At 39.9% G+C, this 117,621-nt stretch overlaps 1 protein-coding gene across 2 annotated transcripts; it reads right to left on the bottom strand.

Annotated features, from left to right (window-relative positions):
- Positions 1 to 30,096: 30,096 nt before the first annotated feature.
- Positions 30,097 to 116,762, bottom strand: galnt10 (UDP-N-acetyl-alpha-D-galactosamine:polypeptide N-acetylgalactosaminyltransferase 10 (GalNAc-T10)). 2 transcript variants are annotated; one of them, XM_065287682.1, is made up of 12 exons: positions 116,504 to 116,762; positions 109,656 to 109,746; positions 106,896 to 107,034; positions 86,362 to 86,528; positions 69,971 to 70,156; positions 69,703 to 69,886; positions 55,948 to 56,065; positions 50,584 to 50,691; positions 40,760 to 40,981; positions 40,274 to 40,390; positions 38,900 to 39,049; positions 30,097 to 34,428 (listed from the first exon to the last, which is right to left on the bottom strand). In XM_065287682.1, the coding sequence occupies exons 1-12, from the start codon at positions 116,651 to 116,653 to the stop codon at positions 34,261 to 34,263; spliced, it is 1,800 nt and encodes a 599-aa protein (XP_065143754.1). In that variant the 5' UTR covers positions 116,654 to 116,762; the 3' UTR covers positions 30,097 to 34,260. The 2 variants fall into 2 exon arrangements, with proteins under 2 accessions (XP_065143754.1, XP_065143755.1); XM_065287683.1 differs by lacking the exon at positions 30,097 to 34,428 and adding an exon at positions 38,335 to 38,509.
- Between the last annotated feature and the right edge of the window lie 859 nt (positions 116,763 to 117,621).

Genomic DNA, 117,621 nt, shown 5'->3' with positions numbered 1-117,621 from the left:
CTAGTCGGGTGTTTAAACAGAAACTGTCATGTGAGACAGAGGTAGTTATAAACGCGATGTGCAAACATCTATTTGTGGTGGCCAATTTTTATTTTGTGGCAGACTGAGAAATAAAGGAATGTATGGGAATGTACAACAACGCTCTCACGTGTATGATGTCACAGCAGTAGGCAGCGTAAATATAACGACACGCCTATAATCCCTCCCACTCCGAAGTGATACTAAACTCGATGGAAAAGCTAACCACGCCAAAGTGAGGTGAGCTGACCCGACCCAAACTAAACTAAACCGTGGGGTACTATGCAATGGAAAAGCGCCATAAGTGGGGCCAAAACCATACTTTTCTGTGGTTAAAAATAACCATAATAGTTCACCAACCCCAGGAAAGCTCTGAGCTCTTTGATGTTTGTGGGTACTGGAGCATCATGCACGGCTCTGACCGTGTCTTTAGAAGGGTAGACTCCTTTTCCATCCAACATGTGACCTAGGTACTTGATTTGTGTTTCCCCGAAGTCACACTTTGCCTTTTTTTTACTTTCAGGCCATTTTCTTGCAGCCGCTGTAGAACTCTGTCCAGGTTCATCAGATGCTCAGTTTCGTCCCTGCCCACTACCAGCAGGTCATCCAAATAGACCACTACATTGAGGCAGAAATGGGGACTTGTGACTTGGTGACTTGGACTCGAGTCGACTCGAGTCGCTATTTTTGTGACTTGTGACTTGACTTGACAAAAAATAAAATACTTGAGACTTGACTCGGACTTGGAAGTTAAAGACTCGGGACTTGACTTGAATTGAGACACGATGACTTGAATGACTTGATTGTTAATCACATCATGTTTTCAGTTTAAATATAAAATATATAAATTATTTAAAAAAAAGTTGACCCAGCTGGAGCGCAGGCTGAGAATGGTGTTGTCATGACTGAATCAGGACACTATCATTCGTCATGCCCTCTCGTATGCACACGCACACCACGCCCACTTAGATCAGATATCAACATGTCAGCCGGAGGGGTACCGAGGATCATCGCTTTCGGCTTCAACAAGATGGCAAAAGACGAACAGTGCGTTGCAAGATATGCAACATTAAAATCATAGGCAGCCAGACGGCAACCTCCAATTTCGTTCATCATTTGAAGAGCCATTATGCCCAGTAAGTGCTTGTCAATTTGTTAATATCTGGTTAGTTGGTAGTTAGCTAATGTAATAATAGCTAATGTAGCCCTCATCATACCGTGTTGGGGACAAATGTGGGCAAAATAATTGTGATTTATTTTTTTAAATACTTATTTTTATTTTTGAATACTTCTTTTTCAAGTTTGCCACCTGAACACACAGAGAGAAAAATTACTTAATTCTACAATGTTAGGGGCGGTTCACATGTCGCGTCTTTTGCGCGGTCAAGTTCGTTATTTCAAATGTAGGCACGCTAACGGAAGAGATGCGACGCGCTCGTTTTTTCTTGGCGCATGTTGGAGAGAGAGAGAGAGAGAGAGAGAGAGAGAGAGGCAGAGTGTGTGTGTGAGAGAGAGAGAGGGGAGAGAAATGTAACAAAGTTTAATGTTGTAGTAAACTGTGTTTGAGAGAGAGGGAGGTGTTCAGAGAGGGGTCTGTTGGATGTTAAGCTGTTATTTGTTTTATGGACTCAATGTGGAAAATTTCAAACACAGTTGGCAGAAGTGAAAAATAAATAATTTACGAAGTAACAATTTTGTTTGATTCCATGATGTATTTTACTGAACATGAGTATTTACAATGCAAATCCAAATTATTGTAATTTACTGATAGTTACTTACTGTATATCTTGTCACTTTATTAAGATCAGATTCTGCAGGTAAAATTACAATAATAAGGTGACTTGACTTGGACTTGACTTGACCTACTTCAGGACTTGACTTGACTTGACATAGCCTGTGACTCGACTTGACTTGACTTGACTTGCCCAAGAAAAAAAATACTTGGGACTTACTTGAGACTTGAAGGTTCAGACTTGAGACTTACTTGAGACTTGCACATGTGTGACTTGGTCCCATCTCTGCATTGAGGTCCTACAGCAAAATTAATGCCAAAACAAAGCCAATTTTACACAAACAGTTCTTTATGTGTGTTTACAGTTGTATACTTTTTTTGACTTGTCATCTTGTTGGTAAGCGGCTGCCAGGACAATTGTGGAAAATATTTTTTCCCCACACAATGCTGCCAGAACCTTTTCAATGCATGGTAGTGGGTATGTTTCAGTGTTTGTAGCCATGTTCACAGTTACCTTATAGTCTCCGCAGAAGCAGAGTCCACCCACCCACTTGGTTGCAGGGGCAGGACACAGGCTTTATGGAACTTTGGAACTGTGTCAGGCTTCACAGAAATTGCTGCTTTAATACCCTTTAATGTCCCAACTGGATTAATAATGAAAACATCAGTATATCATCAGTATATCTATCCAACACTTCTTGGATTAACTTGGGCTTTGTTGTTGGGTGTGTAAAATTTTCTATGACTTTTATGACTTTTCACTACTATGAGTGGTAGATCAGAAAACTGATTTCCATAAGTCACTTTTTCAATAAACTGTCCTTTCACTGGAATGGTCTCTCCTGAATAGCCCTTCAGTGCGATGCTGCTGCCCTCCAGTGGCACATGTGAGAATGACTTCTCATACACATTTTCTGAGATAATGCTGACTCCTAGCCTAGAAATCTAGACGCACCCTAGCGGCCGCAAAATATATTTGCTGCCAGGGTTTAGTCTAGGCACTCACAATACACTTAACAGCTCCAAAAACCAAAATTTGGTCAGGCCAATCACATCGTGTGTAGCGTCTGTGGGGCGGGCTTAACATGATGACGACAGAGCTGCAACGGTTCCTACTTGAAAACAATGTTGGCTGCTGCTGGCGAACAGCTTTCTTTTGAAGCGGCTTTGGCCGCGACTTTAGACTTATGTTTTTCTTTGAGAGAAGAGCAAATAACCCTACTGAAGTCCTTTTTAAGCAAGAAAGATGTGTTTGGAGTTTTGCCGACTGGTTACGGTAACTACGTCACCTTCTTCGTTGCTCTGTTTGTTCATAGCGCTATCCTATTGCGTGCAGAGGCATTTTGAGGGACAACCTTATATCCCGCCCCTTGCATTGAGCCGTTTGTGTGAAGAGTTGCCAGACCTTACATCTTGATGTAGGTCTGGCTAACCAGGCTAGCTGACTCCTGCTCCTGTGTCAATTTCCATCAGCACTTTTTACCATTTACATAAAAAATTTCCCTGTATGGTCGTTGGCCAACACCACTTGCACTGAACACAGAAAACATAACAATTTCATCTTCTATTTCGTCAGCTAGTACGTAGTCTCAGCCTCAGATGTCACGCACACAGAATGTTGGCTAAACGTCTGATGTTTTTCGTACACTTTTCTGGAAACCCTGTGGGAATGTTTACTAACCAAACCTTGACTATGCATACTGTGTTGGACTTGATGAGATTTTTTCGAGTGCACTTATGTATTGCTGTTCTTGTGTTGCTATTATGCTTCTATTGTTTACCTCATTTGTAAGTCGCTTTGGACAAAAGCGTCTGCACAATGACTAAATGTAAAAGTTTAAAAGTCATTAAACATTATATATACACTGACTACAGACAACCTTGGTTTAGAAAAACTTGTTGTCACAACTTCATACTCTCAATAAGAAAAACAAAGATTCATATTATTTTATATAATACTACAAATAAAATTAATCAGGCATGTAAATATTTTCACAATGAAAAAAGTTATTTATATCTTTTGCTGTAGTGTATCAGTAGGAAATTTTAGTTTACATTTCCAAACATTGATTTTAACATTAATTGTAATAATCTAGTAACATTTTGGTATTTACAAGGAGTCTGACAACCCCCAGTATGATCCAAATGGAGATCTTTTCTATTGAATACAAGTACTTATATGGTGAACAGAATACACATTGGATTGCAAACAGAAAATGAGTTAAGCAAAAATGTTATTAAATGTCTTTGATGCTGATGTTAACAGATAATATGAAATAATCTACAGTGCTGACCAATATAGTGCTAGTACTTAATCCCTTCAATTTCATATCTGAACAACTATGTAGCTGTAACAACTAAGAATAAAATACCTATGCATGTACACACATATGTAATTATTAGTTCTTAATGAATGTATGTGCACAAATAACCTGCTTCACTGGAATGCCTAAAGACATTGCCTTTTGAAAAAAGAAGACCCCGCTCAGTGGTCGAGCACTAAAAGAACAAATGATAAGAGGTAGGTATATTGATAGATATGGTACAGAGTAATGTTTAATGTAGGTATATTCTAATCTACATACATTTGGGAGTGAAGTTGTCTAGGAGAACAGCGTCCTGATCATATTATGAATAATAATAATAACACACGCGCACCCACGCACACACACACACACACACACACACACACACACACACACACACACACACACACACACACACACACACACACATTCTGGTTTCCATGTTTTGTGGGGACATTCCATAGACGTAATGCATTTTATACTGTACAAACTGTATATTCTGTTCCCCTTACCTGCCCCATTCCCTAACCCCAACCATCACAAAAACCTTTCTTGTACCTTAGATTTTCAATAAACATCATCTTGTTTAATTTATAAGCTTGTTTCCTCATGGGGACATCAAAATGTCCCCACAAGGTCACAAAAACACTGGTATTCCTATCTTTGTGGGGACAATTGGTCCCCACAACGTGATAATTACCAGGTACACACACACACACACACACACACACACAATTCATATTTTCCCTACCATTAGTATGTAAATTCCACAGTTGTTCTCACCCATTTGCTCCAGGATTCCCTGTGAGGTTTGGATTAAAACAAGCAGTCTTCTTTTCTGATGTGGATTAAGACTTCTGCTGAACATATGTTATGAAATTTAAGAGAGTCCCAAAACATTTAGTGCTTGTATGTGTCAACTTGTGTGGGTGTGACACTGACTGTACCAGCCAGCCAACAGATTGCTCTTATACAGCAATACACAGGACATTTTTTGGCTGCCCGCTTTCAACACATTCTCTGTAGTCTAGGTTTTAGAGCACTAACTCTCCCAATGGGGAAACCCAGGTTAGCATAGACATTTTATACGTAGACACCTCATGACGTGCTGGAACGCATCAAGCGCCATATTGGATGGGTCTCCTCACTGTACGCTAGCATCAGAGTCAGTTAACGGGAATTAACGGAAAGAAAGCCATACTATGGCGGTATTTTGTGCAGCTTACGGTTGCAATAACCGGCGCAGTATTGATTCCAGATCACATGGGATTACATTTCACAAGTAAGATTGAACAATCATTTTGGTTATTTTACGTTATTATTTATAATATTATGTCAATGTTCAGCAGGAACTGGTACTCTCTCTCATGATCTCTCGCTGTTTTTTCTTCACATTTGAAGGTTTCCCAGTGATACAGGCATGAGGAGGCAATGGGAAGTTGCTATAAAACGGGAGGGTTTTGTTGTGACAGAGTCGTCAAAGCTCATAGAAGAACAAGAGGGGAAACTCTGATTCGTTTTTGGAAACAGCCACTAGATGGCGCTTCAGTAGCGCGCCCGCCATAGGAATGAAAATTCTCACAGCCAATTCATTCTCAATTCATTCATATTAAAATTAATTTAATACCTAATTACATAAAATACCCAAATATGTAAAAATTACATAAACATTTTGTACTAAAGTATATTTTACTTAAGTAAAAGTAAAAAAAAAGTAGATGTTTAATGTACTTAAATATTAAATATAAACCAAAAAATTGAAATTATGAAATGTAGTGGAGTAAAAATTATGATAATATGCCTTGGAATATAAGTTTTCCAAAATGAACACTGATAAAATACAAATACTTGAAAATTTACTTTTATGTAGAAAGTAAAACACTTAAGTAGTGTCTGCCTCTGTCAATATGCCATACTTGTCATGATTTCGGTCTTATTGGCCGCTTTGTCTTTGTTTCACCATGTGTTGTGTTGTGTTTATGTTTTGACAGCTCCACACGTGCGCGCCTTTCACCTTGTGACCTCATTATCTCCGACTCTTCTCACCGGCGTCCCACACCTGATCCTTATTATTTGCCCATCCGGTTTGATTTAAATTCCCCTCGTTTCCTCTGTTCCTTGCAAGTTCGTCTTTGTATGTTCATGCCCGCTAGCCTGGCTAGTTCTAGTCCTGTCGTGTCGAGTGCCTGTGTTTAGTTTTGTCTGGATTATTTACCGTGCTCTCTGCTGCCTTATCTCTTCAGATTCCCCGCCCTGCTGTCAGTCTCTCCCGAGTGGTGTGTTCCCCGCCTAGCCTCTGTTAACACTCTGTCTGCGGATTCTCTGAGCGCCCGACTACATCTAGCGCTGTCCAGCTGCAGTGCGCTCTGCGCGTAATCCTGCATAAGACTCGGACGCCTGCTGTGCGCTGTCCAGCACTTTCTCTGCTGAAGACTAAGACCGCCTCTCTCTCTCTCTCTCTCCTGCTGTGCCCCGCCTGGAACTCTCTCTCTGCCCTGTGACGGGTTGTTCCGAGTGTGGACGGAAGGTGGATGTCCTACAGCCCTGCTGGGTTTCCCACTTCGAGTGCTTGCCTGTACCTGACGACACAGAGTGTTTTGCCATACACATTCACATTTACATGAAGACATTGAGTGTTATCTCCTATACATACCTGCTTATTGTGTTACTCATTAAAGAACCTCTGCATTGGGATTTCCTGACTTTTGTGGTTCCTGACAGGACGAACTTGCCAAGATGGATCCCGCGGAGGTTGATGCTCTCCGGTCAGCGCTCGCCCAGCAGGGTTCATGGTTAGGACAACACTCGGCTCGCCTCACCACCACTTCTCAAGAGGTTGAGGGTTTATCAACCCGTTTGAATGAACTTTCCTCTCGGCTTGACCAGGTCAGTCATGATGCCACCCAGCCCAGTCAGCCGTCGCAGACGGAACCTCACGTCACAGCTCCACCTCCTTATAATGGCGATCCCGCCTCCTGCCGGGCTTTCCTTTCACAATGCTCTCTGGTTTTTGCCCTCCAGCCCCGCCGCTATGCCTCTGAACGCACCCGGGTTGCGTATGTCATCACCCTTCTGGTTGGCAAGGCGCACGAGTGGGCTACGGCCGTGTGGGATGCCAGCGATCCTTGCTGTCGGTCTTTTGACGAGTTTAGGGAGGAGATGGAGAAACTCTTCGACCGGTCGGTGCGCGGGGACGCTGCCGCAGCTCGCTTGGCTCATCTTGTTCAGGGCAGACTCACAGTTACTGAATATGCTATAGAGTTTAAGACCTTAGCGGCTGCCTGCCACTGGAATGAAGCGGCTCTCCGAGCTCAGTTTGTAGAGGGGTTGTCCGATGATCTTCAGGACGAGATCGCTCTTCATGACCTTCCTCCGTCGCTAGATGCCATCATTGATCTCGCTCTCCGGATCGAGGCCCGGAGACTGCTTCGCAATCAGCGACGCTCCATTCGTCAGCGAGTGTTCACGGAGGAGACCACCACTTCCCCTTCTTCACCTTTGCCATCAGCCGAGCCTGAACCCATGCAGCTGGGGCGTTTGCGCCTGTCACAGAGAGAGAGAGAGAGGCGTATACAGAAGGCCCTGTGCTTGTATTGCGGGAAGCCCGGGCATTTTGCAAGGGTCTGCCCGTTAAAAGCCGCTGCCCATCAGTGAGTACGGGAGTCCTGGTGGGCACTTCTTCAAAACTCTCCCCTGTTTCCAGTACCCAACTCCCCGTCATTTTGTCCTTCGCTGGGCGTGATAATCCGTCCACTGCCCTTCTCGATTCTGGTGCGGAGGGCAACTTCATTGATGAAGCGCTGGTACGCGCCTGGGGTGTCCCGGTTGTCCCTCTCCAATCCCCTTTGGATGTCTGGTCCCTCAAGGGGCAGCAGATGGCGCGGATTACACATTGCACTTCTCCTGTGAGTCTCTCTGTGTCTGGTAATCATCGTGAGGAGATTGTGTTGCACGTCCTTCATGCGTCTCTATCTCCTATTATCTTAGGGCATGGATGGTTAGCGCAACACAATCCTCACGTTGATTGGCAGAATAGTATTATCTTGTTTTGGTCCCAGTCTTGTCATGTGTCATGTCTTGGTTCTGCTGTTTCTGGTTCTGTTCTTTCTCTTCCTCAGGTTCCGGTGGTCGATTTGACCGGGGTCCCGGCGGAGTATGCGGATATCGCTCAGGTGTTTAGTAAAGCCCGGGCCACCTCCCTGCCTCCTCACCGGCCATATGATTGCGCTATTGATCTCCTCCCCGGCACTTCTCCGCCTAAGGGTAGACTTTATTCGTTATCGGGTCCTGAGAGAGAGGCTATGGACCAGTATATTAATGATGCCCTGCGTGCCGGTCTCATTCGTCCCTCCACCTCGCCCTCAGGGGCGGGGTTTTTCTTTGTTGGCAAGAACGACGGCTCCCTGCGCCCTTGTATTGATTATAGGGGCTTAAATGACATTACTGTTAAGAATAGGTACCCCCTTCCCTTAATGTCTACTGCGTTTGAGCTCCTGCAGGGGGCGCAGTTCTTTACTAAGCTAGATTTACGCAACGCCTATCATCTGGTGCGAATAAGAGAGGGAGATGAATGGAAGACAGCCTTTAACACCCCTACCGGACACTTTGAGTACTGCGTTCTGCCGTTCGGCCTTTGTAACGCCCCCTCTGTCTTCCAAACTCTGGTTAATGATGTGCTGAGAGACATGGTTAACAAGTTTGTCTTTGTGTACATAGATGATATTCTCATCTTTTCTCCCTCTATGCAGGAACACACTCAGCATGTCCGCCGAGTCTTACGCCGGCTATTAGAAAATAAGCTGTATGTCAAGGCGGAGAAGTGCGAATTCCATCGTAAGTCAGTTTCGTTCCTGGGTTTCGTTGTTGCCCCCGGTGAGATCCGTCCCGACCCTGCCAAGATCAAAGCGGTGGCCGAATGGCCAGTCCCCGACTCCCGTAAGGATTTATTAAGATTTCTGGGTTTCGCCAATTTTTACCGGCGATTTATCAGAAATTATGGTCAGATTGCTCAACCTCTTACTGCTCTCACTTCCACTAAGGAGAGGTTTGTCTGGAATTCCAGTGCTCAGGAGGCCTTTGATATTTTAAAGTCCCGGTTTATCTCTGCTCCTGTTCTCTCTATTCCAGATCCGGCTGCTCAATTTATTGTGGAGGTGGATGCTTCGGATGTCGGGGTAGGCGCCGTTTTGTCTCAGCGGTCTGCTAAGGATGGCAAGGTGCATCCCTGTGCCTTCTTCTCCCATCGGTTAAACCCAGCAGAGCGAAATTATGACATAGGCAATCGGGAGCTGCTGGCGGTCAGACTGGCTTTGGGTGAGTGGCGTCACTGGTTAGAGGGGACCTCGGAGCCCTTCCTGGTCTGGACGGATCATAAGAATCTCGAATACATCCGTTCAGCCAGGAGGTTATCTTCTCGTCAGGCTCGTTGGGCGCTCTTCTTTGACAGATTTAACTTCACCCTCTCGTACCGGCCCGGTTCCAAGAATACTAAGCCCGATGCTCTCTCTCGTTTGTTCGAAAGCCCCGGTTCAGCTGGGGACGAAACCATCCTCCCGGAGGGGCGGGTGGTGGGTGCCCTGCGCTGGGGAATAGAACAACGGGTGAGACGGGCCGGCCGGGAGGGGGAAGTGCCAGAGGGGTGCCCAGCGGGTCGATTGTGGGTTCCGAATGCGCTTCGCTCCGAGGTCATCCGGTGGGGTCACGAGTCCAAGTTTGTTTGCCATCCGGGGGTTCGGAGAACGTTGGCTACCGTACGTCAGCGTTTTTGGTGGCCCTCTATGGGTCCCGATGTCAGACAGTTTGTGTTAGCCTGTCAGGTTTGTGCCCGTAATAAGGCCTCTCATCAAGCCCCTATTGGTCTGCTTAAACCATTACCCATTCCCTCTCGTCCTTGGTCACATATCGCCATCGATTTTGTAACCAATTTGCCTAGTTCTAAGGGAAACACTGTAGTTTTGACCATTGTCGACCGCTTCTCCAAGGCGGCTCACTTTGTCCCTTTGCCCAAGTTGCCCACTGCCAAGGAAACTGCCCAGGTTATGATCGAACACGTCTTTCGCTTACATGGTCTGCCCACAGACGTTGTTTCAGATAGGGGTCCACAGTTTATTTCTCGTTTCTGGCAGGAATTTTGTAGACAAATAGGCTCCACAGCTAGCTTGTCTTCAGGGTATCATCCTCAGACCAACGGGCAATGTGAACGGGCTAACCAAGATTTAGGTAGAGCTCTCCGCTGTCTGACATCGCAATATCCGAGCTCCTGGTGCCAACAGTTACCCTGGGTTGAATACGCCCATAATTCTCTCCCTGTTTCTTCCCTTAACATGTCCCCTTTTGAGGCGTCCATAGGGTTTCAGCCCCCTTTATTCCCATCACAGGAACCCGATGCGGTGGTTCCGTCTGCGCTGGCTTTTGTCCGTCGTTGCAAACGCACCTGGAGAAAGGCTAGATTTACATTACGTCAGATTTCCAGACGAACCAAAGCCGCGGCCGACCGTCACCGTAGAACTGCGCCCCGTTTTGTCTGTGGGCAGAAAGTATGGCTTTCGTCCAAGGATTTACCTCTCCGTGAGCCTTCTCGCAAGTTGGCTCCACGATTCCTTGGGCCATACAGCATTGTTAAGGTCATTAATCCCGTGACGGTCAGGCTCAGATTGCCCCCAGCACTCGGTCGGGTTCATCCAGTTTTTCATGTGTCTAAACTGAAGCCTGTGTATTTTTCCCACCTTAACCCTGTTCCCTCTGCCCCCACCCCTCCCACCCCTCAGCTTATAGATGGTGCCCCTGTGTATTCGGTTAAGTCTTTACTGGATATGCGTCGCCGGGGTAGGGGATTTCAGTATCTCGTGGACTGGGAAGGCTATGGTCCGGAGGAGAGGTGCTGGGTACCGGCCCGGGACATCCTGGACCCTGGGCTGATAGAGGATCTCCGCCCGGTGGCGGTCGTGGGGGGGGAGTCCTGTCATGATTTCGGTCTTATTGGCCGCTTTGTCTTTGTTTCACCATGTGTTGTGTTGTGTTTATGTTTTGACAGCTCCACACGTGCGCGCCTTTCACCTGGTGACCTCATTATCTCCGACTCTTCTCACCGGCGTCCCACACCTGATCCTTATTATTTGCCCATCCGGTTTGATTTAAATTCCCCTCGTTTCCTCTGTTCCTTGCAAGTTCGTCTTTGTATGTTCATGCCCGCTAGCCTGGCTAGTTCTAGTCCTGTCGTGTCGAGTGCCTGTGTGTAGTTTTGTCTGGATTATTTACCGTGCTCTCTGCTGCCTTATCTCTTCAGATTCCCCGCCCTGCTGTCAGTCTCTCCCGAGTGGTGTGTTCCCCGCCTAGCCTCTGTTAACACTCTGTCTGCGGATTCTCTGAGCGCCCGACTACATCTAGGGCTGTCCAGCTGCAGTGCGCTCTGCGCGTAATCCTGCATAAGACTCGGACGCCTGCTGTGCGCTGTCCAGCACTTTCTCTGCTGAAGACTAAGACCGCCTCTCTCTCTCTCTCCTGCTGTGCCCCGCCTGGAACTCTCTCTCTGCCCTGTGACGGGTTGTTCCGAGTGTGGACGGAAGGTGGATGTCCTACAGCCCTGCTGGGTTTCCCACTTCGAGTGCTTGCCTGTACCTGACGACACAGAGTGTTTTGCCATACACATTCACATTTACATGAAGACATTGAGTGTTATCTCCTATACATACCTGCTTATTGTGTTACTCATTAAAGAACCTCTGCATTGGGATTTCCTGACTTTTGTGGTTCCTGACAATACTTAAAGAGCATAATAGAAAGTATTTTAGGATGAAAACAGTATTTTTCAATGTGTGGCAGCGTCCTGTATCATAACTAAATCTCTGCCGCTTATAAAAACTCAAACCGTGTGAAAATCCGGTAAAAATTTGACAAGTAGGCACTTACTTTGCCCTGAGAGAGCTTCTGGGCAGCTTCTAGCCTGCAAACTCTCTTTTGCCTTCACAAAATGAGTAGGTTGATCATTTTATTACTGTTCCTATGGCTCCTGAAGCAGTCTTCGTAGCTGATGTGGGCTTAAGGTTTCTGCTGGACATTTGTTATTAAATTTAAGAAAGAGTCTTGTACATACTGTTAGCATACCATACAGCAGATGCCAACATTCTCTTTAGGTTTTGAAAGAAGCAATCAAATCTTCTTTAGATCTTATAGTCTGTGGGTTTCTTGCTTGGAATTTTTGTTTACCCTTCCCAAAGCGAGTAGATTGATCCTTTTATCACTGTTCCTATGCATACTGAAGCAGTCTTCTTTTCTTAAGTGGGCTTAAGTCTTCTGCTGAAGGGGCGGCAGTGGCTCAGTGGTTCATGTAGGTTGTCTACAAACCGGAAGGTTGGTGGTTCAATCCCCGGCTCCACCTGACCAAGTGTCGAAGTGTCCTTGAGCAAGACACCTAACCCCAGCTGCTCCCGACGAGCTGGCTGGCGCCTTGCATGGCTGACACCGCCGTCGGTGTATGAATGTGCGCGTGAATGGGTGAATGTGAGGCTAATTGCTTTGGATGGCCATAGGTCTGTTAAAGCGCTATATAAATGCAGTCCATTTACATATGTTATGAAATTTAAGAAAGAGTCCCAAAACACTTAGTGCTCGTATGTGTCAACTTGTGTGGGTGTGACTTTGACTGTACAAGCCACCCAACAGTTTGATCGTATACAGCACTACACAGGACCAGTTTTTGGCTGCCCAGTTTCAGCACAATCTCCGTAGTTAGGGGTTAGAGCACTAGCTCTCCAATTGGGGAGACCTAGGATCGAATCCCTCGAGGTACAATGACCTTCTCCCTTGACAAGTATGCACTTACTTTGCACTGGTAGAGTTTCTGGGCAGCTTCTAGCCTGCAAAATATATTTTCCCTTCACAAAATGAGTAGGTTGATAATTTTATTACTGTTCCCATGGATCCTGAAGCAGTCTTCATAGCTGATATGGGCTTAAAGAGCAACTATTATGAGATACACATTTTTAAACATCCTTTTGTGTGTAAATGTGTATTAGTACATGCTAACGATATTCAAAAAGTACATACCTCAAAGAAAACGATGACGCGAGTTATCGTCTCTAACGTTCGAGGACTACAAAAAACACTCGGATTGTAGGCAACAGTTTACTTCCTGGGATTAGGGACGTAAATAAGATCAACATTATCATAGTTCAGCCCTCTCTGCTTTGCTTGGGTACGCCCTCAAAGACGGGGGTGGGGAGCGCCGAATCAGAAGAGAGCTAAAATGGCGGAGGTTGGGAGTCCCTGCTTTGACTCTGTTTGCAAACTCTTGTTTCATCGTTTAAGCGATTAAATCTCTCGAGTAGACGCTGTCTCTTTAGATGCGAGGGCAAAATAGCACTTTATGGACTTACACAGAGGACATCATGTTTAATACGGTTCCGGAAAAATCCAGTCAGAAGTTGTTCACGGAGTTTTCACAATAACTGCTTCTCATGAACCGAAGCTGGATTTGCGCGACGTCTCCTCCTGAAAGTTGGATTACCGTGCACTTCTGGATCACAGGCTGTAAGTATTCACGTTTATTATTTGCCTTTTACTGTACGTTACGTAACCGGTAACCGGAGATTAACATAATGTGCGTGTAGAGCTAAGCTTGCAAGCTAATTGTTTTGTATTGTAATAATGTATTTCATAAACAACGTACCATATTTACACACGTGTATGTTGAATTATGCAGACTATCGTTTTTTTATCGATGTTGGTTTAGATGTTGGTTTACAAACTTGCTAAGTTACCAGCTAAACTGTTACCGTACAAATGTAACCGGTAACCGGAGATTAACATAATGTGCGTGTAGAGCTAAGCTTGCAAGCTAATTGTTTTGTGTTGTAATAATGTATTTCATAAAATACATTTTCTAAAAAAAAGTAAAATTTGTTCTCATGATCAAACTCAAGAAACTCTAAGTACAGATGATTTGTTTAAAGTTATATGTATTTTACTGTTGTATTTACTTGAAGCTTTCTTAGATTTTGAAACGAAGTAAACACGTAATGTGTGTTGCTAATGTTGGGCCACGTAATATGTAATACATTAACGTTTTAATGAATAGTCTAACGACTTATAGTCGTTGTACTCTATTGTTATAATATGTCTTTTTGACTGAATACATGTTTGTTTTATTTGTCTATATCCTAGATTCGCAGCTGGACACATCCTTCTACACTGTATGCAAACATGCAACATCATTACACACAGTACAAGGAGTCAGACTGGCATATGAGGAGCAAAGGTGTGTAACACATATGATGTATTTAGCTAGTGAAACCACTACCAGTATTAAATGTATAACTGATGATGACAAAGTTTTTTTTCTCTGCATAATCATAGGAACCCAGACAGTAGCATCGTTTCACAATGTTTCCATCACCATCATCAGTGGATGCCTTTGCCGTCCGTAGCCTGAGATTTCAGATTTGCAGCAAAAAAATTTAATTTTCTCATTTATTGGAATGCTGTGCAGGTATTTAAGTATTTTAGTAACTGTGTTAAATAAAGAAGTATTAACTTTTACAATAAATGTATTGCTTGTTTATATTTTTACAGGTTGTACCTTGCAGCCATCCATTACAATGTCACCAAGCCGTAAAAAAAGCAGGAGAGGGAAAGTACAAGGCTATTTTCCCAAAACACACAAGTGACATACTGTAAGCAGTAATGTTTTATTTCAAATACATTCATAATTAAAAACTTAATGTATGAAGCAGGGAAATAAATTATCAAAACAAAAGATTTATTGACTGCAATATTTCTACAGTTATGTGGATGATGTGATCAGTCTTGTGTTTGATGAGGTATTTGAAGATAAGCTGAAGGAAACCCCGATTCCAATGGACCTGGCATCACAGTTTGAGAGACCTTCAAAGAAGGACGTGATTGCATGCCATCTTCAGTGCAGGAGTCGTCGAAAGCCAAAATTGTGACCGATCTGATCAGGAAGCTCCAAGCATATTTGGAGAACAACACACGACAGGATGATAGCCTTATAGTGTCGTCTTAAATAGCACCAGCTGACAAAGCTTTGATATGCCATTTATCTGAATAGATAGCTGTAAGAAATGAATTGAACATTTTTTGAAAGAAGAGCACAATATGGTTACTAAAGTATGTTTATTTGTAGATTGTTTAACATTTAAATATATATTTGTAATAAATAAATAAAAAACTTTTGACTGACTATTATATTTTCTTTAAAGTTACATCTTTTGTTCTTTTGGGTACTTTGTTACTATAATGATACTTAAGTGTTATTGGTTTAAAAATGTAATAAAACTTACTCTAGTCCTGCGCCTCAAAGGCTTATAGTCGGTACAATAAATGTTCTGTGTGTAGGGATTTAGACAATTTGTGCAAAACCTGGATGATGAATCACGCAGGTAAGAGGCCCTGGAACATGTTGCATTCTCCTTAAAACCTAATAAGTAAAAACATAGCACGTATAAGTAAGCAGTCTTTCATAATAAAGTTTACCATAGTGAAATAATGTAGAACATTCATTTCAATTAATACTTTCTTTGTGCTACATTTGGTGTTTCCATGTAGTTTGCACAGTAAAATAGTATGTAAGCAGTTTTTTATAATAAAGTTTACTATAGTAAAATAATGTAGAAATTACCAAGTGAAATCGTTTTATAATCATTTCAACGAATACTTTCTATGTGCTACATTTGGTGTTTCCATATAGTTTGCACAGTGATATAGTATGTAAGCAGTATTTTATAATAAAGTTTACTATAGTAAAATAATGTTAATAAGTGAAATAGTTTTATAATCATTTAAAAAAAATACTTTCTATGTGCTACATTTGGTGTTTCCATATAGTTTGCAAAGTAATGTAGTACATTATAATTACCTTTTGGATGTCTTTGCAACACATTTTCGTCTTCGTTTAGCATTCTGGCAGAGCTAAGGACACCTAAAAAAGTTTAATCCACTCGCGTTCATTGACGGAGATTGTTTATATCGTAACGGACTTCTGAACTCTCTGGATCGAGCTCGAAGTGGTAAAGCAGTACAGACACCATCGTTTATAGAGAAATATAACGCTTGTTTACGTTGCCTGTGACTCTCAGTCGGAACCGGAAAACCCACGCGTAGTCAGGGGCGTAACCTTTCAAACACACGCCGAACCCAGTTGACCAATAACAGTTGAGTAGTCATCTGACCAATCCGAATACACTAGACATTTTGGGAGGCGGAGACAGGAACTAAATCCGAGCGTTTTCCAGACAGGCAGAAATCGGTGAGGTATGTAAGCAATTTATAAGACTCAAAGTGCATTAGTTCAAGTTTTAATAACATGTATGTACTATGGGATATTACAATAACGTGCTAACGTGCTAATTTATTAGCATAATTGGTGCTCTTTAAGGTTTCTGCTGGACATTTGTTATTAAATTTAAGAAAGAGTCCTGGACATACTATAAGCATACAATACAGCAGATGCTAATAGTCTCTATGGGTTTTGAAAGACGCAATCAAATCTATTTTAGATCTGATAGTTTGTGGGTTTCCTGCTTGAAATTGTTCTTTTCCCTTCCCAAAGCGAGTAGATTGATTTCAAAGATTACTATCACATCAATTATTGTAAATGCTATAATTCATGCAATGAAATAGACATTTGATTGCATTTGAATAAAATGTTTCACTTCAAATGTATTCGCAGTTATCTCTGTCCACTCTCTGCTGTCAATGAGTTTTGCAATGTTCCTATAGAGAAAAATGATACCCAACATTTCAGGGATGTAGTTATCAATGTCAATTTACCTATCTACATCTCATTTTAAAAGTGTCAGATGTGGTTTGTTCATGCACACTAACTAACTAACTAACTAATTAGTCAAAGCCTAAGAAATGTGTTGTTTATATTCAGTAATGGTACAATCATTCATAAGATACAACATTCCAGAACTCACTGACAACTCAGGGAAACAATGATGTGGTGAAAGCCAGGTTACTACCACATAGGAATTAGCAACATACACATTGAAATCCTGTAACAAAGAAACAATTATAAGATACATACAAATGTTTACCATTTTCATTGAAATATTTTAGACACTTACTGTACCATGTGGAAAGTGATGTGCTTTCTGATTCCTAAGCAACAGTTCAAAATCTTTAAAACATAAAATGAGTTCCTTTTTTATTTTTCCATCTCAATTTTCTAATAACAATGGATTTTACCATTGCTCCAACTTCTTCTGACCACTTTTACTCACCTCACGCAATCAAAGGGGTTATTATTAATCTGCTGCTGCATCTGCCATCATTTTAACGTTAACTGCCCCCTACTGGGTCAGAGCCGAATGTCAAAGGCGGGGGAACAAATATAAGCGGGGCGACACGTGTCACCTGGAAGTGTCGCCCCACCCCATCGTCCACGCTGCAGTTTGGTGTTACTCCATTGAACCCCAAGTCTTTTGAAGATGCCAGGAACTCCAGGGCAAAGCCTTGAACATCTGCATCCTTTTGGGGGAGGCCAAAGAATACATGGGCCCAACAGGCACGCAGGGATGTGGGATCAGGGATGTGTCCATATCATCTGCTGAATTCTATCTTGCTACCTTCGTTCTGTCAGGGAATTTGATGAACGAACCCAAGCGCAGACATATATAAAAAACACAAGAACCCACAAGGGAGCAAAACAACATTAAAGGGATACTTCAGGGTTTACCATTAAGCTTTGTATCAGTAGAAAACCAGTAGTATTTTCGAATTACTGTGCCTCTCCCCTTCATATCGCCCCAAGATTAGAGATTAGAGATTAGAGATTATTTTTAGTCTGGACAAAATCCTCAAATGACGCAAAAATCGTCATTTTGCATCATCTAAGGATTTTTTGGCCAGAGGCTTAAAACTACAGCCAGTATTAGCAGCTACTTCCGCATGTTTTCACCACACCCATATGGGGTGGGATCTCACTCACAGAAGGTAAAGATAGTGTCAGCCATCTTAAGAAGCTAAGCTCCACTAACCGTGGAGAAAGTTTGAATAACAATGGCGGAAGGTAGTTTTGAGGTTGAAATGGCAGAAGGGGACGTCACGCTGAACAGATCGTGCATCGTAGCTCCGTCGAGTTCATCATCTAAAAGCTTTTTTTTATACCATCTTATTCCTATTTATATAAAATATCTTATTAGTTTTATATAGGAATACTTTACCGTGACGATTATTGAGCAGTACTACCACGTGAAACTATTTATCACTAATAAACACCCAGTGTTGTTAGCATATAGCCCGCTAGCATCCACACGGTGGAGGCTGAAGCTAGCATTTTCCGATCTAATGGCGGATTCATCTGATATATGCTTTTCTGACCTATCCTCACCTGAGCGGGAAGCTGTGGAGGAGTTGTTTCCCGGTTTTAGCAGATCCAAGGCGAGGTACAGCGCCCACTTCAGCCTGCCTTCCGACGTCCACAAGCGAGCAACAAACATGCATTCCACGCGATGCAGCTTCACGGACCGTGAACGACATGAAAGCGATCGGGAAGCTGTGGAGGAACCGCTGCCCGGCCTTCGTAGATTCGGCAAGCCAAACATCACCCTGGCCCCAGACGTTCGCAGGGGACCGAGGCATGTCATAACCGAACACCCCACGCGATGCAGCTCCGGGGACCGCGTTCGGGTAAACGAAGACGCCATCGCCCAGCATGAAAGCGGTAAGACTCCGCTTGTTATTGTAACATGTACTACTTGCCACATGTATAGTTTAGCTTCTGCTGTTAGCATAGAGGGGTTTACATGCACTAAGTGTATTGAAGTATTAAGGTTAACTGAGAAGGTTGCTGAACTAGAATCGCGCATCCAAACGCTAGTTGAGGATAGCAAAACCGCTAATATTACTGTCGCAAATAATCTATCGAGCGAAAAGACTAATGGCTCGGTTCCGACATCAGATGCTAATATAAATATTACAAATACTGTATCGAGCGCGCATAGTGTTTATCCAAATACACATGGCTCGGTTCCGTCATCAGAGTCAAGTCGGCGGTCAAACTGGGTGACTGTTAGGCGGCATAGTCATATAAGGCGTCCTTCTAAGACCCATAACGTAACGACAATTTCTAACAGATTCGATCCCCTAAGGAGTATACCAGCTGAAACACCTTTTAAAAGTGCCCTGGTCATTGGAGATTCTATACTCAGGAACACTAACATTGAGGCACCAAACACCATAGTCGACTGTATACCGGGAGCCAGAACGTCTGACATTAGATCCAAACTTAAAGTGCTGGCTAATGCTAAGCGGAAGTTTTCTAAGATTGTTATTCACGCCGGCACGAATGACACTAGGCTCCGCCAGTCGGAAATCACCAAAGATAATATTAAGGAGATGTGTGAAATTGCAAAAACAATGTCAGCCAATGTAATATGCTCTGGTCCACTCCCCGCCTACCGGGGAGATGAAACACATAGTAGATTAGTGTCTCTCAATGGATGGATGTCAAAGTGGTGCCCTCAGCATAACGTAGGGTTTATAGACAATTGGAAGCATTTCTGGGGAAGACCATTTCTCCTAACCCGAGATGGCCTTCATCTGTCATCGGAAGGAAGTGCTATACTCACTAAAAATCTGATCAATAGTCTTAATTCTGATATAGTATGACTATCCAGGGCCCAGGTCAGGAAACAAACGGATCGGCTTAACCGTCCATCTGTTAGCTGCCGTGATATGTCAAGACCACTTATATCCCAGCACTTCGAGTCAATCTTACCGAAATATCAGCACATTTCAACTGTATCTGTTCCCCGAACAAATAAATACAGGGCACCGCTTGTTACATCTGGTACAAATCTGATTCAAATAAAATTAGAAAACAATACATTAACAGATGAATCTCGAATCTTAAAATTCGGCCTTCTTAACATTAGATCGCTTACCAATAAAGAACCTATTGTCAATGAAATAATTACAGACCAAAACTTAGATGTACTCTGTTTAACAGAAACCTGGCTTAAAGCAGACGACTACATTAGTTTAAATGAATCCACCCCACAAGACTATTATTATAAACACGAACCTCGATTAAAGGGGAGAGTGGGTGGTGTAGCTACAATATACAACACAATGTTTAAAGTAAACCAAAAATCTGAGCTAAAATTTAAATCATTTGAAGTAATGTTGTTAAATATGGAAATAACTGATCGTAACCACAAACAGCTTTCTTTTGCTTTAGCGACAATCTATAGACCACCGGGCCACCATGCAGATTTCCTTAATGAAATAGCAGATTTCCTATCTGAGCTTGTAGTCACTGTAGATAAAGCTCTTATTGTTGGTGATTTTAATGTCCATGTGGACAACCCAAAAGACGCATTAGGACGTGCGTTTATAGATGTTCTAAATTCTCTCAATATTAGACAAAACGTGACAGGGCCAACGCATACTCGTAATCACACATTAGACTTAATTCTGTCACTCGGACTCAATATTAATGACGTCAAAATATCACCTCAGAGTGATGCAGTTTCTGACCATTACCTTGTGTCATACACTGTACTTCTAGATAGGATCACTCAATCTACAACATGCTACCGACTAGCCAGAACAATAATTTCCACCACTAAAGATAGCTTTATTAGCACTCTTCCAGACCTGTCCCAAATGAAACATGTAGCAGATAACTGTGACGATCTAGATATTGAAATAGAAAACCTAAACAATGTCTGTTCTAACACATTGGATGCCGTTGCTCCCATTCGAAAAAAGAGATTCAAAGAAAAACCGCCAGCTCCATGGTATGACCATCACACAGCAGCTCTTAAAAAGGCAGCTAGAAAAATGGAAAGAAATTATAGAAGCACAAAGTTAGAAGTATGGCGCGCAGCATGGAAACAGAGTGTTAAACACTACAGACAGGCTATTAAAACCGCCAGATCTACATATCTTAGCAAGCTTATAAATGAGAATCATAATAACCCTCGTTTCCTCTTTAGCACAGTTGCGAAACTGACTAGAAACAAAGAACAAACAGAAACCAATAGTAAACTTCAACACAATAGTAACGACTTCATGAACTTCTTTTCTAACAAAATTTCGGCTATTAGGGAAAACATCGTAGCTACCCAGGCAGCCACCACTCTACCCATTAGTTCACTTAACACTAGACTACCATACGAACATCTTGATTCATTTAAACCTACTACAATAGATGAGCTCTCTAAACTAGTCACATCATCCAAATCATCGTCCTGTATATTAGACCCCGTTCCCACAAAACTACTTAAAGAAGTATTCCCTGTAGTGTCAACCCCGGTTCTAAATATCTTTAACTCATCGCTAGAAATAGGATACGTTCCAACAGCTTTCAAACTAGCAGTTATTAAACCGCTGATTAAAAAACCACAGCTTGACCAAGGAGAACTTAATAACTTTAGACCAATCTCAAATCTCCCTTTTCTTTCGAAAATATTAGAAAAGGTAGTGGCAAGCCAGTTTCGCACATTCTTGACAAATAATAGTACATATGAAAAGTTCCAATCAGGATTCAGGCCCCACCATAGCACAGAGACAGCGTTGCTTAGAGTTACAAATGACCTCCTATTAACATCCGATCGTGGTGAAATCTCAATTCTTATATTACTAGACCTTAGTGCAGCATTTGACACAATAGACCACAGAATCCTACTCAATAGACTAGAAAACTATGTTGGTATCAGTGGTCAGGCGCTAGCCTGGTTTAGGTCATATCTAACCAATCGCTATCACTTTGTTTATGTAAATGAGGAAGAGTCATATCACTCCCTGGTTAAATACGGTGTACCGCAGGGATCAGTTTTAGGTCCTATCCTGTTCTCGTTATACATGTTACCCCTAGGAGACATTATCAGGAAACATAACATAAGTTTTCACTGCTATGCGGATGATACCCAGCTTTACATCTCCTCGCATCCCAGCGAAACACACACGTTTTCTAAACTAAAAGACTGCATTAGCGATGTTAGTGACTGGATGGCACATAACTTTCTTAAGCTCAACTCCAATAAGACAGAGGTACTTATTATTGAACCAAATCGCTACAAACATAATATGTCAGATTACAAATTGCACATAGATGGCTGTACTGTGGTGCCATCTTCCACGGTTAGGAACTTAGGTGTGATGTTCGACAGCAACTTATCCTTTGATAGTCATATCGCCAACGTCTGCCGCACAGCATTCTTCCATCTTAGAAATATCTCAAAAATACGCCATATACTGTCTACATCTGACGCAGAGAAGCTTATTCATGCTTTTATGACCTCTAGAATAGACTATTGTAACTCGCTACTCGGGGGATGCCATTCAAATCAGATCAACAAGCTTCAGCTAGTTCAAAACGCTTCTGCAAGGGTACTTACTCGATCTAAGAAGTATGACCACATAAGCCCAATTCTGGCATCTTTACACTGGCTACCAGTTAAATATCGCATCCAATTTAAAATATCACTAATCACCTACAAAGCTTTAAATGGCTTAGCACCCTCATATCTTAGAGAATTACTATCAGAATACAATCCATCACGCACACTACGGTCGCAAAATTCTGGCCTATTGATTATCCCTAGACTATCAAAAGTGTCTAAAAGTGGAAGATCCTTTTCCTACTTAGCCCCTAAGCTCTGGAATGATTTACCAACCGATGTCCGAGAATCAGACACAGTCGATCATTTTAAATCTAGACTTAAAACTTTTCTCTTCAACAAAGCATTCGCATAATTTGTCTAGTAAAGGTTCTTAACTCGCAATAGTTATTTTCACGGAACAAAGCACTCACGGTCATAACACAGACCAACCAAATAAATAAATAAAAACCTTTTCTGCATGAACACTTAAAATGAATTGCATTAAATAGTTTGCCACCGTTTGCCACTGAACCTGCATTAACGACGACAGTGGGGCTTCCGGCCTTAGTCAAACGGTTTGGCACGTATGGTCGGGTTGCGATTTTGGTGCTTTCGTGTGTCTTGTGAATAGTATGCCATACAGACCCGTTTGCCACTGAACCTGCATTAACGACGACAGTGGGGCCTCCAGCCTTAGTCAAACGGGTTGGTATGTATGGTCGGGTTGCGTTTTTCGCGCTTTCGTGTGTCTTATGAATAGTATGCCATACATACCCGTTTGCCACTGAACCTGCATTAACGACGACAGTGGGGCCTCCAGCCTTAGTCAAACGGGTTGGCACGTATGGTCGGGTTGCGATTTTGGCGCTATCGTAAGTCTTATGAATAGTATGCCATACAGACCCGTTTGCCACTGAACCTGCATTAACGACGACAGTGGGGCCTCCAGCCTTAGTCAAACGGGTTGGTATGTATGGTCGGGTTGCGTTTTTCGCGCATTCGTGTGTCTTGTGAATAGTATGCCATACATACCCGTTTGCCACTGAACCTGCATTAACGACGACAGTGGGGCCTCCAGCCTTAGTCAAACGGGTTGGCACGTATGGTCGGGTTGCGATTTTGGCGCTATCGTAAGTCTTATGAATAGTATGCCATACAGACCCGTTTGCCACTGAACCTGCATTAACGACGACAGTGGGGCCTCTAGCCTTAGTCAAACGGGTTGGTATGTATGGTCGGGTTGCGTTTTTCGCGCTTTCGTGTGTCTTGTGAATAGTATGCCATACAGACCCGTTTGCCACTGAACCTGCATTAACGACGACAGTGGGGCCTCCAGCCTTAGTCAAACGGGTTGGTATGTATGGTCGGGTTGCGTTTTTCGCGCTTTCGTGTGTCTTGTGAATAGTATGCCATACAGACCCGTTTGCCACTGAACCTGCATTAACGACGACAGTGGGGCCTCAAGCCTTAGTCAAACGGGTTGGTATGTATGGTCGGGTTGCGATTTTGGCGCTATCGTAAGTCTTATGAATAGTATGCCATACAGACCCGTTTGCCACTGAACCTGCATTAACGACGACAGTGGGGCTTCCGGCCTTAGTCAAACGGGTTAGCACGTATGGTCGGGTTGTGATGTTTTTTTTTGGCGTTTTCTCCTGGTCCTGTAAATGGTATACAATATAGACCCGTTTGCCACTGAACCTGCATTAACGACGACAGTGGGGCTTTAGGCCTTAGTCAAACGGGTCGTCAGGTTTCATTTTCTCTTAAAGATCGGAAGGTGACCCTTATTTACCATATATACCCTCGCATTGGGCCCCCAATTTGCTAAATCCTCAACTGTGGATAACATAATTATGCCGCAATATTTAGTCTGTCTGGAACTAAGCTGAGTTAAACCACATCACTGTGTGACACTTCAATACATATGAACGGCCGCTACGCTAATACGATTTTGTTTTTCTCTCCCTGTCTCGTCCTCGACCCGAGGACGAGACAAACAGACCCAGTCCCGGTAGATGTGAAAGTCGGCACACCTCTGATCTACTGGCTGTCCTTCAACGTTATGCCCAGCTGATACCTGACCAACGATCACCGGCAGAACCGCTTAATCTCTGCTAAATCTCCATTTCCGTTCTCCCAAGGGTTTTTCCCTCCTAGGACTTATTTTTCCTCGGATAAAAGCCCGGGGGTTTTTTTTCTCCTAGGGGGTTTTTCACCCCGGGGAGGCAGCCTTTTTGGGCTTTACCTAGCTTCCTCTTCTATACGTTGCTTTAGTAATACGTGCAATTATAATATTGAGTCATAGCCGCAGCAAATTTAACTGCTCATGCTATCATGTATTCTGTTGTGCTATCTGTCGTTTTCTGTGCTTCTCACTGCTTCTATTTATGTAAAGCTGCTTTGAAACAATTGACTTTTGGGAAAAGCGCTATATAAATAAAATTGAATTGAATTGAATTTTGAATAGCTATTGAGAGAATTGGATGTTCGGGGATACCTTTATGAGCCACAATACAGTGAAGAGCTGAGGCCCGGGGAGGAGGCCGCAGCCTCGGCCTCTGCTACATAGAAGAGCCCGGGGAGGACGCAGCAGCCTCGGTCTCTGCTGTGTAGAGGAGCTCGGACTGGCGCGAGCTTGGATGGACTAGTAGTGCCTGTACTCTCGCTGTGTGCCTTCTGTACGAAATGTTTACATCAAATCAGGATATGGACTTTTGTGTGGTGAGTGTTTTGGGGAAGAGAGGTACTACTACTTGCATTTTGGCGTATTTGTTTCACAGACGCGTTTCGGCTCATGAGCTCAGGCTCTATACCGAGTCTGTGGAGTAAACGTATTGTGCGGGTTATGCGTTTGTGAGAAACGGGAAATACATGGTCTAATATAACCAATACTGAGGCCACGCATTTCCCACACAAAACATTGTACTGTCAGAACCCTGCCAACATGACAGGATTCTGACAGTATGTTTGCCTTTATTGTGTATTTTCTATGTTCTTTGCATGCTGCATTGTACACTAGGTTTCCAAAGGATAGTTTGTAATCTATTCAGTGCTTCCCAATCCTGGGCCTCGAGGACCCCCTCCCAGAAGGTTTTAAATGTCTCCTTAATTTACACACCTGATTTAACTCATCAGCTTATAGGGAGACAGGTTAACCATTTTAGAAGGAGGCTGATCAGTTGAATCAGTTGTTTTAAATAAGGATAATAATAATAATAATTCCTTACATTTATATAGCGCTTTTCTCAGTACTCAAAGCGCTTTACATATGAACGGGGGATTCTCCTCAACCACCACCAATATATATATACATATAGGATACATCTACAACTTTCTGGGAGGGGGTCCTCGAGGACCAGGATTGGAAAGCACTGATCTACAGTAATAAACATTTAAAATTAAAATGAATCATTCTTGAGTCTCCATCCAAGGGTCACCATACACTAAGACTTTAACCTTATTATATGCTCTCAACAGTAAACCTATAACCTAAACCTGTAGCCAACATTAAGAATAGGGTAAGTATTATTTAATTACAAGAATAGATATTTGTCAATGATGTTAAGGATTTGTATTATTTTTGATTTTTAAAGTTAGACCTTATCCTTTTTTTGGAATGAAAATTATTAATAAAATCATAGGTTATTAACAAAATGTTGCGTAGTGTGTGAGACCTGAAATGTAGTATATATTTTGTTTTGGGATCTCTGTTCTCTTACTTTCTCTGTTTCTTTAGGTAGCACTCATTAGAGCACACAGATGCATTTTATGTATAGTAAACATACTTTTTTTAACCCAATGAAAAGGATGGACGACATAGGCTACATTTTATAAAACAAAAAAGTAAAAGATCTTTGGATTTTCCTCTTACATTAAAACAAATTGACCATGAACTTGCCCCATATTTTTAAATTTTCTAAAAACAAAACTGGGAATAAATTAGGATACATAAGTGTACAAATGTTTCCAGGTTGTGACGGACTCTTGCTGCTCCGTATCCTCCGTATAAACAATATCCTTGAGCCTGGGTGGAAATTCTTGTAGTTTAAATGTTTATAATCCGCCTTTTCCACCAAATGTTATATGAAATATGATATTACATCATGTGAAGAAATTCACTAACTGACCACATATTTGAAGTTTATTCATCAATGTTCTTGACTAAACAGCCTTTAAACCTACATTTTATGACACAGAAAGAAATAAGCTTCATTTCCGTTGACGTGAAATGCATTCTGGGAAACTTGGCTGTCAGAAGTCCGCACAAGTCACTTCCTGATGCATCCTCAATAAAATGGGTCGATCAAGAACACATCTGGGGATGTTATATGTCCTTCCTGGAAACCTGAAATGAACTTTAGTTCCTAGTTTGTAAAACAGACTTTTTGACAGAGAACATTCTTTTTGCCTGAACTTGTGTTTTCGTGACCCCAAAAGCCCACATTAAGAACACACGTTATTAGGACAAAGCATACACTCATGACACGCATTATCTATGGAAAATCGCACGTTTAACACATGCTTTTGTTATTATTGTCAGGATCCTGACAGAATCTTGCTTAGTATCTAGTTTAGTATGCCAGGGTTCTGACAGTACAATGTTTTGTGTGGGAAGATGTGGTCTCATTATTGTTTGTATTGGACCACGTGTTTTCCGTGTCTCGTCATTTTTACCCGCTCATTTGCTTGTTATTATTTTCACATGTTTTCCTCATTAGTTCTCCCTATTTAAAGTCCTTGTGCTCTCAGTTCTGCCTACGTTTATTTTGCTTTGTTCCTAAACTGTTCCTGTTAAAGGAGTAGTCCACTTTAAAGATGGGGTCCATTGACTTTTTATAGTAGGAAAAAAAATACTATGGTAAGTCAATGGGCCCCATCTATAAAGTGGACTACTCCTTTAATCCAAGTCAAGGCAAGTGTATTGTTTAATGTTAGTCTAGTTAAGTCTAGTTTTATAAAGTAATTCAATTGTCTAGTTAAGTGTTTAGCATTCTCATGTTCTAGTGCTTTGTTTAAAGCAGGGGTGGGGAACCCTGGTCCTGGAGGGCCATTGTCCTGCAGAGTTTAGTTCCAACCCTAATTAAACACACCTGAAAAATCTAATTCAAGTCTTCAGGATTACTTAAAAATGAAGTTCAGGTGTGTTTGGTTAGGGTTGGAACTAAACTTTGCAGGACAGTGGCCCTCCAGGACCCAGGGTTCCCCACTCCTGGTTTAAAAGGACAGTAAGTAGGATTAACCCCAATCTAGTGGTGAAATTGTATTTTGCATTTAAACGAATAGTGCTCTCTAGCGCCTCACTTTTCCAAATGCGTGTTGCAACTATGGAAGGCGTTATGAACTCACTGATTTCCTTGTCTGTTTCAGCTGGTTCACATGTTCTGAATGAAAACACGTTGTGGAAAGGCATTGATAGGCTAGTGCATTTGGTCCCTCTCTGCTATTATAGTTTATCAATACTGCGGAACGACATGGAAGCCTCCTTGGACTTACCCATTCAATGTAAGTAAAGAGAGAATTCTAAGCTTAAAAGAAAAGTCAGATCACTGGCAGAGATCATTTGACACCAACAAAGACATACTTATGAATGAAGACATTGATTTTGATTAATAAAACCACTGTTCAGTGTAATATTTAAACTACAGCAATATGTATGACATACAGTAGCCTGCTTTGTAAAATTAATGTTATGAATGCAATGTTAATTGTTAATCTTTAATTATTAATATTATTTGCAAGTTAATTGTTATTATTCCACAAACCTATGTTCATGTGCATTTTCTGTGTTTATAGAAATACCACATACACACACGTGTATGTATACTGATTCAAAGCTTGAGTTGTTGTGGTGACGATTAAACAGGTTACTCCCAAATAAGACATCAATCGACTAAGTCTCCTACCAGACACTCTGTGGTAGGTTTTAACTAAACCAGATATTATTCTAAAAGGGAACATCTATCCAAACATTATTTCAAAAACACTTAAAATCCTACTTACAGTCCATTTAATGTTGTTCGTAGGTTCCTGTTTTCTCGTTTTGTTTTAGAAAGTGCTCAGTGTTTTTCTATATCTGTCTGGGTTCATTCCTCAGCCAATCCTGACAATTATGATGAATATGACAAATTGGTTTTGCTGCTAAATCGCAACGCTTTTTGAGATCAGTATGCAATCAGACACCCAACCAGGCATATGTGACCACTTTAGCTTGCCATACCGTTACATCCGACAAGACCACAAAAGGGACTCTGTAATCCCGTCACTGCTGAAGTGGTCTCATATGCATCAACCCAAAAGGTGTAACCGCAGACGCTGATGCCATATGCCCCAGAAGCCTCTGAAAGGGCTTCAGCAGAGCCATCAGTCTACCCCTGAGAACATTGAGCGAATTGAGAACAGTCTGAGCATGCTGCTCCATAAGAAGAGCTGTCATTGCAAACAAGTCCAGTTCCATGCCAAGGAAAGAGATGCTGTGCACAGGGACCCAGTGACCCAGTTGACCCAAAGCCCCAATCGATGAATGTGCTCGAGCAAAAGGTCCCTGTGGGCACACAACTGTTTCCTAGAGCGAGCTAAAATTAGCCAGTCATTGAGATAGTTAAGTTTGCAAACACCTCTTTCCCTCAGCGGGGAGAGAGCAGCCTCTGCAACCTTCGTGAACAAACAAGGAGACAGGGAAAGACCGAAGTGGAGGACACTGCAGGAAGGCTCTGTATTGAGGGAGAATCGAGACATGAAAGTACGCATCCTTCAGGTCTATGGCTGCAAACCAATCCTGGTGCAGAACCAGGGGCGGAGTGGGACCAAAATATCTACCGGAAAATTTCGTAGACCACCAGCCCTCCGTGGTCAAAAAAAGATAAAAGAAAATGGTTCCCTGTAAATAAGCAAATGCTGAAATCTAAAATTACAATAAAATGACTACACAAAAAATGAAATACCAAGTGTTATAATTATTATTTAAAAGATCTTGAAGTCAACAACAGTTCCCTAGTTTCAGGTAATCTAAAGCTTAATTTGGTTGCAAAGCAGTTGCTTATAAAATTACTTAGCCTATTTGGACAGAGATGTTTAATGTGACAAAATGTCAGTCACCGTGTGATAACGAAATATAAAGAGGCCTAAACTACATGTTCTGAGCAGGTGTTGTCAGTGAACAGGCTGTAAAACTGTTTGGGCAAACTTGTGGCCGGATGTAAAGACCCTTCCCTGCCCTGGGTGAGGGGGGTACAGCATGGCAGTCTTGTCTCCTCTGGGTCCGTCACCCTAGAAATGCTTTAAAGCCCGTGGGGGGTTCTTAGCAGCCTGGCGTGATGGACCTCCTTGGCTGGGGAGGGGGCACCAACCTAGATGGGGCTGGCGCAGCGGGTGCAGGAGAAGCTGGTTGGCGGGGGGCAGGAGGAGGAGCTTACTGGAGCAGTGGTGCTTACTCAAAAATAAAATTAGGGTAACATTAGGGGAACAGGGTATAACATCTTACCAACCTAAAAATAATGTTTCATTTTCGTAAAGAAAACTTTCCTGAATAACCAAAAACAAAAAATAACGTTAGTGTAACGTTCTGGGAACCAAAAATTGTTAGCTGGGTGGCTGTAAATAATTCTTTACATTTGTGAAGTGACATTTTTTTTATGATCATCAAGAAACTGATAAATGAATTAATAAAAAGACAAATAACACAGACTCTGTTAAAAATTATTTTTATATTGTGTAGGTACTGTAGATAAACCCTTCAAAAACCAACCCAAAATGTTTCTAAACGTCACAAGAAAAAGATTTACAAATTTTTCGGTAAATGAAAAGAATCCAAAAATTATTTTACATTTATCCACACCTTGAAATTAAAAAGATATAATGGATAAAATATGAGATACAACATTTTTAATGCAACTGGAAAGAAACATTTACAGAACAAACACTTTCCCTATTTGATTAATGAATTATGATGTTATATGAATTTAATGCTGCCAGAAGCATATACAAGTATCAATACCGACAAGCCTTTTTAATTAAATTGCACACATTCAATAATAAAGTTGTGCATATAAAAATAACTTTATAGAAATACTACAATTCTTATAAAAGCACCATCCAAGTCAAGAAGAATTACCTATCTGTGTCTGTATTAAGGTCAATGAAATGCATATTTTTGTGTCCGGGGCATTATTTTACTACAAAAATAACTTGATACATTTATGCTTATGTACATGTGTCACTTTATTCTATCTCACCCATTAAGTTTACATAACTTTCCAGGATTTAAAATATCTTGTTTTGGTATCTCACACTTGCAAATTAGCAGACTATCCGTAAAAATTATACATTTAGGACTGTTTAAAATGGTTTTTAAATTATTAAAATTTCAAAATAACATACTTTGGCATTATTTTATGTTCAAAACTTTTCCTATAAACAAATTTCATAGTTGTTGGGATGTTAGGATAATTGAAAAACTTGGAGAACATCAAACAAATTGGTTGTTCTCAAATGTGTAGTACATCTGGTACAAGAAGTTAACAACAGTAAATGTAATATCACATCATCCAATGAACCCTAGGTAGTCTTTATGGCTGAATGAAAAGTTTGTAGATTTCTCTATACCGAAAAATAGCTATTTTATTATACACATTACTAGTTTTTAAAAATATATTTATATTTATAATTTCACTGGTCAGGTTGTGCAACCATAAAAGTCAAATGGGAAATAAAAAAACTATCAGCCTAATAATTTTAAAAATTCAGCTAATTTTTTGCTTTAATAAATACGTGCTAAGGTTGTCTATAATTGTTATTTAAATTATTCTTGTTAATATTGTGGAAAAAATGTTGTTTAATAAAAAACTTTTTAAACACATTGTTCCAGAAAAAATAAACATTACATCTATTTTAATGGATCCATTTTTAACAAAAAATCTATGTTTTACGCAGCTTGTTTTGTCATTGACTTATTATCATATTTCTTATATATATTCCCAATCTTTTACACAATGAAAAACCCAAAATGTTATCTTTTAAAAAAGTAGATTTTTAAACCACAGACTCATCAAGCTTTTTGCTTCATTATTCAGATACAGATGTGCAGTTTTGACACTGTGGTCCAGAAACAATAACAGCATTAATTTTATCAAACCCTGATCTCTCTTTAAAAAAACTACAGAAATAAGATAATTGCTACAACTTAAATAATCCTCTGAAATTGATTAACACGTGAAAAAATACACATTGGTAAAACAGGATCAAAACAGACACACTTCTCAAATATTGTCTCATTCACAAAATGGATTCACAAAACTAGAGACACATACATTGTGCTGGGCCTTAGGTTATGACCTTTCAGCAAGGCACATTAAGTAGTTTCAAGTTTAATTGTGTGCTTGTAATATGCATTAGAAACATATGCACTCCTCATTGCAGCATCCCAAACTTGTCAAAGGTGTTAAAAATAAAAATCCAATCACAGTGGAGTGACCCCCCCCCCCAAAAAAAACAATAGCAAGTGCAAATAATAATAATAACCATATAACTATAAAACTGTGCATAGTTAGCAAACTTAAAACTTTTGAAAAGGTATTGTCATCTTGATTTAGTATACAGCAAGTTTGTATACTGCTGTGATTAATCTTTAAGACATCTTTGTAGTTAGCTTTTTATGATGAACTATTCAACTTGATTGTAAAACCCGGATCCTGTAACAAAACTCAGCTCCACTAATACAAACCATTGACCTGTTTAAGGTTGGAGTCTCAAAGACTGGATTTGTATTTCAGTGTTTGCAAGGCGGCAAAAAAGTGTAATTTTAGCTAAATCTGGGATTTTACTTGTGTTAAAGGGGGGGTTCAATGGTATTTCAAGCATTCTGACTTATTAATACAGTTATAGGGTTGTTTCTTCATGCTAAACGTAGGCAAAGTGTCAAAAAAGCAGTTGGACGTGTTACAGAGTATTTCTGTGCCGAATGCACTTCGCCAGGGTTCGTACAAGTTTCGGAAAGTTTTTTCGATTACAGGTCCAACTGACGTTTCAGGAGTTTCTATACGTTTCACTTCTTTATATGGGCACTTCCCCCAGAAAACCCCGCCCACCTGGCAATCAGCGGGAGACGCTAGAGCTTGCAAACATCTTATCACGCCACTCAGCTTTGTTAAATTTCAAAACCCAACAATGGCACGAAAGATGAAGTGTGTTTTTGGATGTAAGGAGAAGAAATCCAGCCTTATGAAAACAATGGATATAGTTTATTATCCGGGGTAGCAGCGGAGTTTTGCGTGTGTGTTTGATGCGGTGGATTTTCCCAACCGGGTCATGACGAGTTGCACGCGGTAAGTAAGACTTCTGTCTTATGTTGGAAATAGTCGCGTGCATATTATATAAATGACACGAACATGTAGTGAATCATAAGTTAAAACAGTGTTGTACAGTGTTGCATGACGCTCCTCCCGCGGTATAACTCCTCCTTCTTCATTTTTTCGTACGTTATCGGAAAGATTCTGTAAAGCTAATCTTTCTTTTATACATTTTATTAAACTTAAGACTCTTCGGAGATAGAAAGGATGTCATACTACTCTATAGGTACTCCAGATTAACATCAGCAAAAATATTGGCACCCTTGGTTAATATGAGTGAAGAAAGCTGTGAATATAAATCTACAAGGATTCTACTTGAGTCGTGGTTAAATATTTTATCAAGACATTGGTTCAAAACAAACATCAAAATAAAAAAAAAATGGGTCACTGAGCACAAAATCAAGGTTCTGCCACAGCCATCCCAGTTACCTGACCTAAACCATATAGAAAATGACTGAAGACGAGAGAGAACCAACATATGAAGGGTCTGGAGAAATTTTAAGATTGAGCAATAATCTATAGGATCACTTGACATGAAGTCTTAAACCTCATCAGATATTATAATACAAGACTCAGAGCCGTTATCTTTTCAAATGGAGGTGGCAAAGAGTATTAAATGAAGGGGTACCAATAATAGTGTCCAGTGGTTATTAGAGAAAATAATTTAATACATAATGGAATTTTCCTCTGACTTTCAATTGGTTTATTTCAATGAAACATTGTATTTTTTTTTATTAAAGCTTAAAAGAAGAAACCTTGTAGATTTATTTTCACAGCTTTCTTTTGCCCATATTTACCAATGGTGCCAATATTTTTGGCCACCACTGAAGGTTATTAAATATGAAGGAAGACTGAATAAAATTGAATATGCAAATAGTGGTATGAAAAAATTACTTTGTCTTTTACAGTCACTGTCAGATACAGTTTGAATGTTGAACTGTGACCTAACAATCGCTCTGAGAGTCTGGCCAGGCTTTGAGGCTCTAAATGCGGAGGACGAATCTGCTTCTTCTCGCCGTGCACACAAAACTTCTTGCATATCATGGGAGAACACAAAATTTATGTTGGCATATAAAAAGAGTAGTAGCAGCAGTGTACAACTACATCCATTTGGACTCAATCAATTGGAGAGGTTTTATATTTAGAGTTAGAGTTTTAGGACAAATTCTCTTTAGAATGGTTGAGAAACACTTATTTACAATCTGCGCCTTGAAAACACTGTAATGCACAGTGTAAAAATTTATCATTTACAGTTTAGCTGACTGAAGTTTTAGCAGGAGTGATGGTTTAGGATTTTAGCAGGGTAAAAATGAATTGTATGAGTATGGAGTAATGTATAAGGACAGGAGTTGCCCTGATGAGGCCGTGTGGAAAGCGGATGGAGGTTTCGGGCTATAGAGCCACTTGGAGTGCAGACGATCATGAGTCTTCACACATCACTGCAGACAAGGCACAAAACGTCTCTTTGCTTTCTCAGTAAGCAGTCCACATTGATATCTAAAATGTTATGCATTGTGGTGATGAATGAAAGAGTCCAAAACAGTGGAGTTGGTGTTTTCAAACAACCACTGCTGACTGGGTGATGTGGGGTCACATGAGTTCATGAAAACCCTCTTTTCTGCAGCACTGGAGTCTATACAGCTGTTACTGACTGGGTGATAAATGCTCTTATCCTGTGAACAGAGTGAGATATTTGTCAACAAATATAAAACAATTTAAAGGCCTTTTAGCTATTGCAAATATTTACCAGAAACAAGATTTTGAACAGAGAAAACAAAGGTTATGAAGGGTCAAGCCATAGGTGGCATAGACAAACGTGAGAAGTATACTTCTAAGAACAGATTCTAGAACATGAGGCCAACTGGTAGATTTAAAGTCTAATCAATATGAGTTAGGGTTTGTGCACACCAAAACTTTTAAACACGTCTAAAAACGCCTGGAAGACACCGATTACCAGCAGTTTTTTCAGCTGAGGGCTAGCTTTCTTCAGCCGACCTCTTTGGTAGCTATGATACTTGAGCTGTGGGCCGGTTAGTTGTTGTAATACTTGTCCCTGCCGCGGGCATCAAAGCTTTGGTGTGCACGCCCCCTTAATGAAGTCATTTGATGATAAAGTTTGATGAAGTCTGATTTGTAAAGTATGATAGCTCTACAAGATATGTTCCAACAGAAGAGCAAATTGTGTGAGGTGAAGTGACTCAGAAATGTGTGCAAATTTAAAAAAGATTGACAAAGAAATGATTGACAGCAGGTCATCTGCTGACTTCTGAGGAGGGGGCGATGGGTATGTTTCAATATTTGATGTGAGTTGCATGTTTATGTATGCCATGGTTGCAATGTTGTCCATCCAGACCAATGCATGCTTGTCCTCTGAACCCCCTGCAGGGCGAGCAAGACTGCCGGCAACGGGGGCAAATTATGTTCCATTGCAGACCAGACCCCATTTAAAGTCCAGACACTGAGCACCCAGTGCACACAGTCCCCAGAGCCTGAATTTGAGGCATCACTTGTGACTACAACATGCCTTTAGATCTGTTGTAAGGAACCCGGCACATGGAAATTTAAGGTCTGAACAAGGACAGAAGGCGCTTATTAACACCCGCTGTGTGCTGTTGTGTCATCATGGCCACCTCAGGACTCAAGTCTTCAGCCAGAGTCTCATTTGTATAATCTCGAGGGGAACTACTGTCCCAAAAGCTCAGTTAGGTCACACTGATAATGTTTGCTTGTAAGGTGTGTTGTCATGAAGTCCGATTCCATCCAGTGAAAAGAGATGCTCTGTACTGGACAGTGCTTGCTCAATTCTTAAAAAAAGTAGAGAGAGACACGATTATAGTGTTCTTATGAGTATGTCCTCACATTACAAATGATGACTTGGCGTGCTGGTGACCCAAACACTTCATCATCAATCCTGGCCATGCATCCAAGGTGCACAGAGGTGAGAGGACGTCTTTGAAAATATGCCAACTGTCAGGGCGCGCTCACATTATCCCATCCAAACTGTGTGTAAGCGCGTTTGACCCCCAAAGCCTGGCTCGTTTGACTAGTTTGATCGCTCCGTATGTGCCCAACCGCGGTTTGGTTATTTGCATCCAGGTTGTTTTCAGCACAAGATTTTCAGTATCAAAAAACAAGAGTAATAAACAATAATGACAAATTGCAGATGAGGTGACAGAACGAACATCTGTTACACTCTGAAGAATAACGCCGGTTTCACACCGCATGCGTGAGCAGCGCGTAAGCAGCGCGTGTTTTTTTCGGCGCCCATGTTAACAAGTTAAAGCATGTACACCGCACGCGTGAGCAGCGCGTGCCTGCGTGGCAGGAACGTTGCTGAAGCAGCAGTGCTGCTATCGTTTCGGCGTCGGCTCTATTTTTGCTGCGCTGCTCACGCTCAATTAAAGTGACAGGGCATTGTTTATAGTTTAAATGGTCGTGGATTGACGCGAAAAAGGGTAATTTTACAATAAAATCACGAATGTGAAGCTAAGTGTGTTTGAAACAGTCATGACTTTGAGCAATTTAAAAGAAAGCAATGAAATATTAACACACTGTTGCCAGAAGACTGCGTTCATTCACTTTCTGCCCAGCAAATGAGTCCTCATCTATCTTAATAATCTTCAGAGAAATAGATTAATTTATAAATTTAAATCTTATGCTTAAACTGTTGAAGGTAAACACGATCGACTGCTATATGCTGTCAATCACTGAGTGAATTATTTATTTTATCGTAAAAATTCAGAGAAACAGATTTTATAATGTGCCATGGGCTTTTTATGTCTATAATTGTGTTTTGTGTCTATATCTGTACTTACATGGACCAGAACAGCACGAAAACAATGTGGATTAAACAAATCACAGTTATATAAATTACACTGACTTTCAAAAAGTGTCTTAAAGAGGTTTTGCTCATAAATGCATGTAAAATAAAGTATTGTGAACTTGAGATTTTTATACTGTTATTTAAACTGCACAGTATGCGCTGCAAACGCAGCCGGTGTGAAAGTACAATGGCCACGCGCAGCAAACGCTCTCCTCACGCGCTGCTCACGCTACGCATACGCGTTGCTCACGCATGCGGTGTGAAACAGGCGTAAGTCTGAATGTGGGGTGCACCGTGCACGCCATCTCCTTTAATCTCCTAGCCCCTTTACACATACACAGCGTCAAGTAAATGACAGATGGAGGACAAACTGTTTAGAGGAGCTCTTCACACAGTAACACCAAAGGCCAATTTATAGTGGTGAGTAAGGTCTATGCCATAGCTACACTGCAAGTTATCCGTAGCCTCTGCATAGCCTGACGTGCACCTCGCCAAATTGATTGAAGACCTGGGGCCTTTTTTATAAAATGCTGCGTAAAAACCATCCTACATTTGATCTTACAATCATTTATCAAAAATGCGTACGTGTGATTCATAACCCGAAACTACGTGCAGAAAATGCGCGTACCCCTTTTAAATCTATAAATCGCAAATGAACTTGAACTTATGCATGATTGGATAGCTTCATTCCCCGTCATTACATGTGGGGAAATGTTTTAAAAATATTAATGTGTAAAAATAGCAGCTGAACACATATATGTTTGAGCCACAAAAGATTCTGGGTGCTAAAGATGATAAAGATTAATGACAATACGTATGGTAAAGTATAAAACGTTTTAAACTCGACGTGACTAAATTACCATATACAACACAGTAAGCGGGCATCAGAATCTAAACCACGGCTGATCAATAACTTTGTATATTTCTGTTGTGCTTGTGAGGTTGCTCTTACATAAACGTAACATAACATACCACAGTTATATGATAAAAAAGCTTTGTTGAGTGTTTGACCTTTAAAACGCAACTTGCCTAAACAAACTTTAACCACACATTCCTAATGTTATGTTCCGAGCCTTCAAGTTAAGGTTATCCAGCATCTGTGTTCTTCCCAGACGGTTCTTCCACCATGGAACATTCCGTTTCCATGGTTACTCATAACAGATCACCACGTCAAAATAAAAGTCTCTCAGGAAAATGTATTTAAAGTCATTTTGGTTACATTTGGCAATCTTTAAAGACATGTTAACTGATTTTTGAGACACTGCCTGGTTAGTTTTTTTAATTCTACTCTGACATCAAATTTCTGCACATTCCTGAATCTACCATTTTCCTGAATTGGTGCCAAAAACTGTTATATTTCAGTAGCACGGACGTTTTCAGTTTTGAAATTTGCAGGATGTTCATTTAAGTATGATGACCTCTTATATAACAAATTATCAGGTTAAAAATGATTGTTTGATTCACCGCTCCTTTAAACTTGCCAAGCTTCTTCTTCATTGATGGTCATGCATCTACTGTGGTTAAACGCGTGGATACTGCCTACCAGTGGTCTGCATGTGTGTTTGCATGTCGACGCAGACGACGACTCAAAAGCATAAATGAAAACCCACACGTAACTTACGCCGTCGCTGCTACGCCGTAGAAACAACTTGTGCAGTAATAATGCTGTATATGACAATAAAGTCTCAAAATTAATGTATGCATATATTATGTACGAGAGGTGGATTTTATAGAGTTCAGAATTAATAGTGCACAATAACGTTATGAAAAGGTTTATTCACATAAACAACCACATGCCATACATGCACTCAGTGGTTGGTATAGGTGTCCATGAATTTCCAGTGGTGATATGGTCCAATGAAAGGCTCTTGATATCCAAAAGTGCTTTATGGGGTCATCATAGTCTGCTAGAACAATTGCAGTAACGTCTCCTGGGAGCATTTAATAACATAAGTGTAATTGATATATTATTTCAAGCACTAGCAAATCAGCTAATTAGATGGAAAAAGTGCTTAATTGGTACGGGTGGTATGATTATAGAGGACATTATGAATACATTTATCTAAGTTTGAGGTGTTAGTCGATGATGACATGATGATGACGACGATGGCTTGCTCACTGGGGTACTATTATATTGGTATTACATGGGTAAATAACACATATTCACATGTATACTTTATTAAAATAAGAACACACTCACACACACACACACACACACACACACACACACACACACACACACACACACACACACACACACACACACACACACACACACACACTCTGCACAGTTAATTAATATTTAAATGCACACATCATACCTTCCTGTACGACCATAGTTGGTTACCCCTCATGCAATGGCAGTCATAGAGAGTAACAGGGCTGTTATTAGACACAGCATCAAAGCAGACCTTCTTAGTGTGCAAAGGGTCTCCTAGCCGTATATCTTCTCTCCAACCGAACGTAAAGACCTATGAGTGTTTAACATTGCATTGTGCTTACTGATCAACTTTTCACATTCTGAACATTTATAATATCTGTAGTTTGCAAAGTGGAATTGCAATGCAACATGTAACTTTAACTTAAGATGCTTCCAAATAATATATTCATAAATTCTCTTTTAATAGGTATTAAACTTTATCCTGACACTTAAAGTGCATTTAAGCTGTATGTTTTATCAGTACTGTACATGCGTGCAGGCCGGATTAACGCAGTGAAGTGCCCCAGGGTGACCAAATTTCAAGTGCCCCCCTCCCAAAAACATTATACATTATATTATATATATATTATATTGAACTCATTCAGGGCTCCATACTAACCTTTTTTTATTAGGAGCACTGTAGCCCCAGACTGAAAATTTTAGGAGTGCCAGCTGAAAATTTAGGGCACACCTTAAATCAGCCTGCAATGCAATTATTTACATTTTTCCAAAATAACTACATTACTGAAAAATACTAAATAGACTTAACTCTATGCAGTTGCTGCACATGTCATTATGCACAATTGATGAAACTTTCAGAATAGGAAGTTATGAACCAAAGAATCATACAACCCCCTTCACTAATTCTAGGCATAAGATACATACATATACAATAAGTTATAATCAGATAGCATACTGTAATGAGATGAGTGGCAGGGCAATCTACATACCTGTATCCTTTAGAGTTTTCTCATCTTTTATCGGGTTGTCACTAACTGGGCACTGATGTCTGAAACCTTTATTCTCATCTATAATGTTGTTGGTGATAATGTAGGCTAAATGTTCTCCCGCTCTCTTTGTCTCTCATCTCTGCAATGTTTAATTTTAAATCCGCGCCAGCGAGTCTTCCCGCGGTTCTGAGTGAGATGTGTTGACTGTACCCGGGCTGCGTAGACCCATCGGTACAATCAACTGAGCGCATCGTAACATGAAACTATATACGCGTCATGCAAATGAGGGTATAAAACCCGATCGCGCATTCCGTAGTTTTGTCACGGGTGCCGCACACGCGTGAGTACTTAAAAAATAATAATTTTGGCCGCGGTCTGGAGCCCTTGGGGGCCCCAAGGCCTGGTACCCCAGGGCACTCGCCCAATCCCGTCTATGGATAATCCGGCCCTGCATGCGTGCATTCCTTGGAAACAAAACCATCAACGTTAACATTACTAACACTGTGGTTTAGCAGATGACCTACAGGCACAGGTGTTTATGTTACCTGCCCATGGTTCCAGGTTGCCTCAGCACGTCCTTTCAGACATTTTTCTAAACGAATTGAGGAGCCTGAAGAAAATTGTTTACTTTCCAAACAAAGATTACTGCCAACATTTCGTACCTAGAAAATAAACATAACATTTTCATATATATATGTATATATATATATACACACACACACACATTCTGGTTTCCATGTTTTGTGGGGACATTCCATAGACGTAATGCATTTTATACTGTACAAACTGTATATTCTATTCACCTTTCTTGTACCTTAGATTTTCAATAAACATCATCTTGTTTGATTTATAAGCTTGTTTCCTCATGGGGACATCAAAATGTCCCCACAAGGTCACAAAAACACTGGTATTCCTATCTTTGTGGGGACAACTGGTCCCCACAACGTGATAATTACCAGGTACACACACACGCACGCACGCACGCACGCACACACACACATATTGGTAAATATAGTAGGCAGTAAAATTACCTCTCCCCATGCTGCTGATGGAGGTTCAACAGGTGGATAGTGCTTGGACAAGTCCCACGCCACCTCTGTCATGAACCACTTAAAGTTTTTGCATTTTAGTTTGTTCCTCAGATCCTTCTGTGTGGTCATATCACCAGCTGAAAGATGCCGATACTCTGGCCTTCGCTGGTAGATGTACTCTGCATACTCATCCATCCACACCTCTGCCACACGCTTTAAATTCTACAAAAGATAATTTTATTTCTTAAAGTTCTATTAGAGATAAAAAAATGTGAAAGAGGTTTAAATACCATGTCAAAATTGGTGAAACATCTTTTGATGTTTTAGGTTGGGGGTGCTGTGTGTTTGGCCATAACCTGCTATTATGTCACTGAGGTCAGGACCACTGTCTGTTAAATATAATCTCTGAATAATAATAATGAGTTTAAACTCTTTGAGTGTCTGCGTGTGTAATTCACTTTAGACAATTTGCCACGATAAAACTTCACATAAAGTATTAAAATTTATTATTGTAATTAAATGTTCAAAATGTAATAATTTTGTCAAAACGTAATAATATTTTGACCTCTTAATGTAATACATTATCAAATAATGTAAAAGGTTACTGTATGATACATTTATTAAATTAAAAACACACCATGGGAAATTTTAATGTAACGTAACACTTATAATATAATAATTATTTTTCAATATAAATAAATAAATGTTACATTGTGCCATGCTTTTGGATCCATGCCATTCAAGCCCATACATTTAAAGCCGTACGTGACTTTGGGACAGATTTATTAACAGGTTGCGCCAGTACAAACCATCATTTTGTTGTTAAATAACGACTGTCGGGATTTACAAAAAACGTGCAGTGGATAATTAGCTCTGAAAGGTGTTGCTAGATTTTGCGACTGACCTTATTGCATATGCATTTCTAGGAGTTTCCCTTTCAGTTGTAAAATTTATGGGAGGAGATTATTTAAATGATCACGCTACACAATTTACTAAGGTTTGCTTGTGTGATATTCTTGGTATTTTAACGCAGAAAAAAGCATGTCTTAAAAATATTGCGCTTGAAATGGCTGAAGTTGTTGCTGATATAAGAGAGCGAATAGAAGGGAGAGGAAATTTTTATTTGCTGGAGGAAATAAAAGAGGAATCACTAGAAGTCACACATTACCATAAAATCTATATTTTTTTTACTTCTTGTAAACCTTCATTTTTAGTCCTCTAGTTCTTTTCAGTGTCCCATGGATTTGTTAGCTGTGATGTCCATGGTGGTGAACTCAAGTACATCTAGAGCTGTCGCAATTGCTGGATACAATCGACTGTGTTGATGCTGATAATTAGTTGACACCAATATTTATAATCGATTCCATTATTTACCCCTTTAAATTTAGTTCTCACGCTTAAATAACAACCGTTTTCCCCCACAAAGGGACGAGCACAGGGGGGTTGTTCAGGTTGCCCTGGCAACTGCCCATATGCCCTTCTCGACATAAGTTGCCCTTCCGAGGTGGAAAAAAAATCGTACAATGGATGCAGAGCAAAGCTTCATTCACTTTATATTCGGGCACCGAAAGTGAAAGTCAGTAGAGGAAGGGCAAACTCTGTTTATGTGGCTGTAGCGCTGCCCGCGACCGGAGCTGTAGCACAGAAGCGTGCCGCACAAGCCCTGAAAAGTGAAGCCAAATCGTCTCTTGAGACCAACTAAAAAAATTTATTACACTTCAATTATCTTTTTTTTCCGAAGCTGGTTTCTGTCATTTACTGTAGTTTTTATCACGCTGATGTAAATTCAAATGTTTGTTTTTAAAATAGGTTTGTGTTTAGTTAGTTATTTAATGATATAAAAACGGTGGTGTCACGTCATGATTGACAGCTGTGATATCGTGTGATATGCGCATTCTACGAGAGCGAGGGCGGGGTTTTGACTTCGCGGCTTCCCTTCCTGCTCACTACTGCGCATGACTGGTCCCGAAATTGCTATTGCGCAGACTCAAGACCCAAGATGTCAGCGCCATATCTGGACACTGGCAGCTTCACTTTTCACCAATGGAAGAGAGCGAACAGGCGTCGTCCATCCTTTTTTTACAGTCTATGGTAGCACACCGCAAGCGTGACCAGCGTGTATGCGAAGTATGAGCAACGCATGTGAGGAGAGTGTTTGCCGTGCGTGGCCATTGTGCTTTGACACCAGCTGTGTTTGCAGCATATACTGTGCAGTTTAATAATTGTATAAAATCCCAAGTTCACATTATTTTATATTCATTTAGGGGCAAAACCTCTTCAAGATGTTTTTTGATGGTCAGTGTAGTTTATATAACTGATTTGTCTAATCACATTGTTTTCGTGCTGTTCTGTTCTGTGTAATGACAATGACAGATATAGACACAATACACAATTATAAACATAAGAAGCCCATGGCACATAAATAAATCTGTTTCTCTGTTTATGATAAAATAAAGATTTCACTCAGTGATTGACAGCATGATGCAATTGTGTTTCCCTTCAACAGTATAAGCTTAAGATTTTTGAAAAAAAAAACATGCGTCGCTTGAGACGACTCAACGTTGTTGAAAAAGGTGAGTTTGGGATGTATAAATAACAAACGAGTGAACGATCATCATCATCAAGTTTTAGGAAGTGAATTAAAATCTTCATTATTCCAGTTTTTATACCAGATTATAGCCTAAATAATCAGACAGATAGCAGCTAGCTATCATTATTTTTGGTAGGCATTAGGCAAACTAAGCTAAGAAACTAAGAAACCTATCAGTGACTTGATTGGATATTGATAGAGATATTGAGGTATGGATTTTCATGACTCAAGTCATGTTGTCAGGGTTTTAAACAAGACACGAACCCAAGTGTAGACGTAGACAATAACAATGGAATTTATTGAACAAAAACAGGGAAAAAACCAAACCCACGAGGAGGCAAAACAAGACAAGGTAAACACAACACTAAACTGACACTAAACTTAACATTAAACCAACAATAAAACTTTTCACAACATATAATAGACTAGACTAAGATTATTCTAAATACTCACAGGCAAAGGACACGGGAATACGACAAGACGAACGTGCACAGAACAGCAAACACAAGGACAATAAATAGGGAGAACTAATAAATACCAGGCATGTGATGTTCACTTGTATCTTCTGGAACTGTTTCCAATCTAAAATTATCAAGTTGTCTGCTAAAAATTATGTGTACAAAAATGTAAATTTGATACTTATTATTTATTTTATTTATTTTGATTTTAGTGCACACTACTTTATTTTTAAACTACAAGCAAAAAAATTCTCTTCAAGGCAACACTATGTAGTTTTTCGACTTTCAATTATTTTAGTGGTAGAACAAATTTTAACTGGATGAATACTACTGCTGCTGCAACCTGAGCGGCCTACTAGTGGCTACAACCATACTCTGTAAGTTGCGTGATCAGTTCAGAGCACACAGCGCTGCCCTCCCGTGCCTGCAAGAGTGTCTGATACTTGGCAATGTTGCACATTTCAACCACATGGGGAAACGGTAAGCCAATTTTACATGGAGAACGTCTCGGTTATGGATGAAACCCTTGTTCCCTGAAGGAAGAGAACAGAGACGTCACATCGATGACAGACGCATTGGGAACTTGCTTAGAGAGACCAATCTTCATGTATCTAAAAAAGAGCCCATAAATATTGTCATGCATGATTTGCATTTGCTGGCGACTTCCTGCCGGGCAAGTCTAAATTGAGCAGCAGGTGCAATGTGTAAGGGGGGTGAAATTTATATGTCCCCATCCATCCGTTTGGCCCAATGGCGAAGTCCAAACCGCATGGGAAGGATTGATAGCGCGTTCGGTCTTTTCCGGCGCTCTGCAGATGACGTTTTGGCGTTACGTAATTTAGGTATATTTATCTCTAATCTGACTCCAAAGACAAAGATTTAGTTTATATTATATTACAAATTTGATTGATTATTACTTTTAAAGCTTACAGAATTTAGATGGATGTTTGTTTATTTATTCTGATAAAGCTCTGGTATTACACTCGTTCATTCGGTTCTCACAGTCGCATATGATCCTAGTACGGGCCTCATAATTAATATACTGGTCAACGGTCGTAAGCGAATCAGTGTTGGTCACTGCCAGAGGTTGGACTATACGCTTAAGTGGCCGCTCTCTGCGTGCTCAACTTTAAACATATTTTATTTAGTCCCCTTAGAGGTGACACTTAATTATTACAATTATTATTTCTAATCAAGATTAATGAATAGAATAACATTGAAATAAACAGAGGTTGAGGCTGACCCTATTTAGGGTAATCAGAAATGTTACTCTAAACGGAAACACAGCCTCCACGCTTCTAAGTACACTTAAACTAACCAATTGCTATTCGTATCTCACAAATCCTCAGCTGATGTATTATTCACTATCTAACTGGGTTTGGGCCGATCCTAGCCTGATTTCAGTCCTTACGGTAACTACGGATACAACGATATTACTTGCAGTGTCAACATTTACCGAGCAACACAGAATAAATCAAACTTAACAATTTATTAACCAGGTAGGTAAAACATAATTCAGAAGCCAATTTACATTCCAATTCAAATACGAAATAAACAAAAACTGTTGCATACCTGGTAAGGAGATGGAGATCTGGTTACAGATTCCTCAAAGTAAAATGAAATTCATGATGCTATATCAAAGATACAGCATCATGGGGGTGCATTTTAGAAAAACCCGCCTAAATCTTCTACACATCTCCTTAAATAACCAGAGAACAAAGCATATAGGAATTTGATACTGATTGGTTGTTGTAAAACTAAGGGCTGTCCTTAATTTGTATACAGTGGGTGATTGGTTTATGCTTAGAATGGGAGGTGTCTATCAACATTGAATGAAGTTTCACATACTTTAACATTGAATTCTGTTGTTATATGAGTGAGACCATTGTAACCACTTGCAATGAGACATTTCAATAGAAAACAAATAAGATACAGATTTTAGATTCTTTGTGCATGTAGCATTTCATATACAGGTTGCTTTGAGAGAGCCCCTCCTGAGAACACAGCATGAGAGAGCTACCCTTGATTGTCAAACATCACATCTCCATACAAATGGTAGATCTGCAGACAGATCGATACCGTTGATTGTCAAACATCACATCTCCATACAAATGGTAGATGAGAGAATAAGAATACAAATGTATGACACCCTAAAGGTGTGTCTTTGAAACCCAAATGTGTCTCAGTAAGAAGTCCACTGTGAATCGTGGAGAGTGGCTTTCCCGCGCACTCACTTTGCCCCCATGCAGTGTCCTTTGGGGAGGTGCTATCTTATTCAGGAAATTGTCTTACAAATGCATCAGTACTTTTTCGCTGAGAGGCCAAGCCTGGGAGCTCTGGACACCTCGGCAATGGTACAACCGTGGAGATGGGACATGATGTCTTTGTTCCCTTTTTCAAGGAACGAGGGTTACATCCGTAACTGAGACATTCTATTTCAGTTGGTCACTCCGACGTCACGTTCATGACCGACAAATTAGGAATCCCTACCAAAGCTCCATGGGGTGCTTCCCCATTCCAGTGCTGAGAAGTCTTGAAGTTTTACCACCTGATTCTTGAATGGAGTGGGGGTAACCTTGGGCACATAACTGTGCCGTGGTCTCAACATTACACTGGATTCAGGGGGCCAGAACTGTAGACACTAATCAATGACCGGAAATGAATGCAGGCCCCCTTACCCTCTTTATCGAGGCTAATGCAAACAGGATCAAAGTGTTGGTAGACAGAAACTACATATGCGCTGAATGCAAAGACTCGAAGGGGATGCCCTGGAGAAACTTCAGTACCATGGACATGTCCCACGAGGGTATAGAGGGAGGACAAGGTGTATTTAATCTCCATGCCTCCCTAAGGAGCCTGCTGACCAGGTCGGGCATCTTCAGGGGTCTTCTTGTAAAGAAAAACACTACTCGACAAACCAAACAGGTTCCACTTCAACGCATAGGCTCGTAGATGATAATTGTGTAGTTATTGTGTTCGCTACCTCCTGGGGTAAACCATTTAGAACCTCGAGTTGCAACATACCTTGAGAGCATAGACCCCCTTGTCGGTTGATATACTCCCAGGAACTGTTTGAGTGGGACTAGGGGCACCACAAACAGGCAGCTTTCCACTGGGGCAGGATGTGACTAATTCCCTCAGTCTGCTTCTGGGCAGCCGAGAACTGTTGGGCGAAACTTGCTAAAGAGGCCGGCCTGGGACAACGGACGGGTTCACTGTCTGGACAGCCCCATAGCCCTTAGCAGCTCAAGAGTGGTGAGGGGAAGGGAGTACAATTATGAGCAGGAAAAGGAGCAGCCCATGACCTTGTAATCTCCTCATGCACCTCGGGGAAGAAGGGCACCGGGGTAGGGCACTGAGGAGTAGCGCCGGCTATCTCAAGAAACCAATCATTGAGGTGGGATGGTTCAAGAGTTGGGGGAGGATGCACCGAATGTTTGGCAATCGAAAATTTTCGGCCAAACTAGTGAAAAGGCAGAATAAATTTTACCGAATAATGAGGTCTTTGATGATGCGATCAAATAGCAACCAGTGCAGAGTGAGAGGTGCGCACATGCAGCAAACATGTTGGTAAAAGCATTTTAAAGTGATGCGAAAGATGCAAAAACATACAGCACTGCAAATTCCTTTATCATTTAAAATCAAGACATCCTGAACACCACGCAGCGTATGAGAAAGACACAGCGATGGCGATCCTGGATATTTTATACAAGCACAGAGAATGAGAGACTTTAGCTCTTCATATCATGTCATAGAATGATGAAGAGCGTCAACAGTATGTTATAAAACTTCCTAGAACCAGTATTCTCAATGAAAAACATGCTTATATTAAATCAGAAGTAAAGCGTTTATTAACAATAAGCTTTTTGTTAGACCGCTTTGTTGAGGGCTTTTTTCTCTTTCATCTTTAACAAGTTTATCTATAGCTTTCTGATCAGAAATGTGACCATGTGTAAAAGGCCCTATAATGCCTTCTAGAATGTTTAAAATTGTTAAATAATGTGATATAAATATAGTAAATAGGACATTCTGAAAATGTAACTTATGCAATGGTGAGAAAATTGGCAAAATAATTAGGAATATGAAAATATGTGCACCACAACAAAAACATAACATCGGTGACAGCGCACCATAACATATGAAACAACACTGCTGGTGACAGCACACTATAAGATTTTGTTACTGCTATGACTACACACACACATACACCTAGGTCTAAATACATAAAAAAAGATGCTCACTTACATTCAGGGGTTAAATTGGGATTTGTTATGTGGGGGGGGCACTGCGGGGAGGGGTACTTCGATGGGTAACATGTTTAATACTGATGACAGCAAAGCCACTGGTGTGTTTCAGTGACATTCTGGACCTCTGATAGGATTTGATAAGTTTCAGCTTTAAAGCTGTGCCAGAGGTTGACCCCAAATATTTTAAAAAGAGCATCTGAATTTTAAATGATGCAAATCTATGAGTTTGACACCCTATATCCATTTGTTCCACATGTCATTATGCACAATTGATCAAACTTTAAAGGAAGTTAAAAGAATTAACCTCCTTGAATAATTCTAGGCATAAGATACCCAAAAAGACTCTTACATGTCTTATAAATTAGCCATAGAGATTCCCTATGCTGGTCAGCAGCTAAAACAATCATATAGTTAGGTTTGATTTGTGTAATCAAAATACATTATTTTATTAAACTATGCCTATACAATGAGTTATATCCAGTGTTATCCAGTTAACATACTGTAATTAAATGTGAGTGACAAATACTTTAATTCTTTACACGTTTCTAGTCTTCTATTAAGTTTTCTCGACGTGGGCACCATTCTTACCTCTCTCTCTCTTGCTCGCTCTCTCTCTCCTCTACAATGTCAAATGATCCTGTGTGAGAGCGCGTTCTTGCAGTTCTGAGTTTTTTCGCTTGAGTTGCATAACTTGCGCGAAGACGCATTTAAAGGGGAAAGCGCATGTTTTCGGGGCAATCGCGCCGCCCAATTCTCGTCATTTGCATCGCCCTGTGAGAACGCACCTGGTTGCGTCTTTGCATTGACTTTGTATGTAATCTGTTCGCGCAAATCGTTAAACTTGCGTTGGTAAGTATGCCCTATAATGAATGGAAACGCATTATTCCCTTCACTTCAGTGCACACGCACCAGCGCAGCGAGTGCACGCGCACAAGCGCAGCTGGTACACTGGCAAGAGCAGAGCGAGACCTTCAGCATATGTGCCGGGGCTTAGCCCCGGACGGCCCCGTTGAAAACCCGTGAGAAAGCCTGGGAACAGCGGATAGCAACGAGTATGTGATAGGGCCCGCCGACTGTCAATCAAATTCTTCCAGATCGGGCGGGCCCCTGATTGGTCCAAGCCCGTAAGCAACGCTTACCCTGCTTACCGATAGTTACGCCCCTGTTTTTAACTTTCTCAGGATTTAAGTTATTTTCATTGTTTGCCCCCTTGAGGGTATTTAAGTTACAATAAAAGTTGTTTTTAGTTACTTTCTGCAATTGGGTTCTATCCACCACCACACCGTGATAGACTTATTTATTTAAGACAGTTTACTTATTTACCTAATAAAATGTTCATGACTTTCAGAGAATTACACAATATTAGACAAGACTACCCTATAAAACCCTAATATGAATGATATTTCTGTAATCAATTAACCATTTTGTATAATTTAGTTTTTTGCCATGACAAAAGACATTTTCTCCTATGCAGTCTTCTTCTATGCAACAATAAACACACCAAAACACAAAATATACACCATAAATGTCAAAGATTTTAATTCAAATATTGCGCCTCAAGAAGTGATTACACTTGTCTGTCTGATTTTTATTTCTAGCAGTAGGCCTACATGATTTTAATAAACTGTCACTGTAAATAAAAATGCAGCATGAAGTTAAAACAACTTGGTATAGCAAGTCAATTAAACATAATATTTTAAGTTTTAATTTGTGAATAGTTGACATAACTTATAAAAACAAGTTGAAATTGTTTCACTTAATTTTTTAAGTTAAAGTAGCATAAAAATATATGTTGATTTGACAAAAATGCTGCATTTTGATTACACTGTGGATTATGGGATACACTCTTAGAACAGATGTGTTAAAAACACACATTAGATTCTGGGACAACAAACTAAATGTTTTGTCTCAGTCAGAAATCCCCCCATCTCTGTGTTATTATTGAACCCACACATTTTGTGCTACTTTTAATACAACTTGTGTTTTATTTTAACACAAAATCAACACAAAAATGACACATACTGTAATATGTTAAAATGACACATAATGTGTAAAAAGCTTAACACAAAAAAATGTGTAAAAAAATTAACAGTGTGTGAAGGACTGTGTTAGCTCCGGAACTGATAGGCTTATTTAAATACAAATGTGGTGTACTTAAATTATGTAACACATATTTTTGTGTTTTTTGCATGAGATCCGGACTTAAGGCACACAGACTGGGACACAGTACAAAGATACACATATTCAAAGCCCTTTGAATAAAAGCGTCTTCCAAATGCATAAAAAAGTGTAAGAAAGTGGGCGTGTGGTAAATTAATGGAATCTGGAAAAACAAGTCGTTTCCATTTTGGAAACAAATATTGCATATTGGAGCAAATATTGAAAAAATATAAAAGTATTTTTTTGTTTCAATATGCCGGCTCAGTTTATTGACAACCTTATATTTGGAATTCTGTGTTTCTGTGTGTTTAATAAGTATTGAGTGCATTTAGATTTAAAAGGTTTAAAGTATCAGCTGTTCAAACTTACCCTGGCGAGGCTCATTCCACTTGGCACTTTATAGGGAACATATTTCCTGTATATATGACCCACTCTTGAACATGGAATGTCCTCCATACGACCACCACACATCCACACCTGAGAAAAAGGCCATTTTAATTAATTTTATTTAACAGAAATTTTGCTCAACTCTGTATGTGTAATTAGTGACATGTCATATGACTGAATACATGTATAAATATTAGGCTTCTCAATCAATTCAAATTAATTCATTGGTGAGAAATCTTATACATGTTCCTATTTTTAACACAAATTAAATTAAACAAAAACAAAATGTTTTACAAAAAGTGTGAAGTACTTTAGCTTAAACAATGTAAATATACTTATTCATATTTGTTACTATGTTATCAATCCTAAAATCCAAACTGAAAACAACTCGCACTGACATATTTTAAAATACATCAGTACTCTTTGTTCTGCCTCAAAATGCACACAAGTAATGTTTTTAGTAAGGCATGTTTGTTAAAACTAGTTACATTTCCTAATTAAACTAAGGCCTAATCCTGGTTTAAAATAATCCCTGTCTGGGAAACTGCCTCATAAAGTACCAATTGCAAGGACAAATGGTAAATAATCTCACTTTGTCTTGAAAACAAATAATTGATTATATTGTTAACTTCTTAATAAACCACAAACAAACATGTATACATTTATTTTGTCCTCACATTCTTTACTGTAGTTCCTTTTTGGAAGAATGAAGTGTCTAAGCTCTGTCAAGAAGACACGACATGCATCATGTCATGATTATGTAGGGTACCGGTGGTGAGGAAGAATACATTTTTATACCAACTGTTTTATGCACAAAATAAGATATCATCAATCGGCTGCAAACAGGGTAGGTTGACAGTCGGTCACTAATTTTGTCCATTCCTCGCGATTTTTGGCAACTTTTCGTAGTTCGCTCATTGTTGCTGGTACGTCCTTGTTGATAAGTTCCCCAATATATTGGTGGTATAGTTTTCGCGCTCTGCCTTGAGCTCTTTTGCCATGTCGCTGTTGTGGGGTGTACAGGACGTACTTGTTGATCAAGTCACTCTCATGTCTTCTTAGGGAATGTCCTACAAATCTTAACTGCCTCTGTTGTACTTGAAGAACAAGTTGGTTGCGGCCGACTCTTTCATAAACCTCTTTATTGCTTTTCTTGTCCAGACGTTTTATGCCTAGCATGATTCTGCAACAGATGGTAGCAAAGCTGTTAAGTTGGTCTCTGAGTTTCCTGTTAAGGATCCAGCTTTCGCAGCCATAGAGCAGGATTGAGACACACGCAGATTCAAATATATTGATTTTAAGTGTAATTGGAATAGTTCTTGACTGGAATACGTTCTTCATCTTCCAGAAGGCCCCCCATGCTTGACCTCTTCGGATTTTGATGTCAGATTCGCTAGAGGTGATATGGGAGCCAAGATATTTAAAGTTCTTTGTCCATTTGATTGTTTGTCCATCTAGCTCTATGTGATGATGATTATGTGTTGCCATGTCCAGACTGGTATGTTCTTGATTACTCATAGCTTCTGTTTTGCCTTTATTAACTTGAAGGCCTACTCTCCTGGCCCAATTTGCTGTTGTTGTGAGTTGTTCCTGTGCTCTATCCAGGGTGTTTTCAAACAGGGGAATGTCATCAGCGAAATCCAGGTCAAATAGTGATACTTCTGGATTTCTGCTGGATTCTTTTAAATGTGTTACGATTCCGTGCGATGATGTGCTCCTTGCATGCTCTTCTTCAGCTCGTGTTAATACATAGTCTATGACGATTATAAATAGGAAGGGAGCTAGGGTGTCACCTTGTAAGACGCCTGTTGTAGTGTGGAAGGGTTCAGATAGCTTCCCTTCTACTAGTACGTGACTCTTTGACTTATTGTATAGTGTGCGGATCGCACTTACTATTTTGTCTGGGATCCCATAATGTCGTAGTATGTCAAACATGGTTGATCTCTTGATGGAATCGAATGCCTTCTTGAAATCTACAAAGGTGATGTAATAATCAAGTTTCTTGTCTTGAAAGCCTTCGATTATTCTACGCAGGATGTGAACTTGTTCTGTACATCCTCTCCCTCTTCTGAAGCCAGCTTGATTGGCACGTAGAATCTTGTCGATCGGATCTCTTATTCGATAAAGAAGGACTTTGTTGTATACTTTGGCAGTGACCGACATTAGGCTGATCCCCCTGTAGTTGTTCATTAGGGTGAGGTCTCCTTTTTTGGGCAGTGGTACTATCAAGTTCGTGATGAACTGTTCTGGTGCTTTTTCTTGACCGTATACATCATTGCAGATGTTCCAGATGAGATCAGCAACATAGTCTCCTCCATATTTGAGTGCCTCTGGTGTGATTGCATTATCGCAGCCAGGTGATTTGCCACTCCTCAGTTCTTCAATTGCACGCTTTATCTCTTGGATAGTGAATGGGCTTATGTTGATGTCTAGATCTTGAGCAGCAGGTTCGATTGGCAGGTCGTCGGTAATTATGTTGTTACTTAACAGTGTTTTAAAGTATCGTTGCCACTCCTTTAGGAGTTCTTGTGACGAGTTGATGTCTTTACCGTCTGCTCTTTTCATTTTATGTTTGTTTGTCGATTTAGTCTTGCCGCTAATCTCTTTGACTATCTCCCAAGTTGTTCTTAGTTTATTTACTTTTGCTGCTTCTTTAAGTCGCTGTAGTTTTTCTTCCAAGTAGTTGATTCTGTCCTGCTCGTATGAATCAAGCAGATCTTCACTGAGCTGTTTCATGTTCACACTTTTATTTCTCTTGGATTTATTTCGGGCTTTGAGAAGTTCGATCGTTTCACTCGAGACCCATGTCTTTGGGGCTTTTTTCTTGACTAAGCCGACCTTGCTCTTTGCAGCATCTTCGATAGCTGTAACGAATCTATCGTATTTTAGCTGCATATCATCGCGGTTGTCTTCTCTTCTAAGAGCGTTGTAGCTATTTTGGATAGTGATGGTATATTGTGCTTGTAGCTCCTCTTGTCTTTAAGCTTTCTCCAGTCAAACTTGAGGCGCTTGTTCTTGTTTTCTCTTGGCGCTCTCAAGCTAATCTTGATCTCTGTGCTTACTATTCTGTGGTCTGACCCAAGATTGATTGTGTCATACGCTCTCACATTCTTCACCGAATTGATCCATTTGCTGTTGATGAGTATGTGATCTAGTTGAGCTCTGTTTTTCCTGTCTTTTGCGTTTCTGTTGACATCCGGTTGCCACGTCCAGATTCTGGATTTTGGATGAGGGAATCTGGGCTGTATTGGCCTTGTGTTTGTTGCTTCACAGAACTCAATTAGTCTGCTTCCATTGTCATTTGTTGTGTTGTGCAGAACATGTTTGGCTATAACTCTTGAATTTGAATTATGACTGTCTTCACCGATTCTTGCATTGAAGTCGCCTGCAAGGATGAGCATATTGTGTGGTGGTGTGTCTTGCACACATTTGATGAGCTGGTTATAGAAGTTGTCTTTCTCTGTCTTTGGTTTTTCCTCTGTCGGGGCATAGACTACGATAACTGTTGTTATAGGGTTGCCCGCAAATGTTGCTGTCATTATCCGCTCTGATACTGTAGTTGTGGCTTTGCTGCTCGTGAGAAGCCCTATTCCTCCGACGTGATTGCCTTGGGTTGTTTTTGAGGCTGAGCAGAAGTCGAATCTCCATTCTTTGTTGTTGTAGATTTCGATGTAAGTGTTAATGCCATCGGCTGCTGGTAGTCGATGCTCTTGTATGGCTACGATGTCGATTCCTTTCTCTCCACACCCATGGATAAGCTGGTGGAACCGATCAGATTGATCAAGCTTTGATGTTTCTTGGCTGCCTCTCTTTTCTGTTTTTCGTAGAGTGCGGACGTTGTAGGTACTAATAATGGTTGGTTTACGATGAGAGAATTGACGCTGCTCGGCTGTGTTGATGGTGCTTGTTTTGTCTTGCTTTGACGCTGCATGATCAGGAGCAGGTGACTGCCCCTTCATACGCGATGGAATCGCGCAGCGACACGGTAAAGACGCTTTGTTGCCCGGAATGGGTACTTAATTTGTGACTTTCGAAGTAGTTTAATAAAACCAAGCGGGTTACTAGCCCTGCAAGGAGTGGGTCAGTTTAAGGTCATGACCCAGGATATAAAATAAGATATAGTCATGTATAGTGTCACAAATTGATTCAGGGACAGTGTTTTCTCCCAGTACATGACAATCCTATATTAACCCTGTAAAGCCCTCGGTTGTAATATTATTACAACATCAGTTTAAGGTCTAATAAAATATACCGGTCCATGTTTTTTTTTCTTTAAAACCATATTTACACAACTAAAAAGTTCTATTGTTTAACGCTACAATGACTTTTAATGGTAGATTTTGTAAATAGGTTTGTTTTCCTGGCCATGAACTTATAAAACTTGCAAACTACCTTGAAGAACATGACCTTTTTTACTGGACTTAAATAAATTAACAATCACATAAGTAAAATGCCTAATATTTTTTTCTGTGATTAATTATGTGTCTAGATCATGTAGATTTTAAGATACAGCTGAATGTTTTGATTATATAAAATTTTGAGCTTGTTATGTCGATGTTTTATTTCACAACGTTGGGTCTGTAGGGTAGCAAAATTGACCTGTGCATCTTGGTTACATTACATGAAATAACTGTACTTCTAAACTGTTAAAAATCTACTTTTTTAATAATTTTTTTGTAGCAACAAAAAATTATATTGATTTTAAATATCTTTAATACTTTATTGAGTTTTAGTCAAAGTTTTAAGATTATTAAATACGTTTTTAGGAAATGAATAATTTATTTGAGGATTTTAAAGTATTTATGTAGCAATATTTGAAACTATCTGTATCTTATTATTTATAAAATATACTTAGCTGGTCCTGCTTTCTTGTCTGGGCTTTGTTTGCACAAATATCTGTTTATAATGCTAATACAGGTGATATTAGCATTATAAATAGAGGACAGCTCGTCAGACAGTATTGTGCGAATTTTGTGGAATGAGTTAAAGGGATAGTTCGGCCAAAAATAATATTAAACCCATGATTTACTCACCCCCAAGCTGTCCGAGATGCATATGTCCATCGTTTTTCAGACAAACACATTTTCAGATATTTTAGAAAATATTTGAGTCATTTCACTTTATTTATTATGACTCAACTTGTATACTTAAATGTTCTGATTTCTTTGTATGAATTCAATATTTGGCTTGATGGCTACATCTGGTGAAAATTTTGTATCAATGGCTCACTTAGAAATCCCCTTACTGATAAAAATGCTGAGGTGTCAAATACTTATTTTCCCCGCTGTATATACATGATCTGTATGCTCATGATCTTTGGACCAGTTTTGGATGATGGACTGTTACCTTAAAAGAGATCTCATATTGCTCTCCTCCCCAAATCTCCAGTCCTGTGTCATATCCTCCCAGTTCCCAGAACCACCTTCTGTCCACAGCAAAGAGACCACCTGCCATTACTGGAGACCTTACAGGAAAGAAAAAAAAATGTGTGATGATTTCAATGCAACAGCTCAGGCTACATCCAACTGAGTTCAAGTGATTAAATTCATTTTAAAAGGTAAAATGTAAAAGGTTACAAAAATGCAACATAAAACATCTTTGGTTACGTCTGTAGCCCTTGTTCCATGAGAAGGGAATGAGGTGCTGCGTCGCTGTAGTGAAACTATTGTCACCGTATCTGAAGTGCTGTGTAAAATCAGTCCAATAGGGAGAGAATATGTCACAGGTGGGATGAGGAATGAATCAAGAAATATAAGGGCATTGGAAAAGTTTAGTATTTGCTCTTGAAGGTTTTTGTGTATATTTCTTTCATGTGTAATCAATAGCCCTTTTCACACAGACATTCCGTAAAATACACGGGACAGGCATCCTGGAATTTTCCAGAATCTTAGATTTTTTTGTTCATTCACACTGCCATGATTACCCGACATCTGATGGTCCCGGAAAGACACGTGACCTGTTGAAAGTCCTGCCCTCTCTTCTATGCAGCATATGAAGTTTGCAAATTATTTATTATTTCTCTCTCCAGAAACAACTCGTGTGCATTTTTGTTTATGATAAGACTATAAAGGAGCGCTTGACACACAGTACTATGCTGGTGAATGATCTCAGCTTCTGAGTGGATATTTGACGAGCTCCCTGATCTCTGCTTTAATACAGTTTTCAGACATTTCTCATTGTGACATATAAATGCATTTAAAGCTGAACGATATACAGTCTTGTTCAAAATAATAGCAGTACAATGTGACTAACCAGAATAATCAAGGTTTTTAGTATATTTTTTATTGCTACGTGGCAAACAAGTTACCAGTAGGTTCAGTAGATTCTCAGAAAACAAACAAGACCCAGCATTCATGATATGCACGCTCTTAAGGCTGTGCAATTGGGCAATTAGTTGAAAGGGGTGTGTTAAAAAAAATAGCAGTGTCTACCTTTGACTGTACAAACTCAAAACTATTTTGTACAAACATTTTTTTTTCTGGGATTTAGCAATCCTGTGAATCACTAAACTAATATTTAGTTGTATGACCACAGTTTTTTAAAACTGCTTGACATCTGTGTGGCATGGAGTCAACCAACTTGTGGCACCTCTCAGCCGTTATTCCACTCCATGATTCTTTAACAACATTCCACAATTCATTCACATTTCTTGGTTTTGCTTCAGAAACAGCATTTTTGATATCACCCCACAAGTTCTCAATTGGATTAAGGTCTGGAGATTGGGCTGGCCACTCCATAACATTAATTTTGTTGGTTTGGAACCAAGACTTTGACTGTTTACTAGTGTGTTTTGGGTCATTGTCTTGTTGAAACAACCATTTCAAGGGCATGTCCTCTTCAGCATAGGGCAACATGACCTCTTCAAGTATTTTAACATATGCAAACTGATCCATGATCCCTGGTATGCGATAAATAGGCCCAACACCATAGTAGGAGAAACATGCCCATATCATGCTCCATGCTTCACTGTCTTCACTGTGTACTGTGGCTTGAATTCAGAGTTTGGGGGTCGTCTCACAAACTGCCTGTGGCCCTTGGACCCAAAAAGAACAATTTTACTCTCATCAGTCCACAAAATGTTCCTCCATTTCTCTTTAGGCCAGTTGATGTGTTCTTTGGCAAATTGTAACCTCTTCTGCACATGCCTTTTTTTTAACAGAGGGACTTTGCGGGGGATTCTTGAAAATAGATTAGCTTCACACAGACGTCTTCTAACTGTCACAGTACTTACAGGAAACTCCAGACTGTCTTTGATCATCCTGGAGGTGATCATTGGCTGAGCCTTTGCCATTCTGGTTATTCTTCTATCCATTTTGATGGTTGTCTTCCGTTTTCTACCACGTCTCTCTGGTTTTGCTCTCCATTTTAAGGCATTGGAGATCATTTTAGCTGAACAGCCTATCATTTTTTGCACCTCTTTATAGGTTTTCCCCTCTCCAATCAACTTTTTAATCAAAGTACGCTGTTCTTCTGAACAATGTCTTGAACGACCCATTTTCCTCAGCTTTCAAATGCATGTTCAACAAGTGTTGGCTTCATCCTTAAATAGGGGCCACCTGATTCACACCTGTTTCTTCACAAAATTGATGACCTCAGTAATTGAATGCCACACTGCTATTTTTTTGAACACACCCCTTTCAACTAATTCAACTAATTGCCCAATTGCACAGCCTTAAGAGCGTGCATATCATGAATGCTGGGTCTCATTTGTTTTCTGAGAATCTACTGAACCTACTGGTAACTTGTTTGCCATGTAGCAATAAAAAAATATACTAAATCCTTGATTATTCTGGTTAGTCACATTGTACTGCTATTATTTTGAACAAGACTGTATCTTGTTGGGATGACGTGCGGGTATTTTCGTTTATTATAGCTCAAATGAGCACGTGACGCGATATTCTTTTATGCTGCTGAATGATCTCCGTTTCAATGCAGTTAGTAACGAGCTAACTTACCTGATATCTGCTTCAGTCAAGTTTGTTGACATTTCTCGTCGTGAATATTGTAAATCCCTTATTTTAAAGAGTTGAACCAACTTCATGTTGCCATGTCACGCGCGTCCTCACTACGGCACGTTCGTCATTGTTTATGCGTCTCATTTATCATATCCTGATAACTGCTTCAATCTAGTTTGCAACATTTCTCGTGGTGAATGTTTATATGCATGTTATCTCTCGTTTTAAGGAGCTGAACCATAACTTTTGTTGTGATGACGCTCGCGTCCTCACTTTGACACGCCCTTTACGGCATTCGTTCGGCTTCTTGTTCACACAGAGGGTTATCCGTGTATCTGACTAGGTCCTCTTTCCGGCAACGATCCCAGAAGATTAACGGGACAAGTTTGTGTTCACACAGACGCTTGTCTGGCAATTTTACGGGTATTTTCTGGGACCAAAGGTCTGTGTGAATGGGGTTAATGTCTGATGCGTAACATTGCAACTGTGCCCTGATTTTTTCAACTTTATTATTGTTTACCCAAATGGCCCATACAATTAGACCTTTAGGTCATCATTAGGTCACATTCTTGTAGGTTCTCTGTGGGTGTGACTGTCACTTCATAAATCAAAGTCTCCTGTGGTGCTCTTCTATTCTTTGTGTACCATGTATAAAGGTCTGCTCACACAAGGTTGACACAACAACATCGCTCCTGAAGAACTATGCTACATAAGAACCTTCATTAAATCTCTTTTCCCCACAAGCACTTGGTCCTGCTTACTTATTTTACATATTAAATGCATTCATAGATGCATAATTGCACTCATCACTGCAACTAGAAGAGAACATAAGAATTTTGAAGATTCTAGGTTTAGAAGACTACTGAAGATAAATCGACTGTGTTTGTGGAAGAAACTCCTTAAAAATCTTCGTTTGATAAGTGAAACTTATCAGCTCTCTAAAAAAAATAGTGTAAAAAAATAGTGTTCATAGTGTAGCATTGTTAATAATTTTAGGCTTGGTCCTTTTTCGGAAGTTTTTAGATTTTTTTAAACAATTCAGTCATCTAAAGATTGTAGAGGTGTAAGCTTGGCCCTTTCTCTTAAAGGTAGGGTTACACATTTAGAAAAATGTTAATGGTAGCCGCCTAGCAATGAAATCCCGATCCCACCCTCAAGTCAAATCGCCATCCAAAGTCACGCCTCTTTCCAAACACATGAACACGCACAGATCAGACGGTCACATCTCATGTCACATTCAGCAGTGAGAAAACTTTGCAGTACAAAGTCGAATAACACTTCCAAAATAACCAAACAACTGGTTTACAGCAGAATTAGTTTAAGCACACGTTCGGTTGTGTAGACGTAGTAACTATATCGTTACGCTAATCCGTAAACGAACACAAATTTCATAAGCAACACAATGCTTCATCAAAGTAGAATATCTGAATCCATCTCAGTACAAACATATCGCGTACCTACCTTTCCAAAATAAACAGTGCAACGACGCTTTCAGACCCTTTGCCTCCTGCAGCTGTTTCATCTCGTGGTAAAGCAGTAAAGTTACCGATGTTCATTTGGGTTTTTGCTCTTGCTGATCCAGGCAGTTTTTGCTGTTGTTGTTATAAAAGATGTCTTTCATTGTGTGCCTCCTGTGTAGGTTGTCAATTCAGCAGAAAAGTTTGCTGTTCTCACTGTTTACAGGAGGTGAGTGCACGTGAACGCGCCGATGACGTATGGTGTCTGCATTCAAATTACGCTTACGGATGAGGGACAAAAATGGAAACGTCCGTTAGGACCGAAATCTATGATTTGTTGAACATTTTTTGGTCATACGACTTTCATAGATGACATAAATTTATACAAATACATTTAAACAACTTAACACAGTGATTGCTATCAGGATGTGAGGAGACTTTTAACCAGCATAACAAAAAATGTTTCAGGATCAAATCTGTTACCCTACCTTTAATGACTGTACAAAGTTTAAAAAAACAATTTGGTCCATTTGTCCAGAACTGTACAAGTCACAGAAATAGTTTGGGACTGATATTGCTGCAAGATTTTAAGATTCTTCTAATGAAGTAGAATTCAGAAAGAATTTAAGAGTTTAAAGTGTGAAGTCTAATGTTTTTTAGTGTGCAAACAGTACATTTGAGTGGGTTTGTCTGTATGTCCCAATTGGTCAGTCTGAATAAGCACCTTTAATATCTCTCTCACCTTTTGTTTTGTTTTCACACCTCTGAGGGCACTTCTCTAGTACCGGCTATGGCTGAGTCTATGAAAAACAATGGTTGTGGTTGTGCTTTCACCACTATCACCCAACGACCCCCTTCTTTAGACTGGGAAGCACCTCCCTCTAGCCGGTCGTTTAAAACAATTGACCCTTCGCAGGGAGCTTGATTGACAGGTGATCTGACCAATCATACTTCTTCGCCATCCAAAGCAGTCAGGAGAGATAGTAGATTAATATTGGAGGATTTGAACTTGAAAAGCGGAGTGTACGGACACATTTCCGCAGTTAAAACAACATTCCCCCTTATGATCATTCATGTTTATTTGATGCTATAAATTAACTAGAATGAAGAGATAATTTGAAAAGTAAGACTTTGTTTAATATGTTAAATATCAAAAGTAACCTGGTCTGTCCTGTGTGTCAGCGAGTTGTCAATGTCCTCCCTCCTCCGCAATGTATTTTTCACTGCGTGAGAACATGGTGGGGCGTGAGAGCAGCGTATCTTGTCGGACATACATAGCGACAGTAACTAAGGGGGTCGGGTCTTTGCGAACGGTCAATTGACCGGATATTTTCTCAATGTTCATGAGTTATCTGCACATCTCACTTATACTGTTTTCCAAAGAATCAAATACAGTTGGAAACGACGTAGACCATGAATAACACAGACTGTTAACAACTGTTTTTAATAAAGCAATAAGCCCCAAGAAACAGTGGGTTACCAGTGCATTTTATAACAGCTAAGGGGCGTTGTTAGGCACGACGCGAAGCGGAGTGCCTAAAACCCCCTTAGCTGTTATAAAATGCACTGTAACCCCACTGTTTCGCGGTATACATATGAATGTCCCCTACGCTAATAGGGTTTTGTTTTTCTTTCTTCATGTCTCGTCCTCGACCCCGAGGAAAATGAGACAAACAGACCCAGTTCTGGTAAATGTGAAAGTCGGCACACCTCTGATCCACCGGCTGACCTTCAACGTGATGCCCAGCTGATGCCTGACCAACGACCACCGGCAGAACCCACTTAACCTCCGCCTAATCTCCTTAATCATTTCAATGTATATATAAATATATCTCCCAAGGGTTTTTCCCTCCTAGGACTTTTTTTACTTCCCCGGCTAAGCCTGGGGTTTTTTTCTCCTAGGGGGTTTTTCAACCCGGGGAGGCAGCCTTCTTGGGCTTAACTTAGCACCCTCTTCTTTACGTTACATTAGCAATACGCACGCTTATAATGTTGATTCATAGCCGCAGCAAATTTAGCTGCTTGTGCTATCGTGTATTATGTTGTGCTATCTGTCGATTTTCTGTGCTTTCCACTGCTTCTATTAATGTAAAGCTGCTTTGAAACAATCACCAATTGTGAAAAGCGCTATATAAATAAAATTGAATTGAATTGAATACTATCTACTTTCTGAATACTAATACTTTCTTTTTAATCTTTTTATTCGTAATTCATAACTGTAACATTATTTAGTGGCTTTGTAAATATCACTTATTTAAGTTGATTAAAGTAATTGATTAAAGTAACTTAATAAAATCTGTTAATGTCACTTATGTATTTTTTAGTTGGTCAAACCAAAATAAATGACTAGAAATAGAAGATATATTTTTATTTAAAACATAACATATATTATTAAGACGTAGCCTACATCTAATAAAATAGCAAACAGCGAAACTGCGCCTTTTGCGGTCAAAAATCAATTCCAAAGTGTGGATTTTATGAATATTTACACTTATAATATGTACTTTGTGAAATGTGTGTGTAAAATAAATAATCAATTTCATAACATGTGGTTGTAAAGATAAACACACCGCGTCTCATTCCAGGTATCTTATTTCACACGTTGGCATGCAACACTTTTCAAAACGTATTTATATAAAATCTAATTTATAAATTAAAAAACAAAGTTTTAAGTTAAGGCAATAATAAATATGTTTATCTTTATTGAAAGAAAAACGTAGAATATGTTATTATGGGTATAGTTGATGCAAATAAAGTGTAAATGTGCAGTATGCAAACAATGCAAACAAATGATTTCTAAAAGTAGTATACTTAGGTATACTGTAACTAACAAGAAACACTACTGTACATACAAATGAATGTACAATTTAAGTTATAGACAACAATGCATCTTATTTTATGGTTTTACTAGTTAATATAACTAACAGTGGCATATGTATACCATGCTATATCTTAGGTGGTAGGTCCTGTGTTATAACTGTGTAAAATGCAGCACTTTATTTTACAGTCCAGTTTCCATGTAGTTACTATGGACATACTAGTAAATACACCACATTAGCTCTTGCGTACGGTATTTAATGGTTGGGTTGCCTGTGTAATAACTATGTAAAGTGCAACACTTTATTTTACACTCCTGTTCTTGCAGTTACTAAGGACCAACTAGTGAATGTCCCCAGTAGGTAATGCGTACGGTATTAAATGCTTGGGTTTAAAGAGTACAATAGAGGACAAAGATATTGAGTACAAAAATGGCACATCAGTAATGTTTGTTATTAGTTATCATATAGGTACACTATAAGTACCTTTTATGTACTTCTACATGTACACCTACAAGGGTGTACATGAATCCTCAGATTCCACCCTGCAAGCCCATTCTCCCATCAAGTTCGTTTTTTATAAATCACAACCTTTGCGTAGGAACTGGTGTACACACGTTCCAGCCCTGTTTTGGGCATACACACACTTTATGATTGAGAGGTCTTCTTTCTGCTGGGTTCATCTTCTCTTAACTGCCCCAGCTGCTCATATATTGCCTCCTGCTCTTTGACGAATTTGAGGAGCTTGTTGAAACGGGTTCGTGGTGCAACAACATTATTACATCAACTGAACCCCTTGTTGACAAAATCCATTAAAAGCAAACTACCAGAGTCACTAAAGTGGCGGCAGAGGCAGAAAGTGGATAGATACTGTCACCTGAACTGGCTCAGCAGTGTTGAGATGCATTCTACAATTCAGCATCCAGGACCTAGCATCCAGGATGCTATGGCGAGTAAGCCCAATGCTGGACAAAAAGTTGGAACTTTGACTGACCTGGCCCCAGATACAAATTACATCACTCATAAAGCTGCTAATAAATGAAGCCTTTGAAGTGAAAACGTCACTCTGGTCCATGGAGTCAGTGGGATAAAGGTATTGTAAAGTGGTACCTGCAGAATATGAGAGTAAGTACCCCCAGAGGCACTCTAAAGTCACACAAGTTAATGTGTCATGGATTCAACAGTATTGCAGAGATCCATCGGCAAGTGACAGCTAAGGAGCTGCAAAGAATATTTCCCGGCGTTCCATTGCATGAACTGGCAGTTGGAGATCTGGTCCTCCGGGATGGGAGCTACTCACCCTTACTTTTTAGAAGAGCTTGCGGTAACTGCGCATATGTTAAAAACTAATTTTGCACTCTCAATGAGGACTGCGGCAGTAGAGTATGAGGAACTCACCTGTAAAAGTCCAGCTACTCATCAGTCTCCAGTGTATCCTGCTGCCCAATCCAGCACCGCAGCCTTCAAGTGAGACTTCCTGAAATGGTGGAAGTGGGACAGCATTGGTGCCGTCTGTGAGCCCAAGTGTGGAGGTTGTCGCTGCAGGAATTGCCAGCCAGGGGGTAAATAAATGTGACTCGCTAAAGAAAGGTAAGTGAAAAAGGTAAAAAATTACTTGGCATATGTTAATGGAGATTCCCTGCCAAACAACAGAAGAGCTGTCAAAGCAACATTCCTCAGGACAGAAAAGCAGCTGGCAAAGGAACCAGAATGGAAAGTTGCTGTCACAGCACATGCATGCTCCAACGCAAAGCCGTAGTAAAGTTGCCCAAAGAAGTGATTGAGAGCTGAACTGGGCCAGTGTGGTACATCAGTCACTTAATCGCTCCAAATACTTACACTGTTATGAACCTGGTAAGGCTCATTTGGAACAGCAACCAAACTTTAGAGGCCTGAACTTAAATGACCTGCTGTTTAAGGGTCCCGATGTGTTCAACCCCATTCGTGCCATCCTGTTGAGGTTTTCACTGCACTGGGCAAAATAACTTTCAAAAAGTCTAACAAAAATTGGAGAGATTCAAAGCAGGACTAACATCCAGGATTGGTGTTGGGTTCCAAAGCCAATGGATATTGCAGACATCATCACAAGAGAAGCTGGCCCTAAAGATTTGGATGATGAGTGGAAGACAGGTCCAAAGTTCCTTGGTCCAGTGGTTCCCAAACTTTTTCAGCGTGCGGCCCCCTTGTAAACGATGCATTCCGTTGCGGCCCCCCAAAGAAGATTTGTGACAAAAACTGTTCTAAAATGATACTAAAAAGTAGTGCTTTTGGTTAGTAGCCTTATTTTTTTAGGTTTAATTACACAGAATTCATGATAAATTAATGTATTTCATAAAATGTCATAAAACTGGGGCCTCCCTGGCACCATCTCGCAGCCCCCCTGGGGGCACTTTTCTGGAAACCCTGGGGGAATGTCGAAGTCGTCTTTGGTTGAAATAAACCGGATTTCCAGGAGACGCGAGTGTCGCAATTAGTTTCGGTCCCTTGAAAACAAAGCTCTGACATTCCATTGAAGAAGAGAATCAGTCGTGTTCACTTGGATAATAATGACCAGTTATCATGATCAGCTAAACATTGGATTCTCAAAAATATGCAAAGTTTGCGGCATAGACTCTCTAAAAGACATCCAAGAGTTTTGCTTGTGGCAGTTAGTGGATTCAAAAAGTTTGATTCCCCTGAATTGCTTGTATGTGTTAAAAAGTGAAGATATATGCTTCAAACAGATGTTTAACCGGAGCGTCTCATTGGTGTGGCTGTTGATGAAGTGCACAACATTGTTCTATGGTGAGTTATGCTGTTTATTTAGATGCTATTCGGTTGGGGCTGGTTATTTCAATAACTGACTTGTTGCCAGCCGGCTCGTTATCGTGGGGAGTCCGAAACCAGAAGCTGGACTAAAAAAACTGTGATTGGTTGTTTGACATAACTACTGTAAGTCCAGAAAAAGCAGCGAAAAACACCAGACCTTCAGTATTGCGAGACTAACAAGAGGCATGGCAACTGGACTTTTGGTGTGTGGAGGCTGAGTTCAAGCCTTTTTATGAGGATCTCAAAACCAGCCAACACTCAAATCTACAGAGAGGTTCTTGTTAGCATACCAGAGGTTTGAAATGTTTTAAATGCTGTGCGGGATCGAGTACTTATAACAAAGACAGCCGGTAAGCTCTGTTGGTTAAGAGACACTATACTTTGTCAAGCTTGCTATTGCTGCTACCAACGTGTGAATGTAGCATTCAATGACGTGATTTACAGATATGTTCTTGTAGCGTATATTCAACATACAAGGTGTAGGGTGTTAAGAAATTTTCTCATATGTGTGTTTATACTTTGTTTAACAATTAGGGGTTGTTAACATTTACTTAAATTTTATTTATTAAGTTGCTTAAGTTGCCTGGTTTAATTAGGTAATTCATGTTTTGTATAGCTTTAGTTTTAATACTTTAAATTACTATAAAATACTGCTTAAAATCTGTCTGATATAAATAGAAATAATAACTACTAATAACTTAAGTATGATTTGACTATATAATTAAATATAGATTGCTTAGAAATCTATTAATAAATATGGCTTAAAGCACAGGTGATTTAATATAGCGTTTGTAGTTAAGATCCAGTCAATTAAACTATACTATGGTGTAAAAGCTATACTGAAATGCATTTATTTGGTACTTTATATTTAAGGTTAAAGTGCACCTATTTTGTTGCTAAAAATCTACATTATTTTGTGTATTTTGTCATGGTTCTGCCATCTTGTCCTTTTGTTTAATCTAGTCTTGTGGCAGAATCATGACAGACCCATGTTTTGTGTGGGTTCACGTGGTCTTAGTATTGATTTACTGGACCACGTGTTCCCAGTGTCTTGTCTCTTTTACCCCGCTCCCTTGTCATCCTCCTCATTATTGTTTAATTCCTGTCACCTGTTGCCCTCATGAGTTGTCCTCTATTTAAGATCCTTTGTGTTTGTTGTCCTGGGCTTGTGCATTGTTTCAAGATACCTGTGAGTACGCTGTCTCAGTTAGTCTAGTAAAATAGTGTTTATTGTCAAGTTCATTGTGTAGTGTCACCCTGTTTAGTGTTAAGTGTAGTTGTAGTCTAGTCTTGTTTAGTGTTCACTTCCTCTGTTTAGTATCTTGTTTATATTGTTTTGCCCCCTCGTGGGTTTTGTTTTCTGTTTTATTCATCAATAAATATCCTTAGTTAACCCCTTGTTGTCTGCATTTGGGTTCATCCCTTCACACCCTACCACCATCATAACAGAATGCACAAGCCCTAACTGAACCCAGCAGACTATGGACTCAAACCTTTCTTTCAGAAGAGCCCACCAGGCTCATGTATTATTTGGTTTTTGCCAGAGGGGCAAGAATGTCAAGGACTTTGCCTTCGACTTCCTGAGAGCAGCGAGCGGGTCTGGGTTTCGCGAGCCAGAGCTAAAGCTCATTTTTAACAGTTGCCTGGATGAGCCCCTCACCAAGTATGAACAGGAGATTGTTAAACCCCTGGGCTTCTCCGACACGTTGGAGTTCTTAATGAACCGGGAGTCCAGGGATCCTATTGGAGCTTCCAGTCATGCCCCTCTTCCTTCCATCCCGGAGGGTCGAGTCCTGGCTGTTGCTACGCCTGTGGACCCTGCTCTCACCACCTCTGCTTCCAAGAGCTCTACCCAGCCTGTCGACCTCCAAAGGAAATGCGAGAGAAGGAGTTCGTGGGAGTCGGCATCCGAAGGATCCTCCACGGAGCCTGTCGCCTCCTCCGCAGTGCCCATCTCTACTGCCTCTCTCTCGGCTCCACGGCCACGGAGGAAGAAGCGGAGAAAGGGAGCATCGGCGGCACTGCTAGCCACTGAACCCCCTGTCTCGGCTCTCCAGCCACCGCTGCAGCCCCTGCCGTCTGTGCAGCCACCGCTGCAGCCCCCTGTCACGGTCCCCGTCTTGCCTGCGCTGCCGGACGCAGCGCCCCCTGTCACTGTCACTGTCCCGGTCTTGTCTGCGCTGCCGGACGCAGCGCCCCCTGTCACTGTCACGGTCCCGGTCTCGTCTGCGCTGCCGGACGCAGCGCCCCCTGTCACGGTCCCCTCTCGTCTGCGCTGCCGGACGCAGCGCCCCCTGACACTGACTCTGTCTCTGTCTCGTCTGCGCTGCCGGACGCAGCGCCCCCTGTCACTGACTCTGTCCCTGTCTCGTCTGCGCTGCCGGACGCAGCGCCCCCTGTCTTGGTCCCTGTCTCGTCTGCGCTGCCGGACGCAGCGCCCCCTGTCACGGTCCCTGTCTTGTCTCCGCTGCCTGACGCAGCGCCCCCTGTCCCGGTCACTGTCTCGTCTCCACTGCGGGACGCAGCGCCCCCTGTCACTGTCTCGTCTTCACTACCGGACGCAGCGCCCCCTGTCTCTGTTTCGTCTCCGCTGCCGGACGCAGTGCCCCCTGTCTCTGTTCCTGTCTCGTCTCCGCTGCCGGACGCAGCGCCCCCTGTCTCTCCAGCTCCTTCAGTTGCTTTCTCCCCTGCACTGTCATCCAGTTTGTCTGCCTGTTCCCCTGTTACTGTCTCCATGTCCTCCCTGAACTCTCTCCCCTACCCTGTGAGTCCTGGCTCGCCCCCTTCTGCTCCCTCGTCTACCCCTACCACACCCTGGAACCCTGCCGTGCCTCCGTTTGTACCCCTTTCCCAGCCTGCATCCCCAACCAAGCCTGTTGCCTCCAAGCTCCCCACCAAGCCTGCCCAGACTCCTCGTCCTAAGCCCTCCACTACCCCTGGACCCAAGACCCCTTGCCCACCCAGCTCCACCCTACCTGGACTTCCTCACATGAACTTTGTTTTGCCTCCGCCCCCCCTCCCTTGTTTGTTGTTTTTATTGTGTCACCCCAACCCTCTTGTAATTTTATCTTGTCTGCCCCTGTGTATATTTGTTATGTTTTCTTGGTGTCTGTCTATCTGTCAGTCTGTCTTGTCCCGTGTCTAGTGTTCCCCTGGGGAGCGTCTGGTAGCCGCTCCTTTAGGGGTGGATTCTGTCATGGTTCTGCCATCTTGTCCTTTTGTTTAATCTAGTCTTGTGGCAGAATCATGACAGACCCATGTTTTGTGTGGGTTCACGTGGTCTTAGTATTGATTTACTGGACCACGTGTTCCCAGTGTCTTGTCTCTTTTACCCCGCTCCCTTGTCATCCTCCTCATTATTGTTTAATTCCTGTCACCTGTTGCCCTCATAAGTTGTCCTCTATTTAAGATCCTTGTGTTTGTTGTCCTGGGCTTGTGCATTGTTTCCAGATACCTGTGAGTACGCTGTCTAGTAAAATAGTGTTTATTGTCAAGTTCATTGTGTAGTGTCACCCTGTTTAGTGTTAAGTTTAGTTGTAGTCTAGTCTTGTTTAGTGTTCACTTCCTCTGTTTAGTATCTTGTTTATATTGTTTTGCCCCCTCGTGGGTTTTGTTTTCTGTTTTATTCATCAATAAATATCCTTAGTTAACCCCTTGTTGTCTGCATTTGGGTTCATCCCTTCACACCCTACCACCATCATAACATATTTGGTATAATACAATGTGTTCGGGTGGTACATTTTTGTTGCTCCAGATATCCCTCCCTCTATCAAATGCTCTGATTTGTTACAAAGCTCATCAACATGAAAAGCAATGTGTCCCAGATTGGCCAGCTTACCAGAACGTTGTGATTGGCCTGAACACCTCTAACGTCAACCAGAAATGTGACGGAACAGAAACATGTTTTATCTTCAGGAAACATGCTCATTGTCTAATGCTTATTCCAACAAAACTGGAAAATACTTTCTTGTAAGTGCAAGACCATTTTCTTTAAAAATACCATTGTAAAACAGATGATCTCTCTGTAGACGGACATTTAATGATAGTCTTATTGGTGGTACTCACTCGAAAGGCTCGCTGGGGTCCGATTTCTGTAGTTGGGGTGGAATAGGGATGCGTTTGTAGTACATCTCCCAATCAAAAGCCCCACGCATAGCATCACCAGCTTGAGTCTCATAGCCAAAGTTGTCATGATCAATAACATCAATCATGGGGCACACTATTGTTTTGCGGCTTCGCGCAATGCGATCTTTAAAAGAAAAAAAAATTAATTGTTAGCTGTGTATAACTGAAGTATTTATGAAAACAATCCTTGCAAGGATGTTTCTCTTACCCAGTAAAGGGGGCAGCCAGTTGACGTTAGCCTCACAGTGCGAGTCTAGAAATGTGATGACTTCACCCTTAGCTGCTGCAGCTCCCAGCAGTCTGGTCCTAATCAGACCCTCACGCTTCTTAGTACGAAGAATTCGTACCTTTGGTATCCATACCATGTACTCCTCCAACTGTGCTTTTAGATGCTCTATGAGATAGAGAAGAATGGCAGTATACATACCAGTGAAGACTTAACCTCAATAACTATTATGTCTTGCATGTTAAATGAACAGATTCAATTCAAGAGTTTCAACAGTACTAGCAATGTAACACAGTGCTATAGCCTATATTTGGAGATATGGAGGAACAAGAATTACTGAAAAGCATATAACACTGCATGAAAAGTGGAATTTTCGCCAGAATGTGGCACTGTAGATTGTTGTGAAACTCCAAGTATACGACTGCGCATGACAATTTGCAGCCAACACCGAAAACTGCCATAAGTTGTCAGAAGTTGACGTGGGTCTTGCTCTGAAGTTGTCCCCCCTTCCCCTAATTCTAGGGGAGGCTTTAACATGTAAATGAACATGCTGTGAGCTATACAAATGCAAATGAGGGTAGCAGCTGGGGGAGTTTTACTCAGGTGACATTCTGAGAGGTTTTAAACTTTGATTTTAATAAAATCTCTGGTATCAGTATAGCCAAATTACAAACTCTTAAATTGTAGCTTGAATTGATTTATTTTCAAAGTATGCTACACTGTTAACCCAGATATTGTCTTAATGATATAAACATTACTTAATATTTTGAGTTTTGGACATATACTTAAAAATATATTATACCCATAATCCTTTGTCCCTGAATATTATGATTATTTAAGCTTTTTTACAGAATTAAGAACTAATAAGAACTTTAACTACTTAAATATTTGTTAAAATGTCATAGAGGTTTTTTGCTCTAATATTATTCATGTTGTTTAGTTTTAAATGATAAATTACCATTTTTGTTAATGAAAGTCACCGTTCAGGTGATCAGTGTTTATTGACATAAACAGCACATTGTACTGTATTTTTCGCAGTTTTGTGTGTGTTTCAGTGGAGAATCAAGTTTATTCAATGACTGACTTATTCATGAGTTTTGTGTTATAATACCATTTATAACACTAAGAGAATTATAATTATAAATGAATTAAAAATAGAAAATCTTTCAACTCAGTTAACTAAGCGGAGATGTTGGACAGAGTAATTCAAAATCATCTTTAAGTTTAATGACAATCATTTATCAAAATATTTTCTTCATCATTTATCACAATACTATCAAAATATTTTTCCCTAATTTTTTTTAAACTATCCATTTAAGTAGATTCAGTTTGTCCAGGCCAACAGTATATATGAATATCTCTGTATGTCATTAGCAATAACCAATGTTAGGTAAAAAAAAAGATACACAAAAAAATTTATTTCAACAATTTTAATTGTTTTAACAGAGTTTTAATCAAGCTCAATTTGTGCATTCTATGCAAACAACATGTCAAACAACAAAATGTCTGTCTGGAAGGGAATGAAGCAAGGAAACTTGTGCAATTACATCACAGCTCAAATACTGTGCATAGTGGCATGACTACAGTTATTGAATTCACATACTGGTAATCCTGCCATACTTGTCCATCATATACATCTCCTAACACACCCTTTGGCATTTCCCGCTTTCGCCTTTCATCTAATTTCTCTTCAAATCCAAGTCTTTTAACAAGTCCTCCCAGAGACTGCACAACACTCTTGTATCAGTAAGAACGTATTGGATGGACATACTCTTCACTGCTCAAATATGTAGTCTTGCTTAGCAAGGCAGAGCCACATTTCTTCCTTAATGCAGACCTCTGCTGTGGGTGATTATAGAATGGGATGTGACCACAAGTCCTGCAAACTTTTGTACCATCCCGTCTGAGCTCATAGGTTTCAGTAAGCATGTACACTGTTATACATTTTGGACAACCCACATACTGTAAGAAGTCGTCACGTAGGATACCAGTCAATTTCATCATGGCCAAAAGTTTCATTAACAAGTGTTCTGGTTTTTCACTTCTGGCCTGATCACTTCCATGCTCCTCCCCATCTTGTATGTGAGGATAGCCTTCACTCTGCTCCTCAGCAAGGATTTCCCCCTCTTCATCCACATAGTCATCCTATGAAATTTTAAAGGACATATTTAAAACACATGCAATGCACATACTCAGCACCACCATTAGACCATTAGAGATGGAAAAGCCCATCGTTAATATGGCCATTTGAGATTGAAAAGTCCATCATGAATGTGGCCATTTGAGATTGAAAAGTCCATCATAAATGTGGCCATTTGAGATTGAAAAGCCCATTGTTAATATGGTCATTTGAGATTTAAAAAGAACATAATTAATATGTTCATTTCTCATCAATAGGGCCATTTGAGTATGAAAAGATTTGAAAACTGTAGTTGAAAAAGATCATGTGCATCTCAAACAGCTAGCTTTAGTGCAATGAACCAGTTAAGTACTTTGTGGGAACTTCATCCACTTCAACTTCATTTTAGGATTTTTTAATACTTTATAAAGTGTGTTTATACTTTAGTTGCTTTCATTAGTTAACTAACAGAAATTTAAGAGTGGAAAACAATCATGTGGGTGAAAATTGTTAGGTTTTCCCATTTCAGCTCTGGATTAGCATGTATTGAACTTTATACTAGTATATCCAAATGTAATTTCATGCTTACCACACAACAGGAGATGTCCAGGAAAAGACGAATGCTTTGGTCATCTGCTGTTTCGTCTGAAAAACAACAAACAGAAGATAACGTTATGCATTATAACGCGATATTCCTATTCAATTATAATTTACTATTAAAATAACAACAACAGTGATAATCAACCACATTTAACTCCAACGTTTTTGTTTAACTTGTTGATTTTATTTTACTTTACTTGTTGATATGTTTTAGTATTGTTTAAAATGATAACATACGTAAAGCAAGCCAAGCTTATATAAAAAATATGTATTTATGCTCACCGTTGTCTGAACTGAAATTCGCTGGGAGCGTTTCTTCAAATTCTTCAATCACTTCTTTTTCTGGGTCCTCGGAGTGCATTTCACTTTCACCAATCTCTCTAACTCCAGTAAAGTTATCTTCCGGGTCTTTACACATGACGGGACATCACTCACAGCGGATTCATGACTGGGTAGCAGCAGGCTCTGTACGTTATCTGACGTAGCCCTTTTGGATTTTTTTCTCCCAAACTCCATTTTTTAAATAGCGCTTTCTGTGGTCAAAATACTGTGTATGACACACTTCAGTGTTGCAATGTTTACAGAAGCGCCGAGGTCGTTTCTTCAGTCTTGGGACTTACATCTTTCAACTGACAGCACACGGTGTTGATTTCACACAGAGCTTCCGGCACATCGCGTTTGTTGTTTATATCATACGCATGCGCACACGTCTCACAAGATTTTCCTTATATCAATAACCTCGCATGTGATTGGAGGAGCCCGACAGGCTTCTCGCCTTCGTCCAATCATGTGCGAGGTCATGGTCACGGCTCACACAGCAGTGTCGACAAGCGTAACAGACGTTTGGTTTGGTGTTTGTAACTCTCCAAGAAGAGCAGACGGGTGCACAATCCCAAGATTGCGGTAAGAATAATTTTATGTATAAGCATATTTTTTTAAGTAGCCCAAGCTGTGTGTTTTATAACTAAGAGGTGTTTTTTGTCTTGTAATTTACAGGAGGCAGTACGGCGTCTCTGAGGCACACTACAGGCGCTATGAACCAGAGCAAAGGTAACGTTACGATTTAAAGAATATGTTTTTATTCTTGTATAAGGAAATAGATACGTTAATAGATCCGAGCTTAAACCCACACATTTTGTTTTCACAGACTAACGTCGCCTCATAACAAAGCCGTGACCTCCGATTTGCTTGGGGCTATTTCAGCAAGTCCAGATTTACTGCTGAGAATGACGACATTGTTTGTAAGTATAACTTCTAATGTTTTTCCTCATTTCTTGTTTAATTGTACCGTGACTCTTTTTATTAATACCAGTCTCATTTAATTGTTTTCCAGCTGCCCGTAAGACGTGTTATGAGTCGGTACGCCGGAGTTTCAGATACAAACAACCTGAACTCGCATCGCAGGCGGAAAATGCGAAAAGTTTAGCTCGGAGTCGATCCAGAAGAAAAATGGTAAGATTTATTATATTAGATCAGTTTTTTGTCAATGTGAGTATTTTTCAGGTCACTTATTGTCCTTATTGATTGTATTACAGTTGCTGGAAGCGAGACGAAGTGTGTTGGCTGAGGATGAGATGGACATTTGGAAGTGCGCCACCATAGATCTCATATCTGATGAGGAAGACGGCATTGTTGGCGGGGTGTCTGGATGGATTGTGTGGCCACCGCCCTCTCGCAGCCTGGAACTCTCCGAGCTCTGTGCCACGCTGCAATCCAGATTAGAGGCGATACCAAAGTACCGGGCAACTCACCATATACGCGTGAAAAAGTGACTTTTTTACAACGTTTTTGAGGTTTTTTTTCAACACTTTGAAAAAGATTTTTAGGGATCTTTCCCGAACATCTTAGGCACTTTTTAACGTGTTTGGAGTACAATATAAGAGACATTATGCTGCTTTGTACATAGTTGTGTGTTTATAAATAAAGCTCTTTCTTTGAATAAACAGCTGTGTGTTTATAAATAAACCTCTTTGTTTTCTCTTATATTCCTTGATGTTGTGAATAATGTAGTACATAGCACAATGACATTAATATATAAAAAATGATAACATAAATTATTTATTATTATTATTATTATTTATTGGGGTTTACATTTATAATGAGCCAGGGTGCCTAATAACCCCCCTCTTTAGAGTAACGGCCCGACTTGAATTTACTCACTCGGTATTGGCTGAAGCCACTACTTTTAAACAAGAAAAATCCCTTGTGATTGGCTTGAAGTCATCTGCCAACCATTCACGGGGGATTTTACTTGTTTAAAAGTTGTGGCTTCAGCCAATACTGAGTGATTACATTCAAGTGGGCCGTTACTCTAGTTTTGCTGCTATTCACATGCTAATTAGGCCAGAGACGCTCTAACTGGCCGGCAGAGATTTCGCTGCTATTCATATGCTAATTAGAGGCATCGCCCCCGCGCGGGGCTCTCCACCTACGTCATGGTTCGTTTATGACGATTTGTGACACAGACAAACGCGAAGCTCGCTGCTGGTAAATTGAGGAAAGCTGCCGAAAATTCGGGAGATTTTCGGGAGCCTACAGGCGCTTACGGGGACGAAAATCCCACTTTTCATGCAGTGTAAAACCTCAGATCAGGATTTTTACATTTAGTAGACATTCTAATCCAAAGTGAATAACAAAAGCAAGGAAAACAGCAAGGTGATTTGTCACAGAAAACAGTAACATAAGAAGTGCAGTAGAAAGTCACTATTAGCTTAATAAGTTTTACCAATTATTAGAGACACAAGACATTTAGGGACAGATAGAAGATTTGAGTTTTTAGGATAGGTATGTTTTTATTTTTGCATTTATCAATAATCAAAGCATAATAATATTTTGTGTCCTCTGTGTTAAGCTTATAATTACAGTTGTCAGCAATACTTCATATTGTTGCAGTGGAACTCCTCAGAGAGTTATTGCCATGAGGTGCCATGTCCAGTGGTCAGTATAAGAGAATTGTAATGAAAGCGTCAAATTTTAACTGCTCTAATACAAGATACACACATTTGCATGGTCCTGTTAAGCAAATAAAGACACTGATGTGATGAATAGGACATATGGCTTTGCATGGTTAAACAATATACATCTATTCTCACTTAGGGTGTACTCACTTTTGTTGCCAGCTATTTGGACAATAATGCCTGTATGTTAATCTATTTTCAGAGCACAGTAAATATATACTTCTATACAAGGAGCACATTGACTACTGTAAAATATATTCAAATGTCTTTTCTATAGTATTGTCCCTTGAGCAGACCCAGGATATCTGCCAGCCCACGCTTTTATAGCTGGCAAGAACCGGCCCTGTGTGGATATACAGTGTACAAAATATTGGTAACTTTATGTAGTTAATATGGCTTAGGTTAGGTACAGAGGATGGACTGGCACAGGTTGCTTCTTCTCTTGATCCAATATTCTTATTAATGGAGAGAGGAAGGGAATGAAACATGCAAAATGTGTATCATTAAATGTATTTGAGGCAATATGTGGTGAGGTGTAAAGCAGAGATGACGTCATCAGGAATTGCTGTTATAAAAGCAAGGAAGTAGATACATGCAAGACTCGCCTGGATCAAGTGTAGTCCATCTGTTCCTACTTTTATGAGCTGCCCTACCTACTGTATTCATTGTCAGTTTTTTTTAATGTCTTGTTAAAGGTGTATTTTGGTCCTTTTTAAAGTCTTGATTTTGTTTTTCAGATGTACTAAAGTAGGTTTTCATGGCTTAACTGTTAAAACAACTTCATTTTTGAATGTTTTACATTATTTTACACCACCTCTCTTCCCAGTCTGTCTCAAAGCCCTTTCTACTGAACCGCTCTGATTGGTCAAACTGGTCTGGTCTGCTGTAATTGGTCAAATGCTTAGAGTGTGTGTCAGAAATATCCCGCCCCTTATGCAACAGCAAGCTGTAGCCTCTCAGATGTAAACAGTAACAATCGCATCAATTCCCTTTTTAAAATCATTCACTCGACATTGCGTGAGATGAGGGCGGTATGGGGAACTCCACCTTCTTCCTCCAATCCTAAAATCTTATTGAATAACAGCAGTAGATAAACTGGCCTATGTCTTTTCAGTACACACAGCAATGGCTAGAAAACACCCTTGCAAGTGTTAAAGCAAATTAATTTAGATTAAATTGATCCCACTCTCCGTGGGATAAGAGGTAAGCTAAGGATTATTGGTGCAGACACAGAGCAACGTCGTCCCTGGTGCGTTGCTGGTGTGACCCTTGCCATCCCTGAATCTCTGGTGTGTCTGCCGAAAACATTTACATTTATTCATTTAATGAATACGCTTTTATCCAAAGCGACTTACAATTGCTATATATGTCAGAGGTCGCACGCCTCTGGAGCAACTAAGGGTTAAGTGTCTTGCTCAGGGACACAATGGTGGTCACAGTGGATTCGAACCTGGGTCTCTCACACCAAAGGTGTGTGTCTCATCCACTGCGCCATCACCGCCCCCACATTTCCAAGATGCGGTCTGTCTTTGACAAGAAAGCCACTCGTTTGTCACTAAATTCTTGGTAAGCATGATTTATATACTCTAGGTGATTACAAACAGGAAACAGGTGTGGTGAGGAACTGGTAGTGCAAGGGATGATGGGTAATGCAGTCCGGATAGTGACAGATGAGAGACACCTCTGCAGGCCAGCAGAGGGAGCCATTCTGGCTCTCATTACAATAGCGTGCCTCTGCCATTTAATTTATGATTGGCCATTTCTTACGAGCGGACCCCCTTCATAGGTTCTGCCATGTACATTCGTGATGCACTTCGGCCACATGAGCAGGCCCGGTCAATATGAAAGAACAGAGCCACTGGAAGCAGTTGTTTCAAAGGTAAGTTTATATGTTTTTGTAAACATTTCATATGAATATAAACAAGATTATTACATTTTGCGAGACAGCAAATGTTAACATATTCAGACTAAGATGACTGGTGTAGTTTAGAGGAATGGCGACTGTTACCTCAGATCGCCAATTACACAAATTGACTCAAATAGTCGTCCTAAGATGTGTGATATGGCATATTAATACAGTTTTTTGATGTTTTAAAATCCCTATCACACGGTTAACCGTTAACCCATGACAATTTCTGTGAGCCTTTAATAAAGTGAGTCAAAACCGGTACTGAGTCAGAACTCCGCCACCCCACTTCGGCTTTTGTCAAACAAGCGCCCAGTGTTCCCAGCTTAGCAATAGCGACACAAAATTTAGTGACAAATGAGTGGCTTTCTTCTCAAAGACAGACTGCGAGCACAAGTTAACTTTCCCGATTGCTCTGTCACTGAGAGGCAGGGACAAGCAGCACATTCAGTTCACCGTCAGTACGGCAGGTAACTCGTCGATAAATGAGTACAAAACAGCGTTTCAAAAAAACGGTGTCTAGTATGTTGCTTGGTCCTCTCTTTCAAATGAAACAATAATTTAAGTGTTTGGACATGAACTTGAAAACATAAACATATGTTTGTCACTAAGACAGAGGCTGCTTGAAAGTGACTAATGGTTAACAAGTTAACAAACATGGAATTTACATGTGTTATTGAGTCATATTAAGTTACAGTACTATTTTATATTCATTTCATAATATTTTTGGGTTGTCTCCTGTGATTTCAAATTTATAATGACCAACCCTCTGATCTGTGGCTGATACTGTAACAGAAATGTTATGTTTTTTTCCCATTCTTCCTCCTAGAGTCTGCATAGTTGGTTGAAAGGTCTTCCGTCCATCCATTGATGAGGATAGCAAGGCCTTCATTCAACTTCATGCAGTAAGTATAACATTTAATAATTCCTATTTAAAATGTATTGGGAATGTCTTAATTATCTGCTACATTTAAGTACTGCTGCACTTTATTCTTTATAGTCAGATCATCCTTTTTGTGTCACGGTAGGAAATCCATTGTTTTCATCCGTGTCACGTCTGTTTCCATGTGCTCGTTAGGATGATTCCAGCCACATGTGTGTTGATTCTCTCGCTCCAGCTGATCCTCATCACCACTCCGCTATATCTACTCACCGCTCTCTCAGTTTGTTGTCAGATCCTCACTTCATGTTCATGCTGTGCTCGCTGGATTACTGTGTTTTGTTCCCGTGTTGGATTAGTGTTCGTGTTGTCTTTGTGTGGATGTTCCGGATCTGACCATCAATGGAAGCAGCATGCGATCGCTCCCCATCTAGAGAAATTCCTACAGAGAGCCATCAGCCGAATGGATCGTCAGGACAAGGCGATAGATGAGATGGGTCGAGCCTCACTGTTCCTTACATTTCGCTCTACAGCCCCGCACCTTCACGAGTGAAGAGATGAAGGTAGCTTTTGTACTTTCACTATTAACTGGGAAGGCTGCCCTCTAGGGGACGGCGGTGTGGGAGAACCAGGACATCTGCTGTGCTTCGTTCCATGCCCTCTCTGAAGAGATGAAGCGCGTCTTTGACCGCTCCGTCGCCGGGAAGGTGGCGGATAGTCATTTCACTGATCTTCGCCAGGAGGACAGGTCCGTATCAGATTACGCCATCAGGTTTCGTACCCTGGCAGCGGAGTGTAAGTGGAACGAAGAGGCGCAGTTGGATCACTTCCTGCATGTGTTGGCTGACCGCATCCAGCAGGAGATTCGCGCTGTTGAACTTCCCACCTCTCTCAACGGTTTAATCAACCTCACTATCCGAGTTGACAACCGTCTCGCCCAAGCCGCCAAATGGAGGGGAAAAGCAGTTCTAGCAACCAGATCGGAGACCAGTCCCGGGAGGAGATGATCAGGCGGAGCTGCCCGGTAAAAGACCAAGCCCGATAGTAAAACTGAGGCTACTATCGGGTGGGATCTCTGCCTGGAAGACCTCTTCTACATCGACACTCCTTCCGGTGAAACTATGGTGGTCCACCCGCTCACACGACAGTCAGGCACTCCTGGCACTGATTCTGGGGCGGAGGGTAACTACATGGACTACACTTTTGCCAGAAAGCTCAAAATTCCTCTCACCTCTCTCATCTAACGCACCCTTTGCGCTTAACGGACACAAACTACCAGTCATCACCCAAACCACCATACCTGTCTCACTCGTTACATCTGGCAATCTTACCGAAGACATTTCTTTTTTCATCCCGGACTCACCTCAGTCTCCCATGGTTCTTGGACATACCTGGTTACATAAACACAATCCCAAAATTGACTGGCACCTTGGTTCTGTTATTAGCTGGAGCGAGGGGTGTCATCAGTCTTGTCTATTGTCTGCTTGTCTCACTGTTTCTGAGTCTGTTTTTCAGGGGGAAGCAGTGGATTTGTCTAAAGTGCCCGCGGAGTACCACGACTTGAAGGAGGTGTTCAGTAAGTCTCGGGCCGATTCTCTCCCTCCCCATCATCCCTACGACTGTGCTATAGAGTTATTGCCAGGTACCTCTCGGCCTAAAGGCAAGTTATATTCTTTGTCTGTTCCAGAGACAGCGGCCATGGAGAAATATATATGCAGTTCTCTAGCAACGGGGTTCATCCGTCCTTCCTCTTCTCCAGCGGGGGCGGGGTTCTTTTTTGTGGGGAAGAAGGACGAATCTCTGCGACCTTGTATTGACTACCGAGGGTTGAACAGCTTATGAATGAGAGGTTACAGGGAGCGTCCGTCTTCACTAAATTGGACTCACTGTCTCTGGAACAGACAAAGAATATGCTAATCATTTGGTTCACATCAGGGAGGGGGATGAATGGAAGACTGCTTTTAGCACCCTTAGAGGCCATTTTGAGTATTGTGTCATGCACTTCGGGCTAACGAACTCGCCCGCAGTCTTTCAAGCACTCGTTAATGACGTGTTGCGAGACATGGTAGATCTATTCATATATGTTTACCTGGATGATATATTGATTTTTTCTTTGTCTCTCCAGGAACACGCGCAACACGTACGAGGAGTGCTTCTGCGGTTGCTAGAGAATGGATTGTTTGTCAAGGCGGAGAAATGCGTTTTTTGTGCACAGTCTGTTTCCTTCCTAGGACATATCGTTTTCACTCAGGGCGTTCGCATGGATCCTGACAAAGTTAAGGCTGTGGTAAATTGGCCATCCCCAGAGTCTCGCAAGGCCCTGCAGAGATTCTGGGATTCGCCAATTTTTATCGGCGTTTCATTTGCAATTTCAGCCAACTAGCCACACCTCTGACCGCCTTGACCTCCCCTAGAACTACGTTCAGGTGTAAACTCAAGAGTTGCTTTGTTTCAGCTCCGATTCTCGTCACCCCTGATCGATCACGTCAGTTCATAGTGGAGGTCGACGCATCAGAGGTGGGGGTAGGAGCAGTTCTTTCGCAGCAAACATCCTCAGATGGAAAGGTCCATCCATGCGCGTTTTATTCCCATCGTCTATCTCCTGCGGAAGTTAATTATGACATTGGCAATAGAGAGTTGTTGGCGGTCAAACTTGCATTAGAAGAATGGCGTCACTGGTTAGAAGGTTCGGGTGTACCTTTTATTGTTTGGACTGATCATAAGAACCTTAAACACATTAGAACGGCCAAAAGATTCAACTCCAGGCAGGCTCGGTGGGCTCTTTATCCGGTCGTTTCGATTTTACACTTTCCTACCATCCGGGTTCTAAAAACACCAAACCCGATGCTTTGTCTTGCCTTTTTGAGCGTCCCGATTGTCAGATTTGAGCGAATTTTGCCAGAGACCCTATTTGTCTCTGCGCTCAGATGGGAGGTCGAATCGAAGGTTTTGACAGCCTTAGAAGGGGTAGCGCCCCCGACCCGTTGCCCACCAAACTGCTTATTTGTACCGGAGTAGTTACAGTCCGACGTTATTCAGTGGGGTCATTGTTCCAGTGTGGCTTGTCATCCAGGGGTGAGTCGCACAAAATTTCTAATTAAGCACCGATTCTGGTGGCAGAGGATGGCTCTTGACATCCATGATTTTGTTTTGGCTTGCTCCGTCTGTGCTGTTGGTAAGACTTCCAATCGCCCCCCTGATGGGTTACTCTTACCACTGCCAGTCCCTTCGAGACCCTGGTCCCACATCGCACTAGATTTTTTTACTGCCCTCCCAGGGTAATACAGTGATTTTAACCGTAGTGAACCGATTCTTGAAGGCGACCCCCTCAACCAAGGAGACAGCGGTAACTGTCGTAGACCACGTCTTCCGCTTACATGGCCTTCCGACAGACGTGGTCTCCGACAGGGGTCCCCAATTTGTGTCCAAATTTTGACGAGAATTTTGCAAATTGCTAGAGGCGACTGTTAGCCTTTCAGCCGGGTTTCATCCCCAGAGCAACGGTCAAACTGAGCGAGCCAACCAAGATGTGGAGAGGGTGTTGCGATGTTTGGTCTCTAAGAATCCCTCATCCTGAAGCCAACACCTCTCTATGGTGGAGTATGCACACAATTTGTTGTCAGTGTCATCTACGGACCTATCACTGTTCAAGTGTAGCTTAGGTTACCAGCCACGTAATTTTTCTAGAAGTCTCGGTCCCCTCCGCACACGCATTTGTTCAGAGGACTCACCGAACCTGGACCAGAGCTCGTGAAGCTCTACTCCAGGCGAGGTCGCGCACCAAGGCTAAAGCCGATCGCCACCGGTCCAAGCCTCCCGTTTACGTCGTCAGTCAAAAAGTGTGGCTTTCTACCCAGAACATTCCGATGCGATCCGTCTCGAATAAGCATGCTCCCAAATTTATTGGCCCGTTTGCTGTTGCCAAAATCATTAATCCGTTAACAGTTCGCCTTAATCTCCCTCCTGCGTACAGGAGAATTCATCCTGCGTTCCACATTTCCAAAATTAAACCCGTGCTTCGTTCTCGCCTTAACCACCAGTCCCGGTCCCCCCCCGCCTCGTCTCGTAGGTGGGGAACCAACCTATTCGATTAACCGTATTCTGGACTCTAGGCGGAGTGGATGCGGATTTCAGTACTTGGTGGACTGGGAAGGTTACGGTCCGGAGGAGAGAAGTTAGGTTCCTGCTTGGGACATATTGGATCATAGCCTTATTGATGATTACAATCAACAGGTATTAGGCTGGGAACGTCAAGGGACGTCCTAGGGGAGGGGGTACTGTCATGGTAGGAAATCCATTGTTTCCTCCATGTCATGTGTTGTGTTTGTACTCACGTCTGTTTCCATGTGCTCATTAGGATGATTCCAGCCACCTTTGTGTTGATTGTCTCGCTCCAGCTGATCCTCATCACCACTCGGCTATATCTTCTCACCGCTCTCTCTGTTTGTTGTCAGATCCTCACTTCATGTTCATGCTGTGTTCGCTGGAGTAATGTGTTTTGTTCCCGTGTTGGATTAGTGTTCGTGTTGTCTTCGTGGGGATGTTCCAGTCTGTTCCTGGTTCTCACCATTTGACCATCATCATTACAACACCATCTTCACCAACCAACACTTCACTCACCACCGTAGTCCTTCGTTTCACCATTGCAAAGACTCTGGATATTCATCAGCTCTGTCATAATCATATCATATTTACCTATTTGTAAATAAACATTCATTGATTTCCTGCATTTGCTTCCTCCTCATTTTACGAGTCGTTACAATTTGTCAGTCTGTGTGGTTTGCAGCCTTTGTTGTTGGCACAACAGTTAAAGGAGTTTAACACCAAAGTCTTATGAAAACTGATGACAGGCCATTGCATTTTTTATTAAAAAATAAAATCTCACACGTGGTGGTAATACGGCCAGGGATGCAAAAGGAAGCCTTATCATTTTTTTAAATTGTATAATTCACTTGGCTCACATGGTTTACTTAAATCTGATCATTCAGTTCTGACAACTAAAAGTTTTTTCCTCTTTTGTAGATTAAAACAAATGTGGTGGAATTTATTCTCTGGACAGAATCCACGAAACCCTTTCCTTTCGTCCTGGACATGGGAAACATGCAGCAGATCTCTCAATCTTTTTGTAGTTATTAATTGCAAGCTCTGGAACAAACCATACTACTTGCAGCTGTTGATGTATGTTTTAAGTGTGGCGCAACCTTCTGCTCTCTCTGATGGAGCCAATACGGAAGTGACTTAAACGTCACGGACACTACTTCCATATTTTTTTACAGTCTGTGGTTTAAAGTAATTTTACATGTTTGAAAATAAATAGCCCAGGCAATGTGCTTCTACATGAGAATTGCTGTAGTCTGTCATTTTCCAAATGAAAGAATCCTCTGCTGATCGATTCCTTTGTACATCTTTGTTCACGAGGAGTAACTTTAATAAATTAAGTATTTTTTGTCAAATACTTTCCATACCGTGAAACTTAGAACATCTGTTCTGTAAAAAAAAACTTTACACATCTAATGATTTTACTTTTAATTTAACAATTACATTTTTTCCTAAACTGCTGTAGTTTTGTTTATGTACGTTTTAGTATTTTATTTATTTATTACTGTAAAATTACAAATTCTGTCTTAAATTCAAACAATTGATTCAACCTGTTACATTGTTACTTCAATGTGCATAATTTATGATATTTAATAAATATATTTATACTTGTCAGTAAACAGTCCTTTAAATGATTTTGCAACTGCCAACTGTAAAAACGTTTGTAGTTATTTTGCAGTCAAATAAACCTTTATTTGGTGTTCACAATGGTCTTGATTTACAATAAAGCACATGATAAAAATAACCCAGCAAGTATAACCCAAACCCAGAATATTAATCCCATTATTGATTAAAATGACTATATGTTGGGTTTTTTCAACAACCCAGCCTGCTGGGTTAAAATGTGTTACCCAACGTGCTGGGTTACTTTAACCCAGCATGTGTTCTGTCCAATATTTACCCAGGGCTGGGTTGCCAATTTGGTTGTTTTTAACCCAACCATTTTTAGAGTGTTACAGCTTGCATCAGCACAAACCATTGGCATTAAATAACAACTGTCAGGATTTACTAAATGCACGCAGTGAATAATAAGTGCTGAAAAGGTGTGGTCTATTTTTTGTTGTTGTTGCAATAAACCTTTGCAATTGCATATGCATTTTGGATTTTCCCTTTTCAACACAAAATGTATGGGGGAAATAATTTTAATGATTCACGCAACGTGATTTACTAAGGTGTGATATTACTGTTATTTGGGCCATAATTTAACATTGAAAAAAGCATGTTTTAAATCATTTTGCGCTTGAAATGGCTGCAATTAGTGCTGATAAGAGATACGTGGTACCATTAGATTTTTTTTAACATGCATCAGTTTATTTGGAATGCCAGAGGAACATATTATTCAAAGATATTGTTTGCCAAGTCATGTTGTTTTTTTATTTGCTGGATGAAATAAAAGAGGAGTCACTAGGAGAAGTCACACAATACCACGTGTTTTAAAGCTTCATTTAAACCTTCATCTTTGTGTCCTCTGGTTCTTTTCAGTGTACTATGGCTTTGTTAGCTGTGATGTCTGTGGTGCTGAACTCAAGGGCATTAAGTAAGGGATAATGTAGAGGCAGCCGGTAGTTATTGGGAAATAAGCCCCGACAGTGTGATCAGGACCCGACGCGAAGCGGAGGGTCTTGTATCACACTGAAGGGGCTTATTTCCCAATAACTACCGGCTGCCTCTACATTATCCCGCTTATTACACGGCTACTTGTCACATAAGAAAAAAACTGGACATTAATATGAATTTGAAACATTTTATTGGCATATTTGTTTTAAATTAACATTTTTATCCTTCCGCGAAACTTTGCACAGATGCATAAAATGATCGTAATACCTTATTAAGATCCTCTGCTTCATACTTGTCTGTCTCCATTTTTTTCTCTTTAACCAGTCTTTGAGAAGCTTTAATGCCCATTCTGTATTTTTTTGTGTGTTGGCTTCGTAGCTGTCATGCTCTATTTTGTCAAGTTCAGTCTCAGTAAGCTGTCTGTGTCTTGTCGTGGTTGTCGAGTGTTTGTCACAAGATGGCGCCAAACAGACAGTAATCTTTATTGATCTTTATTGGCGCGGAGCGATTTTACTCGTGCAAGTAGTCCGGCTATGCGTTATTATTTTGGAGCGGTTATTATTTGAAAAGAACGAACCTGCAAATGTCTCAACTGACCAATCAGAATCAAGCATTCCAGAGAGCCGTGTAATAAGTGTTAATAAATCACCTGAAACTCATCAGCTCTGCTAATTTTTGCGACCCTGAACTAATTTGCGCTGCTCTTAATAGATTGCGTCGGTCAGTATGAGTGTTGTGCCTGTGTTATTTAATTTGCACCTTTTTAGTAAATAACCTACAGATATTACCACTTCCATCTGCGCTTTTTTGGAATTGCACTCTCGCGCAAATTTGTCCCGTTTATTAAATCTGGCCCTATATCATTATTTTTGCTATTGTAACTTTGAGAAGAAGATTCTATTGTACAATATTAAATCATAATTTAATCATAAGTTAAACAAAACTTTTTTTTGATTGGTTGTAGCGAAGATGTTTTTCCTCAAATAAAAAACACCACGAGCATCATGCATGCTTTAATATGTCCTTATAATTCATCCATCTATCCAACAAACTGTGTTTACTTGACATCTGCATTATACTGTAAATTCCATATTTATAACTGTATTCCGGGATTACCTCTGCATATGGTCTATACTACTCCTCAGTGTAAGGTTTTATCTGAAAATCTAACAGCAATGGTTTGGCTCAGCTCAGCCTTAGACGTTTACTAAGTCAAAGCATTTCTCTGTAAATCTGCAATCTTCATGTTGCTTGTACCTTTGTCACTGAAGTCATCCACCAGAATGATCTCAGCAATGAGTTGGGGTGGTGAGCGGTTAAGAATGCTGTGAACTGTGCGCAGTAGTGAGGACCAGCCTTCGTTATGAAAGGGGATGATGATACTTGTGTTGGGAAGCTTTTCTGCATACAGCTTCATCTTACAGCTGTAGATGAAAGAAACAGCCACAATGTTATGTAATATTCACACTTCTTATATCATTAGGGGTCAAGCACCGAAGGTGCTGAGCAGAGGTGGCAAGTAACGGATTACATTTACTCACGTTACTGTAAATGAGTAGTTTTTGGTGTACTTTTACTTTTTTAAATAGTTTTTAAAATCTGTACTTTTACTTAAGTATGTTTTGTTTAAAGTATTGTACTTCGCTACATTTTAAATCATATCCCTTACTGAGTAAAAAAACAGACCCGCCTCAGTTAAAATCTTATGAAAGAAACCCCTGGTCATATTTAGGTGACCACTTTCCACTGACGTGAAGCGAGTGTTTCATTCCAATTAGGGATGCTTAACGATTAATCGCGATTAATCGATAGCAGAATAAAAGTTTTTACATCATATATATGTGTGAACTGTATATAAAAACCTTGTATAAATAAATGCACACACATGCATGTATATATTTAAGAAATGTTTACATGTGTATATACATTTGTATATTTATTTATAATTTATATTATATATAAATACCTAATATATCAATATTTTTTTTCTTCTAATTATACATGCGAGAGAGAGAGAGAGAGAGAGAGAGAGAGAGAGAGAGAGAGAGAGAGAGAGAGAGAGAGAGAGAGAGAGAGAGAGAGAGAGAGAGAGAGAGAGAGAGAGAGAGAGAGAGAGAGAGAGAGAGAGAGAGAGAGAGAGAGAGAGAGAGAGAGAGAGAGAGAGAGAGAGAGAGAGAGAGAGAGAGAGAGAGAGAGAGAGAGATCTGACATCAGGTACCCAGGTCAGGGAAGCTAGAAGACAATAAACGTGTCAAAAGTATATAGCCATGGCACTCATCTCATTATATGCTCATTTAAACTATATATAGTTTAATAAAAGAATGTATGTTACCAGCAATACAACAATTACAACCTTACTATAGTGATTGTATTTACTAGCTGCTGACCACCTTCAAAAATTCATAACTCACAGGTAAAATTCCATAAATGTTTCTTGGTTTAAAAAAGCTTTTTATTTGATTAACTTTTTGTTATTGCACTTTAATTGTAAAGATGTTCCTACAATTAAAAACAACTAGTTTGAAATTTATATTCCCTTGTCGTTTTTTGAACCATACTACAATCCTCCTCCTCTCCCCGCTGTAAAAAAAACTTATACTCTGAGTAAAGTTATAATGACTTACTTTTAACTTTTACTTGAGTAGATTTTAAGAATAGTACCTGAAAAAAACCTCAAAAATTCAATGTTCAAATGGTTATAACTGGTGATCCATTTGATCTATGAAATTTCAACTTAGTAAACGTGAATGCTCTTATCCCGCTTATTGAATTTGATACTTTACAGTAAGACTCCTCCCATTACAGTAGCGGCCATTTTGAAATGTACAGTATTTTGTTTTTTCGCTACTCCTCCTTCAAAGTTATGAAATTTGGCACAGGTGATATTTGGAGTGACCCGCATAGAATTTTGATTAGGGATGTCCCGATCAGGATTTTTTGCCCTCGAGTCCGAGTCATTTGATTTTGAGTATCTGCCGATAGCGAGTCCCGATCAGATACTTCTATAATACATAAAAAAAGATTAAAGAAGAGCGAAAAAAAACTGATCCAGGATGTTCCGTTATGTCATGCCGCACGCATTGCTGTTTCTGTGTGGAATCAAAAGGGTCTAACTCTGTGCCAGAGCATAACTATTGATGTGTTAAAAAATAATGAGAATATAGTATATATGTTCAGGGGTTACATTGAGGTTTGTTTTGTGGGGACGCTCTGTTAGGAGGGAGGGTTCGAGGGGTAACATGTTTTATCCTGATGACAGCAAAGCCATTGGTGTGTTTAAATGACATTTTGGACCTCTGATAGGATTTTATCAGCAATGGGGACTTGTGACTTGGTGACTTGGACTCGAGTTGACTTGAGTCGATATTTTTGTGACTTGACTTGACAAAAAAAAAAAATACTTGAGACTTGACTCGGACTTGGAAGTTAAAGACTCGGGACTTGACTTGACTTGAGACACGATGACTTGAATGACTTGAGTGTTAATCACATCATGTTTTCAGTTTGAATATAAAATATATTAACTATTTTAAAAAACAAAGTTGACCCAGCTGGAGTGCAGGCTGAGAATGGCGTTGTCATGACTGAATCACGACACTATCATCAGTCATGCCCTCTCGTACCTTACGCACACCACGCCAACTTAGAACAGATATCAACATGTCAGCCGGAGGGGTAGTTAACATATTAATAAATAATAATAATAAATGCGTGAACATAACGAGATTGACGCAAAATTGGTTCTGAAACTGTATCTCGGTCATTCTTTGATCAATCAAAATTAAATTTGGTACACTTCATGTCGACCATGAACTGGGGGTATGAAAAAAGGCTATTTTTGCCCATAACTACTGAACTGTTTGTCAGAAAATTATGATCTTTGTGTCTACGCAGTGGCTCAGTGGTTCATGTAGGTTGTCTACAAACCAGAAGGTTGGTGTTTCAATCCCTGGCTCCACCGGACCAAGTGTCGAAGTGTCCTTGAGCAAGACACCTAACCCCAGCTGCTTCCGATGAGCTGGCTGGCGCCTTTGCATGGCTGACACCGCCATCGGTGTATGAATATGTGAGTGAATGGGTGAATGTGAGGCTAACTGTAAAGCGCTTTGGATGGCCATATCTGTTAAAAGCGCTATATAAATGCAGTCCATTTACCATTTTCTACGGATTCCTTGCCTCATGCCGCATCTGTCGATGTGTATTATGCCGGGTTTGACCGAACCGCCTGTCTGCCATTTTGAAATTTTTCATAAATTCCTATAACTTTTGAAGTATCAGAAAAATCGGTAGGAAGCTTCGGCATGATGTCCTGAGGGTACCTGGGAAATAAGAGTACAGCGCCACCTAGGTGTTATAAACTATAACAGTTCTTAGCAAACTGCATATAACTTCTGAATACTTTGTTTGATATACATATTCTTTGTGAAATTGGAGTTACTGGTTTATGCCGATCGCCAGAGGTGTAAAGTACTCGAGTAAATGTACTTCGTTACTGTACTTAAGTATTTTTTGGGCTACTTTGTACTTGTACTGAGTATCAAAAATATAGGCAACTTTTACTCTCTACTCAATTACATTTTTGATTGGGTATTTGTACTCTTTACTCCACTACATTTGAAATGACACTTAACGTTACTCGCTACATTGTTTATTCGTCAAATAAAAATGAGACGAAAGTGTCAGAGAGTGATGATGGATAGAATCTGTGGTCGCGAGGTGTTACACGCACACACACAACTGAGGGACTTCATTTGGCGCTGCGCAGAGCAATCGTATGAAATCAAAGTACTGCGAGAGCGAATCAAATGCATATGGAGAAGTCTGGTCTCGCGGTACTTTGGTGTCAAACGCTGAATGGCTTGCGTTGAGCCGCCGTAGCGGGACATCTGCGTGCTGCGTATGTCATAAACTGTAGAGAAAAGTTTGCGTCTGGACTAAAAGAAGAGATAAAGAGCAAACATATGGATGCATATCACATTTGCTTCAGTCAATGGAACCCTTTGTTAAACATGTGATGCTACAATCAAAACAAAAGTGATGCGCGATTGCAGGAGGGTCATCCCGCAACTCAAAGGCAAGCACAAATGTTTGTATACTCTGATGCTACTTTATCAGCTAACCTGAGCTGGTACATAACTTGATATAACTTACTATATAAGCCTAAATAAACCAGCGATGTCCTGTACTGATTGCCCGAGTAACTTAAGTACATTATAAGATTGATAATAAGTGTACAATTTCACTGTCCTCACATTTAATCAAGTATGCTGTAATGTATTTACTGTAAAGAGGGATGCATGACGGAAGAAATGTAGTGCACTTAATGTGAGATAGTGGTGTTACGTACTACATGTGTATACAATTAATCTTTCAAATGGACAACTTCACGTTTTTAATATGCATTATCATATTTCTGTTGGTGTAATTTTAGTTTACTGGATTTTTTTAAAATATTAAAATTATATCTTTTTTAGGATAGGCCTATATAAGAATATTTGGTAACACTTTACAATAAGGTTCATTAGTTAACAGTAGTTAATGTATTAACCAACTTGAACAAACCATGAGCAATACATTTGTTACATTATTTATTAATCTTTGTTAATGTTAGTTAATAAAAATTTAAGCTTTAATTGTTTGTTCATGTTAGTTCAGAGTGCATTAACTAATGTTAACAAGATTTAAATAAAGTATTAGTAATTGTTGAAATTAACATTAACAAAGATGAATAAATGCTGTATAAGTGCATTTCATTATAAGTTCATGTTAACTAATGTAGCTAACTAATGTTAACTAATGAACCTTATTGTAAAGTGTTACCATATATTTATATCACAAAGTTAGGCTATATATTTTTCAGCATGGCACATTTAAATTTTATGTAGATTTCTAGACCAAAATCTCATGGCATTTAGTTGAATAAAATTAGACTAAAGCTAAATCAATTCAGATGACAAAAATATGACTAAAACTAAATTACATTTTAGTCAAAAGACTATGACTATGTTTAATCTGTGTTTGTTCTGCCAGGTCAAAATTTTGAGGTGTTTGATTTCTTTTCTATATTAGGAAATAAAACCTCATAAATAAACTTTCTTAGTTTTCACTGCCCAGACCTACAATGTCTCTTTGTGTTGAGGACTAGTGCATCTTTGACCCAACATTCAGTACGAGTAAAAATACTTGAGTACTTTTAAATTGGGTTACTTTAATACTTTTACTCAAGTCGTATTTAAATTGGTGACTTGTAACTTGTAGTGGAGTAATTTTTACAGTAAGGAATTTGTACTTTTACTCAAGTATGGCTTTCAGCTACTCTTTACACCTCTGCCGATCGCAACAATACCTTGTTTGTCATTTTCAAACATTCTGTTCATGTATTATTGTATGGCATATGGTAGATGATTTTTTCGCTACTCCTTTTACAAATTTTGTTTATTTTATGCCAGGTTCTGTTCGTATAATGTTTGGAGCAATCCGCACAGAAATGACCGAACAGATTTTTGATATTCTGTTCTCTTTCTTAGAAATATTGCTCCAAAGTTGACCGTGCCTGTGACGTTGTCTATTGGTCATAGTTTATTACTGTATATTACATTTTACAGCGTTACTGTACAGAATGTTCTTCTTGTCTTTAATCTTACTTGAACTTTTTAATTCTCATATGCATTGTATTTCTGTTATTTCTGCTCTGCGGTGTCATTTCTGCATCTTTGGTGATTGGCATATGTCAATCCTTGCATGTCTGTAAGCTCTTTTCTGCTGCCCCTTTAACCGTGTCAACTGACTGGCTAATCTAGTAAGTCACATTCAAAGAGAGTCTGGGTTCTTGGGTTCGAAACCTGCCTGAGGCGAGTGTTAATTTGTTCTATAAAAGTTTTGTTCTTTCTCACCTATTCTTCTGAACCTGTCTGTAGTTCACATATGTTCTATTTTTGCCATGTTTTCTGTTGCTGCTCTGCACTGCGGTGGTTCTGCTCTGTGATTGCTACGCTTTGGGTTCTTAACTGCACCTTGTGTTCTTGATGCACCTTGGGTGCTCAATGCGCCCTGGGTGATGTTGTAGGTTTTTTGCTGTGCTTCGGGTGCTCATTGGCTGAAGGTGCTTGGCCCCGTATCGCTGCTTGCAGCTATATTTTATTTTATTTTTATTTATTTTACTTTATTTCTTTATTAATCAAGGACATGCACAGACAAACATTAATCTCAGATAGAGAAAAGATGTTTTGCGCCAGATTTAGCTACTAGCTAATTTGCATCTGTAGTCTTTGGGCAGGTCACTAAATAACATTTCTCAAAAAATCTAATTTAACATTTCTCTGCAATTAAAACCAGTATTTTTGCTTCTTAACATCTCACTGTTCCTGTTACCTTAGCATAGAATAATTAAAAAACACTTTAATAGGCCAAGGCATCAGAACCGAAACCGAACCGAAAACCGCGGACAAAAACTGAAAATTGTATTGAACTGTGAACTAAGTGTATTGTTGCATCACTAGTAGATACAGCACACTACATGTTTATATTTTACTAACACTGGCACAACTGGAAAAGACTGGGCAATATCAGTCTTTATGACCAAACTAATGTGGGTATAATTCATAATCGGTACAAAAATTGTTAAGTGTTTCCCAAGCTTAACACTAGAGTAGTTTTTTTAAGATAGATAATTAGCTAAAATGCTAGTTAATAAGTAGTTTAGAGTATCCCTAGTAAGTTAAGATTACTATATGTTATAGGGATGGGATGCTATGAAAATTTCATATCATGATTATAGTGGGCAAAGGTATCACGGTTTTGTAAAAATGAGAAGGAAATGTTCAAAAAGAACTAGTACACACACTGAAAACAGTTTTTAAAAAACGTTTTATTTTTGAAATTCACAATTTAATATTTCATGTCCCTGAAATTATTTCTGTGGTAAAAAAATAAATAAATCTTAGTCTAATAAGCTTACCGTGAATGAATACAAAACATTATCCCTTAAATGCCTTCTTGTGCAAAAAACTATGTTGCATGTGCGCCCTGCGTCAAACTGATTCTGACTGGACAGGATTTACCGCGAGTTTTCAAAATCACCGTAATCAAACACGATTGTAATGATAATTACATTTTAAACGATAATACTAACCGTCAGGACATTTTTATCGTGGTTAATCGTGAAACCGGTAATCGTCCCATCCCTAAATTATGTAACACCATCTGCTAAGACTTATTTACGTCATCTTGCACACACCTTATACTTGGCATTGTCAAATCTATTTCAAGTATTCAAAGAATTTTGTAGCATTCAATGGTACTGTATGGCAGTGGTATATATGGCTTTTATTGATATTATCAACTCTGTTGGGGTCCGGCTGGGTCAGGTGACCTTTCTGTGTGAAGTTTGCAAGTTCTCGTGTCAGCTTGGGTTTACTCCAGGTAATCTGGTTTCCCACAAACATGTGGCTAGACTTGATGTTGATAATATAAAAATTCCACCTCAGATAGATGCAGTCCAACTCCTGAATAAAAAAATATGTGTTTGGCCTGATAAAAAATATATATTTATTTTAAACGTCGGCTATTTGATTGGTTTGTCAATAGTGAGCACTGAAATGTTTGGTTGTTTGCTAAGCATAGCGCCACCACTTAACTTTAAGACACGGTTGAGTGTTGCAGTGAGACTGACACGTTATGGTTCTGCTGTGATCTTTGACCGTTTAACATTAGATTACCATACGAATATCTTGAGTCATTTAAAGCTACTACAATAGAAGAGCTCTCTAAATTAGTAACATCATCCAAATCATTGTCCTGTATATTAGAGCCTGTTCCCACAAAACTACTTAAAGAGGTATTCCCTGTAGTGTCAGACCCAGTACTAAATATTTTTAACTCATCACTAGAATTAGGATATGTTCCAAAAGCTTTCAAACTAGCAGTTATTAGAACACTCATTAAAAAACTACACCTTGACCAGGAAGATCTTAATAACTTTAGACCAGCTATGCACATTCTTAGTGAATAACAGTAATAGTTACCTCTAGGAGACATTATCAGGAAACATAACATAAGTTTTCACTGCTATGCGGATGTTACCCAGCTTTACTTCTCCTCTCATCCTAGCGAAACCCACCAGTTCTCTAAGCTAACAGACTGCATTAGCAATATTAGTGACTGGATGGCACATAACTTTCTTATGCTAAACTCCAATAAGACAGAGATACCTATTATTGAACTGAATCAACTAGCCGCACAGCATTCTTCCATCTTAGAAATATCTCAAAAATACGCCATATGCTGTCTGCATTAGATGCAGAAAAGCTTATCCATGCTTTAATGACCTCTAGAATAGACTATTGTAACTCGTTACTCGGGGGATGCAATGCAAATCAGGTAAACAAGCTACAGCTGGTTCAAAACGCCGCCGCAAGAGTGCTTACTCGATCTAAAAAGTATGACCACATAAGTCCAATTCTGGCATCTTTACACTGGCTACCAGTTAAATATCGCATACAATTTAAAATATTACTAATCACCTACAAAGCCTTAAATGGTCTAGCGCCCTCGTATATTAAAGAACTACTATCAAAATACAATCAACCACGTAAACTGCGATCACAAAATTCTGGTCACTTAATTATCCCTAGAATATCAAAAGTGTCTAAAGATGGTAGATTCTTCTCCTACTTAGCCCCCAAGCTCTGGAATGATTTACCAAATAATGTTCGAGTATCAGATACAGTCGATCAATTTAAATCTAAACTTAAGACATTCTTCTTTAACAAAGCATTCACATAAAATGTCCAGTAAATGTACTTATCCTGCTTTAGTTAGTTTGTCCAGAACAAAGCATTCACATTTCTGGAACCGAGCAGATTTTAAACCACAATACTGTATGACACTTGTATTACATTCAAACGGCCCCTATGCTAATAGGATTCTGGCTCGAGTCCGACTCAAGTCACTATTCTTTGGACTCGAGTCCGACTCGAGAATCCATTCTCTGGACTTGTGACTCGACTTGGACTCGCGGATTGATGACTCGCGGATTGATGACTCGTACTTGGACTCGGATATAAACAATCGGACTTGAGCATTCATCACTTTGTTTTTGACTAAATATGTTATAAAAAATTATATAAGGTGTTACACTTTTCCTGTTTCGTGCCCAAGACCGGTCGCGATCTCCCTTCACAGACACTGCTACCTCTCGCTCTCTTTGCTTGACAACGACAACACACTCACTGACGTCACTCACTTTTACGCTCGTGCAATGCATGATTCGCGGGCTAAATGTTCACATTTGTAAAATGCAAAAAACGTGCCCCGGATCGTGAAGTTCGCCTACGCGAATTTTGCTTCTAATGCTGGAAAGAGCAGCGCTAAATGTTGTGTGTGTAATCGCACAATTAAGGAAAAGACTGGGACAACCTCAAACTTTAACAGACACCTGTCACGGATGCACCCAGAAAAGTAAGTAAAATGCTTTCCATTGCCTAACGTTAGCTTTTTTCAAAAAATATTATTGACTAATGCATATATAACAAACAGAAGAAGCTAGGGTTAATGTATGTCTCGTTCAGATTACAGCATTTTTTTGTCTGTCGATAACTTAAAGAGAGTAACTAAACCCTAATCCAAGTTTTTTTAGTTACTGATCTGTAAGAATGATGGTTTATTAGTGCTGTTCATTGATTTTGATGTACGTTTTTTGACATTTGGATATAAAGTGTTTCAATACTACAATATATGGTGTAAAAACGTCTTAGTGCTGCCCTCTTCAGGTTGAACGGTGGCTACTGCAGTTGAATTTTCCTAATGGATGTTGGGTCCTAAAAATGACTCGTGACGTAAGCAGGTTCAAGCTCACCACGCCCTTGTTATGATCTCACCACACACTTGGTATGAGCTTAGGTCGTCCCCTCTATCTCCGTTGGGATCTGCCCACTTTTCTTGCATTTTTCAAATATTGCTGGTGGGTGGAGTCAGGCTCTGACCAGGGGTTTAGTTACGCTTTAAGTTATCAACAAACGTTACTAGTCACTGTGCCAAGGTCACCCACACAAGCCAAGTTCACCCACACAATCTCTCTCTCTCTCTCTCTCTCTCTCTCTCTCTCTCTCTCTCGGTGCATGCTGGGAGTGTTTGGGGTGCGTGTGAGGGTGCTCACGAGGAGAGGACGTTTGTTTTCAGGGTTTTTTCCCGTTTATATTTTTCTATATTCTCTTTTTTCCGTTTTCTAAGTTTATGATTGTTTGTGTGTTCTTTTTATTTAATATTTGATTTTTTTGGGGAGCGTTTTTTAGTGTTTGAGGCGGCATCGGGATGGCGTCTATCCCCGCGGGGATAGCGCCACAGGTGTCGCTCCGCCATGGAATCAGGTGTGTTCCGGCTCAGGGCATCACTGTTGAAGATGTGTTGCTGGCGATAGGAGAAAAGATTGGGTATGAGAATATCACTACAGCGTCCAGGATGAATAAAGCAGTGGTGGTGTTTGTTGAGAAGGAAGATACAGTTAATCAGTTAATAAGCGAAGGAATTGTGGTAAGTGGCGATTTTCTTATTATCTCACCGCTTGTTACTCCAACGACTAGAGTCACAATATCTAATGTACCGCCGTTCATTCGAAATTATGAAATTGAGAAAGTTTTGATGCAATATGGAAAGATGGCAAGTGAGATTAAAATGATCCCACTAGGGTGTAAACACGCGGCCTTAAAGCATGTTATGTCTTTTAGGCGCCAGGTGTTTATGTTCTTAAATGAACCTGAGTTGGACATTTCTTTCAGAGTTATGCACGAGGGAAAAGCGTATTTTATTTACGCGAACACTGGTAGTATGAAATGTTTTGAGTGCGGAGATATCGGGCATAAAAGGCACGCATGTCCACACAAGGCTCAGGCTAGTGATGTAGAAGTGAGACCCAGTACTTCTGCTATTGGAGAGAGTAGTACATTAGTTTCTGAGGTTGTGCAGGCTCGAAATGGTTCTCAGGAAAGTATTGAGAGTAATGGATTGACTGAAAGTCAGGTTGAGAACGTTCATGAATTGGTTGATTCTGGTAGGAATCATAAGGTTTCTGAAACGGGTGAAGATAGTGTAACGAATGATGATATAGCTACGGTTAGTGTTGAAGGGGCTTCTAGTGAAAATACTGAAAAGTCTAATTCTGGTGAAATGTGTACTGATGCTGATCTGGAGATCCGAGATGATGATGCTTTTTCTGATATATCTGATTTTGGATCACAGTGTGGAAGTGTAGATGACATGTATACATTGCAGGACATAAACAATTTCCTAGATGTGACCTTTGGTAGAACAATGGAAGTTAGAGATTTTTTCCCTGATGAAAATAAATTCATTCATACAGTGAAAGTATTGCAGAGAAATGTTAGTTATGATGCTTTAAGTAAACAAAAAAGGTTCAGGTTGAAGAAGATGCTAACAAAGTTAAGAAAGGATAAAATGAATGCTTCTCTAAAATAATCAAATGTTTAAATTACACAGGGTGAATATTTTTCTTTGCTTTTTTGTTCTTTTTCTGTCCTCTTTCTATCCCCTTTCTCCTATGGAGCTGTTAAGGGTGGGCTCTTTAAATATAAATGGGGGCAGAGATGGTAATAAATTAGCAATGATATCAGAGTTATTTGGTATACAAAAAATAAATGTAGCTTTCTTACAGGAAACGCACACTAGTTTAGATAATGAATTTGAATTTAGTAGATGGTGGGAAGGAAAAAGTTTTTTAAGTCATGGGACAAATACAAGTGCTGGTATTGCTATTTTATTTTCTAAAGAAATGAATGTTAATATTTTGGCTATTGAAGAAATTGTAAAGGGAAGAATATTGATGTTAAAAATAGAATATGAAGGATCTGTGTTTTTTCTGATTAATGTATATGCACCCAATAATGGACATGAGCGTGTGAGTAACTTTTTTAAATTAAGGAGTGCTATCCAGAAAATTGATGATAATGTTTGCACCATCATTGGAGGTGACTGGAATTGTACGATTGATTTTATTATTGATAGAAATGGAGAAGAACCTCACCATGAATCAAGTGTTGTATTGTCAAAAATTTTGAAAGAGTTTGAGTTAACAGATATTTGGAGAAGAAGAAACACAGGAATTAAACAGTATACATGGCTCAAAGTATCTAATAATAGGGTTAGTGGAGCTAGATTAGAAAGATTTTATATACGTAAAGAATGGAATAATAAAATTACATCTGTCTCTATTTTACCTGTTGGTTTTTCAGATCATCACTTGATCTTATTTGATTTGAACATGAAAAGAATTTCAAAACCAAATTATTTTTGGCATTTTAATACTAAATTATTACAAGATGCTTTATTTTGTGAGAATTTTAAATCTTTTTGGAATGACTGGAAGTTAAAAAAGGGTTCCTTTGAAAATGTGCTCATGTGGTGGGAGATTGGCAAAGCAAACATTAGAATATTTTGTCAAAATCATAGTTCACATTCCATTTCTATGGTAAAAGCAGTGATACAAAAACTTCAAAGGGAGATAAATGTTTTGGAGAATATTCTTGTGATGAACAATGATGTTGGAAATATACGCAATGAACATTTGAAAAAAAAGAGAACTTGGTTTATTATTACAAGAACAGGTGAAAGGAGCATTAATAAGAGCAAGAATTTGTTCTATTAAAGATATGGATGCTCCCTCCTCAAATTTTTTTAATCTTGAAAAGAAAAGTGTTCAACAAAAACTAATGTATCACCTCCGGCGACCTGATGGGGTTATAACCTCCGACCCAGTAGAAATAAGGAAACTGGCAGTTAATTTTTATACAAACTTGTATGATGCTGAGACTTGTGATCTTGAATGTGTTTCTGATTTGCTGAGTGATCTACCAAAGCTGACAAATGGACAGAAAGAGTCTTTGGATGGATTAATTACTTTTATGGAAGTTACTGATGCAATGGGACAGTTATCAAACGGTCGCTCCTCAGGAATCGATGGGTTACCAGCAGAGTTTTATCAGACATTTTGGAGTATAATAGGAAATGATGTGTATGAAGTTTTATTGGAAAGTATAAGGAATAAGCTACTTCCTGTAAGTTGTCGAAGAGCAGTTCTTTCTTTGCTCCCTAAAAAAGGGGATTTGTGCCTTCTAAAGAACTGGAGACCTGTTTCTTTGTTGTGTATAGACTATAAAATACTGTCAAAATGTTTAGCAAACAAAATGAAACACATTTTAGAAGTATTAGTTCACAGGGATCAAACATACTGTATTCCTTATAGGTCAATTATGGACAATCTTTTTTTGTTAAGAGATGTCATTGATTTAAATCAATTTAATAATGTTGACTTGGGTGTGCTTTCGTTAGACCAAGAGAAAGCGTTTGATAGGGTTAATCATACATATCTTTTTGAGGTTTTAAAAAATTTTGGGTTTGGGAAGAATTTTATATCATATATTAAGTTGTTATATTCTGAAGTCTTTGTGATTGTGAAAGCTGGTGGAGGGTTGAGTGCCCCAATACCAATGTTAAAAGGGATTAGGCAAGGCTGTCCACTGTCTGGACAATTATATAGCCTTGTCATTGAGCCACTGTTGTGCAGACTTAGAAGGGACCTTAATGGAATTAATGGCATGCCTGAAATCTCGATATCGGCTTATGCTGATGATGTCACTGTTTTTATTTCAAATCAAAATGATGTTCATGTTTTAACTCACCTATTCTTAACCATAGGGCCGCGGCCCAAGTGTGGAGGGCCACCTCGAGGGCCGCAAAAAACTTTAAGTTTTTCACCTGTGGGCCGTGAGGGCCGTGGGACCAAATAAGTTATCAATTGAAGCCACCAGAATGACCACTGTTATAAATGAGACAGTTACAATACACCATCCCACCGCTAGTGGCAGTAATGCCTCAGTGGTTTAACAAGCACTAATAACCAGAAGAAGACAGTCAACCGTAGCATGTAGCAAAAGTTATGGAGAAGTTTTTAAAGCGGAAAAGGAGAGACCAAAGTTGCGCGAACCCGCCTCAAAAGTCAAGATTTTGCCGCAAATACAATCCTGACTTCATTAAATACGGATTTGTGAATGGAGGTGACGAGGCAGAGCCGAGAGCCCAGTGTGTGGAGTGTGGGCTAATGCTATCCAACGAAGCACTGAAGCCTTCAAAACTAAAGCGGCATCTAGAAACCAAACATCCATCGCTTGTGGGAAAGTCGGTGGAATTTTTCAAGAGAAAAGAAAATGGGCTTCAGATGCAGAAAAGGTCTGTCGTGTCACTAACTGGAAATTCGAAATGCGCTTTGAAAGCCAGCTACCTCGTAGCCAGACGAGTGGCACAGACTAAGAAAGCATTCACAATAGCGGAGGAGTTGGTTTTACCTGCCGCTGTAGATATGTGCCGTGAGATGATCGGAGAGGCTGCTGCCAAAAAACTGCTAACCATCCCACTCTCAAACGACACTGTTAGTCACCGTATCACGGACATGGCCACAGACATACAGAATCAGTTGCTAGAAAGAATAAAAAGCAGCCCATTTTTCTCTTTACAACTAGACGAGTCAACTGACGTCACAAATGCCGCACTGCTACTGGTTTTTGTTCGCTATCGATGGGACAGTAGTTTGCACGAAGACATACTGTTTTGTGGAGAGCTACCCACACGGACTACGGCTCAGGAATGTTTCCGCTACATGGATAACTACTTCAAAGAGAACGGCTTAGACTGGCAGAACTGTGTTGGGGTGTGCAGCGATGGTGCAGCGTCAATGACAGGCAGGCATCACGGTGTCGTCAGGCAGATACTTGATCGTGCACCAGAAGCTAAATGGACACACTGTTTTCTTCACCGTGAAAGCCTTGCGGCAAAAAAAATGTCACCAGAGTTACACGAGGTGATGGATGTAAGTGTAAAAACCATAAACTTCATTAAAAATAATGCTGTGAACTCCAGATGTTTTGCCAAACTTTGTGAAGGCTTGGAAGCAGATCATGTCCAGCTGCTCTATCACAGTGAGGTGAGATGGCTCTCAAGAGGACTGGTCCTCATGCGTTTGTTTGAACTGAGGAATGAGGTCCTATCTTTTCTCACTGAGAGAAAATCTCCTTTTGCACATTATTATGCCAATGCACAGTTCACAGCTAAACTTGCCTACCTCTGTGACATTTTTTCACTGTTGAACCAGCTGAATGTCTCACTTCAAGGGAGAAATAGCAACATATTTTTTGTTGCCGATAAAGTTGAAGCTTTTAAGAGGAAACTTGCTTTGTGGATTAAGAGGACTCAGGAAAAAAGGATGGACATGTTTCCCCTTTTGTCTGACATTTTGGAAAACTCCCCCCAGGTGAAGATTAGTGACTTAGTCTCACAGCACCTCTCACAACTGGCAGTAAAATTTGATGACTACTTTCCTGAGGATCCCAGAGAGGGACACATGTGGATTGCGGATCCATTTTCTGTGGATCCCACTAAAAATGATGTTGCTTTGCCCTCACATCTGGAATCCCAGCTTCTGGAAGTAGCCACTGACAGTACTTTAAAATTGCAGTGGGGCAAACAGGATCTGGGCTCCTTCTGGATTGCTGTCTCAAAAGAGTACCCATGTCTAGCACTGAGGGCTGTGAAACTACTCCTCCCATTCACAACTACATACCTGTGTGAATCAGGATTCTCCATTGTGGCCACAACTAAGACCAAGGCCCGAAACAGACTCAAAGCAACACTGGAGGCTACTCTGAGAGTGAGCCTTTCCCCCATTCCACCCAGGCTGGATCTGATAATGTCTGTAAAGCAGGCCCAAGTGTCTCATTAAGAGGGGAACATAAATAGGGAGTTGTAGCTTGTTCATATTGGACTGTTGTGACTGTTATTGTTCATTTATAACCTATATGAAGAGCAACTTCAGGTTCAGTTTCAGGTTCTGCCATGCAAAAATGTAGTCTGCTGAAACAATTATTTTTTATTATTTTGCAGATTATAAAGCTATATTTTTTTCATTTGCACTTTATTTCAATTTTCATTTACAACTTATTTATTTAATTTGAAAAATATTATTTAGAATTTATTTATTTTAGCAACACATTTTATTGTTTTTATTTATTTTATTTACATTTTCTATTTTTTGTAAGTAAAATTTGTCAATTCTAACTGATTTTTTGTTAATATGGCTGACATGAGCCTTTAAATTTGTTCTTGATACAGATTGATTTGTTCCATGAATTGTTGTGTGTTTGGCATCTTGTTGTATATGCAGGTTTGCATACACACGAATAATAAACAGCAAACTGCAAGTGGATTTCATTTATTTATTGAATACAAATCAAACCAAGGGTGAGATCAATAAACTAATACAGTGCTAATATTTGAATGGGCCCTGGGCCACTTTGTACTGTAAAATTTGGGCCCCGACATCAAAAAGGTTAAGAACCCCTGTTTTAACTGAAACAATGAGGAATTATGAAAAGGCATCATCTGCAAAGTTAAATTGGGAAAAAAGTGAGGGACTTATCATTGGGCAATGGAAAAGTGGGCAAGACCCTCCAAAATTACCAGGTGGATTGTTGTGGGAAAGAGATGGGATGAAAATGCTAGGGGTTTTTTTTGGTAGTAAACAATTTCAGAATAAAAATTGGGAGGGAATGTTGGAGAAGGTGTCTGCCCGATTGTTTAAATGGAAACCGCTATTGCCATTGATGTCTTACAGAGGAAGAGTTCTTGTGGTGAATAATCTGGCTGCCTCAACGTTATGGCATAGACTCATTGTAATGGAACCACCTGAAGATTTGATATGCAAAATACAGAGAATATTTGTGGAGTTTTTTTGGAATGGAGAACACTGGATTAGAGCCGCTGCACTCTATCTTCCTGTTTCCGAGGGAGGTCAAGGTCTGGTTGATGTACGGAGTAGGATCTGTGCTTTTAGAATACAAGCAGCACAGCGATTCCTGTACAATAAGAACTTAACTTGGACTAAGACTGCAAGAATGATCCTACAAAAAGCTGGTGGTCTTAAATTGGATAGACATTTGTTTTTAATGGAACTGAATAAAGTGAATTTGTCTGAGATTACACCTTTTTACAGGTCAATTTTGTACTATTGGAGAACTGTTTTTAAAGTGGAACGAGAGCTTGGTGAATCTGGGAGTTGGATACGAGAAGAAAGCCTGTTTTTCAACCCAATGATTCAGACAAGACTTTTGTCATCTGTAAGCGTGCGTGCATGTTTACAAAGACATGGCATGGTGAAGCTGGGGCAACTTTTAAATAATGGACAATGGAAATCTGTTGAAACTTTGAAAGAGGTAACGGGATTAAGATCCTCGCGCCTAACAGAAAAGCTGGTGGAAGAAATTGTGCAGGCATTACCAAGTTGTTGTAGGAAAAATATCGGACAAGACGTTCCATCAGAAATAAACAATGAGTTGGATTTTCCACAAATAAGAGTTGCTGCTGCAGTCGGTGAAAGACAAAAGGAGGAATTAGAAGGTTCCCTTTTGACTTTTAAAACTCCACAGTTGGATTTGTTTGAAATAACATCAAAAAAAGCCATTTATAATACTGCAGTTAAAGTTTTGCATCAAGTCTCACTCAGAGGACAAAAGAACTCAAAGTGGCCAGATCTGTTGAAGCCCGAATTTCTTGTAAGAGATAGATGGAGAACTCTGTATAAACCTCCAGTGGAGAAAAGAACTGCAGATCTTCAATGGAGAATCATTCATGGTGCTATAGCTACAGACAAACATGTGGCGCACCTGAATCCAGCAGTAGGGGTGGGATGTAGGTTTTGTGGTGAAGAAGAAAATTTAGAACATTTGTTTTTAAAATGTAAAAGATTGGAAGGTCTATTTGATGTTCTTAGCAGATTGTTTTAAGCTTTTGGGGAGGAATTCTCAGAGCAAGTTTTTATAGGGGGTGTGAAATACAAGTTTTCAGAAAGAAGGAAGATGTGTTTGTTAAATTATTTAATAGGAACTGCAAAATTGGCAATATGGAAAACCAGGAAAAATCAAGGGTTACAGTTGAATAGTATCAATGTTGAAGTGATGTTTACTAAGTTGGTAGCAGGTAGACTCAAAATAGAATTTGCGTACTATAGTCTTGTAAATAATGAGATGTTTTTTCATGATTTGTGGTGTGTTAATGATGTTTTGTGTGTTGTTTCTGATGGAAATCTGTTTTTGGAATTTTAATTTAATTTTTTATTAATTTTTTTCCCTCTCTTCATATGATGTGAATTGTTGATTATATGATGTTTTAAATAAAGTTTTGTAAATCTCTCTCTCTCTCTCTCTCTCTCTCTCTCTCTCTCTCTCTCTCTCTGCATATCGTATTGATTTTTACGTTTTAAGTATCTTTAAAATACAGTGTCCTGTAAAATGCAGGTTTCTTTTTTTCGCTGAGTATATTTCTGTAATACAGTGTTAAAGGATTCGTTCACACAAAAATGGAAATTTCCTACTCTATCATGTTATTAAAAACTCCACATTTTTACCGTAGTATGTTAACCGAGTTTAACTCACTTTGTGTTTGCTGCGCTCATTTGTTTTAAATTCGAATTCAAAAGCCTTGTTAGCGTAATTACGTTACACACTTTTGGTCGCCATTGAGGTTAAAGGATGCAGAATCATTATCGTGTTTTGGTGATTGTTATTGTCGTTTTAATCAGGCTAGGCTACTTGTCCGGTCGGGCAAGTAAAATTCTCTTTCACTTGGCCTTTTAAAAAATCCACTTGTCCCTGATAAGCGGACAAGCGTTGATGTCGAACCCTACAACGTATGTTTAGACTGCTTTAGTAGGCTAGGTGCAATCTTTACGACTCCTCTGTTGTATTGCTTCAATGGAGAGGTACGTCAGTTCTTACTTGTTTTTTGTCCATTTAATTCATTATATGTGATGTCATAATTATATGAAATGCCTGTCTGTGAATTTGTGTCTGCCGCCGGGTCTGGATATAAGATATCTCAACCCACTTCATTAAGGTTTTTCAATCTACTCTGTGTTACCGATCAGACAGAACTGTTACTTAGACCAGTAAAGTTAGTTTGATCAAATATTCCTCCAGATCTGTATAAAATGAACAATAATTCAACAGTAACCTATGAAGAAACTATGGAGAATATCAAAAGTGTTCAAACATTATAAAAGAGGAAACATCTGCACTGTGGTACATAAATTATGGTATACACAGAATCAGATAGCCATTTCCTATGTTCTCTGGTTGTATTCTAATAAAGAGACTGAGAAATAATTATATATGATCACTATACATATATATATATACATACAGTCAGGTCCATAGATATTGGGACAGAGGCACATTTTGTGTTATTTTAGCTGTTTACCAAAATGTATTCCAGTTACAGTCATATTATGAATATTGGCTTACAGTGCACACTCTCAGCTTTACTTTGAGGGTATTCACATCCAAATTGGCTGAAGGATTTAGGAATTATAGCCGTTTAATATGTAGCTCCCCCTTTTTAAAGGGGTCAAAAGTAATGGGACAATGGACTTAAAAGCTGTTTTATGGACAGGTATTGTCTATTTGTTAAATAATTTCCTCATGAATGACAGATGTTAAAGGTCTGGAGTTAATTTTAAGTGTGGCAATTGCATTTGAAAGCTGTGGCTGTGAACCCAAATCATTCGGTTCAAGCAAGTTATACAATTTGGTACATCCTGATTAAAACAACAACACACTGGTGAGCTTAGCAACATAAAAATCGTGTACTTCTATATAGGATAACAGTGGTGGATGATCACATTATCCTCACCATGATAAAGAAAAACCCCTTCACAACGTCCAGAGAAGTGAAAAATTAATCTGAATGCTTCTGTCTTCTGTTACATCACAGAAAAACACCAGTGATCCAGTTCCTTGGGAAACCATGCATGGAAATGCAATCCCAGTGCCTAAACACTATTTTACTGAAGATGTTGTCTGCTGAAATCATGAGATATTCTTGGCTTTCTCCATCATTTTTATTCTCATTAGTGTTATACAGGTTGATATTAGTTTAATCTAAAAAAAAAGCTTTTTGAGAGCTTGGTTGACTTTTTTGGAGTCTAATCTCCCCTTCCTATTCTTAAAGCTTTTATATCTTGTGGTGAACCCTTTGTATTTCTCCTTGTAATATCTTCTCTTTGTTGTTTTGATTGACAATGACATCTTTACCTCCTGTAGAGTGTTCTTCATTTGTCTGGACATTGTAATGGTGGTTTTCTTTATCATGGAGAGGATAATGCGATCATCCACCACTGTTATCCTATATAGAAGTACACGATTTTTATTTTGCTAAGCTCACCAGCGTGTTGTTTTTTTAATCAGGATGTACCAAATTGTTGATCTGGCCACTCTTAATGTTCCTGCTATACCTCTGATGGATTTGTTGTGTTTTTAAAACCTAAATATGGTCTGTATCACTTGCATGGAGATGTCCCTGAACCAAATGATTTGGGTTCACAGCCACAGCTTTCAAATGCAATTGCTACACTTTAAATTAACTCCAGACCTTTAACATCTGTCATTCATGAGGAAATTATTTAACAAATATACAATACCAATACCATAAAACAGCTTTTAAGTCAACTGTACAATTACTTTTGACCCTTTTAAAAAGGGGGAGCTACATATTAAACGGCTATAATGGAAGGATCATAAATCCTTCAGCCAATTTGGATGTGAATACCCTCAAAATAAAGCTGAGAGTGTGCACTGTAAGCCAATATTCATAATATGACTGTAACTGGAATACATTTTGGTAAACAGCTAATATATATATATATACAACACACATACAGTATATATGAAATAACTTACTTGGGGTGTCTAATATCAGGAAGGGATCTGTTGAGAGCGATTCTATTACTGACGAATATGTTGAATCCATTCTCCCTGTAGGCTTGATCCACACGATCTGAATCAGTTAAAGGATAGGGCTTGCCTTGTTCACCAACACCTTCAAACACATTAAATTAAACAAGCATTATACTCTAGAATACCGGAAACAGTTTAAGCAGTATTAGTGTTAATGTTAGTTTTAACAGCTAACCCCAGTTTAATTTCTGCATGGTCAAAAATCCATGTTACAGCAAATGCAAATTTCACAAAATCCAACAACAATTCCACAGACTTATGAAGTTGTATGTGTGCCCACATCCGAAGTGCCGCATCTCAAGGCTTCAAACAGTGTGCAAATACTGGGCTCACGTCTTCTTGCACTTGAGCAGACATATTTACACAAAATTATTTCAAAATGCTGTTATTCGTCATGTAAACGTAATCTGCTATGTGAATTTGAACAATTCAGATGAAGGCGCATGTGTAACAGTATTTTGAATTCATGCATTACATGTACATCAAATAAATGTATGTCTGCAAAACAAAACAAAAGTTTATGAAATATTGAAAACTTATTGATATTGGATTGAACCAAAAATAAATCGAAACCATATTAAAAAAACTTATTGAATCCCAAAATTGGTAACAATACCAAAGCCCAACTTTTGTTAGGCGTCAAACTACATCGCTCCAGCAGCGCACGTGTAACTGATATAAACGCGAGTTTTGTCTTAGCTTGCTTAAAGTTCAGAAAACTTTACAACTATTAGCATTATGTGCGAGAAGAACTCTTTATTTGGCGACCCGTTGCGCGCGCCTCAAGAAACCTCTGCCCGTGAGACCGGTGTTGTGTCGAACTCAGTTCCCCCTATGTTTCCCTTTAGTGTAGTGTTTTTATAGCGTTTTCATCACGTTACATTTAGAAAGATTAAAGATTTGAATTGGTTATACTAAAAGGCAATAATATCATGTATTTTATAATACAATTTATTAAATATTTCATGCATTTGACAGTTTTCTATTAGGGTATTTCTTTTAAAATATAGCCGGTCTTTTTCTTTTTTTCCCTTTACTGGTTGTTTTAAAAATGTAATGTTTGCATACATAATAAATATATATTATACATATAATATGATTCATACTGTAATAATAATTGACTTACCATTAAGAACAATACAGAACAATACAGATACATTACAGAAATGCACACATATACATCTCAGTAGCCATTAAAACTTTAAATATATAAATAATAAAACCTATAACGTGATAAAAACGCTATAAAAAACACTACACTGAAGGGAAAAATAGGGGGAACATAGGGGAAAAAAAGACTTCGACACAACACCGGCTGCATGAGCACAGAGGGGGAGACAGAGAGAGTTTTGCTGGAGACCCGCGGTGGATTCACTGCATGGCGCTTAATATAAAAATTACACAAATAACTCGTTCATTTGTTATGAGTGGATTATTTTACATATAGATCGCAGCTTTGAGCGTCTCTAGAGTTTTCAAAACAACCGCTTGCTTTACGTTACTGACCGCTATGTTCGTTGTTTTAATGTCCTTCCACCTCGCACGCATGCGTGAATTCAATGACGCGGCAAGTTTAAGTTATTAATTATTAAATCGATCCTCTGAGTTACGGATCGATCTTTAGAAATTAACATGAAAATCGATTCAGAATCGGTGAATCGATTTTTTTCAACACAGCCCTACAAAAGGCAGCACTTACTGTATGTTGTACTGTATGTTGGGCAGGGGACGCGCGTCTCCTTGCTCGGCATGAGCTTGAGCGTGCAATAAAGAGCAGCAGGAGAGTGATGGCGTGATGATTTAACGTACTGGTCCATTACGGGAAAAGCGTTAACAAAACTCTCTCTCAAAGTTTTATTTCTTTGTTTCATATCATTCGAATTTGTCATTGGACTCTTTTATTGGTTTTTAAAAGCTTTTTAACCCGCTGTCATCGCTCTATAAAGCAACAAGCGTGTCGTATTTGATTGTTTGCCTCTTTGCCGACTAAATTCTGGGTGACGTGTTTGCGTTTGGGAGGAGTTATGCGCTGACATATGTGGTTTCATCAATGTGGTTTCAGATATTTACACTTGTCCAGTTTCATCTGAAATGCGTGCCAGACCACCTCCTGAAGTAGTTTGAGCGATCTGATTTAAATACGTCTCAATAATGTTTCGGAGGGCATTTACACCTGGGGCCTGATGTATAAACGTTGCGTACGCACAAAATGGGCATAGAAATATGCGTACGCAATTTTCCACGCACATATCGGGATTTATAAAAAATAAACTTGCCGTAAATAAGTGCGCACTGTATGGATGCTCCATATATGGTTGTTTCGGGGAGGAGATGGGGGCGGGACACACGTCCGCACAATCTTCCGCTCACTGGGATTTATGAATGAAATTTTGCGCAGTTTCTGAAGTACGCGTGGTTTTATAAATCTGAAAACCTTTGTGCGTACCCAAATTCTGCCTTATGTGCATACGCACACTTTAAGGATGGAATCTACGCAAAGTTTTATACATGAGGCCCCTGGTCTTTTTATGATGGGATTGCTATCCGATGGGAAAAAAATTATGAACTGACCAGGTGTAAAAAGCCGCTAAAAGTCAAAGGTAGCTTAAAAATAAAGAGAGGAAAGTCAAATTTCAGAATCTAGACTAAAATAATCCCTTAGTTTTAAACTTTATATGTTGGGTTTTTGCTCATGTAACCTACCTAAGCGCGCTGCATCACTCTTGATGGCTGCATAATCATGCCAGTCTCTTTTTCGAACACCTGTGTTCTGCAAATCTTGTCTGTTCATTCTCTGAAAAAAAAACATAAAGCATGTGTTATGATGCGCCAGATGAAAGGAACAACATTTGGTAGCTGGAGGGGGGGTAGTCAGTACTGCATTAAAAATTAACTTTAAATAAGTACTAATAGCTGAATCACACATTCTGCCTCACACACACCTGAAGAAATGCGCTTTAATTTTTACATGCGCCCATCCCCCAGATCACACGGAGTTTCACAGAGCGGCAACAGCCAGGATAACAGACATGAAGAGCTAACAGGTAAGCACTGCAAACTTCTTCAACCTTTTTAAACTTTAAAAACATGTTGTTTGTCATAACTTTTCATTTTAATACTGACTCGGTTAAGGTAATTTGAGTAATGTTGGACATACAATGAGACAACACGACATTGACACATTAATATTACCTCAGACTTCCTTCATCCTCTTTAAAGCATCTTTAAACTTTAAAAACATTTGAGGCATGTGGAGTAATCATTGCCTGGTTGACATGCAAGTTGCTGCGGGATTGGTGCTGTGCTGACCAGATTGTCAACATCGCATTTGACACCACTGCGTCAAACACTGGCCATCTCACAGCAGCCAGCATTGCCATAAAGCTCTCACTGGACCGAACACTGCTTTGGTCTGGGTGTTGTAACCACTTTGGTGAGGTCCTCCTGAACCAGGTTTTCACAGACCTGAAGGTGTAGTCATCACGCTCACCAAAGGTTACCTTATTCACACGTCTGAGAGAGAAATGGAACCTGTTACCACAAGAATCAATCAGCCAATGGTCCTGCTCCATTTCTGACAACACCGAGCAACCACTCTTGGGCAATTTACGTGCTCAACTTTTCAGGTGCACAAAAGAAGTCACTGACCACAAGCGAGGTGACTACTATGGGTTTTTGTGCAGCTGTGTCTTGTGTTTCTGGATGCAGATAGTGAAGAGCAGACTACACTGACTTTCCAATGACTGGGAGCACTCCACAAGGCACGATGGATGGGTGACCAATGCTGCATTAAAAAAAATTTGGTCAATGTACGTGCAATGAACGTGGTCAATGACTGTGCTGAGCGTGGCATCAAGCTCACATCCGACTTCGTCACAGTGGCAAGGAAGGAGCAGCACCTGCAAAATGTGCTGCAGGCAGTTGAACATGAACACAACCAACAGCTAAACCTTCGCCGCTGCAAACGCAAGCTAATCCCTGAATAGGACGTTACTCTTGGGTGGCAGGTGAGGAGACATATCTGGGGAGAGACACACTGGCTAGGCTCAGAGTTCAGGTTCCATTTCCTCTCTCTTTCTCCCTGGTGATGTTGCTCAGTGAAGCAGACTCTGGCACAGACTAAGCAAATAAGTTTGAAGTTAAGTTAGTGTCAGCTCTTACAATTAGGCCTTATTAGTTTGCCAATAAGTTAAGCACTATCACTCTAAAAACAAACAGTGCTAAATAGCACCAAAAGTGGTTTACTGGCTCGTAATCATAGGGGAACCATTTTAAAGCAACACCAATGAGTTTTTTTACATTCAAAACAAAAATCGTTCATCCACTCGAAACAGGGTGAATGGCACTTTCACATTCGGTTTGTAGCACTTTATCGGCCAAAACCGCAATAAAGAAGTTTCCAACCGTTGGGTTGCGGTCCTGTAGTTCGAGTGAAAACTACAAAAACTTGCTTTACGGCAGACCTACAATCCAATCAGAGCCAGCTATGCTGCAGTAGGCTTAATTATTTACGACAGTGGTAATGGACAATTCTGCTATCAACCTGTAACAAAGAGCTCCCCCTACAGGAGAGCTTTAAGTGCCATATAACACCTATGTAGCACCTGTATAAAACCATATTGTGCTATATAGTACCATATCTGGTGCTATAGTGGTGCTACTGTATATCACCCCCGTATGGTTCTTCGTAGGTGCTACATAGCACTAAAAGTGGTTCCCCTATGATTACGAGCCTAGAACCACTTTTAGTGCTATTTAGCACTCATTTATTTTAGAGTGCAGGGTTTGTTCTTTTAAGTGTGTCAGTATCGCCCCTTTGAGTGGGGCTTATATTTAATTTAACTTTATATGTATGTCCGACATCCATCACTCCTGCGCAAAATTCAGGGTAACGGCACTTGAACATATGTCCTATTGACCCTATATTAATTTTGTCTATAGGACAATTGAATAGAGAATCTTAAAGTTGAATTCTGAGAAATGCCCAAGTTGCCCAAAGGGATACAATTAGACTAAATATATATATACACAAACAGCAAACAGCAGGTTATCAACTTATGAATAACAATTCTGTTTTTTGTTATAAGCCAGAAATGACAAGGAGGCGGCTTCTCGCAATACAAAGTCAATGGAGATGGTTGGATTGTTTCCCCCCCCCCGGTGGGCGTGGTTTTCAAATTTGCATAACTGCGCTCTGTCTCTTTTCATCAACTGGCTGCTAGAGGCAGGCTCGAAAACGGAGTCAATTCCCATAGACCTCCTTGTTAAAATGCCCAACTTTAGAGCAGAAAATAATATGTTTACAGCCTGGTACAAAAAAGTTTTAGGTCTGTATAGCTAATTTTGCCCTTCATGACATCTGTGAGGGGGGTGAATTTTTTTGCATCTCATCCGTTTAAATTATAGCCTTAAAAGTCTGCATAATTAAGGGCGTGGCCACTTGAGTGACGGTTGAACAGCCACTGCTGTCACTGGAGTCGATCTAGGCGGGTGTGGTTTCAGCAACCAGTCACCTCAGCTTCACCCACGTCCCGCCTCTTTACCCATGTTCGGATATCCGCGAGTGATGCGCGATGACGCGCGGCCAAGTTGGCGACGGCAGACACTGCCTACATTAAGCTTCAAAAACGATCTTCAGAAACCTATGGGTGACGCCACGGACACTACGTCCATCTTTTTTTACAGTCTGTGGGTGGAACGGGAGCTTGGTGCCCTGAATGTGCATCCCACAAATCTCCATCAACTGCAAGATGCTATCCTATCAATATGGGCCAACCATAGGCAGAAATCCCGGGGGGGTCGGGGGGGACAGGACCCCCCTATCTGAGGGTTGTCCCCCCCTAAAATATCATTAAAATATGTGTATTGAAAATAATTTAATGATTTATAATACTTAAAATAGTTGTGTAAGAAGTAAAACAATACAAATGCAAACGGAGCAACAACAAAAAACGTTGTAAACATTTTGATTCCCCCTCCCTTGCCTCACAGTGGTTTGGTCCACTGCCAGAGCCACACAGTCAGGTGGTTGAGAAGTGTACGGAGCCAACGCGTTAATCAGCTATTCTGTATACCTACAAACCAACGTTTCCCATCACTTATCAGTTTAACCTCATATGTTTTAAAACGAGACTATTTGGACAAATAAACATGAACATATTTCGCTTTATGAGAACAGAAGCAGATAAACGAACAAGAAAACATTTTTATGCATTCATGCAGAGGCAGAGCTGAAAGTAACAAATTACATTTACTCACGTTGCTGTAATTGAGGGGTTTTTTTGTACTTTTACTTTTTTGAGTAGGTTTAAAATCTGTACTTTTACTTAAGTATGTTTTGTTTAAAGTATTGTAGGCTACTTCGCTACATTTTAAATCATATCCGTTACTGAGTAAAAAAATAAAATAGCAAGGTGATAAAGAAGCGCCACGGATGATTGATTGATGGGCGGGGGAACGCGCAAAAAGAGCCATGGAGAGGGACGAGACAGGCGAGGGCTAATGCAGACCCTCAATTCAATTCTTATGAAAGAAACCCCTGGCCATTGACGCGAAGCGATTGTTTAATTGAGCCGGTGTTTTACCGCTAATTTGCACGACGCGTTTTTAATACATGTGCTTTATCCTTCGAGGTCTATAAGCTTCGCGTCAAGTCAAACAACTTAAGAACCTCCTCGGGAATGTGCATGTCATAAGACATTGCAGAGAGGGAGAGAGCGAGAGAGATTGAAAGACATCAGGTACACAGGCCTGGGAAGCTAGAATACAATAAACGTGTAAAGGATAAAAGTATATGGCACTCATCTCATTATATGCTCATTTAAACTAAGGTATATAGTTCAATAAAATAATGTATGTTACCAGCAATACATCAATTACAACCTTACTATAGTGATTTTGTTGTGTTATCTGTCGTTTTTCTGTGCTTTTCACTGCTTCTATTTATGTAAAGCTGCTTTGAAACAATTGACTTTTGTGAAAAGCGCTATATAAATAAATTGAATTTAATTTTATTTTATTTACTAGCTGCTGACCTCATATTATTTTTGCTTCAAAAATTCATAACTCACCAGTAAAAATCATTAAACAATTCCATAAATGTTTCTTAGTTATAAAAAAGCTTTTAGTTTTAGTAACTTTTTGTTTTTGCACTTTAATTGTTAAGATGTTCCTACAATAAAAAACAACTAGTTTGAGATTTATATTCCCTTGTCCTTTTTGAACTATACTAGAAACCTCTCCCCGCTGTAAAAAAGTAACTTTTACTCTGAGTAAAATTCAAACAAATTAGCGTCGCACACCTGAAGTAGATAGGTGCGTGGGATAAGAAGACACAAAGTCTCGTAACATACACAAAAGGCAATTCCCGCACACTATCTGCTTGCTGAAAAAGTTTTTTAATACTTGTTGCGTTGCAACGTTTCGATCTTACGATCTTCCTCAGGCAACTGCAGTTGCCTGAGGAAGATCGTAAGATCGAAACGTTGCAACGCAACAAGTATTAAAAGACTCTGAGTAAAATTAAAATGACTTACTTTTACTTGAGTAGATTTTTAGACCAGTAACTTTACTTTTACTTAAGTAGAATATTTTATTATCTTTCCACCTCTGCATTCATGTGTATTAAAATTAAATTTGCGTCCGTTCATAGAGAAAGAGAAACGTTTTCTATCTGTACACATTTCCTTGCAAGTACAATTTGGCCTGTATTATTGGTGTCCCCTTCAAAAATTGTTCTTGAAAAATGTTATGTTTAATGTCCCCACCCCCCAACATTTAAATGAAATTTTCGCCCCTGGGGCCAACATTTCAAAAAAATGCTTTCAGCACCTTGTTGAATCAATGCCACATTGAATTAAGGCAGTTCTAAAGGCGAAAGGGGGTCAAACACAGTATTAGTTAGACCTGTTTGAGTCGTGACTCACTCGGATCTTTAACCCAGGTCTTTAAATTAACTCATGAGTCACGAGTCTCTAGTGTCATTAACCCGGATCAGTCCTACTACAATTCAATGTAAAACCATAAACAGCACCACCACACACACAAACCTCGTTCAACATTATTGATGAGACTTCGCTCGCACTACAGATCCACTCGTAACCGGCTGATCTGTGCCAGAACTGACCCGAGATTCTCACTCAGAGCCGGAAACATTGCAAACTCGAGAGACCTGCGGGTCCGCGCAAGCCGCGAATTGACCCAAGATTCTCACTCAGAGCCGGAAACATTGCAAACTCAAGAGACCTGTGGATCCGCGCGAGCTGCGAACTGACCCGAGATTCTCACTCAGAGCCGGAAACAATGTGGACTCGAGAGACATGCGAATCTGCTCTGACTCGAGAATCTCTCAACTCGTAACCGGCTGATCCGTAACCGGCTGATCTGCGCGAACTGTCTCTCCGGCTCTGGGGGCTACATAAGCAGGACAGTTTTTTCTATATTTTCTCTATATTATTATGCTATTGTTAATAGGCTTATTTTTTAAATAGTCGACCATACACACCAAACCTAAAACCTATAAGCATGTAATTTCAGAAGTGAAAGGCTTTTGTCATGGATTTGCTTTTGAGGAGACTTCAGTTGCTCTAGAGATTCACTAACCAGCTCCGGCTGATCCACACCAATCAGCCGGTTAGTGGATCTGTAGAGCAAGTCTCATGTCCATGGTCTGCGAGTCTGCAATGTTTCCGGCTCTGAGAATCTCGAGTCGCGTGGATCAGCCGGTTACAAGTGGGTCTGTACTGAGTTTCCTTGGCAATTTAGCAATACTGACTCAAGTGACTCACACAACCCGGATCACTTTAGTGAGCGACTCACAATAACCCGGATCCTTAAAAGGAATCGAGTTTGCCAGGCCTAGTATTAGTATGGTGTTCCTAATAATCCTTTAGGTGAGTGTATATACACATAGTAGACCGAATAAAAGTTTATTTTCATATTTGCATGACAGTAACAGCAGGGCTTCAATTATGTTAATACACAAGTAATAACAGCAATAGTCAATTAAAGTGTATAATAAACAGCAATAGTCAATTAAAGTGTATAAAAAACATGTATTTATGTATGTATGTAAGTGTATATTATTATTATTATTGTTGTTAATAATATTATTATTATTATATCAATCTGCGCAACCCCGTCGTTGAGTTTCTTTAATGACGTCAGTTTAATAGATTATAAAACTACAGTTTTGTTAAACTATTACAACGTTCACCTAGGTCAATTCTCTGTTAACCTTGTCAAAAGGAATAGGGTTATTACAGATCAGACAATAATGTATGACCATATTTATACTGTCTACATGGGACAAAACTGGAACGCCGCAGTGTAGAAAGCTTGGCTGATTATTATAAGAGCGTAAACTCGTTAGCAGTGTGAAAAGTGTTACAAAGTCAAAAACGAACTCCTCCAACTACATAACACTGTAGTTTACAAGCGGTTTAGGAAAGGTTCAGCATTACTTAAGACTGGTATAAAGATTTATAATATGAACTATAAATGTTCTGATTGGTAACAATCAGGAAAGAGTTGTACTTTAATATTTGTAGTACCTGTATGTATCCGGGTCCATCCGCCGCCTCCGCTGAGCTGTCAAACAGTCGGTCCAGATAGATGGACCATAAACCAACACCGGGCAAAAACAAAAAGGCCACAAAAATCAACAGCGCAATCTGCACTATTCTTTTTGGTTTTAGTCGCATTTTTCCCTCTGGTTATCTGTATCTAACTATTGGTTTTGTTTAGCTCGTAAAACACCAAAACTAACTTAACCGACTCTCTAACTTTACTCACTCTGCGTTTAACTGTCAGAACTTCCGCTATTATGGAGTAAACCAAATCCCTTTCTGCGAAGGGGGTAAACACGGCAAAACAGTTTCTATTTAATGTCAGTTTAAAGTTTATAATTCAGTATTTTTCATAATAATTAGGAATCACATATTTAAGGAATTTAGTTATATGAAACTTAAAATGTGCTAAGTAAATAATTTTTTTCAACAAACTAGGATTAAAAACACCCCTAAATTACGTAAAAATGGAACAGAACAGTTTGCAAAGTTACTACTGGTTACAGGTAAAAGTCACCCCTTCCAGCTCAGCACTTCCAGCTTAAAAAGTATATATGGCTATAAAACAGGTAAGTTTACAAATGACATGTAAACTGATGTCATAATCATGAACAAAATATAATGCAATATTATAGCTGTAAACATCAGCTATGGGGACACGCATGTACCAACCCATAATAAAATAACTAAGCATAATGTAATAGCTGCACATAATGATTGCATTATAATTGTAATTAAAATGTTAATAATGTAATCATTTTTACATAAGAATTGTGTTAGATTATACACTAACCAAAATACTGTCATGTTGCCTTATAAATAATATGTTTTTAAACCTAAAATAATGCAATTTCTTTATACATTTTTAAAATCTAAGTCAAATATCTCCAGATTTAAATATTCATGCAATTATTATTAGTAGTAGTAGAAGTAGTAGTAGTAGTAGTAGTAGTAGTAGTAGTAGTAGTAGTAGTAGTAGTAGTAGTAGTAGCATTGATGTTTAAATTATAATTATTATTACAGTAAATTTCAGAAGCCAGTTAATAGACTATAAAGATTCTTTAATTTGACAACAAAAGTTATACCTACGTTACATGACAAAC

The sequence above is a fragment of the Paramisgurnus dabryanus genome, chromosome 18 (assembly GCF_030506205.2).
Source record: "Paramisgurnus dabryanus chromosome 18, PD_genome_1.1, whole genome shotgun sequence".
Taxonomy (NCBI): Eukaryota; Metazoa; Chordata; class Actinopteri; order Cypriniformes; family Cobitidae; genus Paramisgurnus; species Paramisgurnus dabryanus.
Note: the sequence above shows the minus strand (reverse complement) of the source record. Positions and strands in the feature narration are given on the sequence as shown.

Excerpts from the sequence above, each read along its gene's own strand:
- galnt10 (XM_065287682.1), bottom strand. The coding sequence starts at position 116,653 with ATGCGACTAAAACCAAAAAGAATAGTGCAGATTGCGCTGTTGATTTTT. Across the intron at positions 40,982-50,583 it reads GTGGAATGAGCCTCGCCAGG|AATTTAAAGCGTGTGGCAGA; the intron begins GTAAGTTTGAAC and ends TATCTTTTGTAG. Across the intron at positions 34,429-38,899 it reads AACTATGGTCGTACAGGAAG|GATAAGAGCATTTATCACCC; the intron begins GTATGATGTGTG and ends CTCTGTTCACAG.